Source organism: Perna viridis, chromosome 4 (genome assembly GCF_037379345.1).
Source record: "Perna viridis isolate PV_CMFRI_1.1 ecotype Kerala chromosome 4, ASM3737934v1, whole genome shotgun sequence".
Taxonomy (NCBI): domain Eukaryota; kingdom Metazoa; phylum Mollusca; class Bivalvia; order Mytilida; family Mytilidae; genus Perna; species Perna viridis.
Genome location: NC_142448.1, coordinates 117,643 through 261,821, shown reverse-complemented (window position 1 = coordinate 261,821; position 144,179 = coordinate 117,643). Strand labels below are relative to the sequence as shown.

The following is a 144,179-nucleotide window of genomic DNA, read 5'->3' as shown; positions in this document are numbered from 1 at the left end:
GTGACGAGCACTTTTTTAAATATTTGATTTTTAAATATAGGGTAACCAACTTGTGCAAGCAAAAAAGTGACAATATTTTACCATACTTAAATGCATTAAATATTTGCAAAGAACTTTTTCTGACTTTTCAAATAAAAAATATCAATCACAACTTGTTTTTTAACAATATTAATGAAGAAGTAGTTTTAACAGTAATCATTTTCTGAGAAATTGGTCTATTTTTAAAAATTTATTTCTGACATGCCTCCCCCTTTTTTTGATCACATGTCAAAAATCCTAAATCTTTAAATTTTCACAAAAGGTGATATATTTGGCTTTAAATTTGTAAATACAGTGTTTTTACATTACAACATGACCAGTAAAGGGTACCTAAAGCAAAAAAAGTGCTCAATAATGGATTTTCCATGTTGCCATAGGGGAATGCTTATATGGCCTTAACCGCAGTAATGAAAGTGAGTTTTTCCTCATTTCTAACCTAATTTTTGCTCAAATCTACACAAAACTTGATTTCAAGTGCTTATTACCACCATATTTAGGTAAATATAGCCCTCAAAGTTTAATATTTGATATTTTTACTAAATTTTCTACACTTTTTACAAGATAGGACATAAAAATCAGGCAAAAAGACCAATTTTCCATAATTTGGACCTATAACTTAAAAAAATGCATATTTTGAAGGATTTTTGTAGTGTATTCCTCTCATGGCAAAGTTAACAAGATCTTCAAGTAGTTTAAAGCTATTTCAAGAAACTTTTCATTTTGCCATGGCTTCAGCTTAAGGCTAAAAACCACTAATTCCACTTCCCATAGGCTTCTATGCTAATTTCACAATATTCAATGGCCTCTCTGGACTTTACCTTAACTTTAACCTGCAGAGGACTATATATCAGCATGATTCTACATATGTCAGCTCACAATCCTCAGAATGGCATGTGGGGTTAGCAGACTTGCAGTGAAGTACTGGTCACCGGAAGTGAAGGGTCTATAAATAGCATGGGAAATCCCAGTGTTTTCACAAGATAGGGGTATATTTAAAAATCATTGTGGAGATTAGGCTTCACATCACAAGAAGCAAAATGCACCTATAAAATATACAGAAATGTTTTTCCTGTCAGAAACTGTTTAAATTTTTTAAATAAGATGAGAACTTTTTTCACAGCACTATGAGGAACAGGAGTAATTTCTGCGTAGGACTATTTTTGCGTACGTTCCAAATGCTCATTGGTTGAATTGGTGGTCTGTAACCTAAAGAGTCACTTTTTGTCTTAGAAAAAATAAATCACTATACAGGTATCTTTCTACACACATACTGAATGCATTTGCAAAGTTTCAGTGAAATGTGACGAGCACTTTTTTAAATATTTGATTTTTAAATATAGGGTAACCAACTTGTGCGAGCAAAAAAGTGACAATATTTTACCATACTTAAATGCATTAAATATTTGCAAAGAACTTTTTCTGACTTTTCAAATAAAAAATATCAATCACAACTTGTTTTTTAACAATATTAATGAAGAAGTAGTTTTAACAGTAATCATTTTCTGAGAAATTGGTCTATTTTTAAAAATTTATTTCTGACATGCCTCCCCCTTTTTCTTGATCACATGTCAAAAATCCTAAATCTTTAAATTTTCACAAAAGGTGATATATTTGGCTTTAAATTTGTAAATACAGTGTTTTTACATTACAACATGACCAGTAAAGGGTACCTAAAGCAAAAAAAGTGCTCAATAATGGATTTTCCATGTTGCCATAGGGGAATGCTTATATGGCCTTAACCGCAGTAATGAAAGTGAGTTTTTCCTCATTTCTAACCTAATTTTTGCTCAAATCTACACAAAACTTGATTTCAAGTGCTTATTACCACCATATTTAGGTAAATATAGCCCTCAAAGTTTAATATTTGATATTTTTACTAAATTTTCTACACTTTTTACAAGATAGGACATAAAAATCAGGCAAAAAGACCAATTTTCCATAATTTGGACCTATAACTTAAAAAAATGCATATTTTGAAGGATTTTTGTAGTGTATTCCTCTCATGGCAAAGTTAACAAGATCTTCAAGTAGTTTAAAGCTATTTCAAGAAACTTTTCATTTTGCCATGGCTTCAGCTTAAGGCTAAAAACCACTAATTCCACTTCCCATAGGCTTCTATGCTAATTTCACAATATTCAATGGCCTCTCTGGACTTTACCTTAACTTTAACCTGCAGAGGACTATATATCAGCATGATTCTACATATGTCAGCTCACAATCCTCAGAATGGCATGTGGGGTTAGCAGACTTGCAGTGAAGTACTGGTCACCGGAAGTGAAGGGTCTATAAATAGCATGGGAAATCCCAGTGTTTTCACAAGATAGGGGTATATTTAAAAATCATTGTGGAGATTAGGCTTCACATCACAAGAAGCAAAATGCACCTATAAAATGTACAGAAATGTTTTTCCTGTCAGAAACTGTTTAAATTTTTTAAATAAGATGAGAACTTTTTTCACAGCACTATGAGGAACAGGAGTAATTTCTGCGTAGGACTATTTTTGCGTACGTTCCAAATGCTCATTGGTTGAATTGGTGGTCTGTAACCTAAAGAGTCACTTTTTGTCTTAGAAAAAATAAATCACTATACAGGTATCTTTCTACACACATACTGAATGCATTTGCAAAGTTTCAGTGAAATGTGACGAGCACTTTTTTAAATATTTGATTTTTAAATATAGGGTAACCAACTTGTGCGAGCAAAAAAGTGACAATATTTTACCATACTTAAATGCATTAAATATTTGCAAAGAACTTTTTCTGACTTTTCAAATAAAAAATATCAATCACAACTTGTTTTTTAACAATATTAATGAAGAAGTAGTTTTAACAGTAATCATTTTCTGAGAAATTGGTCTATTTTTAAAAATTTATTTCTGACATGCCTCCCCCTTTTTTTGATCACATGTCAAAAATCCTAAATCTTTAAATTTTCACAAAAGGTGATATATTTGGCTTTAAATTTGTAAATACAGTGTTTTTACATTACAACATGACCAGTAAAGGGTACCTAAAGCAAAAAAAGTGCTCAATAATGGATTTTCCATGTTGCCATAGGGGAATGCTTATATGGCCTTAACCGCAGTAATGAAAGTGAGTTTTTCCTCATTTCTAACCTAATTTTTGCTCAAATCTACACAAAACTTGATTTCAAGTGCTTATTACCACCATATTTAGGTAAATATAGCCCTCAAAGTTTAATATTTGATATTTTTACTAAATTTTCTACACTTTTTACAAGATAGGACATAAAAATCAGGCAAAAAGACCAATTTTCCATAATTTGGACCTATAACTTAAAAAAATGCATATTTTGAAGGATTTTTGTAGTGTATTCCTCTCATGGCAAAGTTAACAAGATCTTCAAGTAGTTTAAAGCTATTTCAAGAAACTTTTCATTTTGCCATGGCTTCAGCTTAAGGCTAAAAACCACTAATTCCACTTCCCATAGGCTTCTATGCTAATTTCACAATATTCAATGGCTTCTCTGGACTTTACCTTAACTTTAACCTGCAGAGGACTATATATCAGCATGATTCTACATATGTCAGCTCACAATCCTCAGAATGGCATGTGGGGTTAGCAGACTTGCAGTGAAGTACTGGTCACCGGAAGTGAAGGGTCTATAAATAGCATGGGAAATCCCAGTGTTTTCACAAGATAGGGGTATATTTAAAAATCATTGTGGAGATTAGGCTTCACATCACAAGAAGCAAAATGCACCTATAAAATATACAGAAATGTTTTTCCTGTCAGAAACTGTTTAAATTTTTTAAATAAGATGAGAACTTTTTTCACAGCACTATGAGGAACAGGAGTAATTTCTGCGTAGGACTATTTTTGCGTACGTTCCAAATGCTCATTGGTTGAATTGGTGGTCTGTAACCTAAAGAGTCACTTTTTGTCTTAGAAAAAATAAATCACTATACAGGTATCTTTCTACACACATACTGAATGCATTTGCAAAGTTTCAGTGAAATGTGACGAGCACTTTTTTAAATATTTGATTTTTAAATATAGGGTAACCAACTTGTGCGAGCAAAAAAGTGACAATATTTTACCATACTTAAATGCATTAAATATTTGCAAAGAACTTTTTCTGACTTTTCAAATAAAAAATATCAATCACAACTTGTTTTTTAACAATATTAATGAAGAAGTAGTTTTAACAATAATCATTTTCTGAGAAATTGGTCTATTTTTAAAAATTTATTTCTGACATGCCTCCCCCTTTTTCTTGATCACATGTCAAAAATCCTAAATCTTTAAATTTTCACAAAAGGTGATATATTTGGCTTTAAATTTGTAAATACAGTGTTTTTACATTACAACATGACCAGTAAAGGGTACCTAAAGCAAAAAAAGTGCTCAATAATGGATTTTCCATGTTGCCATAGGGGAATGCTTATATGGCCTTAACCGCAGTAATGAAAGTGAGTTTTTCCTCATTTCTAACCTAATTTTTGCTCAAATCTACACAAAACTTGATTTCAAGTGCTTATTACCACCATATTTAGGTAAATATAGCCCTCAAAGTTTAATATTTGATATTTTTACTAAATTTTCTACACTTTTTACAAGATAGGACATAAAAATCAGGCAAAAAGACCAATTTTCCATAATTTGGACCTATAACTTAAAAAAATGCATATTTTGAAGGATTTTTGTAGTGTATTCCTCTCATGGCAAAGTTAACAAGATCTTCAAGTAGTTTAAAGCTATTTCAAGAAACTTTTCATTTTGCCATGGCTTCAGCTTAAGGCTAAAAACCACTAATTCCACTTCCCATAGGCTTCTATGCTAATTTCACAATATTCAATGGCCTCTCTGGACTTTACCTTAACTTTAACCTGCAGAGGACTATATATCAGCATGATTCTACATATGTCAGCTCACAATCCTCAGAATGGCATGTGGGGTTAGCAGACTTGCAGTGAAGTACTGGTCACCGGAAGTGAAGGGTCTATAAATAGCATGGGAAATCCCAGTGTTTTCACAAGATAGGGGTATATTTAAAAATCATTGTGGAGATTAGGCTTCACATCACAAGAAGCAAAATGCACCTATAAAATGTACAGAAATGTTTTTCCTGTCAGAAACTGTTTAAATTTTTTAAATAAGATGAGAACTTTTTTCACAGCACTATGAGGAACAGGAGTAATTTCTGCGTAGGACTATTTTTGCGTACGTTCCAAATGCTCATTGGTTGAATTGGTGGTCTGTAACCTAAAGAGTCACTTTTTGTCTTAGAAAAAATAAATCACTATACAGGTATCTTTCTACACACATACTGAATGCATTTGCAAAGTTTCAGTGAAATATGACGAGCACTTTTTTAAATATTTGATTTTTAAATATAGGGTAACCAACTTGTGCGAGCAAAAAAGTGACAATATTTTACCATACTTAAATGCATTAAATATTTGCAAAGAACTTTTTCTGACTTTTCAAATAAAAAATATCAATCACAACTTGTTTTTTAACAATATTAATGAAGAAGTAGTTTTAACAGTAATCATTTTCTGAGAAATTGGTCTATTTTTAAAAATTTATTTCTGACATGCCTCCCCCTTTTTTTTGATCACATGTCAAAAATCCTAAATCTTTAAATTTTCACAAAAGGTGATATATTTGGCTTTAAATTTGTAAATACAGTGTTTTTACATTACAACATGACCAGTAAAGGGTACCTAAAGCAAAAAAAGTGCTCAATAATGGATTTTCCATGTTGCCATAGGGGAATGCTTATATGGCCTTAACCGCAGTAATGAAAGTGAGTTTTTCCTCATTTCTAACCTAATTTTTGCTCAAATCTACACAAAACTTGATTTCAAGTGCTTATTACCACCATATTTAGGTAAATATAGCCCTCAAAGTTTAATATTTGATATTTTTACTAAATTTTCTACACTTTTTACAAGATAGGACATAAAAATCAGGCAAAAAGACCAATTTTCCATAATTTGGACCTATAACTTAAAAAAATGCATATTTTGAAGGATTTTTGTAGTGTATTCCTCTCATGGCAAAGTTAACAAGATCTTCAAGTAGTTTAAAGCTATTTCAAGAAACTTTTCATTTTGCCATGGCTTCAGCTTAAGGCTAAAAACCACTAATTCCACTTCCCATAGGCTTCTATGCTAATTTCACAATATTCAATGGCTTCTCTGGACTTTACCTTAACTTTAACCTGCAGAGGACTATATATCAGCATGATTCTACATATGTCAGCTCACAATCCTCAGAATGGCATGTGGGGTTAGCAGACTTGCAGTGAAGTACTGGTCACCGGAAGTGAAGGGTCTATAAATAGCATGGGAAATCCCAGTGTTTTCACAAGATAGGGGTATATTTAAAAATCATTGTGGAGATTAGGCTTCACATCACAAGAAGCAAAATGCACCTATAAAATATACAGAAATGTTTTTCCTGTCAGAAACTGTTTAAATTTTTTAAATAAGATGAGAACTTTTTTCACAGCACTATGAGGAACAGGAGTAATTTCTGCGTAGGACTATTTTTGCGTACGTTCCAAATGCTCATTGGTTGAATTGGTGGTCTGTAACCTAAAGAGTCACTTTTTGTCTTAGAAAAAATAAATCACTATACAGGTATCTTTCTACACACATACTGAATGCATTTGCAAAGTTTCAGTGAAATGTGACGAGCACTTTTTTAAATATTTGATTTTTAAATATAGGGTAACCAACTTGTGCGAGCAAAAAAGTGACAATATTTTACCATACTTAAATGCATTAAATATTTGCAAAGAACTTTTTCTGACTTTTCAAATAAAAAATATCAATCACAACTTGTTTTTTAACAATATTAATGAAGAAGTAGTTTTAACAGTAATCATTTTCTGAGAAATTGGTCTATTTTTAAAAATTTATTTCTGACATGCCTCCCCCTTTTTCTTGATCACATGTCAAAAATCCTAAATCTTTAAATTTTCACAAAAGGTGATATATTTGGCTTTAAATGTGTAAATACAGTGTTTTTACATTACAACATGACCAGTAAAGGGTACCTAAAGCAAAAAAAGTGCTCAATAATGGATTTTCCATGTTGCCATAGGGGAATGCTTATATGGCCTTAACCGCAGTAATGAAAGTGAGTTTTTCCTCATTTCTAACCTAATTTTTGCTCAAATCTACACAAAACTTGATTTCAAGTGCTTATTACCACCATATTTAGGTAAATATAGCCCTCAAAGTTTAATATTTGATATTTTTACTAAATTTTCTACACTTTTTACAAGATAGGACATAAAAATCAGGCAAAAAGACCAATTTTCCATAATTTGGACCTATAACTTAAAAAAATGCATATTTTGAAGGATTTTTGTAGTGTATTCCTCTCATGGCAAAGTTAACAAGATCTTCAAGTAGTTTAAAGCTATTTCAAGAAACTTTTCATTTTGCCATGGCTTCAGCTTAAGGCTAAAAACCACTAATTCCACTTCCCATAGGCTTCTATGCTAATTTCACAATATTCAATGGCCTCTCTGGACTTTACCTTAACTTTTACCTGCAGAGGACTATATATCAGCATGATTCTACATATGTCAGCTCACAATCCTCAGAATGGCATGTGGGGTTAGCAGACTTGCAGTGAAGTACTGGTCACCGGAAGTGAAGGGTCTATAAATAGCATGGGAAATCCCAGTGTTTTCACAAGATAGGGGTATATTTAAAAATCATTGTGGAGATTAGGCTTCACATCACAAGAAGCAAAATGCACCTATAAAATGTACAGAAATGTTTTTCCTGTCAGAAACTGTTTAAATTTTTTAAATAAGATGAGAACTTTTTTCACAGCACTATGAGGAACAGGAGTAATTTCTGCGTAGGACTATTTTTGCGTACGTTCCAAATGCTCATTGGTTGAATTGGTGGTCTGTAACCTAAAGAGTCACTTTTTGTCTTAGAAAAAATAAATCACTATACAGGTATCTTTCTACACACATACTGAATGCATTTGCAAAGTTTCAGTGAAATGTGACGAGCACTTTTTTAAATATTTGATTTTTAAATATAGGGTAACCAACTTGTGCGAGCAAAAAAGTGACAATATTTTACCATACTTAAATGCATTAAATATTTGCAAAGAACTTTTTCTGACTTTTCAAATAAAAAATATCAATCACAACTTGTTTTTTAACAATATTAATGAAGAAGTAGTTTTAACAGTAATCATTTTCTGAGAAATTGGTCTATTTTTAAAAATTTATTTCTGACATGCCTCCCCCTTTTTTTTGATCACATGTCAAAAATCCTAAATCTTTAAATTTTCACAAAAGGTGATATATTTGGCTTTAAATTTGTAAATACAGTGTTTTTACATTACAACATGACCAGTAAAGGGTACCTAAAGCAAAAAAAGTGCTCAATAATGGATTTTCCATGTTGCCATAGGGGAATGCTTATATGGCCTTAACCGCAGTAATGAAAGTGAGTTTTTCCTCATTTCTAACCTAATTTTTGCTCAAATCTACACAAAACTTGATTTCAAGTGCTTATTACCACCATATTTAGGTAAATATAGCCCTCAAAGTTTAATATTTGATATTTTTACTAAATTTTCTACACTTTTTACAAGATAGGACATAAAAATCAGGCAAAAAGACCAATTTTCCATAATTTGGACCTATAACTTAAAAAAATGCATATTTTGAAGGATTTTTGTAGTGTATTCCTCTCATGGCAAAGTTAACAAGATCTTCAAGTAGTTTAAAGCTATTTCAAGAAACTTTTCATTTTGCCATGGCTTCAGTTTAAGGCTAAAAACCACTAATTCCACTTCCCATAGGCTTCTATGCTAATTTCACAATATTCAATGGCTTCTCTGGACTTTACCTTAACTTTAACCTGCAGAGGACTATATATCAGCATGATTCTACATATGTCAGCTCACAATCCTCAGAATGGCATGTGGGGTTAGCAGACTTGCAGTGAAGTACTGGTCACCGGAAGTGAAGGGTCTATAAATAGCATGGGAAATCCCAGTGTTTTCACAAGATAGGGGTATATTTAAAAATCATTGTGGAGATTAGGCTTCACATCACAAGAAGCAAAATGCACCTATAAAATGTACAGAAATGTTTTTCCTGTCAGAAACTGTTTAAATTTTTTAAATAAGATGAGAACTTCTTTCACAGCACTATGAGGAACAGGAGTAATTTCTGCGTAGGACTATTTTTGCGTACGTTCCAAATGCTCATTGGTTGAATTGGTGGTCTGTAACCTAAAGAGTCACTTTTTGTCTTAGAAAAAAATAAATCACTATACAGGTATCTTTCTACACACATACTGAATGCATTTGCAAAGTTTCAGTGAAATATGACGAGCACTTTTTTAAATATTTGATTTTTAAATATAGGGTAACCAACTTGTGCGAGCAAAAAAGTGACAATATTTTACCATACTTAAATGCATTAAATATTTGCAAAGAACTTTTTCTGACTTTTCAAATAAAAAATATCAATCACAACTTGTTTTTTAACAATATTAATGAAGAAGTAGTTTTAACAGTAATCATTTTCTGAGAAATTGGTCTATTTTTAAAAATTTATTTCTGACATGCCTCCCCCTTTTTCTTGATCACATGTCAAAAATCCTAAATCTTTAAATTTTCACAAAAGGTGATATATTTGGCTTTAAATTTGTAAATACAGTGTTTTTACATTACAACATGACCAGTAAAGGGTACCTAAAGCAAAAAAAGTGCTCAATAATGGATTTTCCATGTTGCCATAGGGGAATGCTTATATGGCCTTAACCGCAGTAATGAAAGTGAGTTTTTCCTCATTTCTAACCTAATTTTTGCTCAAATCTACACAAAACTTGATTTCAAGTGCTTATTACCACCATATTTAGGTAAATATAGCCCTCAAAGTTTAATATTTGATATTTTTACTAAATTTTCTACACTTTTTACAAGATAGGACATAAAAATCAGGCAAAAAGACCAATTTTCCATAATTTGGACCTATAACTTAAAAAAATGCATATTTTGAAGGATTTTTGTAGTGTATTCCTCTCATGGCAAAGTTAACAAGATCTTCAAGTAGTTTAAAGCTATTTCAAGAAACTTTTCATTTTGCCATGGCTTCAGCTTAAGGCTAAAAACCACTAATTCCACTTCCCATAGGCTTCTATGCTAATTTCACAATATTCAATGGCTTCTCTGGACTTTACCTTAACTTTAACCTGCAGAGGACTATATATCAGCATGATTCTACATATGTCAGCTCACAATCCTCAGAATGGCATGTGGGGTTAGCAGACTTGCAGTGAAGTACTGGTCACCGGAAGTGAAGGGTCTATAAATAGCATGGGAAATCCCAGTGTTTTCACAAGATAGGGGTATATTTAAAAATCATTGTGGAGATTAGGCTTCACATCACAAGAAGCAAAATGCACCTATAAAATGTACAGAAATGTTTTTCCTGTCAGAAACTGTTTAAATTTTTTAAATAAGATGAGAACTTTTTTCACAGCACTATGAGGAACAGGAGTAATTTCTGCGTAGGACTATTTTTGCGTACGTTCCAAATGCTCATTGGTTGAATTGGTGGTCTGTAACCTAAAGAGTCACTTTTTGTCTTAGAAAAAATAAATCACTATACAGGTATCTTTCTACACACATACTGAATGCATTTGCAAAGTTTCAGTGAAATGTGACGAGCACTTTTTTAAATATTTGATTTTTAAATATAGGGTAACCAACTTGTGCGAGCAAAAAAGTGACAATATTTTACCATACTTAAATGCATTAAATATTTGCAAAGAACTTTTTCTGACTTTTCAAATAAAAAATATCAATCACAACTTGTTTTTTAACAATATTAATGAAGAAGTAGTTTTAACAGTAATCATTTTCTGAGAAATTGGTCTATTTTTAAAAATTTATTTCTGACATGCCTCCCCCTTTTTCTTGATCACATGTCAAAAATCCTAAATCTTTAAATTTTCACAAAAGGTGATATATTTGGCTTTAAATTTGTAAATACAGTGTTTTTACATTACAACATGACCAGTAAAGGGTACCTAAAGCAAAAAAAGTGCTCAATAATGGATTTTCCATGTTGCCATAGGGGAATGCTTATATGGCCTTAACCGCAGTAATGAAAGTGAGTTTTTCCTCATTTCTAACCTAATTTTTGCTCAAATCTACACAAAACTTGATTTCAAGTGCTTATTACCACCATATTTAGGTAAATATAGCCCTCAAAGTTTAATATTTGATATTTTTACTAAATTTTCTACACTTTTTACAAGATAGGACATAAAAATCAGGCAAAAAGACCAATTTTCCATAATTTGGACCTATAACTTAAAAAAATGCATATTTTGAAGGATTTTTGTAGTGTATTCCTCTCATGGCAAAGTTAACAAGATCTTCAAGTAGTTTAAAGCTATTTCAAGAAACTTTTCATTTTGCCATGGCTTCAGCTTAAGGCTAAAAACCACTAATTCCACTTCCCATAGGCTTCTATGCTAATTTCACAATATTCAATGGCTTCTCTGGACTTTACCTTAACTTTAACCTGCAGAGGACTATATATCAGCATGATTCTACATATGTCAGCTCACAATCCTCAGAATGGCATGTGGGGTTAGCAGACTTGCAGTGAAGTACTGGTCACCGGAAGTGAAGGGTCTATAAATAGCATGGGAAATCCCAGTGTTTTCACAAGATAGGGGTATATTTAAAAATCATTGTGGAGATTAGGCTTCACATCACAAGAAGCAAAATGCACCTATAAAATATACAGAAATGTTTTTCCTGTCAGAAACTGTTTAAATTTTTTAAATAAGATGAGAACTTTTTTCACAGCACTATGAGGAACAGGAGTAATTTCTGCGTAGGACTATTTTTGCGTACGTTCCAAATGCTCATTGGTTGAATTGGTGGTCTGTAACCTAAAGAGTCACTTTTTGTCTTAGAAAAAATAAATCACTATACAGGTATCTTTCTAAACACATACTGAATGCATTTGCAAAGTTTCAGTGAAATGTGACGAGCACTTTTTTAAATATTTGATTTTTAAATATAGGGTAACCAACTTGTGCGAGCAAAAAAGTGACAATATTTTACCATACTTAAATGCATTAAATATTTGCAAAGAACTTTTTCTGACTTTTCAAATAAAAAATATCAATCACAACTTGTTTTTAACAATATTAATGAAGAAGTAGTTTTAACAGTAATCATTTTCTGAGAAATTGGTCTATTTTTAAAAATTTATTTCTGACATGCCTCCCCCTTTTTCTTGATCACATGTCAAAAATCCTAAATCTTTAAATTTTCACAAAAGGTGATATCTTTGGCTTTAAATTTGTAAATACAGTGTTTTTACATTACAACATGACCAGTAAAGGGTACCTAAAGCAAAAAAGTGCTCAATAATGGATTTTCCATGTTGCCATAGGGGAATGCTTATATGGCCTTAACCGCAGTAATGAAAGTGAGTTTTTCCTCATTTCTAACCTAATTTTTGCTCAAATCTACACAAAACTTGATTTCAAGTGCTTATTACCACCATATTTAGGTAAATATAGCCCTCAAAGTTTAATATTTGATATTTTTACTAAATTTTCTACACTTTTTACAAGATAGGACATAAAAATCAGGCAAAAAGACCAATTTTCCATAATTTGGACCTATAACTTAAAAAAATGCATATTTTGAAGGATTTTTGTAGTGTATTCCTCTCATGGCAAAGTTAACAAGATCTTCAAGTAGTTTAAAGCTATTTCAAGAAACTTTTCATTTTGCCATGGCTTCAGCTTAAGGCTAAAAACCACTAATTCCACTTCCCATAGGCTTCTATGCTAATTTCACAATATTCAATGGCTTCTCTGGACTTTACCTTAACTTTAACCTGCAGAGGACTATATATCAGCATGATTCTACATATGTCAGCTCACAATCCTCAGAATGGCATGTGGGGTTAGCAGACTTGCAGTGAAGTACTGGTCACCGGAAGTGAAGGGTCTATAAATAGCATGGGAAATCCCAGTGTTTTCACAAGATAGGGGTATATTTAAAAATCATTGTGGAGATTAGGCTTCACATCACAAGAAGCAAAATGCACCTATAAAATGTACAGAAATGTTTTTCCTGTCAGAAACTGTTTAAATTTTTTAAATAAGATGAGAACTTTTTTCACAGCACTATGAGGAACAGGAGTAATTTCTGCGTAGGACTATTTTTGCGTACGTTCCAAATGCTCATTGGTTGAATTGGTGGTCTGTAACCTAAAGAGTCACTTTTTGTCTTAGAAAAAATAAATCACTATACAGGTATCTTTCTACACACATACTGAATGCATTTGCAAAGTTTCAGTGAAATGTGACGAGCACTTTTTTAAATATTTGATTTTTAAATATAGGGTAACCAACTTGTGCGAGCAAAAAAGTGACAATATTTTACCATACTTAAATGCATTAAATATTTGCAAAGAACTTTTTCTGACTTTTCAAATAAAAAATATCAATCCCAACTTGTTTTTTAACAATATTAATGAAGAAGTAGTTTTAACAGTAATCATTTTCTGAGAAATTGGTCTATTTTTAAAAATTTATTTCTGACATGCCTCCCCCTTTTTCTTGATCACATGTCAAAAATCCTAAATCTTTAAATTTTCACAAAAGGTGATATATTTGGCTTTAAATTTGTAAATACAGTGTTTTTACATTACAACATGACCAGTAAAGGGTACCTAAAGCAAAAAAAGTGCTCAATAATGGATTTTCCATGTTGCCATAGGGGAATGCTTATATGGCCTTAACCGCAGTAATGAAAGTGAGTTTTTCCTCATTTCTAACCTAATTTTTGCTCAAATCTACACAAAACTTGATTTCAAGTGCTTATTACCACCATATTTAGGTAAATATAGCCCTCAAAGTTTAATATTTGATATTTTTACTAAATTTTCTACACTTTTTACAAGATAGGACATAAAAATCAGGCAAAAAGACCAATTTTCCATAATTTGGACCTATAACTTAAAAAAATGCATATTTTGAAGGATTTTTGTAGTGTATTCCTCTCATGGCAAAGTTAACAAGATCTTCAAGTAGTTTAAAGCTATTTCAAGAAACTTTTCATTTTGCCATGGTTTCAGCTTAAGGCTAAAAACCACTAATTCCACTTCCCATAGGCTTCTATGCTAATTTCACAATATTCAATGGCTTCTCTGGACTTTACCTTAACTTTAACCTGCAGAGGACTATATATCAGCATGATTCTACATATGTCAGCTCACAATCCTCAGAATGGCATGTGGGGTTAGCAGACTTGCAGTGAAGTACTGGTCACCGGAAGTGAAGGGTCTATAAATAGCATGGGAAATCCCAGTGTTTTCACAAGATAGGGGTATATTTAAAAATCATTGTGGAGATTAGGCTTCACATCACAAGAAGCAAAATGCACCTATAAAATGTACAGAAATGTTTTTCCTGTCAGAAACTGTTTAAATTTTTTAAATAAGATGAGAACTTTTTTCACGGCACTATGAGGAACAGGGGTAATTTCTGCGTAGGACTATTTTTGCGTACGTTCCAAATGCTCATTGGTTGAATTGGTGGTCTGTAACCTAAAGAGTCACTTTTTGTCTTAGAAAAAATAAATCACTATACAGGTATCTTTCTACACACATACTGAATGCATTTGCAAAGTTTCAGTGAAATGTGACGAGCACTTTTTTAAATATTTGATTTTTAAATATAGGGTAACCAACTTGTGCGAGCAAAAAAGTGACAATATTTTACCATACTTAAATGCATTAAATATTTGCAAAGAACTTTTTCTGACTTTTCAAATAAAAAATATCAATCACAACTTGTTTTTTAACAATATTAATGAAGAAGTAGTTTTAACAGTAATCATTTTCTGAGAAATTGGTCTATTTTTAAAAATTTATTTCTGACATGCCTCCCCCTTTTTCTTGATCACATGTCAAAAATCCTAAATCTTTAAATTTTCACAAAAGGTGATATATTTGGCTTTAAATTTGTAAATACAGTGTTTTTACATTACAACATGACCAGTAAAGGGTACCTAAAGCAAAAAAAGTGCTCAATAATGGATTTTCCATGTTGCCATAGGGGAATGCTTATATGGCCTTAACCGCAGTAATGAAAGTGAGTTTTTCCTCATTTCTAACCTAATTTTTGCTCAAATCTACACAAAACTTGATTTCAAGTGCTTATTACCACCATATTTAGGTAAATATAGCCCTCAAAGTTTAATATTTGATATTTTTACTAAATTTTCTACACTTTTTACAAGATAGGACATAAAAATCAGGCAAAAAGACCAATTTTCCATAATTTGGACCTATAACTTAAAAAAATGCATATTTTGAAGGATTTTTGTAGTGTATTCCTCTCATGGCAAAGTTAACAAGATCTTCAAGTAGTTTAAAGCTATTTCAAGAAACTTTTCATTTTGCCATGGCTTCAGCTTAAGGCTAAAAACCACTAATTCCACTTCCCATAGGCTTCTATGCTAATTTCACAATATTCAATGGCTTCTCTGGACTTTACCTTAACTTTAACCTGCAGAGGACTATATATCAGCATGATTCTACATATGTCAGCTCACAATCCTCAGAATGGCATGTGGGGTTAGCAGACTTGCAGTGAAGTACTGGTCACCGGAAGTGAAGGGTCTATAAATAGCATGGGAAATCCCAGTGTTTTCACAAGATAGGGGTATATTTAAAAATCATTGTGGAGATTAGGCTTCACATCACAAGAAGCAAAATGCACCTATAAAATGTACAGAAATGTTTTTCCTGTCAGAAACTGTTTAAATTTTTTAAATAAGATGAGAACTTTTTTCACAGCACTATGAGGAACAGGAGTAATTTCTGCGTAGGACTATTTTTGCGTACGTTCCAAATGCTCATTGGTTGAATTGGTGGTCTGTAACCTAAAGAGTCACTTTTTGTCTTAGAAAAAAATAAATCACTATACAGGTATCTTTCTACACACATACTGAATGCATTTGCAAAGTTTCAGTGAAATATGACGAGCACTTTTTTAAATATTTGATTTTTAAATATAGGGTAACCAACTTGTGCGAGCAAAAAAGTGACAATATTTTACCATACTTAAATGCATTAAATATTTGCAAAGAACTTTTTCTGACTTTTCAAATAAAAAATATCAATCACAACTTGTTTTTTAACAATATTAATGAAGAAGTAGTTTTAACAGTAATCATTTTCTGAGAAATTGGTCTATTTTTAAAAATTTATTTCTGACATGCCTCCCCCTTTTTCTTGATCACATGTCAAAAATCCTAAATCTTTAAATTTTCACAAAAGGTGATATATTTGGCTTTAAATTTGTAAATACAGTGTTTTTACATTACAACATGACCAGTAAAGGGTACCTAAAGCAAAAAAAGTGCTCAATAATGGATTTTCCATGTTGCCATAGGGGAATGCTTATATGGCCTTAACCGCAGTAATGAAAGTGAGTTTTTCCTCATTTCTAACCTAATTTTTGCTCAAATCTACACAAAACTTGATTTCAAGTGCTTATTACCACCATATTTAGGTAAATATAGCCCTCAAAGTTTAATATTTGATATTTTTACTAAATTTTCTACACTTTTTACAAGATAGGACATAAAAATCAGGCAAAAAGACCAATTTTCCATAATTTGGACCTATAACTTAAAAAAATGCATATTTTGAAGGATTTTTGTAGTGTATTCCTCTCATGGCAAAGTTAACAAGATCTTCAAGTAGTTTAAAGCTATTTCAAGAAACTTTTCATTTTGCCATGGCTTCAGCTTAAGGCTAAAAACCACTAATTCCACTTCCCATAGGCTTCTATGCTAATTTCACAATATTCAATGGCTTCTCTGGACTTTACCTTAACTTTAACCTGCAGAGGACTATATATCAGCATGATTCTACATATGTCAGCTCACAATCCTCAGAATGGCATGTGGGGTTAGCAGACTTGCAGTGAAGTACTGGTCACCGGAAGTGAAGGGTCTATAAATAGCATGGGAAATCCCAGTGTTTTCACAAGATAGGGGTATATTTAAAAATCATTGTGGAGATTAGGCTTCACATCACAAGAAGCAAAATGCACCTATAAAATGTACAGAAATGTTTTTCCTGTCAGAAACTGTTTAAATTTTTTAAATAAGATGAGAACTTTTTTCACAGCACTATGAGGAACAGGAGTAATTTCTGCGTAGGACTATTTTTGCGTACGTTCCAAATGCTCATTGGTTGAATTGGTGGTCTGTAACCTAAAGAGTCACTTTTTGTCTTAGAAAAAATAAATCACTATACAGGTATCTTTCTACACACATACTGAATGCATTTGCAAAGTTTCAGTGAAATGTGACGAGCACTTTTTTAAATATTTGATTTTTAAATATAGGGTAACCAACTTGTGCGAGCAAAAAAGTGACAATATTTTACCATACTTAAATGCATTAAATATTTGCAAAGAACTTTTTCTGACTTTTCAAATAAAAAATATCAATCACAACTTGTTTTTTAACAATATTAATGAAGAAGTAGTTTTAACAGTAATCATTTTCTGAGAAATTGGTCTATTTTTAAAAATTTATTTCTGACATGCCTCCCCCTTTTTCTTGATCACATGTCAAAAATCCTAAATCTTTAAATTTTCACAAAAGGTGATATATTTGGCTTTAAATTTGTAAATACAGTGTTTTTACATTACAACATGACCAGTAAAGGGTACCTAAAGCAAAAAAAGTGCTCAATAATGGATTTTCCATGTTGCCATAGGGGAATGCTTATATGGCCTTAACCGCAGTAATGAAAGTGAGTTTTTCCTCATTTCTAACCTAATTTTTGCTCAAATCTACACAAAACTTGATTTCAAGTGCTTATTACCACCATATTTAGGTAAATATAGCCCTCAAAGTTTAATATTTGATATTTTTACTAAATTTTCTACACTTTTTACAAGATAGGACATAAAAATCAGGCAAAAAGACCAATTTTCCATAATTTGGACCTATAACTTAAAAAAATGCATATTTTGAAGGATTTTTGTAGTGTATTCCTCTCATGGCAAAGTTAACAAGATCTTCAAGTAGTTTAAAGCTATTTCAAGAAACTTTTCATTTTGCCATGGCTTCAGCTTAAGGCTAAAAACCACTAATTCCACTTCCCATAGGCTTCTATGCTAATTTCACAATATTCAATGGCTTCTCTGGACTTTACCTTAACTTTAACCTGCAGAGGACTATATATCAGCATGATTCTACATATGTCAGCTCACAATCCTCAGAATGGCATGTGGGGTTAGCAGACTTGCAGTGAAGTACTGGTCACCGGAAGTGAAGGGTCTATAAATAGCATGGGAAATCCCAGTGTTTTCACAAGATAGGGGTATATTTAAAAATCATTGTGGAGATTAGGCTTCACATCACAAGAAGCAAAATGCACCTATAAAATATACAGAAATGTTTTTCCTGTCAGAAACTGTTTAATTTTTTTAAATAAGATGAGAACTTTTTTCACAGCACTATGAGGAACAGGAGTAATTTCTGCGTAGGACTATTTTTGCGTACGTTCCAAATGCTCATTGGTTGAATTGGTGGTCTGTAACCTAAAGAGTCACTTTTTGTCTTAGAAAAAATAAATCACTATACAGGTATCTTTCTAAACACATACTGAATGCATTTGCAAAGTTTCAGTGAAATGTGACGAGCACTTTTTTAAATATTTGATTTTTAAATATAGGGTAACCAACTTGTGCGAGCAAAAAAGTGACAATATTTTACCATACTTAAATGCATTAAATATTTGCAAAGAACTTTTTCTGACTTTTCAAATAAAAAATATCAATCACAACTTGTTTTTAACAATATTAATGAAGAAGTAGTTTTAACAGTAATCATTTTCTGAGAAATTGGTCTATTTTTAAAAATTTATTTCTGACATGCCTCCCCCTTTTTCTTGATCACATGTCAAAAATCCTAAATCTTTAAATTTTCACAAAAGGTGATATCTTTGGCTTTAAATTTGTAAATACAGTGTTTTTACATTACAACATGACCAGTAAAGGGTACCTAAAGCAAAAAAGTGCTCAATAATGGATTTTCCATGTTGCCATAGGGGAATGCTTATATGGCCTTAACCGCAGTAATGAAAGTGAGTTTTTCCTCATTTCTAACCTAATTTTTGCTCAAATCTACACAAAACTTGATTTCAAGTGCTTATTACCACCATATTTAGGTAAATATAGCCCTCAAAGTTTAATATTTGATATTTTTACTAAATTTTCTACACTTTTTACAAGATAGGACATAAAAATCAGGCAAAAAGACCAATTTTCCATAATTTGGACCTATAACTTAAAAAAATGCATATTTTGAAGGATTTTTGTAGTGTATTCCTCTCATGGCAAAGTTAACAAGATCTTCAAGTAGTTTAAAGCTATTTCAAGAAACTTTTCATTTTGCCATGGCTTCAGCTTAAGGCTAAAAACCACTAATTCCACTTCCCATAGGCTTCTATGCTAATTTCACAATATTCAATGGCTTCTCTGGACTTTACCTTAACTTTAACCTGCAGAGGACTATATATCAGCATGATTCTACATATGTCAGCTCACAATCCTCAGAATGGCATGTGGGGTTAGCAGACTTGCAGTGAAGTACTGGTCACCGGAAGTGAAGGGTCTATAAATAGCATGGGAAATCCCAGTGTTTTCACAAGATAGGGGTATATTTAAAAATCATTGTGGAGATTAGGCTTCACATCACAAGAAGCAAAATGCACCTATAAAATGTACAGAAATGTTTTTCCTGTCAGAAACTGTTTAAATTTTTTAAATAAGATGAGAACTTTTTTCACAGCACTATGAGGAACAGGAGTAATTTCTGCGTAGGACTATTTTTGCGTACGTTCCAAATGCTCATTGGTTGAATTGGTGGTCTGTAACCTAAAGAGTCACTTTTTGTCTTAGAAAAAATAAATCACTATACAGGTATCTTTCTACACACATACTGAATGCATTTGCAAAGTTTCAGTGAAATGTGACGAGCACTTTTTTAAATATTTGATTTTTAAATATAGGGTAACCAACTTGTGCGAGCAAAAAAGTGACAATATTTTACCATACTTAAATGCATTAAATATTTGCAAAGAACTTTTTCTGACTTTTCAAATAAAAAATATCAATCACAACTTGTTTTTTAACAATATTAATGAAGAAGTAGTTTTAACAGTAATCATTTTCTGAGAAATTGGTCTATTTTTAAAAATTTATTTCTGACATGCCTCCCCCTTTTTCTTGATCACATGTCAAAAATCCTAAATCTTTAAATTTTCACAAAAGGTGATATATTTGGCTTTAAATTTGTAAATACAGTGTTTTTACATTACAACATGACCAGTAAAGGGTACCTAAAGCAAAAAAAGTGCTCAATAATGGATTTTCCATGTTGCCATAGGGGAATGCTTATATGGCCTTAACCGCAGTAATGAAAGTGAGTTTTTCCTCATTTCTAACCTAATTTTTGCTCAAATCTACACAAAACTTGATTTCAAGTGCTTATTACCACCATATTTAGGTAAATATAGCCCTCAAAGTTTAATATTTGATATTTTTACTAAATTTTCTACACTTTTTACAAGATAGGACATAAAAATCAGGCAAAAAGACCAATTTTCCATAATTTGGACCTATAACTTAAAAAAATGCATATTTTGAAGGATTTTTGTAGTGTATTCCTCTCATGGCAAAGTTAACAAGATCTTCAAGTAGTTTAAAGCTATTTCAAGAAACTTTTCATTTTGCCATGGCTTCAGCTTAAGGCTAAAAACCACTAATTCCACTTCCCATAGGCTTCTATGCTAATTTCACAATATTCAATGGCTTCTCTGGACTTTACCTTAACTTTAACCTGCAGAGGACTATATATCAGCATGATTCTACATATGTCAGCTCACAATCCTCAGAATGGCATGTGGGGTTAGCAGACTTGCAGTGAAGTACTGGTCACCGGAAGTGAAGGGTCTATAAATAGCATGGGAAATCCCAGTGTTTTCACAAGATAGGGGTATATTTAAAAATCATTGTGGAGATTAGGCTTCACATCACAAGAAGCAAAATGCACCTATAAAATGTACAGAAATGTTTTTCCTGTCAGAAACTGTTTAAATTTTTTAAATAAGATGAGAACTTTTTTCACGGCACTATGAGGAACAGGGGTAATTTCTGCGTAGGACTATTTTTGCGTACGTTCCAAATGCTCATTGGTTGAATTGGTGGTCTGTAACCTAAAGAGTCACTTTTTGTCTTAGAAAAAATAAATCACTATACAGGTATCTTTCTACACACATACTGAATGCATTTGCAAAGTTTCAGTGAAATGTGACGAGCACTTTTTTTAAATATTTGATTTTTAAATATAGGGTAACCAACTTGTGCGAGCAAAAAAGTGACAATATTTTACCATACTTAAATGCATTAAATATTTGCAAAGAACTTTTTCTGACTTTTCAAATAAAAAATATCAATCACAACTTGTTTTTTAACAATATTAATGAAGAAGTAGTTTTAACAGTAATCATTTTCTGAGAAATTGGTCTATTTTTAAAAATTTATTTCTGACATGCCTCCCCCTTTTTCTTGATCACATGTCAAAAATCCTAAATCTTTAAATTTTCACAAAAGGTGATATATTTGGCTTTAAATTTGTAAATACAGTGTTTTTACATTACAACATGACCAGTAAAGGGTACCTAAAGCAAAAAAAGTGCTCAATAATGGATTTTCCATGTTGCCATAGGGGAATGCTTATATGGCCTTAACCGCAGTAATGAAAGTGAGTTTTTCCTCATTTCTAACCTAATTTTTGCTCAAATCTACACAAAACTTGATTTCAAGTGCTTATTACCACCATATTTAGGTAAATATAGCCCTCAAAGTTTAATATTTGATATTTTTACTAAATTTTCTACACTTTTTACAAGATAGGACATAAAAATCAGGCAAAAAGACCAATTTTCCATAATTTGGACCTATAACTTAAAAAAATGCATATTTTGAAGGATTTTTGTAGTGTATTCCTCTCATGGCAAAGTTAACAAGATCTTCAAGTAGTTTAAAGCTATTTCAAGAAACTTTTCATTTTGCCATGGCTTCAGCTTAAGGCTAAAAACCACTAATTCCACTTCCCATAGGCTTCTATGCTAATTTCACAATATTCAATGGCTTCTCTGGACTTTACCTTAACTTTAACCTGCAGAGGACTATATATCAGCATGATTCTACATATGTCAGCTCACAATCCTCAGAATGGCATGTGGGGTTAGCAGACTTGCAGTGAAGTACTGGTCACCGGAAGTGAAGGGTCTATAAATAGCATGGGAAATCCCAGTGTTTTCACAAGATAGGGGTATATTTAAAAATCATTGTGGAGATTAGGCTTCACATCACAAGAAGCAAAATGCACCTATAAAATGTACAGAAATGTTTTTCCTGTCAGAAACTGTTTAAATTTTTTAAATAAGATGAGAACTTTTTTCACGGCACTATGAGGAACAGGGGTAATTTCTGCGTAGGACTATTTTTGCGTACGTTCCAAATGCTCATTGGTTGAATTGGTGGTCTGTAACCTAAAGAGTCACTTTTTGTCTTAGAAAAAATAAATCACTATACAGGTATCTTTCTACACACATACTGAATGCATTTGCAAAGTTTCAGTGAAATGTGACGAGCACTTTTTTTAAATATTTGATTTTTAAATATAGGGTAACCAACTTGTGCGAGCAAAAAAGTGACAATATTTTACCATACTTAAATGCATTAAATATTTGCAAAGAACTTTTTCTGACTTTTCAAATAAAAAATATCAATCACAACTTGTTTTTTAACAATATTAATGAAGAAGTAGTTTTAACAGTAATCATTTTCTGAGAAATTGGTCTATTTTTAAAAATTTATTTCTGACATGCCTCCCCCTTTTTCTTGATCACATGTCAAAAATCCTAAATCTTTAAATTTTCACAAAAGGTGATATATTTGGCTTTAAATTTGTAAATACAGTGTTTTTACATTACAACATGACCAGTAAAGGGTACCTAAAGCAAAAAAAGTGCTCAATAATGGATTTTCCATGTTGCCATAGGGGAATGCTTATATGGCCTTAACCGCAGTAATGAAAGTGAGTTTTTCCTCATTTCTAACCTAATTTTTGCTCAAATCTACACAAAACTTGATTTCAAGTGCTTATTACCACCATATTTAGGTAAATATAGCCCTCAAAGTTTAATATTTGATATTTTTACTAAATTTTCTACACTTTTTACAAGATAGGACATAAAAATCAGGCAAAAAGACCAATTTTCCATAATTTGGACCTATAACTTAAAAAAATGCATATTTTGAAGGATTTTTGTAGTGTATTCCTCTCATGGCAAAGTTAACAAGATCTTCAAGTAGTTTAAAGCTATTTCAAGAAACTTTTCATTTTGCCATGGCTTCAGCTTAAGGCTAAAAACCACTAATTCCACTTCCCATAGGCTTCTATGCTAATTTCACAATATTCAATGGCTTCTCTGGACTTTACCTTAACTTTAACCTGCAGAGGACTATATATCAGCATGATTCTACATATGTCAGCTCACAATCCTCAGAATGGCATGTGGGGTTAGCAGACTTGCAGTGAAGTACTGGTCACCGGAAGTGAAGGGTCTATAAATAGCATGGGAAATCCCAGTGTTTTCACAAGATAGGGGTATATTTAAAAATCATTGTGGAGATTAGGCTTCACATCACAAGAAGCAAAATGCACCTATAAAATGTACAGAAATGTTTTTCCTGTCAGAAACTGTTTAAATTTTTTAAATAAGATGAGAACTTTTTTCACAGCACTATGAGGAACAGGGGTAATTTCTGCGTAGGACTATTTTTGCGTACGTTCCAAATGCTCATTGGTTGAATTGGTGGTCTGTAACCTAAAGAGTCACTTTTTGTCTTAGAAAAAATAAATCACTATACAGGTATCTTTCTACACACATACTGAATGCATTTGCAAAGTTTCAGTGAAATGTGACGAGCACTTTTTTTAAATATTTGATTTTTAAATATAGGGTAACCAACTTGTGCGAGCAAAAAAGTGACAATATTTTACCATACTTAAATGCATTAAATATTTGCAAAGAACTTTTTCTGACTTTTCAAATAAAAAATATCAATCACAACTTGTTTTTTAACAATATTAATGAAGAAGTAGTTTTAACAGTAATCATTTTCTGAGAAATTGGTCTATTTTTAAAAATTTATTTCTGACATGCCTCCCCCTTTTTCTTGATCACATGTCAAAAATCCTAAATCTTTAAATTTTCACAAAAGGTGATATATTTGGCTTTAAATTTGTAAATACAGTGTTTTTACATTACAACATGACCAGTAAAGGGTACCTAAAGCAAAAAAAGTGCTCAATAATGGATTTTCCATGTTGCCATAGGGGAATGCTTATATGGCCTTAACCGCAGTAATGAAAGTGAGTTTTTCCTCATTTCTAACCTAATTTTTGCTCAAATCTACACAAAACTTGATTTCAAGTGCTTATTACCACCATATTTAGGTAAATATAGCCCTCAAAGTTTAATATTTGATATTTTTACTAAATTTTCTACACTTTTTACAAGATAGGACATAAAAATCAGGCAAAAAGACCAATTTTCCATAATTTGGACCTATAACTTAAAAAAATGCATATTTTGAAGGATTTTTGTAGTGTATTCCTCTCATGGCAAAGTTAACAAGATCTTCAAGTAGTTTAAAGCTATTTCAAGAAACTTTTCATTTTGCCATGGCTTCAGCTTAAGGCTAAAAACCACTAATTCCACTTCCCATAGGCTTCTATGCTAATTTCACAATATTCAATGGCTTCTCTGGACTTTACCTTAACTTTAACCTGCAGAGGACTATATATCAGCATGATTCTACATATGTCAGCTCACAATCCTCAGAATGGCATGTGGGGTTAGCAGACTTGCAGTGAAGTACTGGTCACCGGAAGTGAAGGGTCTATAAATAGCATGGGAAATCCCAGTGTTTTCACAAGATAGGGGTATATTTAAAAATCATTGTGGAGATTAGGCTTCACATCACAAGAAGCAAAATGCACCTATAAAATGTACAGAAATGTTTTTCCTGTCAGAAACTGTTTAAATTTTTTAAATAAGATGAGAACTTTTTTCACGGCACTATGAGGAACAGGGGTAATTTCTGCGTAGGACTATTTTTGCGTACGTTCCAAATGCTCATTGGTTGAATTGGTGGTCTGTAACCTAAAGAGTCACTTTTTGTCTTAGAAAAAATAAATCACTATACAGGTATCTTTCTACACACATACTGAATGCATTTGCAAAGTTTCAGTGAAATGTGACGAGCACTTTTTTTAAATATTTGATTTTTAAATATAGGGTAACCAACTTGTGCGAGCAAAAAAGTGACAATATTTTACCATACTTAAATGCATTAAATATTTGCAAAGAACTTTTTCTGACTTTTCAAATAAAAAATATCAATCACAACTTGTTTTTTAACAATATTAATGAAGAAGTAGTTTTAACAGTAATCATTTTCTGAGAAATTGGTCTATTTTTAAAAATTTATTTCTGACATGCCTCCCCCTTTTTCTTGATCACATGTCAAAAATCCTAAATCTTTAAATTTTCACAAAAGGTGATATATTTGGCTTTAAATTTGTAAATACAGTGTTTTTACATTACAACATGACCAGTAAAGGGTACCTAAAGCAAAAAAAGTGCTCAATAATGGATTTTCCATGTTGCCATAGGGGAATGCTTATATGGCCTTAACCGCAGTAATGAAAGTGAGTTTTTCCTCATTTCTAACCTAATTTTTGCTCAAATCTACACAAAACTTGATTTCAAGTGCTTATTACCACCATATTTAGGTAAATATAGCCCTCAAAGTTTAATATTTGATATTTTTACTAAATTTTCTACACTTTTTACAAGATAGGACATAAAAATCAGGCAAAAAGACCAATTTTCCATAATTTGGACCTATAACTTAAAAAAATGCATATTTTGAAGGATTTTTGTAGTGTATTCCTCTCATGGCAAAGTTAACAAGATCTTCAAGTAGTTTAAAGCTATTTCAAGAAACTTTTCATTTTGCCATGGCTTCAGCTTAAGGCTAAAAACCACTAATTCCACTTCCCATAGGCTTCTATGCTAATTTCACAATATTCAATGGCTTCTCTGGACTTTACCTTAACTTTAACCTGCAGAGGACTATATATCAGCATGATTCTACATATGTCAGCTCACAATCCTCAGAATGGCATGTGGGGTTAGCAGACTTGCAGTGAAGTACTGGTCACCGGAAGTGAAGGGTCTATAAATAGCATGGGAAATCCCAGTGTTTTCACAAGATAGGGGTATATTTAAAAATCATTGTGGAGATTAGGCTTCACATCACAAGAAGCAAAATGCACCTATAAAATGTACAGAAATGTTTTTCCTGTCAGAAACTGTTTAAATTTTTTTAAATAAGATGAGAACTTTTTTCACGGCACTATGAGGAACAGGGGTAATTTCTGCGTAGGACTATTTTTGCGTACGTTCCAAATGCTCATTGGTTGAATTGGTGGTCTGTAACCTAAAGAGTCACTTTTTGTCTTAGAAAAAATAAATCACTATACAGGTATCTTTCTACACACATACTGAATGCATTTGCAAAGTTTCAGTGAAATGTGACGAGCACTTTTTTAAATATTTGATTTTTAAATATAGGGTAACCAACTTGTGCGAGCAAAAAAGTGACAATATTTTACCATACTTAAATGCATTAAATATTTGCAAAGAACTTTTTCTGACTTTTCAAATAAAAAATATCAATCACAACTTGTTTTTTAACAATATTAATGAAGAAGTAGTTTTAACAGTAATCATTTTCTGAGAAATTGGTCTATTTTTAAAAATTTATTTCTGACATGCCTCCCCCTTTTTCTTGATCACATGTCAAAAATCCTAAATCTTTAAATTTTCACAAAAGGTGATATATTTGGCTTTAAATTTGTAAATACAGTGTTTTTACATTACAACATGACCAGTAAAGGGTACCTAAAGCAAAAAAAGTGCTCAATAATGGATTTTCCATGTTGCCATAGGGGAATGCTTATATGGCCTTAACCGCAGTAATGAAAGTGAGTTTTTCCTCATTTCTAACCTAATTTTTGCTCAAATCTACACAAAACTTGATTTCAAGTGCTTATTACCACCATATTTAGGTAAATATAGCCCTCAAAGTTTAATATTTGATATTTTTACTAAATTTTCTACACTTTTTACAAGATAGGACATAAAAATCAGGCAAAAAGACCAATTTTCCATAATTTGGACCTATAACTTAAAAAAATGCATATTTTGAAGGATTTTTGTAGTGTATTCCTCTCATGGCAAAGTTAACAAGATCTTCAAGTAGTTTAAAGCTATTTCAAGAAACTTTTCATTTTGCCATGGCTTCAGCTTAAGGCTAAAAACCACTAATTCCACTTCCCATAGGCTTCTATGCTAATTTCACAATATTCAATGGCTTCTCTGGACTTTACCTTAACTTTAACCTGCAGAGGACTATATATCAGCATGATTCTACATATGTCAGCTCACAATCCTCAGAATGGCATGTGGGGTTAGCAGACTTGCAGTGAAGTACTGGTCACCGGAAGTGAAGGGTCTATAAATAGCATGGGAAATCCCAGTGTTTTCACAAGATAGGGGTATATTTAAAAATCATTGTGGAGATTAGGCTTCACATCACAAGAAGCAAAATGCACCTATAAAATGTACAGAAATGTTTTTCCTGTCAGAAACTGTTTAAATTTTTTAAATAAGATGAGAACTTTTTTCACGGCACTATGAGGAACAGGGGTAATTTCTGCGTAGGACTATTTTTGCGTACGTTCCAAATGCTCATTGGTTGAATTGGTGGTCTGTAACCTAAAGAGTCACTTTTTGTCTTAGAAAAAATAAATCACTATACAGGTATCTTTCTACACACATACTGAATGCATTTGCAAAGTTTCAGTGAAATGTGACGAGCACTTTTTTTAAATATTTGATTTTTAAATATAGGGTAACCAACTTGTGCGAGCAAAAAAGTGACAATATTTTACCATACTTAAATGCATTAAATATTTGCAAAGAACTTTTTCTGACTTTTCAAATAAAAAATATCAATCACAACTTGTTTTTTAACAATATTAATGAAGAAGTAGTTTTAACAGTAATCATTTTCTGAGAAATTGGTCTATTTTTAAAAATTTATTTCTGACATGCCTCCCCCTTTTTCTTGATCACATGTCAAAAATCCTAAATCTTTAAATTTTCACAAAAGGTGATATATTTGGCTTTAAATTTGTAAATACAGTGTTTTTACATTACAACATGACCAGTAAAGGGTACCTAAAGCAAAAAAAGTGCTCAATAATGGATTTTCCATGTTGCCATAGGGGAATGCTTATATGGCCTTAACCGCAGTAATGAAAGTGAGTTTTTCCTCATTTCTAACCTAATTTTTGCTCAAATCTACACAAAACTTGATTTCAAGTGCTTATTACCACCATATTTAGGTAAATATAGCCCTCAAAGTTTAATATTTGATATTTTTACTAAATTTTCTACACTTTTTACAAGATAGGACATAAAAATCAGGCAAAAAGACCAATTTTCCATAATTTGGACCTATAACTTAAAAAAATGCATATTTTGAAGGATTTTTGTAGTGTATTCCTCTCATGGCAAAGTTAACAAGATCTTCAAGTAGTTTAAAGCTATTTCAAGAAACTTTTCATTTTGCCATGGCTTCAGCTTAAGGCTAAAAACCACTAATTCCACTTCCCATAGGCTTCTATGCTAATTTCACAATATTCAATGGCTTCTCTGGACTTTACCTTAACTTTAACCTGCAGAGGACTATATATCAGCATGATTCTACATATGTCAGCTCACAATCCTCAGAATGGCATGTGGGGTTAGCAGACTTGCAGTGAAGTACTGGTCACCGGAAGTGAAGGGTCTATAAATAGCATGGGAAATCCCAGTGTTTTCACAAGATAGGGGTATATTTAAAAATCATTGTGGAGATTAGGCTTCACATCACAAGAAGCAAAATGCACCTATAAAATGTACAGAAATGTTTTTCCTGTCAGAAACTGTTTAAATTTTTTAAATAAGATGAGAACTTTTTTCACGGCACTATGAGGAACAGGGGTAATTTCTGCGTAGGACTATTTTTGCGTACGTTCCAAATGCTCATTGGTTGAATTGGTGGTCTGTAACCTAAAGAGTCACTTTTTGTCTTAGAAAAAATAAATCACTATACAGGTATCTTTCTACACACATACTGAATGCATTTGCAAAGTTTCAGTGAAATGTGACGAGCACTTTTTTAAATATTTGATTTTTAAATATAGGGTAACCAACTTGTGCGAGCAAAAAAGTGACAATATTTTACCATACTTAAATGCATTAAATATTTGCAAAGAACTTTTTCTGACTTTTCAAATAAAAAATATCAATCACAACTTGTTTTTTAACAATATTAATGAAGAAGTAGTTTTAACAGTAATCATTTTCTGAGAAATTGGTCTATTTTTAAAAATTTATTTCTGACATGCCTCCCCCTTTTTCTTGATCACATGTCAAAAATCCTAAATCTTTAAATTTTCACAAAAGGTGATATATTTGGCTTTAAATTTGTAAATACAGTGTTTTTACATTACAACATGACCAGTAAAGGGTACCTAAAGCAAAAAAAGTGCTCAATAATGGATTTTCCATGTTGCCATAGGGGAATGCTTATATGGCCTTAACCGCAGTAATGAAAGTGAGTTTTTCCTCATTTCTAACCTAATTTTTGCTCAAATCTACACAAAACTTGATTTCAAGTGCTTATTACCACCATATTTAGGTAAATATAGCCCTCAAAGTTTAATATTTGATATTTTTACTAAATTTTCTACACTTTTTACAAGATAGGACATAAAAATCAGGCAAAAAGACCAATTTTCCATAATTTGGACCTATAACTTAAAAAAATGCATATTTTGAAGGATTTTTGTAGTGTATTCCTCTCATGGCAAAGTTAACAAGATCTTCAAGTAGTTTAAAGCTATTTCAAGAAACTTTTCATTTTGCCATGGTTTCAGCTTAAGGCTAAAAACCACTAATTCCACTTCCCATAGGCTTCTATGCTAATTTCACAATATTCAATGGCTTCTCTGGACTTTACCTTAACTTTAACCTGCAGAGGACTATATATCAGCATGATTCTACATATGTCAGCTCACAATCCTCAGAATGGCATGTGGGGTTAGCAGACTTGCAGTGAAGTACTGGTCACCGGAAGTGAAGGGTCTATAAATAGCATGGGAAATCCCAGTGTTTTCACAAGATAGGGGTATATTTAAAAATCATTGTGGAGATTAGGCTTCACATCACAAGAAGCAAAATGCACCTATAAAATGTACAGAAATGTTTTTCCTGTCAGAAACTGTTTAAATTTTTTAAATAAGATGAGAACTTTTTTCACGGCACTATGAGGAACAGGGGTAATTTCTGCGTAGGACTATTTTTGCGTACGTTCCAAATGCTCATTGGTTGAATTGGTGGTCTGTAACCTAAAGAGTCACTTTTTGTCTTAGAAAAAATAAATCACTATACAGGTATCTTTCTACACACATACTGAATGCATTTGCAAAGTTTCAGTGAAATGTGACGAGCACTTTTTTAAATATTTGATTTTTAAATATAGGGTAACCAACTTGTGCGAGCAAAAAAGTGACAATATTTTACCATACTTAAATGCATTAAATATTTGCAAAGAACTTTTTCTGACTTTTCAAATAAAAAATATCAATCACAACTTGTTTTTTAACAATATTAATGAAGAAGTAGTTTTAACAGTAATCATTTTCTGAGAAATTGGTCTATTTTTAAAAATTTATTTCTGACATGCCTCCCCCTTTTTCTTGATCACATGTCAAAAATCCTAAATCTTTAAATTTTCACAAAAGGTGATATATTTGGCTTTAAATTTGTAAATACAGTGTTTTTACATTACAACATGACCAGTAAAGGGTACCTAAAGCAAAAAAAGTGCTCAATAATGGATTTTCCATGTTGCCATAGGGGAATGCTTATATGGCCTTAACCGCAGTAATGAAAGTGAGTTTTTCCTCATTTCTAACCTAATTTTTGCTCAAATCTACACAAAACTTGATTTCAAGTGCTTATTACCACCATATTTAGGTAAATATAGCCCTCAAAGTTTAATATTTGATATTTTTACTAAATTTTCTACACTTTTTACAAGATAGGACATAAAAATCAGGCAAAAAGACCAATTTTCCATAATTTGGACCTATAACTTAAAAAAATGCATATTTTGAAGGATTTTTGTAGTGTATTCCTCTCATGGCAAAGTTAACAAGATCTTCAAGTAGTTTAAAGCTATTTCAAGAAACTTTTCATTTTGCCATGGCTTCAGCTTAAGGCTAAAAACCACTAATTCCACTTCCCATAGGCTTCTATGCTAATTTCACAATATTCAATGGCTTCTCTGGACTTTACCTTAACTTTAACCTGCAGAGGACTATATATCAGCATGATTCTACATATGTCAGCTCACAATCCTCAGAATGGCATGTGGGGTTAGCAGACTTGCAGTGAAGTACTGGTCACCGGAAGTGAAGGGTCTATAAATAGCATGGGAAATCCCAGTGTTTTCACAAGATAGGGGTATATTTAAAAATCATTGTGGAGATTAGGCTTCACATCACAAGAAGCAAAATGCACCTATAAAATGTACAGAAATGTTTTTCCTGTCAGAAACTGTTTAAATTTTTTAAATAAGATGAGAACTTTTTTCACGGCACTATGAGGAACAGGGGTAATTTCTGCGTAGGACTATTTTTGCGTACGTTCCAAATGCTCATTGGTTGAATTGGTGGTCTGTAACCTAAAGAGTCACTTTTTGTCTTAGAAAAAATAAATCACTATACAGGTATCTTTCTACACACATACTGAATGCATTTGCAAAGTTTCAGTGAAATGTGACGAGCACTTTTTTTAAATATTTGATTTTTAAATATAGGGTAACCAACTTGTGCGAGCAAAAAAGTGACAATATTTTACCATACTTAAATGCATTAAATATTTGCAAAGAACTTTTTCTGACTTTTCAAATAAAAAATATCAATCACAACTTGTTTTTTAACAATATTAATGAAGAAGTAGTTTTAACAGTAATCATTTTCTGAGAAATTGGTCTATTTTTAAAAATTTATTTCTGACATGCCTCCCCCTTTTTCTTGATCACATGTCAAAAATCCTAAATCTTTAAATTTTCACAAAAGGTGATATATTTGGCTTTAAATTTGTAAATACAGTGTTTTTACATTACAACATGACCAGTAAAGGGTACCTAAAGCAAAAAAAGTGCTCAATAATGGATTTTCCATGTTGCCATAGGGGAATGCTTATATGGCCTTAACCGCAGTAATGAAAGTGAGTTTTTCCTCATTTCTAACCTAATTTTTGCTCAAATCTACACAAAACTTGATTTCAAGTGCTTATTACCACCATATTTAGGTAAATATAGCCCTCAAAGTTTAATATTTGATATTTTTACTAAATTTTCTACACTTTTTACAAGATAGGACATAAAAATCAGGCAAAAAGACCAATTTTCCATAATTTGGACCTATAACTTAAAAAAATGCATATTTTGAAGGATTTTTGTAGTGTATTCCTCTCATGGCAAAGTTAACAAGATCTTCAAGTAGTTTAAAGCTATTTCAAGAAACTTTTCATTTTGCCATGGCTTCAGCTTAAGGCTAAAAACCACTAATTCCACTTCCCATAGGCTTCTATGCTAATTTCACAATATTCAATGGCTTCTCTGGACTTTACCTTAACTTTAACCTGCAGAGGACTATATATCAGCATGATTCTACATATGTCAGCTCACAATCCTCAGAATGGCATGTGGGGTTAGCAGACTTGCAGTGAAGTACTGGTCACCGGAAGTGAAGGGTCTATAAATAGCATGGGAAATCCCAGTGTTTTCACAAGATAGGGGTATATTTAAAAATCATTGTGGAGATTAGGCTTCACATCACAAGAAGCAAAATGCACCTATAAAATGTACAGAAATGTTTTTCCTGTCAGAAACTGTTTAAATTTTTTAAATAAGATGAGAACTTTTTTCACGGCACTATGAGGAACAGGGGTAATTTCTGCGTAGGACTATTTTTGCGTACGTTCCAAATGCTCATTGGTTGAATTGGTGGTCTGTAACCTAAAGAGTCACTTTTTGTCTTAGAAAAAATAAATCACTATACAGGTATCTTTCTACACACATACTGAATGCATTTGCAAAGTTTCAGTGAAATGTGACGAGCACTTTTTTAAATATTTGATTTTTAAATATAGGGTAACCAACTTGTGCGAGCAAAAAAGTGACAATATTTTACCATACTTAAATGCATTAAATATTTGCAAAGAACTTTTTCTGACTTTTCAAATAAAAAATATCAATCACAACTTGTTTTTTAACAATATTAATGAAGAAGTAGTTTTAACAGTAATCATTTTCTGAGAAATTGGTCTATTTTTAAAAATTTATTTCTGACATGCCTCCCCCTTTTTCTTGATCACATGTCAAAAATCCTAAATCTTTAAATTTTCACAAAAGGTGATATATTTGGCTTTAAATTTGTAAATACAGTGTTTTTACATTACAACATGACCAGTAAAGGGTACCTAAAGCAAAAAAAGTGCTCAATAATGGATTTTCCATGTTGCCATAGGGGAATGCTTATATGGCCTTAACCGCAGTAATGAAAGTGAGTTTTTCCTCATTTCTAACCTAATTTTTGCTCAAATCTACACAAAACTTGATTTCAAGTGCTTATTACCACCATATTTAGGTAAATATAGCCCTCAAAGTTTAATATTTGATATTTTTACTAAATTTTCTACACTTTTTACAAGATAGGACATAAAAATCAGGCAAAAAGACCAATTTTCCATAATTTGGACCTATAACTTAAAAAAATGCATATTTTGAAGGATTTTTGTAGTGTATTCCTCTCATGGCAAAGTTAACAAGATCTTCAAGTAGTTTAAAGCTATTTCAAGAAACTTTTCATTTTGCCATGGTTTCAGCTTAAGGCTAAAAACCACTAATTCCACTTCCCATAGGCTTCTATGCTAATTTCACAATATTCAATGGCTTCTCTGGACTTTACCTTAACTTTAACCTGCAGAGGACTATATATCAGCATGATTCTACATATGTCAGCTCACAATCCTCAGAATGGCATGTGGGGTTAGCAGACTTGCAGTGAAGTACTGGTCACCGGAAGTGAAGGGTCTATAAATAGCATGGGAAATCCCAGTGTTTTCACAAGATAGGGGTATATTTAAAAATCATTGTGGAGATTAGGCTTCACATCACAAGAAGCAAAATGCACCTATAAAATGTACAGAAATGTTTTTCCTGTCAGAAACTGTTTAAATTTTTTAAATAAGATGAGAACTTTTTTCACGGCACTATGAGGAACAGGGGTAATTTCTGCGTAGGACTATTTTTGCGTACGTTCCAAATGCTCATTGGTTGAATTGGTGGTCTGTAACCTAAAGAGTCACTTTTTGTCTTAGAAAAAATAAATCACTATACAGGTATCTTTCTACACACATACTGAATGCATTTGCAAAGTTTCAGTGAAATGTGACGAGCACTTTTTTAAATATTTGATTTTTAAATATAGGGTAACCAACTTGTGCGAGCAAAAAAGTGACAATATTTTACCATACTTAAATGCATTAAATATTTGCAAAGAACTTTTTCTGACTTTTCAAATAAAAAATATCAATCACAACTTGTTTTTTAACAATATTAATGAAGAAGTAGTTTTAACAGTAATCATTTTCTGAGAAATTGGTCTATTTTTAAAAATTTATTTCTGACATGCCTCCCCCTTTTTCTTGATCACATGTCAAAAATCCTAAATCTTTAAATTTTCACAAAAGGTGATATATTTGGCTTTAAATTTGTAAATACAGTGTTTTTACATTACAACATGACCAGTAAAGGGTACCTAAAGCAAAAAAAGTGCTCAATAATGGATTTTCCATGTTGCCATAGGGGAATGCTTATATGGCCTTAACCGCAGTAATGAAAGTGAGTTTTTCCTCATTTCTAACCTAATTTTTGCTCAAATCTACACAAAACTTGATTTCAAGTGCTTATTACCACCATATTTAGGTAAATATAGCCCTCAAAGTTTAATATTTGATATTTTTACTAAATTTTCTACACTTTTTACAAGATAGGACATAAAAATCAGGCAAAAAGACCAATTTTCCATAATTTGGACCTATAACTTAAAAAAATGCATATTTTGAAGGATTTTTGTAGTGTATTCCTCTCATGGCAAAGTTAACAAGATCTTCAAGTAGTTTAAAGCTATTTCAAGAAACTTTTCATTTTGCCATGGTTTCAGCTTAAGGCTAAAAACCACTAATTCCACTTCCCATAGGCTTCTATGCTAATTTCACAATATTCAATGGCTTCTCTGGACTTTACCTTAACTTTAACCTGCAGAGGACTATATATCAGCATGATTCTACATATGTCAGCTCACAATCCTCAGAATGGCATGTGGGGTTAGCAGACTTGCAGTGAAGTACTGGTCACCGGAAGTGAAGGGTCTATAAATAGCATGGGAAATCCCAGTGTTTTCACAAGATAGGGGTATATTTAAAAATCATTGTGGAGATTAGGCTTCACATCACAAGAAGCAAAATGCACCTATAAAATGTACAGAAATGTTTTTCCTGTCAGAAACTGTTTAAATTTTTTAAATAAGATGAGAACTTTTTTCACGGCACTATGAGGAACAGGGGTAATTTCTGCGTAGGACTATTTTTGCGTACGTTCCAAATGCTCATTGGTTGAATTGGTGGTCTGTAACCTAAAGAGTCACTTTTTGTCTTAGAAAAAATAAATCACTATACAGGTATCTTTCTACACACATACTGAATGCATTTGCAAAGTTTCAGTGAAATGTGACGAGCACTTTTTTAAATATTTGATTTTTAAATATAGGGTAACCAACTTGTGCGAGCAAAAAAGTGACAATATTTTACCATACTTAAATGCATTAAATATTTGCAAAGAACTTTTTCTGACTTTTCAAATAAAAAATATCAATCACAACTTGTTTTTTAACAATATTAATGAAGAAGTAGTTTTAACAGTAATCATTTTCTGAGAAATTGGTCTATTTTTAAAAATTTATTTCTGACATGCCTCCCCCTTTTTCTTGATCACATGTCAAAAATCCTAAATCTTTAAATTTTCACAAAAGGTGATATATTTGGCTTTAAATTTGTAAATACAGTGTTTTTACATTACAACATGACCAGTAAAGGGTACCTAAAGCAAAAAAAGTGCTCAATAATGGATTTTCCATGTTGCCATAGGGGAATGCTTATATGGCCTTAACCGCAGTAATGAAAGTGAGTTTTTCCTCATTTCTAACCTAATTTTTGCTCAAATCTACACAAAACTTGATTTCAAGTGCTTATTACCACCATATTTAGGTAAATATAGCCCTCAAAGTTTAATATTTGATATTTTTACTAAATTTTCTACACTTTTTACAAGATAGGACATAAAAATCAGGCAAAAAGACCAATTTTCCATAATTTGGACCTATAACTTAAAAAAATGCATATTTTGAAGGATTTTTGTAGTGTATTCCTCTCATGGCAAAGTTAACAAGATCTTCAAGTAGTTTAAAGCTATTTCAAGAAACTTTTCATTTTGCCATGGTTTCAGCTTAAGGCTAAAAACCACTAATTCCACTTCCCATAGGCTTCTATGCTAATTTCACAATATTCAATGGCTTCTCTGGACTTTACCTTAACTTTAACCTGCAGAGGACTATATATCAGCATGATTCTACATATGTCAGCTCACAATCCTCAGAATGGCATGTGGGGTTAGCAGACTTGCAGTGAAGTACTGGTCACCGGAAGTGAAGGGTCTATAAATAGCATGGGAAATCCCAGTGTTTTCACAAGATAGGGGTATATTTAAAAATCATTGTGGAGATTAGGCTTCACATCACAAGAAGCAAAATGCACCTATAAAATGTACAGAAATGTTTTTCCTGTCAGAAACTGTTTAAATTTTTTAAATAAGATGAGAACTTTTTTCACGGCACTATGAGGAACAGGGGTAATTTCTGCGTAGGACTATTTTTGCGTACGTTCCAAATGCTCATTGGTTGAATTGGTGGTCTGTAACCTAAAGAGTCACTTTTTGTCTTAGAAAAAATAAATCACTATACAGGTATCTTTCTACACACATACTGAATGCATTTGCAAAGTTTCAGTGAAATGTGACGAGCACTTTTTTAAATATTTGATTTTTAAATATAGGGTAACCAACTTGTGCGAGCAAAAAAGTGACAATATTTTACCATACTTAAATGCATTAAATATTTGCAAAGAACTTTTTCTGACTTTTCAAATAAAAAATATCAATCACAACTTGTTTTTTAACAATATTAATGAAGAAGTAGTTTTAACAGTAATCATTTTCTGAGAAATTGGTCTATTTTTAAAAATTTATTTCTGACATGCCTCCCCCTTTTTCTTGATCACATGTCAAAAATCCTAAATCTTTAAATTTTCACAAAAGGTGATATATTTGGCTTTAAATTTGTAAATACAGTGTTTTTACATTACAACATGACCAGTAAAGGGTACCTAAAGCAAAAAAAGTGCTCAATAATGGATTTTCCATGTTGCCATAGGGGAATGCTTATATGGCCTTAACCGCAGTAATGAAAGTGAGTTTTTCCTCATTTCTAACCTAATTTTTGCTCAAATCTACACAAAACTTGATTTCAAGTGCTTATTACCACCATATTTAGGTAAATATAGCCCTCAAAGTTTAATATTTGATATTTTTACTAAATTTTCTACACTTTTTACAAGATAGGACATAAAAATCAGGCAAAAAGACCAATTTTCCATAATTTGGACCTATAACTTAAAAAAATGCATATTTTGAAGGATTTTTGTAGTGTATTCCTCTCATGGCAAAGTTAACAAGATCTTCAAGTAGTTTAAAGCTATTTCAAGAAACTTTTCATTTTGCCATGGTTTCAGCTTAAGGCTAAAAACCACTAATTCCACTTCCCATAGGCTTCTATGCTAATTTCACAATATTCAATGGCTTCTCTGGACTTTACCTTAACTTTAACCTGCAGAGGACTATATATCAGCATGATTCTACATATGTCAGCTCACAATCCTCAGAATGGCATGTGGGGTTAGCAGACTTGCAGTGAAGTACTGGTCACCGGAAGTGAAGGGTCTATAAATAGCATGGGAAATCCCAGTGTTTTCACAAGATAGGGGTATATTTAAAAATCATTGTGGAGATTAGGCTTCACATCACAAGAAGCAAAATGCACCTATAAAATGTACAGAAATGTTTTTCCTGTCAGAAACTGTTTAAATTTTTTAAATAAGATGAGAACTTTTTTCACAGCACTATGAGGAACAGGGGTAATTTCTGCGTAGGACTATTTTTGCGTACGTTCCAAATGCTCATTGGTTGAATTGGTGGTCTGTAACCTATACACTGAAGTATAAATCCGTAATCATATGAAATAATTATAATATAAGAAAGCTTATTATTAGAAAAATATGAGAAGAACTACAAATTGACAGATATCTGAAAACAGTGTTCTGAAATAATTGAATTACACATCAATATCATAATAACCGATCATATTTGTACCACATTATATCACAATACGTAAATTTCAAAAGGATCCTTGCGTTATATTCGATTTTTTTTATTTACGCCAATAAACAACTTTTACTGCTAACTAATTATGCTGATTAATTTAGTTTGAATTGTCAACGATTCTATTAAAAGAAATGCAAACCCTGCGAGATAATAGTCATCGTTCATAGAAATGAAATATGAAAAGGTATGCTGAGTACCAATTGGAAGAACTGTTTTCAGATATTTCATGCAAGCCCTGGCAGATCCATACACTAAGTATTTACAAAAATGGGGCAGTGGTTCCGATCAAGAAACTTACATAAAGAAAGAATGTTCCAGACAAGGAATACACGTACTGTTCCAGGCTATCATTTGCCGCTCATTTTTGCCAATCTTTTAACAAAAGGTTCGTATAACCCCGAAACCATCCTGATGCATCATCCTTTGTATCGTGTATTTTTATTACTGTTACCGCCTCGTGACATCAGAAGCCCGGAAATAACAAATAAAAATAAAACTTTGCTTAGACGATGGCATAAGAAATTCGAAAATGCATTTCTTTGAAATGATGTCAGTCTGTGGTCTGGTGATATTATTTTTTAAATGATCATTCTAATGTATGTGTCTCTGGAACTAGGTGCCGAGAAACTAAGCGCTTTTACATGACACATAGGTGTCTATGCGGCAACTTGTAGCATTTGGGCTATAAAACGTAGCAACTGAGAAATGTAGCTAGTTGAGAAGGACATGTATATAAGGACATGTTTATTTCAATGATAAATGATAGGTATGATGAAAACAGATTTGTTCAACGTGTCATACTTTTCCATCCTCGTTCGTCTACCTTGGGCTGACCTTTTTTTTAACAACTCGGCGGTTGTCTCTGGAAAAGCAGAGGACGCTTACCCTACCGGTTCACCTATTATATGCTCCCTGTTTTAAGTGGAGTCCTAGTTGCTTTTTACTTTTGTTACTGTATATGTATTATTTTGGTTATTTCATGTTCTTCGTTGTATGTGTCTGTTTTCCATTTCTGGTCTTTGTCCCTGGATAGCATTCTTTTGATTTCTGATCGGATCTTGGCTCCCTTGATTACTCTTTGACAGATTCGACCTGGAGGTCGATAAAATGAATTTTGACTTGAAAATTTACTAACTGGGAAAGGCCAGTTAGTAGTTAGAGGTGTAATACCCCTGTTTCAGGAACCAGTTGCCTGCACATATAAGAAAGTAGTTCGAAATGGTATGAAGTAGTCCTAAGATGGCATCTCATTATTCTCATAGTTAAGTAGAAGTATAAAAACTTAGTATCGTCTGAAAGCTGAATGAATCAGCAGTAGTCTAAAAACTTCAGTTTCTTTTCTAAGTGTAGGGTAAAATAATTCTGGACAATATAACTATTCCCTTGATATCGCTAAATTTCAAAACGAAAGTAGTGATTTCTACATCTGGCTACCCTAACTTTACGGTTCTTTCGTAGAAGGCACATATAAGGTATGTTGATATTTCTATGAGAGTTAAGATAAAAGGTGTCCATCATAATGAAACCCCTCCAGCGCCATCTGTACTCATGTAAAATTTATTATGAGCCTTATAAATAGCTGAATTTGACATAAGAAGTAATGGAGACATGAAATGGTGGTATTTGGCCTTGTAGTTCAATTATGCAATATGTCAGAGAGTTTGTGTTCATTTATCAAGGGATTTCATGTAAACCGACATCAAACCTGAATATGACGCAAACTGGTGCACTGCAACGATGCATCATGAATTTTGGTGTGTGCGGCTTTTTTTTAATGTCCTTCGTAATCAGAATGATTAATTTAAAAATTAAAAGGTCAATTGTTCCAGAAAAATTGAAAGGTCTTTTCCACCAATTCTCTCCCCACAACAATCATGTTCATGAGAAATGACCTTTACCTCACGGATATTGGTTTATTTTGTTCTAGCCTGTAGACACGGCTCGATCGACAGTATTTGTTTCTTGTATATATTTTAAAAGGCAAGGTTTTTGGCAATTATTAAATTTGCAAAATAGTTCTGATTCTTATAAGAAAGCTGAATTCTGTAGTTACTGTGTTGTAATAAACTATTTTTTTCTGTCAATTTCATCAATACAATTAGCTGAGAATGAAGTGAACTTGTGATTTTCATGAGAATAGATAAATTCAAAGAGAGTTAATTATAAAGTATCCCAAAGCGAAAGGTCTCAATTGTCACTTCCAGGTCAAATGGCCACCCCTCTATGAAATACTAAAAAACACTTAACCTAGAATTATGCATTGAGTGTGTACTGAACAAATGTGGTCAAAATAAGACTCTGATTGTAAACTCAAAATTCGTACTTTTAAGTCTCTACAAAAGTATAAGTATTGTGTATAATATCCCTCCATTGTGCAAGTTGGAAAAAGGAACTTTACAAAATTACTGTACAATAACTGTTTAAATATTTTGATAACCAAGAAGTCGGTCTCTGATCTTGCTATTTTATGGCAACTAAAAAAGTCAATGTAAATTGATTCAGTACACGAGTACTTTGACTTTTCTATTTTAATGACAATTGAAAATTATTAATACACGTTTATTTATCGTGATATTCTGGCTATGCTATTGTTTAAATGCTAGGCCATACATGGGGTTGTTTTGCATTTAAACATGGTAAATCGTGGCTTTTACTGAAAAAAAAGCTGGACATCCCCGATTTAGGTGCCGATGATAGGTCTAAGGCCACTTTTTAAAAAATGTATTGGAAGTATATTTTTAAAGGCAGTTTTCAGAAACTAACATTCACCCATGTATTAACATTATTTACTTATTGTATTATAATATAGGGTTATTGCATGAATACTGGTGAATATTGTTCTGAGCGGAAAATTATATTGCGCAAGCTTGCGAGTGCAATATAATATTCTGCGAGGGACAATATTCACCAGTATTCATGCAATAACCCTTTCATTATATAGTAATAAATATTTCATACAATTTGTTGGATATAATGCATTTTACAACCTTATATGTGTTTTATTGCATTTGTTCAAATATGATGCATAATAAATATATGAACTAGTGCAATGTGAATTTATGAATGTTTGATTGATTGATTGATTGATAAATTGTAGTAAAATTGAAAGAAATGCATTTTTTTTGTATTATTTGAAAGAAAAATTGAATCACAATAACTGTCGCCAAACACGGAAATATGTTGAACAGTTCAAAACACATTTTAAGTGAGTTTTATTCCTGGGAACTGTGATAAATCCAGTGGAAGTATTCGCTTGAACTTTTTTACGGGTGGTGGTACCGATTCAAAGTTCGCGGGGCGCTGACGCTGATCTTCATATACAGATTTCTTTTTCTACTTGTCTATAAAGTCTTTGACTCCTTATCAGTCAACATTTAATACAGCAATATTTGCCTGCTCTTGTGGTATTTCTTCAAATTCCGCATTTTGTAACAACCTGGCAATATCCCGTTCAGCCATTTCTTTAAGCAGACAACAACAGTGCAATAAATTTAAAAACGTATTCGGAACGTCTTCGAATTTTTCCGGATACGAATGAAAGTTTGCGTGCAAATACCGGAATATATTGCATGCTTTGTTTTCTATTGATTTGAATAGGAAAATATTTATTACTATATAATAAGAAGACTTATCGTATCTCTGTTTAAGAGATGTCATTTCTTACTGCGGCTATTTTATAATATTGCACCATGGTTCATCGTTACTCAAGTATGGTACTTGATTTTGTTATTGTTTTTATTTTTAAAGGATAACTGTGAGAATATTAGAAATGCTCAAAATTCATTAAAATCTCTTGCAGAATTATTACTTCACTAATATTTTCAAAATAAAATATTTTAATTTGTTATATTTATCGAGACGATACGCAAATGGTGAATACATATTAGAACTTTTTGAACACATCGACGAAGGAGAGAGGTAACAAAAAAAGTAATACTGGAGGTCGCAACAAAAAAATTAAGTTCTAATTAAATTATTCTTGCCGTAGAACACGATAGTCATTAGTTTGAAAAGTAAGAACATACAAGGAAATTTAAACTTCATTATTCTTTATTTCCGTGATTCATTATTCTACTTATAAATTGTAGTTACGGCGCTTTGACCGCATATGTTAAAATGATTACGTAAGCTGTTTCAAACAAAATAAATATTTGTCATGCAACTAAGTATGCATTCATGGATTCATTTGAAGCTTCGAATAAAAGTAGTGACGGTTTCTGATTAAAAGCAGCTGAGAAATTACCCTTGAGCACGAGGCAATCATACTCCATTATCACATTTTCATTACACAAATCATGATTGTTGGAGTACTTTAGAAAAATCTTTATCCATATTTTTTTTTAGATTAGTTTTATAAAACAAATGCACTAATTACGGTAAGAACTGTTGTTTTCAACGTGTGCACCAATTTTCAAAGAGAGAGGTGATATTCAATAACCAAAACGGACAAAGACACCACTAAAGGAATTCGTTGTATATAAATAAAAATCTATAGCAAAAAAGTTTTAGATTCGTACTGCACGTATCGAAATCCAATTAATTGTTTGCAGTTTTAGGTAAAAAAAAAACACAAGATATAGCTCTGTTATTCTATATTATTCTATTATTCACTAAATCTAAGTATAAATACGGCTACATAGTATACGGTATTCAATTAACATATAGCATCAGTTCTGATATTATAAAAAATCACTACTAAATATAACTTGTAAAATCCCTAAAATTGTATCTAAAAAGCCAACCCAAAAATTAATATCAATTCTCTTTTATATCCCCTAGACTGCACGTGCTTTCTACAATTCAAAATAATGAATATGCATAAGCACTTGGGGTGTGTCATAACTACCATGCTTATCATGAAATGATAAGCCAATCTGAATTGATTTGATTTCACTAACCAGTATCAATTACACAAATATAACAAAAGTGCCTAAGAAAGATTCAGAAATGACCATACAAAGAAGGTAAAATATCTTATCAAAGTTTGACAAAAGAATCATGAATTGTATAACATACTGCAAATCATTTAAGATCAACAATGAAGGTCCCAAGTCTATACTACTAACGGTTCGGTTTAAAAGTTTAGTGACCAACCGAACAATTCCATTTTAGGTCGCGAAATCGCGTAACCAGGGAAACCTCAATTATTTACAATTTTTTAAAATGTCGCGTATCGGTGTATTTTCACCGATTTCTGAAAATCGTCAAATTTGACCGGAAGTATGCATTGTGGCAAATCATTGGATGTGGAACCATGCTTCTAGGTCTCACTAACCACTTCTAACATTTCCATTACTTTACATGTTAAAAAAGTAATTTTCAAAGTCTCACTGTGAATTCCCAGGACAAAGGACATCTTAAAGTTGCATACCGTTGCGAAGCTTGAAAAAAAAGCTTCCAAAATCATTATGCTAATGGTACGATGATAGTAGAAATTCATCACAAAATTTACTTGAATAAATAATACTGAAAATCCACATTTTTACCTGTTCTGCTTACTGACAGCATGGAGGCAAATTACTCACACATGTAAACAATATTCGTACATTTTTGTAGTTAATTACATATATGATTTTAAAGTACACATTCTCAGCTTCATTTTGACTACTTTTAATTATAATACACACACATAATGCACTTACAATGCATATGTCTAGGTTCAATGTGTTTTTGGTACTACATAGGGTGGCCATTTGACCCGGAAGTGGTTAGTGAGACCCTAAATTGATTGGAAGTAGTTTGAGTTGTCTATCTTGAATCATATTGGCAAAAATGGCAAAAAAACATTTTTTGACCCAGATTTTGACCATTAAATCAAATGACCTTGACCTTTGACCTTGGTATTTTTATTTATGCTCCTGTTCAAGAATATATATAGTTCGTCGGTACTTTCATTTGAAATCAATTGAAAGAATTGACCTATCCTATCAAAATAGCATTAAAAATCAGTTTTTGGGCCATAGCTCTTACAATTTTGAAAATGTTGAATGGACACCTATACTTTCCTTGTAGAGCTCGTTATTCTGAACATTTTTGTCATTTACAGTAGACCTCTATCTGTAACGGTTTGTGACATATTGGCAAAAAAACTGCAAGAAATCACCAAAAATACCTGAGCTATAACATCAAAACGCTACATCAAAACGAGTAGTGAGAAAATAACAATTCTGCCGCACCCCCCCCCTTTTCAAGCAGAAATCCTGCATAAACCCCCAAAATTTCGGGCTCCGGGTGCAAATGGATCTCGAGCGAGTCAGGATGCTGAAAAGTGCTTTGGGGCGAGGCATCAGGGGCGTGGAGGGTCCGGCCACCAAAATAGATTAAAAAAATTTGGATTCCAATAAATCATGGATTCCGAATCTCAAAAGATGAATCGGCACGTCCGATTGCTAGGTTCCGGGCGGGAAGAGAGGGACGAGGAGGTGAGAAAGAGGGCACAGGCTCAAAGGGAGGCCAGACGCGAGCCGATTCTAAGGTGGCGCGACCTACCTTGGGAAATATTCCAAGTGGTGCACGTCCAGGAGACGAAAAGTCAGTATGGGGAGGGTATGATTCTGACGCTGGAGAGGAAAGGGGTAAAGACCAAGGTCTGGGCGTGCAGCAGAATGATCCGGGAGATGGGTCGGATACCGGAAAAAAGGCATCTCCTCAAGATCGATAACTATGGGATGAAGAAGGCAAAGAAGAGCGGGCATGACTACTTCGTGTAGTGGTGATTTGAGGGGAGTGGGAGAATCCTTTTCTGATGGGGAAACCCATCGGAAAAGATATTTGATGTGGGAATCAGCGAGGGCCGTGGCAATGCTTGGCTAGATCTTCGCTGAAAGGAGGCGAGGGCTGGCGTAACCGATCCTTTCCATTGTAGTAATTCTTCAGGCAGACTGCGGGGGCACCATCTTCACCCGGAAGCTGAGACTGATAGGACCTGGCCAAGCGGAGAGTATCAAGATGCTTCTTCTTCTTGGCGATTCGCTTGGCGATCAGCGAGAGCACCAGTATGGTCGTAGCAAGCGAGGGATCCAAGGGGAAGGGAAGCAGCAGCGCCTACTCCGGTCAAAGCAGATCCCATGGTGCCGCTGGTAAGCAGCAGACTGCTGATGGAAGCCGCGGATAGGGCTATGGAGACCACTTTATCTAACCGCTTATAGATGCGCAACATGCGGGCATATTTCTGGACCTCAGACTCTAAGAAATCCTCGAGTCAATCATCTACTTCGTCACTCATTTATCTAGGGGTCTAGAGAAGCATGCCAAGGAGGGGACGTCCTTGAAGGAGCTATTGGGACCTAGGATCAACCCAGAGCCATCGTAGATCTTACCACCACGCTTCAGATATAAGCCGTCGCCCTGGACGGTCTTCGGCAGTCGGGCTGGGGAGAGATATAAGCCTTTCCCGTGAGGTTCCACGCAGCAGACCTGACCACCCTTCTTGAGGTATAATCCAGACCCCAAGGCTTTATTGACTGCGACGCCACCTAAACCGCTCAGGGCACCCACTCCCAAGGCTGGAAGGACGGTCTTTGCTACCATGGGGAGGGCTCTCATCGCCAAGCCGGCGAGCATGGGGAGGAATCCACCCTCTTTCTGCATATTTTGCTTCAGCTGGGTGGTGCTCATCTCCATGATCATACCACCTTCGCCGGTCCTCTTGAGCTTATTGATCTGGATCAGCCGATTCGTGAGCAGCAACTTGTCGTTGCCCGAGAGATTCTCGTGCGAGAGTCGGATACTCACGGGGCATGGCTTGCGCTTGGCTGCGAGTCTGAACTTATCCCTCTGGCTTGAGCTCAGGTTCAGACCATACTCGGAATACGTCATTTATTTATATCTCGCGAAGGTGGAAGCGCATGGTCAACTGCTCGCCGCGGAGATCGATGGGCAGGCCGTCCTGATCCGTGATATGCGTCACCATGGAGTGGATGGTGCTCACGGTCACCGGAAGGTAGATCAGATTCTTGGGATTCTGGACGATCTTCATGCCGGGGGAGGAGACGTTGGGAAAGAAGCTATAGATGACGGGCTGCTGCACGCCGTCGATGTAGCTTCCGCTGGCGATATCGCTATTCACCAGGATGCTATTGACGTTGATGATATTCACGAGGCTCTCGCTCTCGAAATATCCGTGGGTGTCGGCATCGTAGATATAGGTCTCCTCGTTGAATCCTAGGACGGTCCAGATGCTATTGGGGACGTCGAAATTTACTTGATAGTGCTCTCGCAGGATGAAGACGGCTCTCAGAGTCGCTCGGTTTGCTCCGATGGTGATCTTGGCACCGTGGCCATTCTGACGCATGCGTCTCTGGATCTCGGCATTGATATCATCGATATCGTAGGACCCGACCTTCAGTCCGATGGAATACCAATGCGCGCCGTCGTCCGGAGAGTAGGAGAAGACTTGATTTCTCTCGTGAATATTGGGGAAGGAGTAGTAGGACTCCAGGTTGATCAGGGCCATCTCGTAGCTCTTGGTGGGATCCAGACGGATGGGCTGATGGAATCGCGTGGAGATACGGCCGCCCCTTCCGGAGACGACCAGAGAGAATCCACGCTTTGGGGCCGTATTTCTCGCAATCTGCTGAAGTTCGGTCATTTATATATGCCTCTCTTCGTGGGCTCTGACGGGTGCGGATGCCCCTCCCTCCCTCCTCAGTAGACGACGCTCATCTTGCGGCCGTCTGATTCGAATTGGAGGATGCGATCGGAGATGACCAGTGCGTAGGCTTGGGTATTGGCGGCGACGTTGCGGCCGAATTGGGCTCGGATATAGACGTCGATCGTCGAGTCCTTGAGGCGCTCGCTCTGCTTGGAGACGTCGAATACGAAGAGGGGATGGAGATCGGTAAAGTCGGCGGGGGTGATGCAGGGATTGCTCACCTGGTGATCCATATTGAAGAATTTCCAGCGGAAATCGGCAGCCTCCTTATAGAGCCTGGAGATCTTTTGGTTGGTGAAGGAGGCATTATAAGCCCCGTGCAGGTCCGGGTGTTAAAAGAATAGGCCTGCAGCAGCGCTAAGCTTGTCGTAAAAGGCGACTAAATAGTGCTCAGAAATCTAGCCGGGGGCTAGGCGCTCTGCCCACAGAGCAACTGGGATGTGTGCCCCAGGTGGTGGAATGGGGTACCCCTGGCGTGTTACATGCTGGGGTTGTCAGGCTATAATACAGAAAATCTGACCGCAAACCATAGTGGTGCACCGTGTTGGGAAAGATGCCACGTTCCTCGCACGTTAAAGAACCCTGCTGTGGTATTCGATAGAAGTAGGAACCTTTGCGCTCCGCCACAGGAGGCTAAATTGCCCGACCTTACCCATCCCCCTTTTTCCAGTGGCAATCAAAATTTGTCGACCCTATTATCCTTGTGACCCATCCTTTTTTTTCATTTCATGTTCATTTTATCATCCATTTCATGTTCATTGTCTGAATATAGCTGAAATATTGCTGCTCGGACGTTAAACCCCAACAAACAAACAAACAAACATAATCCACGGCGGGATATCTCTGGGAAATCTGGATATTCTTCAGGCGGCAGTGATCGAAGATGGCGGGGTTGGCTTCTTGATCGTTACTCTTATCGGTCTGGAAGGCGACGATCACCTATCGGGGTCTCTCCGGGCTGCTCCGGATGGAGAGTCGCCAGGTGAAATTATCGCTTTCGGGGACGGCGATCGAATCGCACTGCCTCATGCGGAAGCCGATATCTAGCTTCACCTTGCTCTCGATGGTCTTATAGAGCCGCAGCTTCTGGTCGTCCGAGGGCATCATGTGGGGGAAGAACCAGGAGAGCTTGCTGAGGACGGTCTTGCCGGCATCGTTGATATTAGCATTATCTCGAAAGATCGCGTCATTATCCGATGCGCGGACGAGAGTGAACTCATGCTTGAATCCGTAGACCAGCTTATCATAGTCCTGGGCAAAGCCGAAGATATGCTTCAAGGGAATGGTTAAAGAGAAGGATCCCTTATTGGCGGGCTTGGCGATGACGTAAGCCTTGCGCGTGGCAAATACCAGATTCTCGACGGCGGCGGTGGGGACAGTATCCTTCACTCATAGCTGGTTGAGACCTTGGGACTTGGAGAAGTCGTCGGGATACATGAGAAGGCCCAGCATGGTGGTCGCGACCCCGGGATCGTTTAGATGCTCGATCGTCTGCCCGGAAAGTTTGTAGGTGATGGATCTGAAGAGGTAGAGCATCGCATTATTGATGAGGGAGATGAGATCGGCATCGGCATAGGCCGTCCCATCGTTCTTCTGAAGCCTCCCTTCCAGCAAAAGGTAGCTTTCGGTGTGATGGAGGAAGAGATCCTGCGTCTCGATGCTGAGTCGGATCTCGGTGCCGGAGCTATTCATCTGCGTCCCGGTGATGGGCTCGTACTCGTGGAATTCGTACTCCTGGATGCTTTCGTCGAAGACTAGGTCTTCACGAAGATTCATGATCTGGGTCATTTTATTTATAGGAATGCTTGCGCGCGATGCCTGCTCCTGCGATGAGGTTATGGATATTTCCCTCATGCTTCGATAGGATGGCGGCGGCTTTCGGTGGGAGCTTGGACTTAGACTTGGAGGGGATCCTGCTCACCAGATGATCTACGGTTTGGTGGCGCCCTTCTCCACTCCCTTGATGGCTGCATTTGTGGCGGCTGTGGCAGCCTTCTTCCCAAGAGTCTTGGCGGCGGCAGACGTGAAGACTCGCCAGAGCAGACTCCTGACGGTATCGTATATTCCTCGTCCTCCAACCACATATTTGCGGCGATATCCGTGCTTCATGACTAGCATAGTTTATTTAAGGATATTACGATGAAGGCGCTTATACCTGCAAGGATCGATATACCCCTCACTTCGGAGGGCGTCGAGGATGGCTACGACCTCATTGCGGACGCCGGTATTTCCAGCCGTGAAAGCCTCGGCGCATAGATCTAAGCGCTCGGTCAGCTGCGTCGGGTCTGATGGGAGGAAGAGAATCCCGCTCCCTTTCTTATCTTCCTCATAGATATGGAATACGATGGCCTTCCACTTGTGGCTGCGTTTGGACTTGGGGGTCTTGGATAGGCCATCGTTATGCTGGTAGATCGCATGGGTCTTCTTCAGGATATCGCCGTAAGCCTCCAGGTCGTCCATATCGAAGTCTTCGGGCCGCTTCATCACCATGAGCTCCCATAGCCCAGGCGTCCCCTTATATCGCTGGCCATTGACCAGGAGATCGTCGCCGTCGAAGGTGACCGGAGCATTCCGATGAAAATTCTGCCGCTCTCGGATCGCAGCCCAAAGGTATGATCCGCCTGACTGGTCATGCTCAGATGGAGATAGTGCTGCGTCCGGGGTCCTAGGATGGTGCCGGGATCCTCTTCGATAGGAAGCGGGTCTGCAAAGTCTGGATGAGGGGGCAAGGCAGGGGCTGAAAGCGGCGGCGGTGGGGGAGGCAGATTCTTGGTGATTTGCATGACAGCTTTCTTCTGGGCTTCCACCACGGGCCTGAAGAATTTGCCGAGGTTTCGATTGACTCCCAGCTTATCCAAGCGATTCTTCAGCTGACTCGCCTTGATATTCTGCTTTACGTCGTGCAGCGACTTGGCCAGAGCATCGCGCTGCTCCTTGCTCGTGATCTTGATGAAGCTCATTTATATAGGGATGCCTACGATCATGGCTTTTTCGGATACCCTGGAGCATCCGAAAAGGCAGATATCACCACCACCGGCCAAACTTGGCTGCCCAGGCGATATGCTCCGAACGGGTGAGACCTAAGGGAGGAGGGTTCAATCGAGCGGGGGCGATCGAGGGGGCGATTGGGGGGCGTTCGGAGGGGCGATTGGGGAGGCGTTTTTGGGAGCGTTCGGGAGAGCGTTTGGACGTATGTGCAGGCGGCAGGCGGTGGCTCCCTCTGGGCACGTCTTCATGCAGACTCTCCCAGTCTTGCATACGTGCTGGCAGCGGACCTTTAGCGATAGGTTGAAGTGCTTCTTGCACACATCCTTCCCCAGGCTGCAGGGAAGCTGGCATGGATGCCCTCTTGCCACCTTCTGGCCGCAGGAGGGTTGGGGCGGAGGACGGGGTTTGGTGCTATATCTACCCAAGGTACTGATATCGTCCGGGCGTGACGAGGCATGAGCCATGCCAGCCCACACCTCCCGCACTCTCCAGTCTCCATCTCGATCTCCCCATGCTTACACGCGCATCGGCATTCACCACTCTCCGCCAGATCGGCTTGCAGGCGCTGGGAGATGCAAGACTGGCAGAGATCTCTTCGCTTCTCCAGACCGACTCGTGGATAGTCCACTCCGCACCAGCATCGCTCGAGATCCTTGAATTGCTTGAGGCGATGCTCGAGCGAACACCTATGGCAGAGATTTCTCCAAGGGCTGGCCTGCTCGACGAATTGGACCAAGAGAAAATCTTTCATCATGGGATTCATTATTTATCCGGGTCGAAGAATTCATCTAGTTTGAACCGATATCTTCCGGCTTCTCTGGGGCTGGTCAGATCGATGGTCACGAAGCCGTGGGCTCAGACCAGCATCGGCGGCAGAGGGTCTTGAATTGGTCGAGCGATAGATCCGTGCAGTAGTCGCGATGGATATGATCGAGATTTCGATCGTCTTGGCGGAAGAGGCAGATGAAGTTGGCATTCTCCCGGATGGTCTGCCGCGGAAGCTTGAAGTTGCTCTGGCAGAGGTAGAAGCAATCGACGTTATTATGGCGACCGCGCACGTAGTAATCCTCGCACTTATTTTGCTTGCTCAGCATCAAATCGTCGTAGACCATCAGATTCTTATCCGTCGGATCGAGCTCGCGGGGGTCTGGCACGTCTCCGTCCTGCTCGAAGAAGGCGGCATCGATCCCACCCGGCCCTCGGGGAAGAGCCTCGACGAGATCTAGCAGGAGATATTCGTCCTACAGGGTGAGAAGCTCCCGGATGGCCTCTTTGGTCAGACCCTTCTCCAGAGCCGCTCGCAAGAGTTGGTAGATGGGCTGATGCAGAGACTTCCCGAAGACGTAGAGGCGATCGTAGTCCAGCCATCCAGAGCGCAAGAGGAGGTTATTCAGCAGCGTGGTCTTGCCGCAGCCCGACTTCCTGACGATCAGACCGCGAATCGATCGCTGGGGGAGGAGGTTGTGATTGCTCCTGGTGGGTGCGGCGGCATCGTAAGAGATATCGTGCACGTCCATTTATATAGATAAAGTATGATCTACTGCGTCAAATGCCGAAAGCCCACCGATACGCTAGGGATCCGCGAAGTGGTGGCCCGCAACGGGAGGCTGCGAAAGGCAGGGACCTGCGCCGTCTGCGGCTCCCAGAAGTCTCAATTTATCTCTGCATCAGGCGCCGGGCTCTGGAATAAGATGCTCAATCGCATGCCCGTGGAAATGCACTTACCGGGGCATAATTTCACCGGCCCAGGCACGAAGCTCTATAAGCGTCTGAAGGCAGACGGCACCCCTAGGCCCTGGTCGATTCCCATCAATCGAGTGGATAAGGCCTCCTATCACCACGATCTCTGCTATGCTCAGCATCAGGATACGGCCGCCCGCAATTCCATCTGCGATAAGACCATGCTCAAGGAGCTGGACGGTATTCAGCAGCCCACGGCCCGCGAGCGCATGGATCGAAGCATCGTCAGACCTCTCATCGGCTCCAAGGTGAGATTCGGGCTGGGGGTAAAAAAAAAGTGTTCTGGTCGGATCGGCTAGCCGAGGAGCTGCACAAGCCCGTCCGTCGTAAATTTCAGAAGGGCGCGTGGTGGTGGGCGGAGTGGACGATACCTGGGCCGCCGATCTCGTGGATATGAGCGCCTTCTCCCGCGATAATCGAGGATATAAATTTCTCTTGAGCATCATCGACGTCTTCTCCAAGTACGGCTGGCTGGTGCCGCTCAAGGATAAGAACGGAATCACGGTGCGCGATGCCTTCCAGACCGTCTTCAAGGATCGCATCCCCCAGAAGCTATGGACCGATAAGGGCTCCGAATTCTATAATAGGGAGGTGAAGGAGCTGCTTCGGAAGCATGGGGTCGATCTCTACTCCACGGAGAATGAGGAGAAATCGAGCGTCGTCGAGCGCTGGAATCGCACCATGAAGGAGAGGATGTTAAAATATTTTTTGGCCAATAGCACATGCACCTACCTCCCCATCCTGGAGGGCCTCGTCCTGCAGTATAATACCTCCAAGCATCGATCCATCAAGATGACCCCCACCGCCGCCAGCCAGAAGGAGAATCATGCGAAGGTCTTCACCAAAAATGAGGTGAGTCCAGTGAGTCCCGGGGTCTGCTAGATCATCATGATTCAGGATACCGCAATCGAGAGCTCTGGGCTTATATGGTAGATCGTCGCGCATGAAGACGCCTCTGAAGTGCGGGATATGCAGATTCTTCACGGCTTGCTCGAGCTCGAGATTGGTGAGGGGCTTATCCATATATCTAGGGAGGGATGGGCATCCATACCCGTCAGAGCCTACCAAGTGCCGAAAAGGAGGGATGGGCATCCGCACCCATCAGAGCCTGCTAAGTATAGATGGGGGTGACGAAGCGAGAAGATTTCCCGAGGCTTACGAACCTCGAGAAATTCTGGGGTGGGAGGGGGGTGGGGGTATATCGATGCCTTAGTCGTGGACGATTCGGTAGTGACCATGGGCGAGGGTGCTGATGCCGTCGGGCAGGATGTGGCGCTTATCGTCATCGGAGGAGAGGGATTTCTTGCAGGTCTCTAGGGTAAGGACCTGGTGGAGCCGGCTACGGATGACATTCATCGCGCGGTATTTCTCCCTGCCCGTGTCCAGGCACTCCTTATAGTCCACGAAGGTCAGATTGGTCTCGACCACGCTCTTCTTCACGCCCTTAGCCCTCTTGCACTCCTCGCGATCCACCTTGAAGGCATATGCTTTCGGTCGGAGTCCCACGTACTCGATCATCGGCTGGCCGGCGCACTCATCCTTGAATTTGCCTATTACCTTCTTATTCACGCCGGCCTGGATCCCGGAGGCATGGTCTGGGGCATAGTTGGACGTATCGAAGCACTTCTGCACACTCTCCGCCATATCCTTATATACGTCCGCCCTCTGGATATCGCAGATCAAGCTATCCGTATCCGTATAGCAGATGCTGAGTCGGTCGCCATACCGGGACTTGAGATGGTCGTAGACGAAGTCGGCCATCAGGGTTTTTGATAGATCAAGGATGGAGAATCCTAGGTAGATGGGTTTATCGAAGACCAGCTTGGTGCGATGCAGATGGACGGCAGCCAGATCTTCGCTGAAGACCTCCTGCGCTTGAAGCTAGGCTTGGCCACCAGCTTCCGGGCAGCCTTCTCGCTATTGACCAGCCGGACGTCCACCCTATTGCGGATATTCTCCATGGTCTTCCCGAATACTGAGTTCACCATGAGCTTGAAGAAGTCCTTCTCGAAGGTGGTGGTCGCCGCCGCCCTGCAAGCCGTATTCTTCTCTACGTACCCCCTCAACCATGGGCTCTGGGTGAATCGGATGGCGCGATGGATCTTCTTCAGCTTCAGACCCCGGGCAAGGTATTTCTTCAGATTTACGTAGTGGACCACGTATTTCTGCTTATCGTGGAGGTTGGCCACCAGCTTCCTGACTCCATTGATCACCATGGATTCCGGTGCGAGGGGATAGTCGTTATGGCGATCGTGGAGCTCCCTGGGATTTCGAGATCCGCCTCCAGGATATATCCTTGCTCATCCTCCTCACCGAGCATGCTGATGTCTGTGACTTCTGAGCGATCGATCCACTTGAAATCTCCGGTGGGCAGGGGCCGACTCATCGCCCACCCGTAGAGATTATTATCGTCCAGATACATCAGATAGTTGGTCGGCTTGCTCGGGTCGAAATCTTGCAGGAAGGGATTATTCGCCCGAGCGTATCTCTGAGACGCCATGGTCAGACCCCCGCGAATCCCCTTCTCGACCATGAGCAGCATATCGAGGTCGGTGATGAGATCCAGCTTGATACCGCTGACCTTGAGCGCGGCGTCGTATGCTAGCCCTGGCGCCGTGTAGTAGTGCGCAGGGTCGAGTCCATAATGCTTCATGCAGATCTCGCGGAAATTCTCGAAGACGTCGGCGAGCAAGATCACGTCAGTCTCGAGATGGAGACCGTGATGGTCTTGCATCCAAAGCCCCCCAGACCCTCTGAGCGTGCGCGTAGTCTTCCTCGCTGATAAGCTCCCCGGTGAGCGTGCTGCGGAAGGCCTCCTTGGGTGGGAGCTGGGTCTCCGGGAGCCTCTCGAACCTATCCATATAGTCGTAGGGGTAGACGCCTTTGCGTAGCAGCAGATCTGAGTGGTCCCCCCTCTGCCCGATCGCCGCGGTGGGAATATCGTACCCTTCATCCATCTCCTTGACCGTGAAGGTGATATCAGCCCCGACGACCTCCTTTACCCTGCAGCCTTGGAGAATCTCGGGCAGCCTGGTGCGTGGAACCCCCTCCTTATGAATTATAAACCCATCGAAAAACGAGCGCCCATCTCGATCTCCTGCTCGGTCAGGTAGTCGAAGGCCGCCATCAGAGTCTTATTTTCCAGGAAGCACATGACGTAATTCACGGTTGTCCCCTCGATATTGTAGTCCGTCCCCCTCTTCTCCTTGGATTCGCAGGCGAGCTTATGCAGGTCAGGATTCAGCTTGATCACTTCCTCCATGATCTGCCTCATCCCCCCATAGTAGTCCCGGAGCCAGGTCGGAGCGTCATGCTTGAGCCTGACGATCTTCCCATTGATGATGGCGAGCAGTTAGGTTTTGGCGTCGTCCCGCTTGATTCCCTCGTAGGCCATCAGGTCCGCGATTAGCTTCTCCCGGTCGGAGATATATGCGTCGAGCCCCATGCACGCGATGCCATTTTCGTGGCAATACCAGGAGAGCAGAGTCGGATGCGCATTCTTCATATCGATATCGACCATATGATCTGCGCAGAGGGTATGCCGGATGCGGCGGCTGATATTCTGTAGGCCGATCTTCTCGCCGGTCCAATATCTCCCAAAGCCGTGACGCTGGTAATATCGCATCGGGCACTCACCCAGGGCATTGGTGCGGGCCAAGTAATCCTGCAAGAGCGTCAGCTGAGCATCCTTATCTACTTTCTCCCCCTTGATATATCGACTCCCCAGCTCGTAATCTTCCGGGTGCGTCACGATATGCTTCAGCTTTTTCCGGTCGATCACTTCGCGCAAGGTGATGCTTCGCCCATTCTCCGACTCAAAGTGCCCGATCTTGAAGAGTCCCGGATCCATCGGCTTGGCCCCTAATTCCCGCCTCATATAGGTGAATGCATCGGCCGGCGTAGATTCTACCAGCTTCTGCAGGCTTGTCCCCATGAACTTGAAACTATCGATGAATCGCAGGTGCTGATAGAGAGTCTTCATCTTCCCTTTCTTATCCGTATATGAGCCGACCGCCACGCTCTTGGTGAATGATATGTAGCGCTCCTCAGTGTTGGGGATGCAGTCGATCTTGCCCTCAGTGGCCCCTAGTGCCTTGATGAAGAGATGGGCATCGTAGCCTGTCAGATTATTGAAGATGACCGGGATGAATTTCGGCGCCTGATAGTTCAGATTGCATTCATTATGCGCGGCCCCCGGTGAAGTGGCAATGGTCCCTTACCTTATCCTCCCCAAGCTCTTGGTCAGATGAATCACTTGGTGGCTTCCGCGAAGGCGATCTTATCTTCCTCCGTCATCGCCATGGGCTTCTTGAAATCGTTCTGCTGATATACATCCCGGATATCCTTCGTAAGCCGGTCCACGAAGATCTGGGCCACGTCCTCCCCCTCCCGCTGCATGGTGTGGATCACCGGCTCCTTGGCGTATACCGTCTCATCGAAGAACTTGATGTGGTAGCAGAATCCTGATGGTATGTGCTTCTGGAGGATCTTAGTGTGGGGTTTGGACGGCTCGCCTCCTTCTATCTTCTGGGTGGTGGTCTTCATCATGCGCTCCAGCAGCTGCACGATTCCGTCTACGCCAGTTTTCGCCGGTTCAGGCTCGACCTTGGTCGTGAAGCACTCGAAGTCCGCGTAGACGACGAATGGCAACTTCATCGATCGGATGTGGTTTTGGAACCTGACGTAGCTTCCTTCGTCCGGCATCTCGATCTTCATCGCCTTCTTCTGACCGCAATACTCCATGTGCTGGTCCAGGAGATCCTGCCGGATGAAGTGGTTCAGGCATCGGCGGCAGAAGTAAGCCTCCCCGTCGTGACCGGTTACCTGCGCCGTAAGGAGCCGCGAGAGGTTCTTCACCCAGCAGTAGTGCCGCGTCTCATCATTTGCCACCAGCATGAGATCCATGTGCTGCGCCCCGGCATCATCCTTTTCGGATATCTTCAAGGGTCGAACCTCCCCTTCGAATCCATATACGTTAACCTTGATCCCCGCATTTAGCTTCTCGAACCTATCGATTGCCTGGAGAGAGACCGGGAAGTCGATGCCGTCGAACCTCAGCTCGTCCGCCCACTTCGCGTACTGGCTAACCCGATGACTACTCTTCTGATCCACCGTCTCGTGATGGAGTGCCGAGAGGATCGCCCATTTGAAGCACTGCTGATCCTCATTTTGCACGTTGACTATTGCCTTCTTGCCAGCGAGCTTCTTTGGAAGTGGAATATATGAGCTTCCTTTGAGGGGCTTGTATTCATTCAGCTGAATCTCCAGCTTCTCAACGTGCCCAAAGGTCCACCCGCTCCCCCCAGCCTGGAAATTTTCCATGCTCTCAATGACCTTATCCTCCATCTGCGCTATCACTTCGTCCAAGTCTGCGGACTCGGTGATGACCCTCAAGGCCGACCGGAACTTTGGGTTAGGGTAGATATTCTCGCCAGTCGCCGGGCTGATCTTTACCATCTCCATGTGGAGGATTATCTCCGCTTTCAACCCCCTCTTTTCCGCCAGCCCCTCCGAAATCGTGCTTCGGATGGTTCCCCACCTCAGCCTGGAGATATTGGTGATCCCCATTCGCCTCGCAATCGCCTTGATCTGCTTCCTGGTGAATACTTCCCGACGCTTAAATTTCCGGTTGGTGGCCGTCTCGATGAGCCGCACCAAGTCGAGCTTATTTTTTCTACTATATCCCTTCACCCCTTCTTCCTTGGCGATTTTCCTAAGTTCCCCCATGGACTCGACCTCCCGAAATTTTCCTCCGATCGGCGTCGTCTTGCCGCGAGGAGTGCCTCCAGCAAAGTCCATCTTACCCCGGTTTGCCCTTGCAAAGCTGCCCCTTCCTCCTTTTCAGTGGGGTATTGCAGAATTTCTGCTTTTCGGGTGATGAAGTTAGTCTGTTTTCTTCGCAGACGGAATCTTCGAAGCGATCCATTATTATCTTGGATGGCATGATTTTATTTATACCATTCAGTTTTTTAAATTTTTTAAGATGGGATGGTGATATTTCTCGACCACCAAGCTTGTGCATAATGGTAGTAAAAAGCAGGTTCGACCAATTTTTATACTACCTAATTCCAGTAATTGCTTGGGAGAAGGTGTGGGAAATTTGCATATGGCCTAAATAATTTTGCAAATTTTTTCCCGCATGCCTTCGGACCCCAGTGGAAATTGTTGAAATCTCACCAGAAGCATATTCTAGGAAATCTGGAGGGGTTCTTTCTCCTCTCCTAAGTCTACGGCGCGAATAAATTGAAAAAATGCTATTTTTCCCAGAATCAGGGGAGATAATTTACTAAGAATTACGCTAGAAAATAATCTTTTCCGACGAGGCATCCCCCGTCGGAAAAGACCCTCCACGCCCCTGATGCCTCGCCCCAAAGCACTTTTCAGCATCCTGACTCGCTCGTGATCCATTTGCACCTGGAGCCCGAAATTTTGGGGGTTTATGCAGGATTTCTGCTTGAAAAAGGAGGGGGGTGCGGCAGAATTGTCATTTTCTCACTACTAAAACGCTTAGTTTTCTCATACCAGATGTAGATCTTATTTAGATACACATTTTATGTGTCCATCATTTTCTTTTATCTGTAACGGTTTCGGAGTCCATCCCATAAAAAGGCCAAGGTCAAACTTCAAAGTGACCTTTGACCTTGACATTTTTTAACATACAACATATCATCTAAGATCAATAGTGAAGGTCCCAAGTCTGTACAACTTACGGTTTTAAAGTTATAGGTGACCAACCGAATTATAAGTCGCGAAATCGCGTAACCAGGGAAACCTCAAATTTTTACGAAACCTTGTCAGATAGTACAGCCCCTTGTTTCTCAACAATATGGAGCCTTCGGTTTGTGTGTATCTAAAATGGTTTAAGAAATTTTCCCGAAATTAGTTTTTCCGCTACGGGGCAGATAACTCTGGAACGACAAATGATCACGTCTCTCAGGGTGAATTCCAAAGTCTTATCTCAGATTGCAAAAGATGGTCAAAATCTTGTCGTGATATGATTTATTGAGAAGCGGGGAAATTAGGCGGCAGAAAAAAAAAAGAATAATTATAATCAGAAGAAATACAAGAAGGTCTTCCCATTGAAATGGGAAAGACCTTAATAGAATTCAATATGATATTAACCATTTACAACATAAAGCTTGTGCTAAGATACGTTTGAAATTGTTCCCCGAACTTTCCTGTTATACCCTATTTTTGAAATTTGACGAATATTTGAGGCGTAAAAATTGAAACGATCGATATAAATTGATGTAATACATGAATACTGATTTTTAAAGAGGCGACCCTTACAGCACGTGCGCGGATTAAGGTCACCAGAAGTTACATGCATACGAATTTACCTAGGTCGATTTTTGTCTTGCAAGACAATAAATGTATAGACACCAATTTCATATATTTAATGCATTTTATTTATGGATATCATACAGAAAAAGTACAATTTAGTAGAAATAATTCAAAGTTAAGGCATATTTCAACATAATAATACGTTTATTTCAAATGGTAGAGCTGGGTACGACAAAAATATTGGTAAATTTACATAGAAATGCTAGCGTTGTAGATTATTGTATTTGTTCTCCTGATTTATTACAATTGTTATGTGAATTTGATATTTTAGAAACTAACAAATTATTCTCTGATGTTCATTCACCACTACATGTTATATTTACGGTAGATAATTTTATATCTGATGTCGACAATATAAATACCGCCCCTAGGTCGACTGAAATAAAGACTAAGCCATGGAACAATGAAAAAGTTGAGGATTTCAGAAAAAAATATTAATGAAGAGAAGTTACGTGAACTTGAGGCAGAGTTGTCAAACTATTGTAATGGAATTGACTCTGTTGATACTTTTTCGGTTGACCTTTTGGTAAACGAATTAGATAAATTTTTTACAGATTCATCTTCAAAAACTTTTGGAACTTATCATGTAAAAAATAATAATGGTTCAAATAACCATAGAAATAACAAGTTGTATAAACCCTGGTTTGATAGAGAATCAAAAATCTTAACAGCGATGACCCGAAAGAAGAAAACATACTTATTACACAAAATCAATCAGTAAACGCCAATGAAAAAATAAATGAATACATTTCCGAAGTCGAGATCCTGAAATGTGTAAAAAATCTGAAAAATAATAAAGCCTGTGGTGAAGACAAAATTGTAAATGAGTATATAAAATCAACCATTAATCGATTTATAGGAATATATGAAAAACTTTTTGACTTGATCTTTGACACGGGAATAATGCCCCAAAGCTGGTTGTCCGGTATCATTAAACCTTTTTTACAAGAACAAAGGGGATAGCCATGATCCAAAAAAATTACAGACCAATAACTTCACTCAGTTGTCTCGGCAAATAATTTACGGCCGTCTTAAATATACGACTGAATAATTTGTCCAATCAGTTTATGATACTAAAAGAAAATCAATGTGGTTTTCGTGAAAAATATTCTACTCTTGATAATATATTTTCAATTTTTTCACTGTTCCAATTATTGAGATCTAAGAAGAAAAAAATACTCTTATTTTACTTTTATTGATTTTGAAAAAAGCATTCTATAGGGTGTGGAGACATGGTCTCTTTTACAAACTACTAATTAATAATGTTAATGGAAAAATGTATAATGTTATATTCAATATGTATTCCAATAGCAAATCATGTATTTCTTATAACAATTGTTTATCAGATTACTTGAAATGTAAAGTTGGAGTAAGACAAGGGGAAAACCTGTCACCTTTCCTTTTTTCAATTTTTCTGAATGATTTGGAAGATTTTTTTTTGACAAAAAACATTCTTGGATTACAAACTGTTTCCTGTGAAGTAGGGAGAGAAATAAAAGTATATTTGAAAATATCTGTTCTTTTATATGCCGACGATACCGCTCTTTTGGCCGAATCACCAGAGGATCTTCAAGCTCAATTAAATGCCTTTCAGGAATATTGTAAAACATGGAAATTTACTGTAAATGCAAATAAAACAAAAGTCATGGTTTCTTGGATTAGGCAGAATCGACAAAGACATAAAATTCTTTTATGGAACCGCTGATATTGAAATTGTTAAAAAATTCAATTATCTTGGTATTGTCTTTACCAAAACCTGTAATTTTGGTATGGCAAAAAATCACTTGGCCGATAAATTGGGACGACTGTATAAACTTCCAATTAGTATTCAAATTGATTTATTTGATGAAATGGTAAAATCTATATTACTTTATGGCTGTGAGGTTATTGGATGTGGTAATAATGATGTATTGGAAAGAGTTCACTTGAAATTCTGTAAAATTCTTTTAAATTTGAAATTTTCCACTTCTAGCTATATGATATACGGTGAGCTGGGTAGATACCCACTAAAAATAGATATAAAGTTAAGGTCCATTGCATTTTGGGGAAGACTTGTATCTGGTAAACAGACAAAAATCTCATGCATATTATATAAAATATGTAAAAAATTCAAAGAACACAACTTATCATTATGCTGGGTGTCGTTTATACAGAAAATTTTGAATGAATGTGGCTTTTCATACATATGGAATAACGAAAATTTTGAAAGTGTTAACTGGCTTAAAGGTGTTGTGAGGCAAAGCCTTGTAGACCAATTCGTACAATCTTTGCATTCAACTATGTTTGACTCTCCAAAAGCATTAAGTTATAGAATCTTTAAGACTAAGTTTGAATTTGAAGAATATTTTAATGTTTTACAGAAAACTGACGCAATAAAATTTTGTAGATTCAGAACTACAAGCTATCAATTACCAAAAGGCAGATGGCAAAACATAGAGAAAACCGGCATTGTCATCTCTGTTCATGTCAAAAATTAGGAGACGAATACCTGTATAAATTTGAATGTATGAATTTAACCGAAAAACGCAAAAGACTTTTACTTAGGTATTATCTGAAAGCTCATAACACCTTTAAGTTTTCTGAACTAATGTCAAGTGAAAACAAAAAGTTATTTATGTAAATTTATTAAACATGTTAACGATACTGTTTGATCTCCTGGTTTACTTTCTGTCTGTACCGTCATTTTGTCAGTTTTGTACATATTGTAAATAGTTGTGTTTGTTCGTGAATGTGTATGTTATGTACTTCTTGATTTTCTCTGTATCAATGTAAATTGGCTGTTTAAGAATAAAGATATATATATATTCTAACATCGTCAGACCCTTCTATAAGTTTACGTTATCTTCCCTGTATCAATTTGATCCGATGGAGCAGTGTAGTGAATAGAGTCGTCACATTCTGAGACGTTGTATGTATATATATAACAGAAACAAAAATTTACGAAAGTGACAGCTAATGCAGCTTTAACAAAAAGTCAATTATTTTTTTTTAAATGTCTTCCAAGTAATGAAAGTCCTAACATTGGTTTGTTACATTCTTTAATAATTCTGTTCTTATCTAGTCATAAAGCGGGCATTCGATATTGAAATGTTTCTTGGTTTTGTGCGGGATATATGTGATATATTATCCGATTACGAACTTCATGGTTACCTTAAGGATTGTTTACTTAGTGGTATATTCCCTGCAAATACTGAATGGAAAAAAAATTGTGAACAATTCGATCTCCACTGTACAAGATGACAAATGGAACCATCGAACAAATGTCAATAATGACTTTCGAAAATTTAAACACGTAATAGACTGTGTAGAATTAGCCCTGTTCTGGAATTTAGCCAAAACAAAGTGTGATATTAGAAACTATTATTTTGTGATTAAACTTCTCAGACCCACCCATTATTACAGCAGGCTTATGTGTACTATATAACTGTATATTCAATAATATATATGTTCATGCGAAATGCAATTGTACAGCAACGCTTCCAATTCAAGATATATTTTGGAACCTACTAATTAAAAATTTTCCACTATTTGTATTGACCGAATTATAGGAATATGACGACGATCATCTGTTCGTAACACTGCTTGGAAAAAATGTAGTATTTGATGACGTTGACCCTTATGACTTTATGAGACTTTGCCACTTACATATCGTTCAATGCCTGAGTCACCACAATAAACTCTTGAGGGCCGGAATGTTAATACGCTAATGCAGGAATTACTAGTAGAATAACATCGCTGATATCTTCATTTGTGTTTGTCTGCATGATATGTATATATAATTGTCATTATATCTCTTGTAAGCGGAAATAAAATTTTGAATATGAACGAGAAATAAGAAAAATTAGGAGGTCAATTGTTCCAGAACAATTGAAAGGTCTTTCCCATCAATTCTCTCCTGATAATTATCATGTTCATGAGAAATGACCTTTACCTCAAGGCTAATGGCTTATTAGAGACAGCTCGATCGACAATATTTATTTCTTGTATATATTTTAAAAGGCGAGGTTTTTGACAATTATTAAATTTGCAAAATAGTTCTGATTCTTATAAGAAAGATGAATTCTGTAGTAACTGTGTTGTAATAAACTATTTTTTCCTGTCAATTTCATCAATACAATTAGTTGAGAACAAAATGAACTTGTGATTTTCATGAAAATAGATAAATTCAAAGGGAGATAATTATAAAGTATTGCAAAGCAAAAGGTCTCAATTGTCACTTCCAGGTCAAATGGCCACACCTCTATGAAGTACTAAAACACACTTAACCTAGAATTATGCATTGAAAAAGGTATTATTTTAGTGTGTATTGAACAAATGTTGTCAAAATAAAACTCTGACTGTGGACTCTAAATTGGTACTTTTAAGTCTCTACAAAAGTATGAGTATTGTGTATTAGTGTGAATAATGTGCTTCCATTGTGTAAGTTGGAACAACAATATCGGAACATAGTGACTTTACAAAATTACTGTACAATAACTGTTTAAATATTTTGATAACCAAGAATGCTATTTTAAGGCAACTAAAAGAGTTAATGTAAATTGATTCAGTACATGAGTACTTTGATTTTCCTATTTTAATGACAATTGAAAATTATTAATACATGTTTATTGATGGTGATATTCTCGCTATGCTGTTGTTTAAATTTAGACCATAAATGTAGTTGTTTTGCATTTAAAGATCTTAAATAGTGGTTTTTACTGATAAAAAGCTGGACATCCCCGATTTAGGTTCCCATGATAGGTCTAAGCCACTTCTTAAAAAATGTATTGGAAGTATACTTTTGAAGACAGTCTTCAGAAACTAATATTCACGCATGTATTAACATTATTTACTTATTGTCTTATAATATAGGGTTATTGCATGATTACTGGTGAATATCATCCGGAGCAGAATATTATATTGCACGAGCTTGCGAGTTTTTTTTCTAAAAAAATGTATTAATTACGGTAAGAACTGTTGTTTTTAACGTGTGCACCAATTTTCAAAGACAGAGGTGATTTTCAATAACGAAAGCCGACAAAGACACCACTAATGGAATTCGTGGTATTCGAATATAGTTCTAAATGTCGGTGGAGAGTTTTCCTACATAGATACATATTTAGACAGTAAATACCGCGTTACCAGTAGTTATAACTTATACTACAAAGACTTAAACAATAAAACTACAGCAAAAAAGTGCCTAATAGAGATTCAGAAATGACCATACAAATGAGGTAAAATATCTTGTCAAAGTTTGACAAAGAACCAAGAAATACAAAAACATACTACAAATCATTTAAGATCAACAGTGAAGGTCCCAAGTCTATACGACTTACGGTTTAAAAGTTTAGTGACCAACCGAACAGTTTCATTTTAGGTCGCGAAATCCCGTAACCAGGGAAACCTCAAATCTTTTCGAAACTTCGTCAAATAGTACTGCCCCGGGTTTCTAAAAAAAAATGGAGCTTTCAGTTTGTGTGTATCTAAAACGGTTTAAGAAATTTTAGCAAAATTAGTTTTTCTGCTACGGGGCAGATAACTCTGGACCGACAAATGATTGATCACGTTTCACAGGGTGAATTCCAAAGTCCCCCGTCAGATTGCAAAAGATTGTCAAAATCTTGTCGCGATATGATTTAATGAGAAGCGGGAAATTAGGCGGCAGAAAAAAAAAAGAATAATAATAATCAGAAGAAATACAAGAAGGTCTTCCCATTGAAATGGGAAAGACCTTAATAATTTGCCTTGTTTAGATTTTAAAATCTGATCACGATAACCATTCCAGAAGAGGATATATTAACTATATAGTTTATCTTTGATTACTTTTATAAATATGTAGATACTACATGTATTAATTTGAATATTCACATCAAGTTTCTTAAGAATAAATTTAATACTGGAGAACCATGTATTAATATTATATAGGTGGATATTTATTACACACATATGAATCATATAACAACCCATGCTCCATCTCCTTCAATCTATGACAATATTTTAACATTGATAATACTGTAGTAAAATACATAGGATACCATCCAAATTCAGACACCACAGCAAAATTACTTGACTTTCTATCAATACCTGATATATATTTCAAAATTTGTTGTAAGATTTCTCTGATGCATCATTTTCAAATATTTGTTCAAGTATATATTGATTGTGTTTTTTACAAGCTGCTGAGGTTGTTTGGGAACAAACTTCACATCCATATGTTAAAATTAGTTTGACAGTATGGTCATATAAATGAAGCAGTGATGAGATACTAGGATTTGAGGATGACATGCACTGCTGTTATTAAAAACTGGCCTTCACAGATTTTTTAAACAATTCTTCTTTACATTGCGAATATTCCACTTGTTATGAAAGTAATGTCCAAATATTAATAGCGTTATGTATAATTTATAGAGATACCTTCTATATGAAAGGGATACTTTAAATGTCTCCCAGTTTTATTGAAAATCATAACTTTATATTTAAACACCATTTTGAACAAAATGAACTCAACAGATCTAATCGTTGTTGTAATCCTTCTGAGGTGTCTGAAAATAATACAATATCATCGGCATACATTAAATAATCTATTCTATGTTCATTTACATCTACATGATATGGATAGGTGGATAAGGCGTCTGGAAAGTCATTTATGAATAGTTTGAAAATGTTAGGTCTTCAAACATCTCCCTGCCTTACACCTATGGAAGATTTACATAGATGGGTATGTTGATTGTCTACCTTGACACAGAGTTTGCTTTTGTTGTACATATCTCTAATTATATTATAAAATTGGCCTGCTATATTGTGTTGTAAAAGTTTGTATCGAATACCGGCATGCACAACTGTATCGAATACCGGCATGTACAACTATCAAATACCGGCATGTACAACTGTATCAAATACCCGCATGCTCAACTGTATCGAATACCGGCATGTACAACTGTATCGAATACCGGCATGTACAACTGTATCGAATACCGGCATGTACAACTGTATCAAATACCGGCATGTACAACCGTGTATCAAATACCCGCATGCTCAACTGTATCGAATACCGGCATGTACAACTGTATCGAATACCGGCATGTACAACTATCAAATACCGGCATGTACAACCGTGTATCAAATACCCGCATGCTCAACTGTATCGAATACCGGCATGTACAACTGTATCAAATACCGGCATGTACAACCGTGTATCAAATACCCGCATGCTCAACTGTATCGAATACCGGCATGTACAACTGTATCGAATACCGGCATGTACAACTGTATCAAAAACTTATTTGAAATCTACAAAACAAGCAAATAGTTTACCATTTTTTAAAAAAATAATATATTTATCAATGTTTTTAAAACAAAAGTATGGTTTGACGTTCTCGGCTTTTTTGTAAAGTCGATTTGATATTCACTTATGATATTATTTTCTTTCAAGAAGTTATCCAATTTATTATTCAAAATGTTGTTGAAAAGTTTACCAACGCAGGCATTATTAGCAATTCCTCGATAATTTTCAGGTTTATTTGTGTCCCCCGATTTGAAGATTGATGTTATATATGCCGATGACCATTGCAAAGGATAAACACATTTTAAAGTTTCGCTTTGTAGAAGCTGTATAAGTAGCCATAATATTAAATGTTAATTTACAGTGGCAGTCAGAGTAGTAAGGAATAAAGTGTGAAACCTTGAAACTAAGTACATTAGGTAATAATCAACAACACTACAGCCAACAGGTTTGTGGCATGTAAATTTGTCATGTAAATCACCAAACACTCTATCATTAACCATTATCATATTTGTTGAAATACAAAATTCTAACAATTGTTTACCTCTAGAGTCTATCTTTTTATCATAACTGTTTCTTGACCCTTGTATATAATCATATTCATAGTAATCAAATATGGGTGTGTGATTATCATAATTATCATTTTCTATAAAATCTGTCCACACAGAGTATAATATCTCCCTTTATTTTATATTTGTTTATGGTATCTCTTTTTGTTAATTCAAGGACATCATCATCGGCTTGATGCAAATAGCTAGATGCACTTGGTATGATATAAGCCAAGCAAAGAAGTTTATCTTTGGCAAAATTTCCAGTTTAATCCATTGAAAATTCTTTCTGGTATTTTCTAAAATTTTTATCCCTGGTTTAATCTTATACTTTATAAGAATGCCTATATCCCTGTAAAATCTTCTATTCAATAACTGGGCTCTACATATAGGAAAATATTTATAACCTTCAATATGAATGGAAGTGCTGTGTCCAATATGAATGGAAGTGCTGTGTCCAATGTGAATGGAAGTGCTGTGTCCAATGTGAGTTTTACATAGAAGTACGATATCATAGGTATTAATTTTGTCGCAGTAAATCAAGTCCACAATTATTATATAATGGCCATATAACTGCATATAATAACAAATATATTTATTTATCTGAAAGAAATAATGATTCACAAATACAATTTGTGACACACAGGACACATTAACCTGTAAAAATCACTAGCAATAGCACCTACTTGACAGATGGGGCAATAAACGTTTTTGATAAAAGCTTCGTTATAAATCTCATAAAAGATTAGCACGTTTGAAATTAAATGAATAATTATGAAATTTCGGCACAATTCAAAATATCTTGCATTATTAAAAGAAACGTACTTTTAAATGTAAATTTACTTCTTATTAAATTATTCAAATCAATATTGAAATAAATATTGTTCTCTATAATTGTACTTTTAGAATAAAAGTGTTTTAGAAATAATATACCAAATTTATCTAAATTCCTATGAAAAGAAACTATTTATCAAAACATACCTGAACGGCGACATTAATCGACCGAATAAATTTGTGGACTAAATTTTGTTTGTACAATAGAAAGTTTATATATCCCTAACAGTGAAATTGACATGCAGTGCTCGTGCAATTATCGCGCGAAACAATCGTCATAGGCATATCTATTATATGCCGTCATGCAGTGTCCTTTGTCATATATGAAAGTACGTCATGATGAATGAAATGACGAAATGAATTGAAGATGAATTATTAAATGAAACTCAAATTCCAATTAGTATTTTGATATAAATAATCAAAATAATCAATGCGGTGACAATTTGATTTATAAAATTGTTATCTTGTAATTTATTATAAGTCTTGGAAATCAAACCGCCTACGTTCCATACACAAAATGTTAACTTATGAGTACTCTTAAAGGCATCATGGAGTAATCTTGTGAAATAAGAGAATGAGTATTATTCAATGTACTAGATATATATGTATATTTTTGATGAACGCTTAATTTGGAATTAAAAAATAAAACTTAACTTTCTGTTATAAACTTAAGTCTACAATTATAATTCACACAATAACTTGAAAATGTTCAAACTCTTAAAGGACAATAATAGTTAATAGTGTCCACCATGGTGACCTCTGTATTCATCAATGTTATACGGACCACCTACCTCTGAATTTTCCTCTATAGTAAGGGCCATCATAGTTTCACAAGTACGTTTTATCCTTGGCCTGTATATTGTCCTCGGCCTGCACAATGTTCCCGACCTCGATTGTTTCCGCTATTAGGTTTTCGTTTCGGTATGTGCAAGAGTAATCAAGGGAACCAAGGTTATAGCGGTAATCAAAAGAATGTAATCCAGGGACCAAGACCAGACATGGAAAACAGACAAACACAGCAAAGAACATAAAGTAACTAAAATCATACATACAAAGTAACAAAAGCAAATGAGCAACTCGGACTCCACTAAGAACTGGGAGCATGGACCAGGTGCACCGGTAGGGTAAGCGTCCTCTGCTTTTCTAGAAACACCCGAGTTGCTCATAAAAAGTACTCCGTGGTAGACAAACGAGTAAAGGAAAACTATGACCCGTTAAATATTGTTTTCATTATGCTGATGGATACACCATAAGATCAACTATTTCATGATGACGATCATAAAACTTCTATAGTGAAAACTTCATTCTTGTAGCAACATAACCCTCTTCCAGAAGCTAAAATGTAAGAAGTCTAGCGCGATACAAAAAGTCTGCGTAGTTACGGTAAGTTCTGGCATAACGTTAGTATGAGTTGTGATATGAAATCTATATTCGCAGGCGCTGAAGGGATTTTGCCGCAGATGAATGGAAAATTGACAATTATAAATTAAAAGTCATAGATTTTTATGCTATTGTATTCTGGTAATTATCTTGAATTGAGAGTTTCCAGAAGATATTCCGGGTTTTTCATGATCCACATTGAATTAATACCACTACGGGAGTAACAAAGAGTAATCAAGGGAACCAAGGCTATAGCGGTAATCAAAAGAATGTAATCCAGGGACAAAGACCAGACAAAGTGTCGTGGTGCAGCAAGAGGAAAGAAACACTATGACACGTTGAGGTAAGTTTTATTTAACATCGGTGACTATACATGCCTGTACAAATCAACAATTAGCATAAGCTCTATAGAGCTTATGTACTACGACCGTTTGGCTAATATGAACTTTTCAAATGGTCGCCAGGCATGTGTGAGAGGAATGCCCGATATTCCAGGTTGAAAAATCGGTGAAACCCCCGGTTTAGGGAAGTGCCTAGAAATCTGGACGCATGTGGGATTCGAACCCACAGTGGTGTCGACCTCGTGATTACAAGTCCAGCGCCTTAACTACATAAAAAAATAAAAAAATAAATCAAGAAAGTTACAAAAGTTCAAAAAAGATGAATCATATTGATCTACGATGCCAGAGCCTTATATAGTAAGAGGATAGTTGCGGTGTATCCATCTGCACCATGAAAACTAATTTGTTCAACGTGTCATAGTTTTCCTTCCCTCTGTCGTCTACCCCGCACTAGACTTTTTATGAGCAACTCGGCGGGTGTTCTAGAAAAGCAGAGGACGCTTACCCTACCGGTGCACCTGGTCCATGCTTCCAGTTTTTAGTGGATTCCGAGTTGCTTATTTACTTGGTTACTTGGTATGTATTACTTTAGTTACTTTATGTTAATTGTGTATGTCTGTTTTTCATGTCTGGTCTTTATTCTTGGGTTACATACATTTTGATTTCCGTTAGAATCTTGGTTCCCTTGATTACGCCTCTACTCTTTATACTTCTATTCCCCATACTGAGTTAAAATCCCGACTCAAAAACATTATACATCGTTGTTACTCAAAAAAGACCGTACACCTAGATACAAATATTTAGTTCTTGGTAGAGATTCCTCATACTTTGAAAAAAAAAAATCCGAATCATCTTCCAAATATACAGAAAAAGTTTTCAAAATGCTGGAATATTTGATCGACAACATATTTGTCCAGTATAGTGGACACGTTTTTCAACAAACGGTCGGCATTCCATTGGGAACAAATTGTGCTCCTCTTCTCGTTCACCAATTCCTTCTCACCCATTACGCTGACTTTATAGCTGATCCAAAGGAAGGAGCCAGATCCTTTGATCTCAGTTTCCGGTATATAGATGGCGTATTATTGTTAAACAATCCTAGTTTTTGGAATTTTATACATCGCATATACTCCAAAGAACTTGAGACAGAGGTTACTACAGACTTTATATCTTGACTTACTTACAGAGATCGATGGTAAAGGAAAACTATGGACCAAACTATATCACAAACGCGATATATGGAGTTTTCAAATCACAACTCATACGAGCTTGTCGTAACTACGCCAACTTTTTGTATCGCGCTAGACTTATAATTAGGCTTCTGGAACAGGGTTATGTTGCTACAAGATTGAAGTCATCATTACAGAAGTATCATGGTCGTCATCATGAACTGTTTTATCATTATGGTGTACCCACCTGCACTATGAGACCTTATTTTGTTCAACGTGTCATAGTTTACCTTTCCTCTTTAATTTCGTCTACCCCTGACTTGACTTTTTACGAGCAACTTGGTGGGCATTTCTAGAAAAGCAGAGGACGCTTAAGCTACCTGTGCGCCTGGTCCATGCTCCCAGTTTTTAGTGGATTCCGAGTTTTTTTTAAGTTATTTTATGTTCTTTATTGTGTTGGTCTGTCTCCCCTGTCTGGTCTTTACTCCTGGATTACATTCTTTTGATTTCTGCTAGAATCTTGGTTCCCTTGATTACTCTTCCTTCCATTTTTTACATAAATATACATGTACTGCTCATAAATTATTCACGTATGTTTGTTTGGTAGTTGTTCCCTTGATCAAGCTTCATTAAAAACCTTTCTGTGTTCACTTATAAACTGGGCATTTCTAGTTTTTACATAAAAAATGTACAACCCATTCATTTATTTTACTATATACTTTATCATTAACATTAAATCCTCATTCCTGCAGAAATTTCAAAAACTAGAAATTTCTTGGCATGATGTTCAAGGCACTGTACTTGAAGATTTACCAAACTCTAGTTGAACAAGTAAATTGGGTCATACAAATTAGAAAAATATTCCAAAATGTTCAGAAGCATAATATGGACTTTTATTTTAATTTCCATCAAATGAATTAAACACTTAAGTCTTATTGGTATGAGGAAATCATCGCTGAACTTCTTAGAATTTTTTAAGAATGGTTAATTATGCATATGATACTAGACTGACTTACAAGGCCAACTCAGGGGATGAATGTTTCCAAATCTTGAGGCAAAAAATACATTTGAAGTCAATATTCTAACTAAAAAAGCTTAAATATGTTAATGAAGTGTTATATTTGGCTGATTGGAACACAATGGGATAATAGGTGTTAGAACATGAAGTTTAAAATACTACGAACTGTCCCTTGATGAAGTAAAACTACTGGTAAATGACATTATTATTACAACATTTGAACTAAAAAAAAATAAAGATATGCCAGTCAGACTTGAACTAAAAATCTTTCATTTATATTATGAATGTCGGATGTCGAATCAACGAACACTAAATGTCAAAATTGATTTAATAAGCTACATAAAGTTAACTGCTTCTTCGTTTCACTTTTTAAACCAAAAAGTTATATTTTCAAAAGCACTTTATCAACCATCTTGCACTTTTAGAATATGCGCTTTTTTAAATCACAGAATGTTAAAAATAACACATTATACATTGTAATGGTTGTAACGGGAAAAAGGCCCAATGTGATGTATTGGTACACTATCAAATATACATCCTTGTTCTTATAAAACTACACCGAAAAAAACACATAACGATAGTTAATAATAAGGAAACACAACACAATTTAAGCAATATATAACTAGTTTATTCTTTAGCCTTAACAAACACAGAAATAATAAATAATAATAAATTACAAAATAAACTTAACAAAATCTACTAACATACAGAGATGGAAGCACTGTCAACCAACCATTTGTTCTATACAACATTTGATCAAAAGCTTTTATACACAGCCAATTAATCATAAAACTCATTTATCAAGCCACTTTTTTTTCCAAAATTCTTTTAGATTTTCGTGTTTTATGTGAGTAAGAACAGTTAAGTGGTCGATTTCACAAAAAGTCATATGTATTACAATGATCGCATGTAATGACGTAACAAAGCTTTTTTTCATTATAACTTACAATCATTTTTACATTTGCATCTTTTTGTGAAATCAATCACAGGACTTTATCATGAAAGAACGTTCTTATCCAGTGAACACCACCTAACCCTCCATCCACATGGGTTCCTGTGACTTCATCATGGAAGAACGTTCTTATCCAGTGACCATCACCTAGCTCTCCATCCACATGGGTTCCTGTGACTTCATCATGAAAGAACGTTCTTATCCAGTGACCATCACCTAACCCTCCATCCACATGGGTTCCTGTGACTTCATCATGGAAGAACGTTCTTATCCAGTGACCATCACCTAGCCCTCCATCCACATGGGTTCCTGTGACTTCATCATGAAAGAACGTTCTTATCCAGTGACCATCACCTAACCCTCCATCCACATGGGTTCCTGTGACTTCATCACTACTACCCACCGAAGATGTCAGCATTAACATTCTTTATTGCTGTTTATCAACTAATTTTTCTTATTGTACCATTACACATATATATATGTACTGAAGGTATTTTACAATCAAATATTCTATATGAATTGAAAATTTTCATTTGTCAACATTTTATAAGACAAAATAGAACAGCTCATAAACACCCTCAAGATTAAACATTTTAGGCCAAAAGCAATTAACAGCTGTCCTTATAAGACAATACAATTTATTAATACTATCAAGAATAACATTTTATGGCCAAAATCAATTGACAGCTGTGCTTAAGTATATGATACACACTTCCATTTTTATGATGTTCAATGTCATTTAATTCTGAAATGAAAAATTGGAAAACAAATAAAAACCAAAACGGAGCTTCCCAACATGATTTCAGACAACCAGATGGACATTGATTGACCATAATATGTCCATCTAAAAGACTATGTGTATAAAACATGATCAGAAAAAACTGGGTATGCAATAATGTTACTTTAAAGTTTTAGCACTCTATTTTTTATCCCCATTATCTGAACTATATTTGTATAGAATCCACTAAATCATAATGCCATTACTTTTAGGAAATTAGGCAGTTCTTTGTCAATAGCAATAGACCATAATGAGAAATACACTGAAAAAAATATATTCTTATATAAAAACATTCTATAGACCTTAAAGACATGACAGACTAATCTTAAACATCTTAGAGTAAAACACCATGACTGAAATATAAAACAAGTAAAACCTGGAAATTCACAGTAACCGTTGCAGTTGTGTGAAGTGAGCTACACACACGTAGAAACAGATACTGTACCTCATGACAAATGGAACTATCCAAAGATTGAATACAAAAGATACATGTCACAAGGAATATCCAATGATTGAATACAAAAAAAAATATGTTACAAAGAAAATCCATTGAAAGAATAATAAAAAAAGATATTATGAAAGGAATATCCAAAGATTGAATAAACAAGAGGCTCCTAGGAGCCTGAATCACTCACCTGGTTAAATTTTTGCCTTTCAAGGGCAATAACTCTAACAAGAAGTTATCTGACAATTTTGACTCTATGAAGGCTTTGGTAGGATTTATCATGAGGATCATTTCACCAATTGAAAGTTTCATTCTATCTACTATAGTTTTCAAGATATTGACTGAAAACTGCCAAAAAAAAAAACGTAATTTTTAACCTTTCAAGCAAAATAACACTTACATGGAGTCTTCTGACAACTTTGATCCCTGGAAACTGCTGTAGGCCTTATAACAAGAATCATTTCAGCAATTGAAAGTTTCATTCTATCTATCATAGTTTTAAAGATATAGGGTGAAAACTGTTAAAAATAAGTCATTTTTCACCTATCAAGGGCAATAACCCTTATATGGAGTTGTCTGACAACTTTGATTCCTTGGAGACTGTTGTAAGCCTTAAAATAAGGATATTTCAGCAAATGAAAGATATTGGCCAAACCTAACAGTTTTGGAGATATATGCAAATAACTACTGTACTACCCCTATGTTCTATTTTAAGTAATGGCAGCCATGCTTTTTAATCCGATCAAAAATCCAAACGATCATTTTGTTGAGGATACCCTAAAAAACAAAAATACCAACTTTCATTGAATTCTGTACAGTAGTTTTTGAAAAGAAGATTTTCGAAAGTAATAACATCAAAACCAGCCAAAATTGGCCAAAAAGGGCAATAATTCCAACCTGGGTCAACAGATTTTCACCAAAATTTGACCACAGATAGACCTCATTATGCTGAATACTTTTATCCATGTCAGAATTTGGCTAAACCTAATGGTTTCGAAGATATATCCAAAAATTTGCTGTACGACCCCTATGTTCAATTTTTAGTAAGAGCGGCCATGTTTTTTAAACCGATCAAATATCCAAATGGTCATTTTTAAGGATACCCTAAAAAAACAAAAATATCAACTTTCATTCAATTCTGTAAAGAAGTTTTTGAGAAGATTTTTGAAAGCAATAACATCAAAAACAGCAAAAAATGTCCAAAAAGCACAATAACTCTAAAAACCTAAAAAATTCTATTCTTAATAACAGCGGCCATGTTTTTTAACCGAACAAAAATCCAAATGGCCATTTTGTGCAGGATACTCTAAGGTACAGTCATTATAAGTTTCATGTAAATCTATTCAGTAGTTTCAGAGGAGAAGATGTTTGAAGAAATTGTTAATGATGACGACGGACGCCAAATATTGGCAATAGCTCACATGGAATAGCCAATGATTGAATACAAAAGATATATGTTACACAGAAAATCCATTGATAAAATAATAAAAAAGATATATGTCACAAGGAATATCCAGTGATTGAATACAAAAGATATATGTCACAAAGATAATACATTGATAGAATAAAAAAGATATATTTTGCAAGGAATATCAATCGAAGAACCCAAAATGAATGCTGGAAATTTATTTCCTTTGTGACAAATATGATCTTTGGTTGATTCCATTCTTTGTGATGTATGAATGCTGGTAATTTATTACATTTGTAACATACCAGTATATACATTTGATCTTTGGTTGGGTAATTTATTACATTTGTGAAATAAATGTATTTGATTTTTGGTTGATTCCATTATTTGTGAGGTATGAATGCTGGTAATTTATTACATTTGTGACATATATGTATTTGATCTTTGGTTGATCTCATTCTTTGTGAGGTACTATGCCTGTTTTCAGTCACTTTGCACAACAATGCAACAGTCATACTGAATTTTTACAGGTTGTATGAGCAATCGATATAGTAATTTCAGTACTGCTTTTCAACAATGAAAACTTATATAACTGGTAGATATTTGTTATATATCTTATAGACAGGTGCCTAAATATTGTTAAAACAGGAGGAAAAAAATTAAAGTTTTCTGATGCAAAAAATATCTTTAACAACATCATAATGATTGACCTATATACATTCAAGGCATTCACAGAGAATCCAATCAGGTTTTTAAAAAAAAAATTAAAAGAAGGAAAAAACTTTGAAATAGAAAGAAAAAGAGTATTACCAAAGTATACACTTCATTTATAGATTAAATTTCTTTAATAGCCATCAACAACCACTTATATTAATGAAGGACAGAAGCTGCTACAGCTAATGACCAGTAGCACCATTAATCAAGGACAGTTGATATTGTACCACTAAATACACCTTGTGTCAACAACAACCATTAATGTTGTAAATGAAAATTTAGTGATATAATTTGTAAAATAATTCAAAGGATGTTGGTACAATTATTTCAAATGTGTCTGGATAATGTAATAACATTTTTGGTATTATAGTACACTAGAACATGCTGTACAGTTTTTCACTGGCACAAAATTAATAAAAAAATCAGTTTCTAATTTAAAAAAAAAATTATGACACATTTTAAGAGTTTTTAGATATAAAAAAGTCATTGCAGTTTATAAAGTTATCGGATTGTAAGATTTAATTGATCATACATAACTCTACAGTCTTTGTATGAAATATTAACCACCATAAATATCTCATTAAAAAGAAAACATTAAAAAAAATAACATAACTAGTATCATCAAATAAAAATCAATGACCATCAGATTTGATGAACTAAATTTTCAAGTCACTGCCATTTGTATAAAACAAAGGCTTTTTTTTTTCAGAAAAAGGCAAATAACTCCTTACATTTGAAAAAAAATACATCAAAACAATACAATTTCTACACCCTACAATAAATCTGTATCACAACTGATGAGGAATATTCAAGCACTATATTCAACAATTCATTAGTACATCAACTACTCTGTTGTAAGTTCTTTACTCTAACAAATAAATAAAACACTTTGTTTGAAAAATAATAATAAAAATGCATTGTGGGACACAAACCCATGAGACTAAGCTACTCTGCACCATAACTTTTTCACCAACTAAAAATTGCACTGCTTAGGGAAATAGAAAGAAATGTGTAAAAATATACAAAAACACAGAAAACAAAATCAATGATAGCATGACTTAATTTACAGTAAATGTCAATGTTCAGAATACATCTTTAACAAAGCAGTGTACTCCCCGACCATGTTGCATGAGCATCAGCTCAACTTGACAGTAAGTTCTTAGAAAAGGTCCTGCAATTTTCACCAACAGTTGCTTCTGTCAGGGCTAGCAGTGCTTAGTGTACTGTACAAGGCTAATGGAATCAATTGACAATTATCTCTTAGTGTACAGTACAAGGCTAAAGGAATTAATTGACAATTATCTCTTCGAGTACTAGGCAGGGCCTCTTGGAGTTTTTTTTGTTGGAGTTTAACGTCCGAGCGTCAATATTTCAGCTATATTCAGATGATGAACATGAAATGGATGATAAAATGAACATGACCACAGAGAAACTGGGTTGTGTGCCCCAGGTGGTGGAATGGGGTACCCCTGGCGTGTTACATGACCGCAAACCATAGTGGTGCACCATGTTGGGAAAGATGCCACGTTCCTCGCACGTTAAAGAACCCTGCTGTGGTATTCGATAGGAGTAGGAACCTTTGCTCTCTGCCACAGGAGGCTAAATTGCCCGACCCTACCCATCCCTTCCTTTTATCTTGTGGCAATCAAATTTTGTTGACCCTATCATCCTTGTGTCCTTACTGTACTGAACAAGGCTAAAGGAATTAATTGACGATTATCTCTTAGTGTACAGGGCTAGTGTTGTTTAGTGAACTGAACAAGGCTAGTGGGGTTAATTGACAATTATTTTTTAGTGTACTGTACAATGCTAGTGGGGTTCATTGACAATTATCTCTCAGTGTACTGTACAAGGTGACAGTGAACTTTTTATTAACACAGGTAAATAAAGATAAATTTATGCTAAAATGTATCAAATTAAGAAAAATCTGATGGAAATATTTTTTTAAAGTGAATTTTTTTTTATTAATTGAAAAAGACAGTTGTTTTACACATCTGGATACAACTAGATTAGACTGGATCAATGTAGTAAGTATTAGTTTGACATGAGTAAATAAAATTTTAGTCTGGCAAAAAATGGATATTGAGAAGTACACGACAAACAAAGGGAAAGATGGCAATTTTGTCAACGGCTACAGATACAGAATCAACATGATCTGCAAGAAGTCACACTTGTGGAGATGTACCAAGGCAGGTTGCTCAGCGAGATGCAAAACTGACCTAACAGACCTGATGGTACCAGATGGGCGGATGGACCATAGTCATGACCATGAAGACGACAGAACTTATCAAAGATTTAAGTTGAGGCAGGCATGCAAGAGCAAAAGCTGTTAAAGACCTAATAGAGAGGCCACAAATGCTTATAATTGCAGAAACTGAAAAACAGAAATTGAAAGTCTGATTCCTGAAGATATAACTGCGGGTAAATATCACATAAGAAAATTTTAAATTTCCTATGAGCATACCTTGTATTTCAATTATGCTGTCTCCATTTGAATAAAATTTATTTATGTTTATAGTTTAACAATCTTTATAATAAAACTTTTGCAGTTAGCCAGCACTCCACAGTTTAGTTTAGTTTCGCACTTTTGGCTAGGGATGAAAAATGACATAAATAGAAACCGGTGGTTGCTATAGTGATTAAAAATGAAGAATCTATTGTTGATATAACATTTTCTGAAAAAGGGGGACTTTTAAAAGTATTTTGCAATGTTTTATATATTTTCAATGTTGAAGTGGCTTTTTTTCAATGACAATTTGACTTAATTGTGAAAGTGAAAGTAAGTCAATTTTTTACCATGCTAAATTTAATAAGTGGATTACAAAGTGAAATAGCTCAAAATCTAACCGGCGATGCCCATATGAGGAAGGGGTTTTTGAAGGGAAAAGTTTGAACAGTTTCAGGGATTGAAATAAAAATTGCAGATATTTTGCGGGAAATTTGATATTTTTAAACCTGATTTTATGAACTTTTTTGCAAATTTTCGCATATTTTTGCATGGTTTCTATGGTAACCCTATATGCTGTGGGTAATTTTTTTCCAGAAAATTTTTACTGCATCCTGAAGGCCTTGGCTTGAGCTATTTCTAAATATATAGATTTACATATGCTTGACAATTTTTTAAAGTGATAAATGTTACAAAGCATCAGATTACAAGACCAAAATTAGGCAGTTCTACGATACTGTGGAGTGCTGGCTTAGGCAAGCTGTATACAAGAGCCAGGAATCCTACTTCCACCTCCTCGTTGGTCAGCAGGAGACAACAGAATAAATAGATACATTTCTATATAAGTGTATCTGTTTATTCTGACTAACAGACGGGGTCATTTTACAAAAAAATGTGAGATTTACCTGTAATTTACCTGTCTTTTGCTGAAAGTTTGTTATTTTAAAAATTCGGCATAATGATATGTTTTTCTTCGTCATTTTGATATAACACTATTTTGAAAATTTTGCAGTTTGCTATTACGATTATCCCCCACTGTACAGGGCTAATGTTGTTTACTGTCCCCCATCTATTACTGTGTTGTTTAGGGCTGATAGAAATAATTGACAAGTCGAAAGGCTTACTGAAGTCCATGCAACAGAGTGTAAGAGACAGTTCTTGCTTTCCTGTACTGTATAAAATATGTTCTGAAATCATTCAATAAAAGCTGTCTCCAGCAGCATTGCTAATGTAATTGAGCTGTTAAATGCACAATGAATATGTTATGAATCATTAAAAATTAAATTTTAGTTAAAATATTTTATGAGATACACATGATTGAACTTGAAAATAAATAATACTAATAATAATAATAAAAAAAAAAAAAAACAAAAACAAAAAAAACAAAAACAAACACAAAAAAGGATCAAGAGTGAGAATGCAGTCCTCATTAAAATGACTTGTTTTTTTTTAAGGCAAAATCACAATGCATTACAGTAAAACAATAGAAAAATACAAACATTAAATAACTAACATACAACAATTGAGAACACATATAGTATCACAACAGCCAAAAAGTGACCAGATTATAATGGCTAATCAGTGATCAGATCACAACAGCCAATCAGTGATTAGATCATAACAGCCAATCAGTGTTCAGATCACAACTGCTAATCAGTAATTAGATCAGAACAGCCAATCAGTTATCAGACCACAACAGCCAATCTGTGATCAGATCACAACAGGTAGTCAGTGATCACAATAGCTAGTCAATTATCTGATCAAAACAGCCAATCGGTGATGAGAATGCAACCACCATTCAGTGATCAGATCATATGGTCAATCAGTAATCAGATCACAACATCTAGTCAGTGATCAGATCAAATGTTTCTGCGTACAAATCATGGGCAAACTTCATCTTGTGTTTCAGTGTTTCTAATTGTCTCCGATGTTCTACTCCCAGCTCTCGTAAACTTGAAATACTCATTAGAAGTCTGGGAAACAATCCAATGTAATCTGGATGACAGGAGGTGACTTGTGTCTGTAAAGACTGAATCAATAATTCTTGTAGTTTACTTACATTGTCTCGTTTCTTCAAACCTTGACGATCTACAACAAAACCAAAATGCTGATTACCTTACCAGTTTACTGTACCTATAACTAAGTTAAATATTCTATGTCACTTCACCAAAGGTACCCAGACTTAAACTAGAAATACTACAAACATATTTTTTATGCATATCTGCCATTTATTTTCTTACTATAATAATGTCCTATCAAATCCCTTAAGTGGTTGAAAGGAGTTGGGCAAGGTTTTAACTTGTTTGTTGGAATACCAATTTGCTTGCTGGGTAAAACAATACATGATGTCTGGGCAGGACCAGAATCTTACCTGGAGAGATTAGCACCAGGGCACTAAACAATGCCTTTTCTGTATCCTCCAATCTGTAAGCATTTAGTCTTACGCATAAATTAAATAACAGTTCAACAAAATGTTCACCAAGTGGAAATCCAACCTTCATGTCCTTTCTAGTAACTAAGAAATTCTTTCCAGGAACAAACATGGCATCAGTCTCTGTATCAATAAACACAGAATGTACAATACAGGCGACCTGTAATAAAAAAGAGAAGAGGAACTTACAGAACAATTTCCAGTTACTCTTTTCTGGGGTTTTCACATGAACTTGTGTTTGAAATGATACTAGTATAGTTCATGTACTTAAAAGTTTAAGGCCACTTTCAGTTTAATTTTAATCCTTTATCCTTACGGTTTTTACTGCTATCAATTTACAAAGCGCATCTTTTCTAAAAATATCTGTAGTCAGTGAATAGATACAGGAAATATTGGTAAGATAGCTTCTAATATTGTAACAAGTGAATTACCACATTGCTCCACTCAAGTTTTAAGAAATCTGATAATCCACAAATATGATGTAGCATACATCCACAAATATAATGTAGCTTACAATCCACAAATTTGATGTAGCTTACAATCCACAAATTTGATATAGCTTACAATCCACAAATATGATATAGCTTACCTCAATGCAACCTCCTTTGGTTCTACATACTATGATACCACAAAGCTTACCTCAAAACAACCTCCCTTAATGAGACTGATCTGATCCTCTTGCTCTAGGCGAGAAAAGCCAGGAATCTTCTTGGCAAATGTGACAGTATCCTGTATAGTTGTATTCAATAAGCTCTGAAATCCCTGCCAACATACTTCACCAGCAGGACAGATCCTCCCTAAGTCATCCTATACAATATAAACGATCTAAAATTAGTAAGGAGTAGCTTTAGAGCAAGGCATTTCTTTTTTTTTACTGTTATCAGTCTACATAATTATGAGTTTTAACACTTGTAGGCCCATGAGCTGAAGTGAGTATTCAAACTAACAAGAGGCTCCCAGGAGCCTGAATCGCTTACCTGGTAATTTTTTCGCCGTTCAAGGGCAATAACTCTTGCAAGGAGTCCTCAGACAACTTCAATTGTCTGACCCCTGAGTTCTATTTTTAGTATTTTTAGATCATAAATATCAACATCAGTTTTATGCAAGATACCCCTAGGAACATTCATACCAAGTTTAGTTCCAATTGCTCAAGTAGTACCAGAGGAAAAGATTTTTGAAAGAAATAACATTAAAAATAGCAAAAAACATTGAAAAAGGGCAGTAACTTGGCTTAATGGATTAGAACGAAAATTTAACCACGAATAGATCTCATCATGGTGAAAACTTTTACCCAGTCATAGTTTAGCTAAACCTTACAGTTCTTGAGATAAATGTGAAAAACTACTGTCTGACCCCTATGTTCTATTTTTAGTAACGGCGGGTATGTTTTTCAACGGATCAAAAATCTCCACACCAGTTCCATGCAGGATACCCATTCATACCAAGTTTGGTTCCAATTGGTCGAGTAGTGTCAGAGGAGAAGAGTTTTGAAAATTTTTTAACAATAATGGACGAAGATGATGGATGCCAAAAGATGGCAAAAGCTACCATTAAAATGTTTGAACTATTATAAAAGTAAATATTAGAATATATGTTGTAAAACCTAATTGCATTTTATTTATCTACATTTCAATTTATTTTAAATTCTGGCCTTTTAATATTGTATGTCTTCCAAACTTAGTTCTGAACAAAAGTAACAGGGGTGAAACTATTTAATTCCTAGACTGTGTTAGTCATAATAACAAAAAATTATCACAGGCTGATGTTGGTCTATAGAATATTTTGGTGCAAGACCATACAGATCAATATGCTTATACTTCAGTTATTAAGTTAAATTCTATGAAATGGTTGCTTTTAGCCCCTTTTTGGTCCCCAATCCAATAACATGAAATATCAGTGCTTGCTGGAGTCTTCAGATAGGAAAAATAAAAAAAATGTCTATGTTTAATATAACTATCAACTCAATATTAACTAAGGTTTTGATAAAGATCATCATACTTGATTACACCACTTTATTTTTCATATATTTACCTACCTGGAACATCAGCTGCATATCCTGTTTACCCATCATACTTCTCTGTTTGAATTTGATGACTTTTTCCTGCATGGCCTGAATATCTGCTCGAGATCTAAAGTTTGTCTGGAATGATTGGTGAACTTTGTACGTCAGATAAGCTACAGATAGCTGGCTTTCATCCTCAACCTTCACTGTAGGACTGACAATAGCTGTTTCCTTTGGCTTGTTCATTTTAGCACTATCTATAGACAATTTCATAACTTTCCTCCTGTCCTCTTGTTGTTCAATATCACTGACAGGACTTTGACGCACCATTGGCCTGCCCTGTCTAGAAAAGGACCGGGCCATATCCCCAGTTGAGTCCATTGTTGTACCTTGTTGTGACAGAGATCTCATGGCTTCTCCACAGGTCTGTTCTATTGGTTGACCCTGTCTTGATGTGGATCTTGTGTCACTAATAGAATCAATTGGTAAGCCTTGTCTGGAGGCAGACCTATCTCCACAAGGGTCCATATCCTGTCTAGACATGGGTCTTACTGCCTCCCCAGAAGACTGTCTTGTCAAGTCCCCTCTGTATAATGGAGGGGATGTCATTGATTGACCTTGGGCCATTTGATACGGAGATGGTGAACTCAGTGTTAGAGATTTGTTCATGGAGTCATTCCTTTGGAATGGAGATGGATTATGGGACCTAGATAAATAAGGAGAAGCCCGCTGTGATGCTACAGAAGATGGTCGGCTATTACCTCCAGTTTCTAAAGATGGGGGACGATGATCCATTTCAGGTCTATGGCTGGCAGCTTGACATTGTGGCCTTCTAAAAGGATTGGATCCTTTATTGGCCATATGCGGAAAGTTTGTAGGATCAAATCCCATTGGATTATGCAGATGTCTAGCATTTAATGCTTGTATTTCTTCATCACTGAAGTCATAAGAAGTTCTGCGGCTAAGAGCATCCAGAGATTCAAGATCCTCATTGTCATATGAAGATTGATGAGATATTGCTGAAACTGAATCGATAGATGATCTATTTCTAAAAGAATTTATCGCATCAGATGAAGGTCTATGTCTTGGAGACATCAGAGGGTCATGGCCTCTTATTGGTGACCTGTCATCTTGAAGTTTTCTTTCTGCTTTTACAAGGTTGATGGGTGAAGAAGATCCTTGCTGACTAAACAATGGGGGAGCACCATAATACATTGCAGATGAGATCATATCTTGCCCAAGGGAGAATAACATGGGATTGGCAAATGGATGCCCAACACTAAGGGGCAATCCAGGTGGGGGGTTACTCCTTCCCATCGATGAAGGGACAGGGGAATGGCAAACTGATCCAACAGGTGTAGACAAGTTAGATTTGTTCAATGAGTTCAGGAGACTGTCATTAGACAAAGATGGAGGAGACAAATCTAATGGCGGGGACTCAGATTTTTGGGACAGCTTTTTAGAATCTTGTGAATCTTCTGTCTTTTGTTTCATCACAGTTGACATAATCTCAGAAGAAATATCCGGATTAAGACTTAACAGACCGTGTAATGCCTGCTCCATCACAGAATCTTCCATACATTTTATCATGTCTCTCATCTTCCTAGATCGACGTCCAAGCTTTGCAGCTGAAAACATAAATCATGTTAATAGATTTCTACACATAGGTAAAATGAACAAGAAATACTGTCAGCAAGTTCACAAATAGAATACACAAACTGCTTCAAGTTGACTTAGTTGGATACTTTCCCTTTCCAGCTTCCTGACATTAATAATTTCATTCATATGATGATGGAACTTCTATAAAATTTCATCAAATCCTTTGAGTGGTTTAGGAGCAGTCACACTTATACTATTTTAATATGTAAAGCCCATAAATTCAATATTCTCCCTTTGCAAACATCAAATAATATATATTTTCTTTCCTAACCTTCCCATAAAATGTCATATAATATATACTGAGTGGTTATTTGTTGAGAAGGATTGTTCTAGGAGATCTAACTTTGTCAAATCTATAAAGATGCCATATTTTTAAGATGCTCATCAAATGCTTTGCAGAGCACAGCTTGATATGTCTATAGATGTTGAACCCTGAACAGTTGGGGCAACTATGGACACACAATTCACACTTGATACAGATTTACAGTTTGATAATGATTAGACATTTGACACAATACAAGAATTGGACCAGAATCAAAGTAGTAACTTTCTGGCTCCTTATTCCTAAATGGTTCCAGTAAAAACCTACAAAATAAATCCTTACCTTCCTCACAGGTAATTTCAAAGCGATCCAATCCCTTTCACTCAAGTTATCATCCAGAAATATGAAAAAAATATTTGTTTTTGGTCCTCACGTGGCCCCTTACTCTTTCTTGACTCTGGTCATAACCCCAACATCAAGCTCAGCCTTCCTTTTGTGGTATGGCATTTTGTAAAAAATTATACATTCACCTTTACACAAGTTATTGTCATAAGGAAAATGCTGGTTTCTGGCTTCTTTTTGACCCCTAATTCTTTAAAGGTTCAAGTCTTAACCCATAAAATATATCCCAATCTTCCTACAATCTTAAAGAGATTCATTCACTAATACTAAAGTTAATGTCCAGTCATCAGGAAAATGCATGTTTCTATCAGGTCCACCTTTTTGGCCCCTAATTTCTAAAATATTCCAGTCTTTAACCCCACAAATCAATCACAGTCTGACCATTGCAGTATAGAATTTTGTGGGACAATACCATAGACATCCATATGCTTTTGGCCCCATTCAGGCCACTAATTCTAAAATGGTAGGAGCCAAAGCCCCCAAAATCAATACCAATCTATCATTAGTGGTTTAGAACTTTGTTATAAAACTTTATAAGATCAACCAACTTATATTCCAAGTACCTATGAACAACAATGACAGTGCAGACAATGATAGTGATACACGATTAAACATTAGATAAAACAGAATGAGATGGAAGTCACATGATTGAATAACCTATTTACTATTCTGGCCACTTCTCAAATTTAGGATGATGAAAATTTATAGCATGCGCATAGAAAATACATACAAAATGCCCTGGTACATTAGGGTGGGGCATAAAATAGAAAACACAAGTTAAGAGGTTTGTACCTGATCTTGACATTCCAAGTTGAAGACATTTCTGTAGACGACAATACTGACATCTGTTTCTAGTAAGAACCGTTATTTGACAGTTTTTTCCATAAAAACATCTCTTACGAGCAGGATCTCCAATATCTTGTAAAGCTCTCCGGAAAAAGCCCTAACAATAGAGAAAAATTCAATGTACATTAGGTAGATGAGCACAATCTTGCTTGTTGGAGGTAAAGGCAATATAATTAAACTAAAACAATATTTTAAAAAAAATCTAATAAAAAAACCCAAAAAACAAAAAGGTGAAAATATGACTTAAAAACATGATTGCACTACATACAGTAACAGGTAACCAAAGAAGTTCAGTAAGGGCCATAAAATAACAAGTAACAGGTAACTAAAGGTGTTCAGTTAGGGCCATAAAATAACAAGTAACAGGTAACTGAAGGTGTTTGGTAAGGGCTGTAAGGGCCGTAAAATAAAAAGTTACAGGTAACTGAAGGTGTTCAGTAAGCACCGTAAAATAACAAGTGACATGTAACTAAAGGTGTTCAGTTAGGGCCATAAAATAACAAGTAACAGGTAACTGAAGGTGTTCAGTAAGGGCAGTAAAATAACAAGTTAAAGGTAACTGAAGGTGTTCAGTAAGGGCCATAAAATAACAAGGTAACTGAAGGTGTTTGGTAAGGGCCATAGGATAACAAGTTACAGGTAACTAAATGTCTTCAGTAAGGGCCATAAAATAACAAGTTACAGGTAACTGAAGGTGTTCAGTAAGGGCCATAAAATAACATGTAATGTGTAACTGAAGGTGTTCGGTTAGGGCCATAAAATAATGACTGATCTACACATATCAACATGTAACTGATTGTGTTCAGTAAGGGCTACTACATAATGATTGATCTACTTATGTCAACGTGTAACTGAAAGCATTTAGAAAGGGCTATATCATAATGATTGATTTACTTACATCAACGTGTCACTGAAAGCGTTTAGTAAGGGCTATAACAAAATGATTGATCTACTTATATCAACAGCCAATTGAAAATGTTCATTTAGTGCAAAGCAAACACAAAAAATGTCTGATCTGAGCTTACTAACCTTACTGCCTTAATAAGGTAGGAAACCATTATGTATACCAGGAAATCTGATCTTACAGCAAGTTACTAACCCGAGAGCCTTCACAAACAAGGAAACCATAATGTATACCAGAAGATCTGAACTTACTAACCTTTCAGCCTTCATAAACAAGTAAACCATAATGTATACCAGTAGATCTGAACTTACTAACCTTTCAACCTTCACAAACAAGTAAACCATAATGTATACAAGTAGATCTGATCTTACTAACCTTTCAGCCTTCATAAACAAGGAAACAACAATAATATATATCAGGAGACCTGATCTTCCTAATTTGACAGCCTTCACTATCAAGGAAAGAATTATATATTAGGAGATCTGATCCTACTAACCTTACAGCCTTCAAAAGCAAGGAAACAATAATATATGTCAGGAGATCTGATATTACTTAATGAACCCTACTGGTGCACCTGGACTAGTTCAAGTTTTAAGTGGAGTACAAGTTGCTAATTTAATATTATTACTTTGTATGTATTATTTTAGTTAACTATTTGTTCTTTGTTGCGTTTGTCTGTTTTCCATTTCTGGTCTTTGTCCCTGGGTAACATTCCTTTGATTTTCGCTAGAATCTTGGTTCCTTGATTACAGTCTCTTTTACCAAAAGCTAGGATCTTACTAACCCTACAGCCTTTAAAAAGCAAGGAAACAGTAATTCATACCAGGAGATCTGATCTTACTTACCTTACAGCCTTCACAAGTGAGGACACTATGATGTATACATGTACCAGAAAATTAAAATCACTAACCTTACAGCCTTCACAAGCGAGGACACCATAATGTATACCAGAAGACCTGTCACCACACACCAGACATTTCAGAGTTGTACTGCTATAGGTAGGCTTTCTAGGACCACCACCTGAAATTAGAGTCGCTTCAATGTAGCCCTTGAGTTCTTTGTCATTGAGATTTTATACAGACAAACTTATCTTAACGACCATCTGTGTTCAGCAATAACATGTCTTAAAAGATAATGATGAAATTATACATGAACATTCAATGGAAAAATAACCTGCATATTAAGATCACCTGTCTAATGAAAAATAATTTTGCTTACCCTAGGAAGATCACTTAAGACAGGTAATACCTTTGTAAACTTACTAGTATATTCTATTTAAAAAAAAAGATATTTTTTAATCTTTTTTTGCACAAAAAAATCATTTTGGTGTTATCAACATTAAGTAAACTGAATCTGTAGAGGGCTTCAGCTGTGTGTGCATTAAAACATAAATTTATACTTTTATTGTGTAACAACTCACTGTGCTGTAAATTAAAACTTGCATTAATGTAGTTTAAAGTAATGAAATTTATGTACAGTATTTTGGTGTATATAATATGCATATTGTTACATAGAAATCATTTATTGAGCATAGGGTTGCGTATAATGCATCAATATATAAGAATTGGTCATGAAATATAAGATTTTCATATGAGAAAAGACATTGCCTAATGAAAAAACACAAACAGGAAGTAAATGTTACTGAAAGAAAAGTTAATCAAATCATCAAATACATCTTCAAGCATTGAATTTAAAATGATATTTTCTTCAAATTATGCTCAAATGTTCTAATAAAATGTTTCAGACAAAAGTTGTACTATATTTCTTTCTTATAAAATACGGTTAGAGATTAAAATGAAACAACTAAAAACCAAAAAGTAAGTAAGTCCTTTTTTGTCAAACCCTCCTTAATTAATGCTTTTGCAATAAAAAATAATTATCTTTAAACTGATATTGTTTCTTACAGTTTTCTTCAAAACCAGACTTTTTCCCCAGACTTCTGATTTTGTTTTATAAGCCATTTCAAATATCCCGTGTCAATTTTATCATGCTACGAAATAAAGATCATCCAATATATGTAGCAACTGATCTTTACATTATGTTTTAGAGTGAATATCAGTTTCTTTCTTTCACATTTTTGTAGGAAATACCATACCAAGGTAAATAAATTGACCGATCAAATGCAAAATATTGATCTTTTGTCTTACAAAATTCTACTGCATCCTTTGTAGACCTAAACAACAATTTTTTCAAATCTTTTGACCTTTGAAACTGCACTGTGCACGATACACAAATGTGTATTATACACACCAAAATACAGGTACAAATTCATTTTCAATAAGACAGTAATTAAATGTTTGTAAATAAATATCAACAATTAAATGCATGCATTGATTCCAAGATTTTGTTTGTCTAAGATAAATTTTATCACTCACTATTAGGATTAGTGACAATTTGGAGTCCTGGCTCTGAGTTATCATCTGTTGTAACAGTCTGTGGTATCCCATGCACTTTAGCCTGTTCATTCACCAAAGATTTACTATCACGAGGGCACTGTATATTTCCAGCTTTATCATATACATAAGGTGGAGTGTGAGGGAGAGGAGTGTTCTGTATAGCTTTACTACTAAACTGTTCCATACCGTTACTAAACGGAAAATTATCAATTATTTTACCCTTGTTGCTATCAGAGATGTTACTGGAGCACTGCCCAGCACTGTTCCCTAACCTAACCATATTATCTTCTCTTAATGGATTATCTCCCCTGATATGAGACTGTGGCTTTCCTTTGATCATTTCTGATATGATTTCTTGTTCCAGCATCCTAACATTATTAAATGTGTGAGGAGGTTCTAATGTCTTCAAATGCTTGTCCTCCTCCTCTTCATTGATCACAGGCTTTGTGCCATCATTGCCATTGATTGATTTCATGCCATTTGTCAGAATATCATGAAGTTTTAGAAGTTCTTGACCATGAGAAGAGAATGAGAAAGCCCTTACTCTACCATCTCCATCAATGGAGGAGAATGAAAAAGTTCTGCTTCTAAAGTCTTCTTCAGTAAAATCATCTGTTGGTTCTGGAAAGTTGCTATTAACTTCAGACTCCCTTGTTGTATTGGACTGAGTTTTTTCACCATTTCCTGGAAGCATCAGTGGAAGTTTAATGTGACTTTTTGTTCCTAAAAGTTTTTTAATATGAACATTTTGTTCCTCTTTTGACCCTGATTCTGTTGTCTTTGCAGCAGGGGGCTTTGATGAATCTGTTGTCTTGGTAAAAGAAGATTTTGATGTATCAGTAGATGGATAATCTGATGGTGTTTCAGGAATATATCGATTCAGTTTTTTACTGAATGAAAACCTCCTGTTGGAAGGCTTTTCCTTTGCCTTATCCTCAGATGGAAAATCATATACATCAGATCCCTTTCCATTGTTCTTGTTACCTTCTACCTTTTCTTTGATTTTGTCAGACTTTGTGTCTAAATCTAGCTCATTGTAAAACCTAGGTCGATTCTGATTACCAAAGAGGTTTTCAGATACAACAGAAGGAATGTTATCTTGGTCCTCCACATACTCTTTCTTTATCTGTATCTGAAGTGTAGAGTCTGTGGGGTCCTGTTTTTCGCCAACTACAGATGGCAGGTTACAAGGTGGCTCTATGTTACTGGATCCATCATGATGAACAAAAGATGGTAGCTTGTCAAGGGATCTGTCTTTACTGGGTTCCATGTTTGGGAAAACGGGTAGATCTGATCAAATTTCCCATTACTACAAAACAAAAATAATAATAAATGCTTTAAATCATCAAATGTCTTCCTTTTTGTTCAGTTTACTAAAGAGATAATAATTATGGTAATAATTATGCTTATATAATGTAAAATTTTCAACTCACTATCTTTTTCTATGTTTTGAAAAACTATAAACTCAATAACTAATGAGCTAAGATATAATAAAAGCCTCATTACATATATGTTTTGCTTGAAGCCATCTTTTCTCATGCAAAGTTTTGTTGTACATGGCTGTTAAGCAATGCATATGTTCTGAATGCATGTACATCCAAGCAACTGGACAAGTTTCCATAATTTTTCTTGACACTTACAAATACATGTACTCTACTTGACCACCGATTCAGCTAATATATTCACAGGTCTCCCTACCAACATCCCTTCAGCATCTGCGTATGGAGTGTTCATATCACAACTCATATGTTATGCCAGAGCTTGCTGAGACTACACAGACTATTCGATAGAATTCTAACAAATAGGCTTCTGGAACAGGATTATGTTGCTAAAAGATTGAAGTCATCACTACAGAAGTTTTATGGTCGTTATCATGAACTCATGGATCGTTATGGTGTATCCATCTGCACCATGAAAACTGATTTATTCAACGGGTCATAGTTTTCCTTTCCTCGTTTGTCTACCCCGGACTTGACTTTTTATGAGCAACTTGGAGGGCATTTCTAGAAAAGCAGTGGATACTTACCCTACCAGTGCACCTGGTCCATGCTCCCAGTTTTTAGTGGAGTCCGAGTTGCTCATTTGCTTTTGTTACTTTGTATGTAAGATTTTAGTTACTTTATGTTCTTTGTTGTGTATGTCTGTTTTCCATGTCTGGTCTTTGTCCCTGGATTACATTCTTTTGATTACCACTACAACATTGGTTCCCTTGATAACTCTTACTCACAGTCTGTGTATGTTTTTTTATATTTCTTTATATCCATCTTTCTTTTTGTCCCTGCATTATTAGCTTTTTGTTTTTCCTCTTCAAATTACAAGTACTTTACTTATCATCTTGTGGTTCTCTTGTTTATCACAGTGGAGTAACTCTAATTTAAATTAGTTAAAACATTTCTTTTGCTCAAAACAAAATGGATTGGACAAAAGTAAACCCTACTTATTTAGTCCTTTCCTACATGTGTATACAAATTTACTACACTATACAATACTAATTTAGTTTGGTTAGACTGTGTTGTTATACTGATGGTTTAAGTCATCTAGCTAGCAGTTATTCTATGCTGAGGGAAATTAATGTACAAGCTTTATCCTAAACAATTATGGATAGTTTTAATGTGAATATCATACAATACAGGGTAGGAAACTCACTCAAATTCTAGTCAGTCCTGAATACAATTTTTCAATATATTTACTATAAGGCTATATAAATTTTTGCTAAAATTAGCCAGCCCTGTCAAAAAAATAGCCAGTCTCTGGCTGGCAAACAGGCTACTATTTCTAACTTTGATACAGTATTTAAAGAACATAATTAGCATGCCAATTCACATATTGCAGTACATTTTTAAGAACAATAAAAAATCAGGTACATGCAATTTCACTTGTCAAAACATTTGTGCATGTATATGTACATTAGCCTAAGATACAAAACCATGTAATGGGGTGATTTGTACCATTAAAAAAAAAACCTGTACCTCCCAAAATTCAAAGGTCAGGGGGTGCATGAAGCCATGAACACCCAGATGCAAAAACTAGTGGGTATGCTGCTTAAAGAACTGATCCTTTTGCCAAGTCAATTAACTAGCTTTTTAAATCTCAGTACCTACTACATGTAGAGCACAGGTTTTCCTTTGACAGGGAGAAAATAACATAGACAAAAATGTCAATATTGTTATTTTTCATACAGAATCTTCTAAAACTTCTCCTTGTCATCAATGTCTAGATTAGGCCCTGACTAAGATTTAACTCTTGAGATCGATATAGAATACAAACACTTTAACAAACTGGAAAAAAGACAACATGCTGTATCTACATGTACCTTAAAAGAGTACTTGCTTTTTATGTAAGCTAGTTCAAAACCCAAAAGCAATTGACTAGCACACCTTGTTTATTCAAACAAAAGTATCAATAGGGAAATATATCATAAAACGTCTAATTACAACAAGATCTTCGTGCAAATATCAAGATAATCAAAGTACTTATGTATTGAATCAATTTATATCGATTGTTTGAATTTTTATCGTTAAAGTACAAAAATATGGAATAAAAGGAAAGTTTGAGGATCCAATTCAAACTTATCTCAACACAAGCTTATTGTTATGAATAGTTAATACATGTACTGAACTTTCTATTTTGTTTTTAAATTCACCATACTGATTATGAAGGTCATTCAAAAACACAAACACACTCAAATTTATGATGCATCGTATCAGTGCACCAGTTTGCATAATATTCAGGTTTGATATCAGTTTACATGGAACACCTAGATGAATGTATACAAAACTCTCCGACTTAGTGCATAATTGAACTGCAATCTACTAGTTGGCAATTCTCAGTTTTTAAATTATTAAGTCAAAATTCAATTGATCGACCCTCAAGTGTGAATCATTCACAATTAACCCACAATTATTGAAATAAATCATATCCTTAGATACATGATCCTCTCAAATAGCTACATTTCTCAGTTAGTAAGCTATATAGCTCAAGTGCCACAAGTTATTCCTTAGACACGTATGTGTCATGTAAAAGCATTTAGTTTCTGGACACATAGTTCCAAACATTTACAGTAACATACCCTTAAACCATAGTCTTAGAATATAATTTCAACAATCCTGTCTAGTGCAGGAACACTGGCCATGCACCCACAGCTCTGTTATAATAACATACCAATGGCCAAAATGATAGTCAAACAGATTAAGAAAAAAAGCATAAAGACCAAACCAAAAAATTACACAATTCCTGAGGAATGCATTATCGAAATTCCTATGATATCGTCTATGCAAAGTTTCATTTTTATTTGTTATCTATGGGCTTCCGATGTCCCAAGGCGGTCACCATAATAAAATACATGACACAGTGGAAGCTACATCAGGATGTTTTTGGGGGTTATGCTACCCCTTTGTGAAAAATGACCAAAATATGAACAGCAAATAATACCCTGAACCCATTTCCTTATTACAAGTTTCTTGGTCAGAACCAAATGCACCACTTTAATCGGCCAGGGCCTCCATGAAATATCTGAGGACAGCTAGCTATTTCAATTGGTACTCAGCATTCCTCTTTATATCTCAAATCTATGATTGATGACTATTTATAATCTCACAGGGTTTCATTTCTTGCTAAGCATCAAATGGATTATTTGTGTCTAAAAATAAATATGCAACGCAATACATTGACACTGAAAAACTGGTTTATTTGGGTAAATGCATAGAAATAAACAGGTACTGATGAGGTTACGTGTCAACTATTTTTAATTGAACTCCTCTTTAACAAATTCAAATTCTTTATTATTCCAATTATAGTCCCTCAGGGAGCATTTACATTCAACATTCAAATATCCATCAGATGACATAATATGACATTATGCAATAATACAATATTGAGAAATAACACAAGAGTGATCATACATCATGAACAACTTCTAACATCTAACTCATTAGCTATCCTAATCCTAGCCCATGAATTTAATATGGGGTAGGCATGGCCTAAATCAGCGAGCATCGTGACCTTTACCATACATGTATAATCTGTGCGAGACTTGTAAAAATAATAAAGGACATTACAAAGGAGGAGGGGGGTTGACCCGGATGAAATTTTTGCCTCGCAAGTGCAATATTTTTATTTATATTTAAGCAGCAAGCAAAATCAATATCAATTTGAAAAGCTGTTTTGTTTATTAAAAGGGGAGTTTTTTTCTCAAATTATGAATAACTTGAACAATATTTTCCTCTAAATTCCAACCCCATCCCCCTCTTTCCCTCGCTCTAAAAATGGTCAATAACTTTATAGCACTTCGCAATACTTCACATTTTTTATCCCTTAAGGGCATCTCTATCAACATCCATTTCAGTTTTGGCCTGTCAGATCAATCTGTACAGATACCAGAAATATTACAGTTCTCCATGGATGGTGGGAATATTTTACACATATCATGTGACGTAAACAAATTCAGACAACAGCTGCAAATTCAGAACAAGAAAATGATTGCCTTTCCTATCTTCGAAAACCTATGCTTCGATTTTGATCATATAATCGGAGTTATATTTTTTTCTGAGGCGGGTTAGATTCTTGACAACAGCAACAGTGGAGCAGCGGAGATACACGTACATACATCCACATGTTTCCTTAAGTTTTTATAAACATAACATTCACATCTTTAAATAAGTATAACAAATTAGAAAAAGACTTGTAAACTATCAGAAAAGATGAATTTATTTTCACTGAAACGTAATCATAACCTATATTTTTTATTTGTTAGTTTGAAGGAATTATGATGAATTTTCTCCATAAGGACAGTCCCTTTTTGTTACTACTGGGACATGACTTTTTTTTGTTAGTATATTGGGGAACCTTAAGGGAAATTTAGAAAGTACACATAATAACGGTAAAGCTCACACCACTTTGCAGCGCTAGCTATTAACTGTATCCAGAAAGCATAATTTATTCACATCAAATCCTTGAGAAACTTAGGATTGAACCCTAGATTGCTCTGAGTGCAGTGACAAACCACAAGATTAAGAGAATAATACAACAAAAGAGAACTACTATCTCTTTAACACCAAGAATCAAACCCTAGACTCCTTGGTGATAGTTCAGTGTCAAAGCAGTTCTGCAAAAGAATTATTCCTTCAGCCAAGTCCATTAGCTGGAAATCTACTACCAGTACATGCTACAATGCTAGTACTGGTGTCCTGACTCCCTAGAGTTAGGTCTTTAACAAGAGATGTACAATGCACATACTATATTATACATAGAATTGTAACAAGCCTTTAAAAAATTAAATGAAATGTCTGATTTCGGAAATTCCACAGGTTTATAAAACTGACTACAATTTAGATCTATATAAAAAAATAAATGGCTGAAGCTTCAAGCAAGCTCTTAAAATACACCGAATATATAAGCCTTTGACAGTTTATGAGAGCAGAATAAGCTAAGATATGGTAGCAATATACAAAACATCACCTTACAGAAATTTTGGATTTCTATTGCTGGCTTTTCCAAAACGTCGGCTCATATGTTGACCTTATCATGACCTAAAATAAAAACATGTCTGATAGGAATGCGGATGTTGACCCCAAAATCGACTTGGAAAGAAAGGTGACTGATCTCTATGTATTAAGAAAACTACGCATTTGAACTTCTAGTTTGTAAAATTACCGTTCAGGAATATGATAATCTAGACAAATCTCCGAGAGACACTGTTCTACTGACCGAGTTAGACTGTCTATTCGTATAATTAGGCCAATAAATCCCACAATGCTGTGCGTTCCAAGATGTCTGCGCCCATGAAGTGGACGTTTGACCCCTTAAACATCAACAATTAAATCCAGGTATTCTTACCACAAACGTTTGATTTATTGTAGACAATCACTACTGTTTTTCCCTATTATAATCTACTAGTAATTATATTTTTTCCAAATTAAAGGACCCATTTTAGAGCATATCACGAACAAAAACATTATGTAGAGTGATTAAAGAAACAAAATCATAGTTCAAATGCACGAGGAAAGCACTTGTGGAAAGCTGATCAATATTAAATACTGTGTAAAGTTACATGTAAAATATACATATACTTCAAGAAAAATAAATTCACTATTATAGGGTAGGTGCTCCCTTTTCTACAAGCTATGAGAGAATACATTTTGCTCCTGTCAACCTGTATTTAAGAGCTATAAATACAGCATTTTTTAATAAGATTTCATGGTGAAATTTTGATTTTGAATATGATAAAACAAGACTAGACCAACACATGCCTATTGACTGGCATTTTGTGATGTACAATGTATTTGTCAGCACATTATACATGTACATGTAAGTGTCGTCATTACACTAAGCAAGTAAAATAACTACAGTATGGGGTACAAATTTCCATATGGAAATATTATAGTATATTATGCTAAAAAATGGCTTATTAAAACATGCTAAAAATGTAGGCAAAATTTATCAAACTTCTCCATAATAGGAATAATTAGTAATACTAGTGCAAAATAGTGTATGTCTTTAATATGCACAGAATTACTATGCAAAGTTTGAGTAATGTTGCTTTAATACATTTTGAGTTACAGATTACACAAAGTAGGTACTCCTACAAATGTATGTGTGACAGATGGATGAACAGACTGACGGACGGACAGAGTCAAAGGCTCCTAGACCTGATTTCACCATTGGTGATGTAGTTAAAAATTAATAAAGCAACATGAGCTCTAAAGAGGTCATTACCCAACTATAGACAACCAATAGTTACTGTACAACCACAAAATATAATTGGTTTCTAAGGCAAATCATTGTGATTCAATGTCACAGTTTAAATATACAGTTATTACATTACTGGTAATAATCAAATAGATATTTTTTTCTCCATGTTGCAACTCAAATTTTAAGCACATCAAATAAAAGTATATTTCTTCTTCATTAAGGCTGTGGTAACTTAATTCTTGATTTCAGTACATTTAACACAATATTTCTATCTTTTTCGTATCTTGCAGCTTATAAGAAAATACAGTATTACAAATAGAACATAGTTGTTCATCTTGTGGTATTGTTTTAGGTTTTTTTTAAAAAGGTCTGTTTCAATTTTAGGAGGATGTGCACTAATTCACAATTTACATGTACAATATGCATTTTGCAATTTTCTTTCTTTTATAAGAATGAGAAACTTTTCTCTGCTGTTATACTCTTTTTATATTTGATAAGAATCTAACTTTTTATTTTTTTGAACTTCAGTTCTCCAAATTAGAAGATATGTATCATTGTGTGAATGAAAGATAAACAAAGCCATTTTCATCTTTAACGTTGCTGTTGTTTATTGGTATTCTCAACAATATTTTATGACTGAGATAATTGAAAAAAATCTGAAGTGGTAATCTTCCTTGTTCACCTCTTACTGTGCAGAATTCTTATTTACACCTAACAAAGTTTTACGGAAGTAGTTATGTATTATTTCTATGCAGGGTTCTACCTCTTTGGTCCTATCAAACTGCACCATGCGATGCAACTTATTTCATTTTTTTTTTAGAACTTTAAGTTGCCTTGCAATTTTGCTATATTACATGTATGTGTACTGAAAAAGTACTTATATTTATGGGTATAAATTTTCTTGGTTTGGGGGAAAAGTACAAGTTTGCTGATTCTTGAATTCATGGTTTTTATGATCCTGTCATACAATAAAATAAGTAATCTTTTTTGTTGGGAATCAAATTTCATGGTTTACCTTACCCACGAAAATTGGTACCCCACAAACAATAGTACTTTCACAGTATTAAAATTTAGTAAAAAATCAGTGGTGATTCCCTGTTAGCTTTACTTCATCTTTACATGTTATGTGTTTATTTCGTTTATAAGAAAATAAATTCTTAACTATGAGTATTTTTCTGGATTTGCTTGTAATCCAGTCAACCCAAATATGTGTACTATCCTTTTGTAAATATCTTATAACAACATCAATAGACTAGTTTGTCTGCATAATTATATAATGTAAAGTGTATAAAAGAAAACGTAATTCCCAAATATGTTAAATGTAATAAGAGTACCTAGAATAGAGCTATGTGGTAGAACTGATTTTCAAAACATGTTTTTACTGAAGGCATTACACAATCCAAATATGAAAGTTTTTGTTATTTTCAAGGGCATCATTTTAACCAAAATTTCATATGAGGCAGACACAACCAGCGCAAGGACAAAATTAATATTGCTGTTGAAAGCACAAGAAGGTAAACAGTTTGTACTTACTCAGAATATATAGTCTCAGATAGTCAGGAAAAAAGTATATTGACAATAAAAGGAGAGGTAATTCATATAGTTGACCATGTTGGATGGACCTACAGTAATTGTTCTTTCATTGAATTCATCCATTGCTTCAACTGTGACTGAAGATTCACCATGCTGGATAGAGCTACAGTTATTGTTCTTTCATTGACTTGGTTGACATAACTGTGACAAGATCCACCATGCTGGATGGAGCTACAGTTACTGCTCTTTCATTGACTTGGTTGACATAACTGTGACAAGATCCACCATGCTGGATGGAGCTACAGTTACTGCTCTTTCATTGACTTGGTTGACATAACTGTGACAAGATCCACCATGCTGGATGGAGCTACAGTTACTGCTCTTTCATTGACTTGGTTGACATAACTGTGACAAGATCCACCATGCTGGATGGAGCTACAGTTATTGTTCTTTCATTGACTTGGTTGACATAACTGTGACAAGATCCACCATGCTGGATGGAGCTACAGTTACTGCTCTTTCATTGACTTGGTTGACATAACTGTGACAAGATCCACCATGCTGGATGGAGCTACAGTTACTGCTCTTTCATTGACTTGGTTGACATAACTGTGACAAGATCCACCATGCTGGATGGAGCTACAGTTACTGCTCTTTCATTGACTTGGTTGACATAACTGTGACAAGATCCACCATGCTGGATGGAGCTACAGTTATTGTTCTTTCATCAACTTGGTTGACATAACTGTGACAAGATCCACCATGCTGGATGGAGCTACAGTTACTGCTCTTTCATTGACTTGTTTACTCAACTATGGCAGATGTTCTACTAATTGGTTACACTAAATTCAGTGAGGTTGAGACATAACCATAAAGGGAGTTAATAAGTTTTCCTTTTCCCCTGTTATTCAAATGACCTTACCCATTAGCCATGCTGCCATGATAAGTTGGTGTTACAAATTATTTTTAGCTTGCTTTCTAAATTCCAAAATAATTTAAAATTCCTTATGATAACTCATTCCAAATAGAGTGAGGAGGGTTGCAGGGTCCAAGGAAATTTTTACTTACATCTAGTATGTTGGTTTAGCTAAAATTATTTCTCTCAAAATGGTTTTGTTGGTTCAACTTTATACCTCCACATCCACTATAGTCAATATCGACAAATGAAAAAAAATGAAGTGTCAGCAGTAGAATGATTCAAATCTGTCAAAATCCAAAAACATGGCCTGTGACACATGAAATGGAGACAATCTAAGTACACAATTTAGTGAACTGAATAAAAAAGGTAACACATAAAAACTAAAGATAAGGGAAGCAAGATGTCACACAAAAAAACTAACGCACTAGCAATATGAACTCCCACAAAAAAAACGAGAATGACATCAGAAGCGCTGGAAGGGTAAGCATGTCCTGCTCTGTCATCTGCACCAGTCATATTGCAAGTGAGAATAATCTGGTAATAATCTAGCAACAATGATGCAATTCCGCAACATGTGTCATACACTATTGACATTAGGGCATAATCATTCGTTTTTAACTAAGTATCATATTGTAAGCATAGTATACGACATAGAAATAGTGGACAAATATCTGATTTAAACAAAATTAGATTATGGTTACAAAAAATCACCACAAAACAAATGCTAATAGCCCATTAGGACCGCAAAAAGACTTTTTGGTCATGTAATGGTATCACCCTGTTGTCGTTGGCAGTGTCGTTGTTGGCATCTATTAGCTTTAGTTTATTTACAATAACTTAAGTATAACTTATAAATTATATTTGAAATTTCTACACATTGTTTGTAGGGGCATATTGGAGGACCCTATAGTTTTTGGAAGTTTTTGTCCCACCCCCTTTGAAAAAAAGTTGCTTAAAGGGGGAAATCAGGTGTTATCATTAGAATTGTTAGGAGAAGCTTATTGGTGATTTGATTTTTATGATGCAGATTTAAGTCTGTTCCTTTCAAAATTCTGTTTTAAAAATTTTTACAGGGTAGCCTTGTATTTTATTGTTTTGGAATCAAAGGGGTACAAAATTGAGACAAACACCCTGAAAAAAAAACTTTTTTATGTTTAGTATGATTCAAAAGTTTTTTTAATGGATTCCTTATGAAAATCCCTGCCAATGTTTTTCAATCAGATTTTAGATACCTTATACGGTTTTTGAGTAATAAGGGTCAAGGGGCCACACCCTAAAAAATTGACTTTTTATTTTTTTTTTTATCCTATTTCATATTTTTTTATTGGACTCTTTATAATAATCTCTGCCAACATTTTTCAATCAGATTTCTGATATCTCTTATGATTTTCGAGTTATAAGGGGTCAAAGGTGCCACACCAAAAAAAAAATTCCTTTTCTATTTGTAGTCTGATTTTGAAAATTTTTAATTGAATTTCAAATTTTCTTGCTAGACTGTGAATGTATTTTAATTCATGGATACCGATTTTTGTGGATGAAGGAAGAAACACAAGTTTGTGGATTCTTGAATTCGTGGTTTTGAGGTTTTCAGTATATGTGTAATGGAAATCTCCTTTTCACTGGGAACCATAAGTCGTGGCTTGCCCTAACCATGAAAACCACTAAAATTGGTACCCAATGAACAATAGAACTTTCACAGTATTGTGTCCAAACCAGTTTTGTGCCCATAATGAATTGTAATTTTCTATGCTTAAGTGTGTCAAAAACTAATATTGTGTCCACACAATTGTTAGGGTTCAACCACTGTGATTGTATCATGCTGCACTCTGTTAAGCTCTTTATCATTATTTTTTGAATTTGAGAATGGATTCAGTTATTTGGCTCATATTTGACTCCATATTCACCATATTTTGGTGTAATTTGTTATGTTTTTTTTTGTAAATTACATTTGTACATTGAATTGATATAGTATGTGGGCTGTCTTTGTATAGTTATGAAAGTTTGCTGCCTTTTTTCAGAATGTCTAATAAAGAAGATTTTAGATTTGTATTCACCAGTAAAAATCTTGTTTCAACATTAGAAGTCCCGGTGCCTATTCCCCTCAAACAACCTCTGGATGAATTTGTTGGTCAGCTGGTGGTAGCACACAATCTTCCCTGTTTTGTAGAAAAAGGTAGTTTAATTCTGCTAGCATGTCAATACATTAAGTAAATTTGATAGTAGGGATTGCAAAGATTAATCGGTTAATCCAGTAATCACTGGAGGAATGGTAACTGGTAAGCAATTCAGTGGAGCAATTAATTATTAAAAATGAAAGAAAGTTTCAATGTCTGATATGGTCACTGTCGTAACGAGTTATTCTATTATTCTTAATTGCACCATGACACAATTGGTTTACAACTATTTACATGTAAGATACATATCACAGGAGGATCAACCAATATATTGAAGTGTCATAAAGTTAAGCATCCTGTTAACATTTCTAAATAGATTACAAAAGATAAGCAGCCATTCATTGCAGAATTCACACATTCTCAATAAGCATGTCAGTTTTCTGCGTCACAAAATTGTGAAAATTATTTTTATTAATTTTTAGCTTACCTGGCCTAAAGGCCGTGTGAGCTAATTTCATCAGTGATAACTCATCACTTTGTGCACGTCGTCGTTCGTTGTCGTTATCTTTTTTCAAACATCTTTTTCTCTGAAACTGCTGAACCAATTGGAATGAAACTTGGCATGGTTATTTCGTAGGGTATCCTACACAAACTGATGGTTTAAATTTTTTGTAACTTAAAAAAATATTGCTGCTGTTACTAAAAATAGAACACTGGGGTCAAAATACAGACTTTTGCAAATAACTCAAAAACCACTGAATTAATCAAAATTCGGACGGGAATGTTATTGTTCACCATCAGAAGACAGACCTATGCTGAAATTTAAAAAATGATTCATCATCTGATGTAGGAGTTGAAACCGATTTTTGGTAGTTTTTCATGTTTACAACTTTGAAAATCATCTTCTCAGAAACCATGTGACAAAATTTAATGAAAGTTGGCATAATTGTTCCTTAGGTTATCCTTCACAAACTGATCATTTAATATTTTTCATCAGTTGAAAAACTTGATAGAACATAGGGGTCAAAATGCCTTTTTTTGCTAGTTTTTCTTCAACTATTGAATAACAATGAAGATGAAAGCTTCTCATGAGATAAACGATATTCTGAGTTGGCCTGCAGTATTGAAATTTTTTTAGGAGGCCATTTCCAGCCATTTTCATCAGTTGCTCGTATCCCAATGAATATTGATTTCTCTTAGAAACATGATATTCGAAGTTGAATGGTGATGACGAAAATTTGTTCTGGATGGCCATTTTCTCTCAAATTTTTTTTATTTCAACAATATTTGGTTTATTTAGTATGGTCTCCTGAGATGAATGGTGATGATAAAAATGTATAGTCACGATTTAACTTCATTTTATGTTCTTTCTCAGTAAATATATGTAGCGGGCAAATACCTCCCCCCAAACTTGGTGGGATGGCCCCTCTTTTAATTTTTTCCAGAGTTTCTAAAAACACTTTGAAGGCATTTGCAACATTTTAGAGTGCCTTAGGTACTCATTTGAACTTACAGCATTCATTGATGTATGCTCTTTTTTCGCAATTTTTTTGCCATACAAGGTAACAAAGCATGATACCTTTACATACTTAGTTACCAGTAATAGGGCATGGTTTGCCAGGTGAGCAATTCAGGCTCTTTGAGAGCCTCTTGTTATGAATTGTTTTTCATAAAAACTTGTAGAAAGCAAAGGATTTTTGAACTTAATGAATATACAGAGTTCCATCTTAACCCATATTATGATTTATTTCTACAGATTATTCAGTAGGTTTTTTTATTTGAATGGTTTGTCATCGCCAGGAATAGCAATTTAAGACTTTTTTATATAATTTTAAAAAAAAAATCTTTAAAAATATTGATACAGGGAGTTTAAGTCCACAACATTCAGTTTCAAAGTTCTTATAGCTATTATAAAATTAAACGTGAAATGATTACTTATATTTTTGAAGATCTGAAAGAGAAACTTGATGCATTCATTTGGAAACATACTCGAGACTTGTATGACAACAATGTTGAGAAAAAAATAGAGAAAATCAGGCAGACTGACCAGGCAACAATTGATAATTTAGTGGACAGGTGGTCAAAAGCATTTACACAGGTAATATTAACCAGACAGCTTGACCATGCAGGCAAAAGTTAATTTTTTGATGGACAGATGGTCAAAAGCACTTACACAGGTAATATTAACCAGACAGCTTGGCCATGCAGGCAATAATTGATATTTTAAGGGACAGATGATCAAAAGCATTTACACAGGTAATATTAACCAGACAGTTTGACCATGCAGGCAAAAGTTAATTTTTTGATGGACAGATGATCAAAAACATTTACACAGGTAATATTAACCAGACAGCTTGGCCATGCAGGCAATAATTGATATTTTAAGGGACAGATGATCAAAAGCATTTACACAGGTAATATTAACCAGACAGTTTGACCATGCAGGCAAAAGTTAATTTTTTGATCGACAGATGATCAAAAACATTTACACAGGTAATATTAACCAGACAGCTTGGCCATGCAGGCAATAATTGATATTTTAAGGGACAGATGATCAAAAGCATTTATACAGGTAATATTAACCAGACAGCTTGGCCATGCAGGCAGTAATTGATATTTTAAGGGACAGATGATCAAAAGCATTTACACAGGTAATATTAACCAGACAGTTTGACCATGCAGGCAATAATTGATATTTTAAGGGACAGATGATCAAAAGCATTTACACAGGTAATATTAACCAGACAGTTTGACCATGCAGGCAATAATTGATATTTTAAGGGACAGATGATCAAAAGCATTTACACAGGTAATATTAACCAGACAGTTTGACCATGCAGGCAATAATTGATATTTTAAGGGACAGATGATCAAAAACATTTACACAGGTAATATTAACCAGACAGTTTGACCATGCAGGCAATAATTGATATTTTAAGGGACAGATGATCAAAAGCATTTACACAGGTAATATTAACCAGACAGTTTGACCATGCAGGCAATAATTGATTATTTGGTGTACAGATGATCAAAAGCATTTACTCAGGTAATACAAACCATGCATACTGAACAGGCAAAAATTGATAACTTGGTGGATATTATTCACACAGGTAATATAAACTGGATAGTCATACCAAATAAAACAACTTAGTTTTTATATGACAGCAATAAATTGTACCACAAGGTGATATACTACAATTTAAAGGCTAGAATGCATTTTGGGATTTGTGACTTGGACCATTTAGGAAAGAGGCTATATAGAGGCCAAAAACCAGCATTTCATGTGTCCAGACTATTACATGTCTGTAATTGAATGGATCGCTTTGAAATTCAAATATGACGTCCTTAAAAGGCTTTGAGATCACAACTGTGGTTAATTTTTTATTACCATATGAGTAGCAGAAGCTAAATGGGTGTGGTTTGTGTCTGCATAACTTTCCTCCCATAAATTCTTTAATTGTGAAAGCAAACTGGTATCATTTCAATGTGTATTACCTATCAAACATTTCAACTCATTCTGCTGGAGTGTTGGTACATTAAAATTTTTATTCATACTAAGTACTGGCAAACAATGGAATAAGACATTAAATAACAGTGGCTAAACTCTGGCAGGAGTTAAATTGGTAAGCATGATGGGATGGACCTACGCCAAAATTTTCAAAAAGATCTGTTGATGAATGAATGAATGAATTATGGGTCCTGAAATGGATTTTTTAACGAATTTTACATTTCCAACTTCGAAAATCTTCTCCTCTGAAACTAATACATGGATTGAAACAAAACTTAAGATGAATGTAATGTGGAATATTGTTAACAATCCTGGTGTGGGGATTTTTGATCTGGGAAAAAACAACGGTCATTACTAAAAATAGACCATAGGGGTCAAATTGCTGAAATTTGCACATTACTCAAAAAGAGTTTGGTTTAGCTCGAATCCAGTAGGTAGTAAAATTGTTTAGCATGATGAGGTGGACATATGCAGAAATTTTCAGAAAGATCTGTTGACAGATGAATGAGTAATGGGTACTGAATCAGATATTTTTTCAGAATTTATATTTCCTATTTTGAAAATCTTCTCCTCAGAGACTACTAGTAACATGGATTGTAACCAAACATGGCATGAATGTTTGTTAGGATATCCTTAACAATCTATGTGAGAAAATTTTTGATCTGTCGAAAAACATGATCACTGTTACTAAAAATTGAGGATTTGTGGAAATATAAACTTTAAAACCAAGTTTTCACAGGGTAAACTTGATCAGCATATCTACTGTTTGCCGAAATTTTCATGAAGATCTATCTGTTGATCAGTGTTGGAGTAATTGCCCTTGAAGATTTGAAAAATGACTCTTGAGTGATTAATTTTGTAATATGAAAACCTTGTGGATAACTTAGTATGGTCAAGAGTCCACCCTGCTTTATAAGACTATTTTTGACCAGGTGAGTGATCCAGGCTCTCTAGAGCCTCTAGTTTATTTTTGGTTTGATTTTGAATTTTTATGCCCCTGCGAAAAACTGTCAGGGGCTTATTAATTTACCCCTGTCCGTCCATCGTGCCATCCGTCTGTCTGTCCATCCAGATTGCATATGATCATGGCTTGTCTGGCTATCTTCTCGTACAATTTTTGAACTACATCTAAAATATTTTACAGGATATTTCTACACATGATGAAGGTGTGCAGGGCCAAAGGATTTTGATTTTTGTGAAATATTATGGAAATTCGTGATAGTTACAGTTTTTTTTAATTTTACTCAAAAATAGGGCTATATGGCTTGTCCAGCTATGTCTTCATACAGTTTTTGAACTACATCTACAATATTTTACAGGATATTTCTACACATGATGGAGGTGTGCAGGGCCAAAGGATTTTGATTTTCATGAAATATTATGGAAATTTGTAATAGTTACACTTACTCGTTTTACTCAGAAATATATAGATCATGGCTTGTCCGGCTATCTCCACGTACAGTTTTTGAACTACATCTAAAATATTTTACAGGATATTTCTACACATGATGGAGGTGTGCAGGGCCAAAGGATTTTGATTTTCGTGAAATATTATGGAAATTGGTAATAGTTACACTTTGTCATTTTACTCAGAAATATATAGATCATGGCTTGTCCGGCTATTTCTTCGTACAGTTTTTGAACTACATCTAAAATATTTTACAGGATATTTCTACACATGATGGAGGTGTGCAGGGCCAAAGGATTTTGATTTTCACGAAATATTACAGATATTGATGATAGTTACACTTAATCATTTTACTCAGAAATAGAGTTGTATGGCTTGTATGGCTATTTCCTCATCTAAAATATTTTTTGAAGGATGTTCCTACACATAATGATGGTGTGGCAGGTCATAGAATCTTGATTTTCATGAAATATTACGGAACTTGGTGATAGTTAGACTTTGTAATTTTTGTCAGAAATATATCCCAAGCAACACAGTTAGGGATTTGTTATGGGGGGTATAAACATTTTTTTATGCGACAGCGCATCCATCGGTCCTCTTTTTCTCATCACAACTAGTCTGACACTACCAAACAGAATTTCATTACACTATTTGGCCAGGATACAATATGTAGATATGCATATATTTAGGAATTTCTGATACCCAAATTGATCCCCAAATTTTTTTAGTTACGGTAATGGAACAGTTTGTCATTGCAAGTCTTGGAAGGATTGAACTGAACCAACAGATCATGAGTATCACAAGTCTTGGAAGGATTGAGCTGAACCAAATAGACCATGAGTAACGCAAGTCTTGGAAGGATTTTTGAATCTGCAAACCATGTCTTCATACAAAAATGAATATGTTCCTGATTTGGCAAATCTAGCGAGTGGGGGCATCATTATTGTCTTACAGACACATTTTATTTACTTTAAAAAAAAAAATCACTACTAGCAAATGAAGCAGGGGCTCCTGTGATAAACAGGGCTTATAGTTTAATCAGATTTCAGACATCTCTTATGGTTTTTGAGTTAATAGGTGCCAAATGTGGCACACCCCAAAAAATCAACTTTTTTATTTTTGGTCCAATTTCAAATTTTGTGCTTTACTGTGTCCAAACCAGTTGTTGTATCCATAATGAACTCCAAGTCCCTATGCTAAAGTGTGTCAAAAACTCATATTATGTCGAGACTTGTATGGTTATGCTGTATTTCTATCTATTCCTCTTTAAAAATATCTTATATAATTTATGAGACATCTTCTATTTTTAATAAGATATCTTATAAATTTTATAAGCTGTCACATATGATGTACAATTAACAAGATATCTTTTTAAATATGAGATATTTGATAAAGTATATAAGATATCTTATAAAGTTTATGAGATATCTTATATTCTTTATAAGATATCTTATATTCTTTATAAGATATCTTGTATATATCTTCTAAACTTTATAAAATATCTTATTAAAGTTTTTGCCCCGTGCAGGTCCGGGTGTCAAAAGAATAGGCCTGCAGCAGCGCTAAGCTTGTCGTAAAAGGCGACTAAATAGTGCTCAGAAACCTAGCCGGGGGCTAGGCGCTCTGCCCACAGAGCAACTGGGATGTGTGCCTCAGTTGGTGGAATGGGGTACCCCTGGCATGTTACATGCTGGGGTTGTCAGGCTGTAATACGGAAAACCTGACCGCAAACCATATTGGTGCACCGTGTTGGGAAAGATGCCACGTTCCTCGCACGTTAAAGAACCCTGCTATGGTATTCGATAGGAGTAGGAACCTTTGCGCTCTGCCACAGGAGGCTGAATTGCTCGACCTTACCCATCCCTCCCTTTTTCTAGTGGCAATCGAAATTTGACGACCCTACTGTCCTTGTGTCCCATCCTGTTTTTCATTTCATGTTCATTTTATCATCCGTTTCATGTTCATCGTCTGAATATAGCTGAAATATTGCTGCTCAGACGTTAAACCCCAACAATCAATCAATCATTAAAGTTTTTAATATAAAATATAAGGCTTGCCATATTTATATGTTTTCCATGTTCAAGATATCTCTTGCACTTCATAAGATATCTTATAAAAGTTCTAAGGTATCTTGTGTTAAAGACCTTGATAAGATATCTTAAAAAATTTATGAGATATCCTATATACTATGTAAGATATCTCGTATATTTAATGGGATATCTTTAAAGAATATCTCAATAATTTTATAAGATATCTTATAATTTTTATAAGATGTCTTATAACTTTTATAAGATATCTTATAACTTTTATAAGATATCTTGGAAAGTATAAGAAATATTTTGATCATGGAATAAAAATAAATATGGCATGCCTTACAATTGCCCATAGTGAAAAGAGTAAGACATGCTGCATTGGTATCATGCTGCTTTCCACAAGCTCTTTATTAAATATTCATTCAGCAGAGATGAGATTTTAGTTATATCTTAAGATTTGATTTTGATTTTTTATTTTAAATTACAGGAAGTAAAAAGCTATGCCAAAGAAGATGTTGAGACTCAGGAGGAAAAGTTCTCTAAAGTTTACCACACACTTATTCACTCTGCTGCCTTAGATACATTACTGAATTTAGAACACACATACTCACTCACTGTTGAAGATTTATTACGACAAAGGGATGCTGATCTTGAACACCTTCAGCAAAGGTAGATAATTCATACCACTGCAAGAGAATTGTTCTTATAAAAGATTTACATATAATTTTTTAATAAATTTTCTAGTGGGAAAATAAGATGATTAATTAGGTGATGTGGATGGACAGCCAGATGGCTACAACAACTTGATACTTATACACCTTTGACAGAAACATAAAGAAGGTTTGATTTAACTACTTAACTGTAACAACCTTATCATTATTTTAATGGACCCTATGATAGTGAAACGGACTTTCTTCTTTATTTGTTGAAATCATGCAGGAAAATCTTGTTTCTGTCAATTTGCCAGCCTCTTGTCTTCTTTTTAAGTGTCACAAAGAATTGATGTGAGCATGATTCAACTCACAAAGTTATACCATTTCCTCTGAGCATGTTAAATCAACATTTTTGCCAGACACAAATTTATATGTCATCAAATAGAAAATGATATGTGTGTTATACATTAGACAGAGAGAAGAGATGGATGAAGCAGTAAAATGTTACTCAAGTGAGGAGGTGAATGAACTGGCCCAGAATCACATCGACCAGATGCAGGTAACTTAACAAACTAGCTCAGAATCACACTGATAAGACACAGGTAACTTGATGAACTGGCCCAGAATCACATTGCGCAGATGCAGGTAACTTAATGAACTGGTCCAGAATCACACTGATCTGATGCAGGTAACTTGTTGAACTGGCCCAGAATCACATTGCTCATGTGCAGGTAACTTAATGAACTGGCCCAGAATCACACTGATAAGACGCAGGTAACTTAATGAACTGACCCAGAATCACACTGATCTGATGCGGGTAACTTAATGAACTGACCTAGAATCACACTGATCTGATGCAGGTAACTTGATGAACTGGTCCAGAATCACATTGCTCAGATGCAGGTAACTTAATGAACTGGCCCAGAATCACAATGATCTGATGCTGGTAACTTAATGAACTGGCCCAGAATCACACTGATTTGATGCAGGTAACTTGATGAACTGGCCCAGAATCACATTGCTCAGATGCAGGTAATATAATGAACTGGCCCAGAATCACACAGATCTGATGCAGGTAACTTAATGAACTGGCCCAGAATCACACTGATCAGATGCAGGTAAATTAAAGATCATTCACTGTACTAGAATGGTCAGGAAAAAATTGTTGTTTCATTTGGGATTGTGGCTTCCAAAGTTTTTTCATCATGGTCCCAATAGGAAAAAAAACCTAGCTTTCCATAGGGTTTTAATTTTATAATATAATCAAGTATTAGTGTATAGATCTATGGCAAGCCAAAGTGGACAAAAATGAGTGTTTTCTAATATTAAAAAATGATTTAAAATATTACAAGTTTGATTTCTAATATTATAAAACCCTTTTTAAATATTTAAAAATCAGGAATTTGTAATACATGTATTAAAAAATGAACTTTTAATATTGCAAAATGAATTTCTAATATTAAAAAATCTTTTCAAATATAGAAAAAATGATTTTGTAATATTAAAAATTAATTTTCTAATGTTACAAAATATTGATTTTTGTCCACTTTGGCTTGCCATATAGATCTCTTGAATGTTTGTTGTTTTATTTTATCTATGATCTTGTGCTGCAATGTTCTATATTGTGATTAGTTTTAGTGGTTATGAACTGAATCATTTTGGAATAAGGGCTGAAAAGGTAAAAAAACGAGCATTTAAACTTTACTTTTATGACTAAGTATTTACGTATGTATATGTATGAAATTGTATTACAATCCTACAAAGTTAGGCTTAAATTTATGAGAGGTCTGATCACTACAACTATGAAGAATCTTAGGGCTAAAAGGGTCCAAAAACAAACTCTTCCATGCAATAACTTGATTAAAAGTGTATGTATTTCTATGTTACTGGACTACTTGGTTCTGTACCACCAAAGAAAGATTTTGATGGAGTTAAAGGGTTATGGTCCTTACATGTAAGAATTAATAAAAATAATAAGTCCTTAAAAATGTTTTCATATTAGGTCAGAATGTTGCCAAACATTCAATCACAATACAAATTCAGAGGTGTATCAAGTTTGAATGTTGTGACCTCTGCAGTCATATCAAGCTCTGCCCTGTGATAGTCTTTATTACTTTTTATTACAAAATGATCAAGGAATGTCAGAGTAGACAACTTCTTAATCCATTTACATTTAATCATCTACAAAATGTTGAGAGAATGTCAGGGTAGACAACTCCTATCTTTTAGAGATGATAGAGGATAAATAGACAAAGCAGTTGTCAACCCTGACATTATTTGATCATTTTGTACACGATAGAGGATGAATAGACATAGCAGTTGTCTAACCTGACATTCTTTCAACATTTTGTAGATGATAGAGGATAACTGGACATAGGAGTTGTCTACCCTGACATTCTTTGATCATTTTGTAGATGGACAAAGAATTGTCTACCCTGACATTCTTTCAACATTTGTAGATGATAGAGGGTAAATGGACAAAGGAGTTGTTTACCCTGACATTCTTTGATCATTTTGTAGATAGACATAGGAGTTACGTACCCTGACATTCTTTGATCATTTTGTAGATAGACATATGAGTTTTGTACCCTGACATTCTTTGATCATTTTGTAGATAGACATAGGAGTTACGTACCCTGACATTCTTTGATCATTTTGTAGATAGACATATGAGTTTTGTACCCTGACATTCTTCGATCATTTTTTAGATAGACATAGGAGTTACGTATCCTGACATTTTTTATCATATTGTAAGTGATATAGGGAAATGGATGAAGGAGTTGTCTACCTGGACATTCTTTGATGACTTTGTAAATAGACATAGGAGTTATGTACCCTGACATTCTTTGATGATTTTGTAGATAGACATAGGAGTTATGTACCCTGACATTCTTTGAACATTTTGTAGATGATGGAGGGTAAGGTCTCACTAACCACTTCCTGGTCAAATGGCCACCCCACTATGTAATACCAAAAACACACTGAACCTAGACATATGCATTGTAAGTGCATTATTTGTGTGTATTATGATTAAAAGTAGTCAGAATGAAGCTGAGAATGTGTACTTTAAAATCATATATGTAATTAACTACATAAGTGTATAAATATTGTTTACATGTGTGAGTAATTTGCCTCCATACTGTCAGTTAGCAGAACAGGTAAAAATGTGGATTTTCAGTATTATTTATTCAAGTAAATTTTGTGAAGAATTTCTACTATCATCGTACCATTAGCATAATGATTTTGGAAGCCTTATTTTCCAAGCTTCACAACGGTATGCAACTTTAAGATGTCATTTGTCCTGGGAATTCACAGTGAGACTTTGAAAATTACTTTTTTAACATGTAAAGTAATGGAAACGTTGCAAGTGGTTAGTGAGACCTAAATGGACAAGGGAGTCGTCTACTCTGACATTCTTTGATAATTTTGTAGGTGATGGAGGATAAATGGATGAAGTTGTATACCTTGATATTCTTTGATCAATTTGTAGATGATAGAGGATAAATGGATGAAGGAGTTGTCTACTCTGACATTCTTTGATCATTTTGTAGATGGTAAATGGACAAAGCCTGAAAGGAGTTACCTAACGTGAAATTTCTTTGATAATTTTGTAGATGATTGAAGGTAAATGGACGAAGGAGTTATCTAACCTGAAAGACACACAGAAGAAGGAGTTTAGAGAATGGGTGATTAAAGTACATGAAGACACACAATCCAAATCTCCATCTTACATGTATGTTTATAATGTTTCCCGTAATGTAGTTTCAGAAGTTATTGTCATGTTCACACTTTCCATCAAAATATATATTTTTTATGACAAGACATCATCTTTCTATATAAAAGAATAGTAAATTTTAAATTTTGTTAAAATATACCAATAGTTTCTTTGTTCTCAAACCCTTTTCTTTTTTATAGCGCTCTTTATTTCTATGCATGGCCATAAGGATCATTTCATTAATTAAAAGTTCCTTTCCATCTAAATATTATACAAATAACAACTGGGTTAAATAACAACACCTTATAGGAGTTATTAATCTTGAAAATCATGACAATTCATGAGGCGATAAAACTACAATAGACAAAATGAAAATTTTATTGATTACATGATCCTTTGTGCAATCACAACAGAATGTAAATGGTTCAAAGTTATACAACATCTTACCAGATTGAACTGTAACAATAAACCTGTAGCAATATAGAAACTATTTCATTTAGAGGGCGAATGAGAAATATTAGCACAACTTTACCAGAAGCTGATGAAGGTGAAAGGTCAGAGGCAACTATAACTATGGAGGAAAGTTTTACAATACATCTAGGTATGTCAAAGGTCAGGAAAAAATATCCTTGAATGTTTAATATACAGCTACAAAGTAATGTATAGACATTCTTACTTCAATCATTATAAGATGAGAATAAGACTCTTCTGTATAAATCAGGATAAGATTTTTGTATCTTGTTTAAAATAATTTTGTTTTGGTGATGTGTGTCTTGCATTTTTTTGTCAAATTTTATTATCATAACTTTTTTTAACAGGTGCACAGATGAAAACAACTCATAACTTACGATTGCTTTGTACTGATGTTTTAGACTTATGCAAGCACAGAACACACACAGTTGGGTATGTTATTTGTTTTAACCCTCTTGCTGCCAAAGCCAATTTTCTATGTACTTCCTATGCCAGGAAATACTGAATAATTTGGCATCATGCAATGTTAGGTATTTTGTGAAATAAATAAAGTATATGGTCTGGTAATTGAACTTTAAGGTACAACTGCATAGTACATCAGACGTCACAAAACAAACGCACCTGTTTTCACTGGCTGAATACAAAATACTTCAAAGAAGAAAAACTTATGCATTTATGTATCTATACACAATGTATAATACATGTTGGTAATATAAAACATAGTACACACCAACATGATAAATGTAAAGTTTTATAGATTTGTATATGTAATTTATTTGTTCTATTCCTCTGGATTTCCCCTTCTGCATGTAGAATAATAGTTCTGACATTTATGGTATATCAGAAAACAATATCCTAGGCAAAGTCCTACATTACAATAATGGCACAATGTGCAGACTCTTGATCTTTTTCCTGGGGTCTGCTTAATACATACCAGGCAGGGGCGATGTGAACCCTCCAAAATATTAATATAATTTTCTTAACTGTAGGTGTTTAATTTTTTTGTACAGTATGTAAGCATTTCCTAAAAAAGGAATAGCTGTTTAAATATTCCGTGATGTGTAGTGTCTTTAGAATACAAATTTGTAATGTAATGATTTCAGATTCCAATGCATGGATAGTCATTGTTTTAAAATACTTGACTTTGTGAATAAATCCAACATATAAAGGTTTGAATTGTCAGATTCAAAATTTTAATAAAACATTAAATCAAATATATATACTGTTAATATTAACAAATTATGAATTCATATATGTTCCAACTATCAAAAACACCAATATATTATGGTTTATAATAGAACTAATACATGTACCAGTTGCTCCCAATATTGAGTTTATCTGTAATTTTTTCACAGTTTGACCGATCTTATGTCTGGGTCATACACTTGGATATGTTGGTCAGCTAAATCAACACCACCCATTTTCCTGTTATATAGATTAATCACTCTAGGCATATCTTTTTTTACACCTCTACTATTTTGTGTGCCAATTATACTGTAACAAAATGTATATACTTATTTTGATATATATTTTTTTATGAGAAGCTCCGTGGTATTCAGTATTGCAATGTAGCTAACTATTTTTGTATTTAAAAATATTCTAACTATGAAATATAATACAATGTATAATAATATAATTCTAGCACCTGCTAGTCTACCTTTTTTATAAGAAAAGTTATGATTGGTCATACTTCGAAACTGTCCAAGATCGATTGATCGATTATGTTTTAACCTCCTATGGCAGATACTTCATACATTTCAGGACAAGAACTATTTACCAATTGAACAGACCCTGCGTTGTACTAGTCCGACACACTAATTTTAAAAAAAAATTTTTTTATTATGCTAGCTCACAGAATCAACACCCCGAAGGTAGACGGGCATATTATCTGACTCCTAGTTAACCAGTCCTCACTCTTTCCCCTTAAATAATGCATGCTGGGCGGAGATGCAGCGACTACCAATTTTAAAGTCTGGTGTGACTCGACTGGGGATCTCCCGCACTTTAAGGCGAGACCACCGAGGCGATTAACTGTCCACGAACACAACATTTGTAATTACTCAATATTATTAATCGTTTAGGACGAAACTTTTATAAACTGTTTTAGAATGAAACTTAAATTAAGATTTCATTGTTTTCTTATTAAATTCGTTGGTAAGTTTTGATCGTCATATGACGTAGAAGACAGTTCTTTTGAAATCTCTTCAAACTTTAGTGAATATTGACGTATCTAGAAAGGAACATATATAAAGAACCAAATATATAGTTGATGGCTAAACTGTACCCAGTAGTAGTTACTTTCTTTATTCTAAGACAGGGAATATGGCATTACAAAAGAAATGTTAATATTGCCATTTCTACGTTATTTCTTACCAGAATATAAGATCATTTTGTTGGTAAAACCAGTGTCTGCTGCTGCCAGTAGAAATAACTTGGCCTCCCAGTGACGCATTTTCTTACTGGGCATGTATTGAACAAGATTACTCCTTCCTTCAAAACCCAACATTGACTTGTTAACTGTATGGTCCATAGCTAAGCTGTACTTATTGTGAAAAACCCTGTTGAGAAGATCTAAAATGGGTCTAATTTTATGAATGCTCTCACTTCTACTAGATTGGTAGCTAACCAGCCATTCGTCCTGGAATGAGCACTCAATTGTCATTGTATGGTCTGGTCCGCATACCTCTTTGTCTTCTTAAAGGTTCATGACTTCAAGTATTGTCAGTCCACAGTGGGCACCAAGGGACGGTGCTCTAGGATATGCATGATTTGTTAGAGTCATTGCATTCCTCCTCATGTCCTTTGTCAACTGAAAAGACTCATTCGCTCATAATATAAAACAAAACATTTGGAAATAGGAACAGTGAACATAGGTAGTTAAAGGTCTGTGACATCGAGTATTGTCAGTCCACAGTAGGCACCAAGGGACGGTGCTCTAGGATATGCATGATTTGTTAGAATCGTTGCATTCCTCCTTGTGTCCAATGTAGACCAACAAGACATGTCGTGATTATAGTGTATAAATTTATGTCTGTCTATTGGTTGGTTGTATTGTCTGCCTGAAGGGGACATCAAGGGACTGTGCTTAAGGATATGCAAGTTATCAATCGAACGTTATATAAATGAATCGTAAACGAATAGCAGGTGCACTTTCATCTTCTAAAATTTGAAGAAAAATAAATTTTTTATACAATCACAAAAAGATTGTGGTCAAATAATATCATGGGGATAACCCTAAACATTTGGTTCCAGACAATGATTTGCATTAGTAGGGTGCATTACCAGAAATAAAGACTGGGATTTATTTTGAGATGTATGGTCCCAGTCATTTAGGAGTTAAGAACCAAAATGGTTCAAAACAAGCTAATCCCAGTGTCAGCGTAGGTGTCCAGATTAAGATAGTCATGCTAAGTTTTCTGGTCAGGTCAATTTAATATGATTCACTCGTGATAAGTCAATAATATTTGGCTTGCAATTGCATTAGCATCACTTTGGCACAATGCTATATTCCTTTCATACATAAGGCCCCTGCAGTTACATTCTATTGACTTCGAAATTTCAATTTCATGTTAAAATTTTCAGGTTAAGTTTACTTATCAGATCAGTTTTATCCTCTTGTGCTAAGTTGATCATATTTGGTATGCAGTTGCATTAGCATCACTGTAGAACAAATATATTTGTTTTGTACATATGCCCCCACAGTCAGTCTATTGACTTTGAAATTTCAAATTAAGATTTTATGTAGTTTCCAACTATAATCTATAAGCACTTGTGCCAGGTCAATCATATTTGGAATGCAGTTTCATTAGCATCACTATAGCACAATGCTATATCCATTTCATACATTTGCTGCTGCAGTCTATTGACTTTCATGTTAATTTTTTTCGAGGTCAGTTTGATCCTAGGTCAATCATATTTGGTATACAGTGTTATCAGCACCACTTTATCACAATTCTTTATCTGTTTTATGCATATGGCCTGCACTTACTGTCATGGTCTATTGACTGAAATTTCTTGTTAAGAATTTTAAGGTAAGTTTTATGATAAGGTCATTTAAACATGAATCATTTGTACTTGGTGTGTAGTTAGCATCACTACTTTACAGATCATACAATGAAGAAGGCCTTAAAAAAAAGTCATATCTATAGTTAAAATATTTATTCTGTCTAAAAGCCATCAATATATTGATTTATGTAAGATTTATCATCAGTAAATTTCGTTTGAGTGCATATGCACTAGAAATAGAAAGGGGTCTGTACAAAAATATAGAGAGAAAAAAACATATTTCTAAATCATGTGATATTGGGAACATAAAGGATGAATATCATTTCTTCTCGGTGTGCACCCACTGTACAGCACATAGAAATCAATACAGAATGAAATTGGACAACCAAAATTCAATTTCTTCATCAAAACCTTACCTCACACCAGGATATATAGCATATACATTAAACAGTAGCTCTATAGAAATACTAGAAATAACAATATCAAATTAATGAATGAATGTTGGAATCAGAGGTCAATTCAATTTAACAGAAATTATATTAATATATAATTTTTAAACTATAGATTAATCTGTTTTGATCAGATTTACACCACTGTCGCACCATGGTCATAAATTTAGTTTAAATGTAATGTGTATTCCATTGTACTGTTTTTGTTCATGCCATAACCATTTACTGTAAATATGTTTTTGCAAATAAAATTGTCTATTGTCTGTTGTCTGTATCTTTCATGCATGTGACCTCACAGGTACGAGGAATCTGTCCACATTGGTGGTGTCAAAATAGTTGTAAAGATATTATAAATTGTCCATAATGTATGAAATTAGAAAAAGTGTCACCCACCATCAAGTTTAAAATAACAGCAGCCATGTTAGGGGTTTCATTAACTTTTTTGCAATGCAAGTACCCTTGGTTTTATAGGAGGTACTTTTCATCATCATCTCTTAATGAAAGGCCGGCCATGTACTACAGGCGAGGCTTATCTCTCTGTAATAACAGTTTACCACATTTGTGTTTAAATCCAGTGGATGATACCTCAGCCATAGAGGATACAAACAGCAATGTCCCTGTATTATGGTTTTTATATTTTTTTTACCTGTCTGTCCCTCTGTCCATTTGTCTGTCCAAGCATCCATCACAACTTGTTTTTGGCTGGATAACACCTCCATTTCTTGACCAATTTAATTCAATCTTTAGTTAGTACTATAAAAGCTTGGATTTATTGATTTTATTCAAACTTTAGTGGATAGCTATAAAAACTATTTTTTTAGAGGAGGCCTTAGCAAAAAAGAATTAATGATTTAAGCTTTTTGCCAGGATTTCATTCAAACTTTGGTGAAGGATTAGTTTTATTAAAGACTTTGATGGGATTGATTTTAACATAAATCGGTAATGGGGCACTTTTTTAGAGATGAACATAGTTAAAATCAAATTATTTTGGGCTTGTCACTTGGATAGCACCTCTTTTTTGATGGATTTCATTCAAACTGAAGTAAATGATTAGTGGAAATAAAACGTAACGAGAATGGCTATGGTGAATATGTCAAAGAGACAACAACCCCATCAGGATAAAAAATGTCAGCTCAAGGCCACCCATGGGTCTTCAAATTTGGACAGGTCTGATTTCACAGCAATAGGTTAATTGTTCAACTTTCTATTTGGCATTGCAGGGACTAAAGTTTTTTTTATAGAGTGCAAATATGTGTGTGCGGGTATTGTTAGCATGCTCACTAAGGTTCTTTAATTGGTGATTTTTTTCGTGGAATGGTGACAGGCAGCAATGCCCCTGTATTATGGTTTTTAGAGATTATGTTTAGTGGAATTGTGATACCTCAGCCTCAGAGGTAACAAGCAGCAATGCCCCTGTATTATGGTTTTTGGAGATTATTTTCAGTGGAATTGTGATACCTCAGGCTCAGACGTAACAAACAGAAATGTCTCTGTATTATGGTATTTGGAGATTATTTTCAGTGGAATTGTGATGCCTCAGCCTCAGAGGAAACAAACAGCAATGCCCTTGTATTATGGTTTTTGGAGATTATTTTCAGTGGAATGGTGATACCTCAGCCTTAGAGGTTACATGCAGCAATGTCCCTGTATTAAGGTTTTTGGTGTTTATATTCAGTGAAATAGTGATACCTCAGGCTCAGAGGTCACAAACAGTAATGCCCCTGTATTATGGTTTTTGGTGTTTATATTCAGTGGAATGATGATGCCTCAGCATCAGAAGTTACAAACAGCAGTGTTGCAAATTGATGGTTTTTGGTGTTTATTTTCAGTGGAATGGTGATACCTCAGCCTCAGAGGTTACAAACAGCAATGTCCCTGTATTCTAACAACCTCTGTGGTCTTATTCTGCTGACAGATAACAACTTCTCTATGTACACAGGACTGAAAAAGAGTAGGTAGCCTACAATATCTCACTTGTTAATTTTCAATTCTAATTGGTTCAGTTTTAGGCAGATAACACGTAGTGGTACCTGTTTAAAATTTAACTGTGAAAGTAACTGATAGAGCATTGTATTAAATCTGCTTACTAAGTAAAGTAATTGTCTTATTGTAGAATTTTATAGAGTTTGTGAACAGTCTACAGATTTTCACTTTCCTGATTTACAACTACAGTTAACAACAATAGAACAACAGCTCCCTCTTGTTAATCAAACTGCTAAGAAGGGAGATAGGTCTAAAGAGAGAAAGGTATATTTTGTCAGTTAGTTTTGATGAAATGTCATAGTTTCATTTAGAATTATGAGTGTACGATTGAGACCATAAAATGCTGACCATAAAATGCTGACCAGAATGTTAAAGAATTATTTTGCTCAAAATGAAAGAAATCAGAGGTTCAAAAGCTTTTGGGAAATTAAACTAATGTTTACAGTCATTTCATCAAAAGTAAACAAATAAGGGAGTAAAGACACTTTCATACGGGTAGATTATAGAGATTTCTATTATGCCTTGTGATTGTTAGAGTAAGACTATAAAACTGTGTACTCTCAGTTTTGAATGGATAAGACAGTGTTTTGCAGTCTACAAGACATAGTCTTAATCTTTATGTGGAAGTGTTTTACTATCTTTACTCCCAATTTGTACATGCTAGAAAATACTGCAATTCATTCCTGATATTTACTCCTCAGTATGTTTCTGTATGTCTCTGTATAATGATATCAGAAATAAATGTCATAAATCTATCAGTTAAGGTAAATTTAGTATATAAACAAAGGATATTGAATTATTTATTTATGATTATCATATGATTCTCATATGGTAATGATGGTTTAAAAACATGATAATCATATGTTTGTGAAAAACATGTGATTATCATATGATAACCATGCGATAATCATATGAATACCGAAACATGATTATCATATGATGCTCGATTTATATGATAATCATATGATGCAAACCATATGATTCTCATGTGTGGCACATTTGCCTGTGTATGGTGATATATAACAAATATTTAATCTATATCCAAGGTCGCAGAACACATACTTCTTTAAAAAACAAACCTAAATGTCACATGATGTCTGAGGTGTGGCTGAACTAGATTTACATATGATGAAGACCTAACTTTTTGTAAGTTTAAAACTGGTCTAGAACTGGCATGTCAGTTAATTGCTAGTAGTTCTTTATTTATTTGTGTAACTTATAATCAGTTTTTTTATCTCTTTATCTTTTAACAAATGAGCTAGCTGAAGCCCACCATGTGGTGTGAGGGCTTAATTGTCATCCATTTAAGATCCAATGGTGGCCTTGAGCTGACATTTTTATGTGACAAAAACCCCCCAAAAAAATTATCAATCGTATAATGGTATCACCCTGTCAATGTTATTGTCATTGTTGTTAAAATTTATCATCAATGTTGTCATTATAATCCATTAACTTTTAGCCTATTTATGAAAACTTGAGTAAAATCATAGACATGTAATTGATTACTGATGTCTGGTAAAACTTATCCCAGCTTTTTGAAATTTTAACACATTGTACCAAGGAACACGGCAGAGAGCTCCATATTTGTGGAGGTTTTGTCCAACCCCTTTTGAAATAAAGGGCTAAAAAGGGAAAATCGGTGTTACATTAGACTTGATAGAAAAAGCTTATTGTTGAACCCTTATTTATGATTCTGATGTCAATCTGTTCCTTTTGAAATTCTGTTTTGAGTTTTTTACAGGGTAAGCTTATTTTTAAAAGTTTAAGAGTTAAAGGGGTAAAAATTTGGCCACACATAAAAACAATTCAACTTTGCCATATTCGAGTAAAAAGGGATCAAAGGTGCCACAACCAAAAAATCGATGTATTTTATTTCTTGAAGAACCATAATTTATAGTAGAACATGTGGTCACACAAGAACCATAATTTGGAGTAGAACATGTGGTCACACAAGAACCATAATTTGGAGTAGAACATGTGATCACACAAGAAACTAAATTTGTGTGAGGTAAAACTTGTTGTCTCATAAGAAACAAAATTTAGTAGAACATATGGTCACACAAGAAACAAAATTTGTGTGAAGTAAAACGTGATCATACAAGAACCAAGTTTTGAGTAAAACAAATGGTCACACAAGAACCAAAATTTGTGTGAAGTAAAACATATGGTCTCACAAGTAACAAATTTTGTGTGAAGTAAAAATGTTGTCTCATAAAAAACCAAATTTGTGTTAAGTAAACCATGTGATCACACGAGAAACAAAATTGTGTGAACTAAACAAAGTGGTCACACCAGAAACAAAATTTGTGTGAAGTAAAACATGTGGTCACACAAGAAACAAAATTTGTGTAAAGAAGAACATATGGTCACACAAGAAACAAAATTTGTATGAAGTAAACTAGGCAAGAAACAGAAGTTGTGTGAAGTAAAACATGTGATTACACAAGAACCAAAATTTGAGTAGAACATGTGGTCACACAAGAAACAATATTTGTGTGAAGTAAAACATGTGGTCACACAAGAACCATAATTTTGAGTAGAATATGCATTCATACAAAAAACAAAATTCTGATGAAGCAGTAGTACTTGAAATTTTTCATAATTGACATTAGTGTACAAAAGTACTCACTGAGTGTAGTTTAATCTGCAGAAAGTTTAGACTATACTGACATTTAGACTATAATAATTGATATCATGTAACTTGTGTTTGACCGTCAGAGATGTACAATAAAACTGATAGATAAAATTTATTATTTTCTATGTGTAGTAGATACCACACCAATTTTTTTTTTTGCATTCATTACCATTTGAGACAGCTCAGCAGGACATTAGGCGAAAAGTAGATTACAAAACACTACACTTTTATATAAAGTAGATTACAAAACACTACATTTTAAAATAAAGTAGATTACAAAACACTGCACTTTTAAATATAATAGATTACAAAACACTACACTTTTAAATAAAGTAGGTTACAAAACACTACACTTTTAATTAAAGTAGATTACAAAACACTGCACTTTTGAATAAAATAGATTACAAAACACTACACTTTAAAATGAAATTGATTACAAAACACTACACTTTTAAATAAAGTAGATTACAAAACACTACACTTTCAAATAAAATTGATTACAAAACACTACACTTTTAAATAAAGTAGATTACAAAACACTACACTTTCAAATAAAATAGATTACAAAACACTACACTTTTAATTAAAGTAGATTACATAACACTACACTTTCAATTAAAATAGATTACAAAACACTACATTTTTAATTAAAATAGATTACAAAACACTACACTTTTAATTAAAGCTTGTTTCTGACATAAACGAAGATAAAAAGAGTAGTCAAGGGAACCAAGGTTATAGTGGTAATCAGAAGAATGTAATCCAGGGACCAGACATGGAAAACAGACATACACAACAAAGAACAAAGTAACTAAAATCATACATAAAAAGTAACAAAAGCGAATGAGCAACTCGGACTCCACTAAAAACTGGGAGCATGGACCAGGTGCACCAGTAGGGTAAGCGTCCTCTGCTTTTTTAGAAACATCCACCAAGCTGCTCATAAAAAGTCAAGTCCGGGGTAGACAAACGAGGAAAGGAAAATCATGGTCCGTTGAATAAATCAGTTTTCAAGGTGCGGATGGATACACCATAACAATCCACGAATGATAATTAAATTTATTTTTGGTTTGCTTGCATTTAGATTTTTAATTCTAGAATATTAAATTCTTTAATTTGTAAAAAAAAGTTGTCCAAAATTGTTAATATCAGATATCTTCTTCATCATCATTTTCTTGTTAAAGTGCCACCATCATTTACATCCTTATTAGTGCTTCCATCTGGTAATTTTGCAGTAAGTGTTAGATCATCTTATAGATAGACAGACAGAATATTTTTATTTGAGTGTCACATACCAATATAACATTTGTAAACTTTTGTTACCTTGTATGTATTATTTTAGTTACTTGATGTTTTTTGTTGCGTTTATTTGTTTTCCATGTAAGATGAAAAATGAATTGAAAGAGTAATCAAGGGAACCAAGGTTATAGCGGTAATCAAAAGAATGTAATCCAGGGACAAAGACCAGACGTGGAAAACAGACATACACAACAAAGAACATAAAGTAACTAAAATCATATATACAAAGTAACAAAAGTAAATGAGCAACTCGGACTCCACTAAAAACTGGGAGCATGGACCAGGTGCACCGGTAGGGTAAGTATCCACTGCTTTTCTAGAAACACCCGCCGAGTTGCTCATAAAAAGTCAAGTCCGGGGTAGACAAACGAGGAAAGGAAAACCATGACTCCTTCAAAAAATCAGTTTTCATGGCGCAGATGGATACACCGTAACAATCCACGAGTTCATGATGACGACCATAAAACTTCTGTAGTGATGACTTCAATCTTGTAGCAACATAACCCTGTTCCAGAAGCCTATTTGTTAGAGTTCTAGCGTGGTACAAAAAGTCTGCGTAGTTTCAGCAAGCTCTGGCATAACATATGAGTTGTGATATGAACACTCCATACGCAGGAGCCGAAGGGATGTTGCCACAGATGAAAGGAAAGTTGACAATTCTGAATTAAAAGTCATCACGTTTGTCGTAAAGTTTGGTCAATAGTTTTCCTTTACCATCGATTTCTGAGTGTAGGTCAAGATATGAGGCCGACTTCACAGTGTCTGTAGTATCCTTTATCTCAAGTTCTTTTGGGTAGATGCGATGTATCAAATCCCCGAAATTAGGATTGTTTAAAGATAATACGTCATCTATATAGTGGAAACTGAGAATGAAGGATCTAGCCAAACGATATTCTTTCTTTCTGATCAGATCAGATATAAAGTCAGCCTCATAAGAGTGAAGGAATAGGTCAGCTAATATAGGAGCACAATTTGTTCCCATTGAAATGCCGATCGTTTGTTGAAAAACACGTCCACCACACTTGAAACAACAAACAAATGCACCATAAAGTTCACTTGATAATACATCCAATTCTCTCCATGGAATACTTCAACATAAATCATAGACAAAATGGGATGCTCACAGTTACTGAAAGCTACGTGTAGCTCAGAACAAATTAAAGAATGACAATACGATCCAAACTACTAGTTATTGGCTCGATTTGGAGTAGTAACATCAAATGTTAAATATATATTGACAAGGTTTGATGTGGTGCAATACTTCGTTTTATGTAGGGATACAATTAGGGGATGAATATCTCTATTCATGAAAACAAGATTCTACATTTTTTTCTAATATTTATCCTGCTACAACCAGTACAGTGGATTACCATCTATTTACAATTCATATTTCTACTTACAGGACAATGGTCTACAGACAGGTGATTTCTACATTACTAAACATTCTAACCTGTCTGATGTCCACATAGTATTCCATCTAGTCACTGATGATTCAATTAGATCAAGTGACATCACATCTCGTCATCCAGTTATACTCAGTATCAGGAACATTATCAAACAGTGTTTCCGCCATGATATACACACCCTAACAATCCCGTTACTTCTAGCTCACCAAATGTCTGAGGTTTGTATAGCAGTGTTTCCGTCTAAATAAACACCCTGTAATTATCCCAAACACACTTACTATCCCATTATTTCTGGCTCACCAGATGCCTGAGGTTTGTATAGCAGTGTTTCCATCATGATACTCACACACACACATATACTATCCAATTACTTCTGGCTCACCAAAATAATGTCTGAGGTTTGTATAGCAGTGTTTCATCATGATATACACACTTGAACTATCCCATTACTTCTGACTCACTAAATGTCTGATGTTTGTATAGAAATGTTTCTGTCATGATATAAACACCCTTACTATTCCATTACTTCTGACTCACTAAATGTCTGATGTTTGTATAGAAATGTTTCTGTCATGATATAAACACCCTTACTATTCCATTACTTCTGGCTCACTAATTGTCTGAGGATTGTATAGCAGTGTTTCTGTCATGATATACACACCCTTACTATCCCATTACTTGGTTCACCAAATGTCTGAGGTTTGTATACAGTGTTTCCATCATGACATACACACCTTACGATCCAATTACTTCTGGCTCACCAAAATGTCTGAGGTTTGTATAGCAGTGTTTCCATCATGATTCACACACACATACACACACACACATTATCCAATTACTTCTGGCTCACCAAAATAATGTCTGAGGTTTGTATAGCAGTGTTTCCCACCTGATATACACACCCTAACTATCCAACTACTTATGGCTCACCTAATGTGTCATAAATTTAGTTTATAGTTTATTTTATACATAATGTATATTACATTGTACTGTTTTTGTTCATGCCATAACCATTTACTGTAAATGTGTTTGTGCAAATAAAATTACCTATTGTCAATTGTCTATTGTGTTAGGTTTGCCAATCCAAATTTAATGCCTAGGGTTTTATCAGAACCCTTGTATGAATCTCTAATTGTTACCTTTCAGTTAAGTTAAATATTCTCAATTTTTCTTCAGATATATTGTTATTGAATAGGTTTTTATTTGTGGTTGTTTCCCTTTAGACAATATTTCTAACCATTGTGATAAATGACCTGAGAATTCGAAGGTATGTATTGTGTCATAGTTAGATTTACTATGAACATCATTTTTTCTATTTAAGGAAGTGAAAGCTTATTCTTAGTTATGTTTCTTGTTATATGTACAGTAAAGTGATCATTATTTTATTAGGAAATGACAATACCTTGGTGTCAGAAGAGAGCAGAACTTGTGTTTAAATGTGTTAAAGGTTTCATGATGGAGATGGCAACTTATGAAAGTTCTAGTTCTAGAACTATTCAATTCCTCGTACCTTTGGTATGTATTTTTCAGGCAGTACAACAATTCAGTCCCACGTACCTTTTGTTTGTATTTGTTAGGCAGTAACTTCCTTACTTAAATCTGTACACTAACTTTCTTACATAAACCTGTACACTAACATAACTTACTTACCTAAATTGTACACAAACTTTCTTAAATACCTTAATACAGTGTAACCTTAACACAACTCCCTGTGGATTGAGTGATTTATTTGGTTAATGCAAGTGTTTTGTTAACAAAGGTCTCAAATTTATTGAATTTGATATGAAGGGACTTTAGAAAAAATTACACAGGTTAACAGTTTATGCAGGGTTCTGTTTAGAAAGTTTTCACTGTACTAAAGGCAAGTTTACAATGACTATACTTCACTGTACTTTAGGAAATATTAACAAAGAATATACCTCTACTTCAACACTTCACTGTACTATAGGGAAGTTCACAGAGCGTATACCCTACTTCAACACTTCATTGTATTTATGGGCAAGTTTACAATGACTATACCCCTACTTCAACACTTCACTGTACTATTTGCAAGTTCACAGAGAGTATACCCTTTCTTTAACACTTTTAGAGTCTTTGATGTTAATTATATTACTTCTTGTACATTAACATATAATGCTAAACCTGCCTGTAGAATTTCATTAAAAACCCTTCATCAGTTTAGGAGTTGCACTGACAAGAAATGTTTACAGGCAGATGTTTAGATGGGGTGATTCTTATATTCTTGTGGAGGGTATAATACTCTGAAGATCCCAGACCCAATACATGCAGTATTTGTAAAGATCTAGTTTTGTGATATACACAGGATTTTAATTTTATGATAAAACCAATACACAAGATGTTAAGCTCTAGTTTTGAATTTGTGATAAAACCAATACTGTTGTTAATAAAACCAGTACACAATATGTACATACATCTACATAATAAATCTATTGTTACTCACTGAGGTGAAATGATTTCTACTTAGTGACATTTGATTCTATGACTTTGTACTTAGTGAGGTTTATCATGTTGCATTATAATCCTGTTTTACAATCAGTTAATGTATTATTTGTTTTTTACAGGGGATTTCTTACGAAATGTTTTCGGGAATTAGTAACATGTTGACTACAATTTTCCGTGTATCTAATGCTATTAAGGTATGAAGTATAGTCATCTGAAAAATGGCTGTGTTATTGGCTGATCCTTCACTCATCTGGGGATACCAACTATGGGTACTTGTTGTGACTTTTGTGTAGACTCAGTTATGTCATGTGAATCAGGGAAATATTACCCTAGAGTATATACCTGCTGTATTTTCTGTATGTTTAAGAACACACCGTTAAGATAATGTTTATGAATTGAAAGTATGTGTACTTATTGATTTTATGAAATTAAAATATTTTAATATGTAGTTTGTATTGATCAATGAGAGGAGGGAGAACATCTGTTGTCATCATAACTTTCATATGAGAACTCAACAGCTGCCAACAAACAATATAACGTTAAGTGCTGTTGTCAGTACATCCTAATATGTAGCTAGCAGGCACAGCTAATTTCTTGTCATTTAGTATGACAGTTTAACCATTATTGTTGCTCATTGAACTTATATTATGATCAGTAACATGTTTCTCAGCTGAAGCTGGCAGATGTCTGTAGAAATGATGAAATGTAGTTTTAAGTTATGTAGTATTTACACCACCTGTGAAAAAAAGAATTACCATGCCCATCCATCTCTGTGTAACCTTGTAAACCCAGCTCCTCCTTGACCATTCAATGGACTTTGATAATATTTAGCTTTATGTGTAGATGTGCATGAAGCAAGACAATTTGTATCAGATGTAGGAAGTTAATCCAACTTTTATATATTTGAAGCAATGCCCTCTCACAGTTCATCATATTGTAATTACATTTAATACAAACTTTTAGCATTTACATGTTGGGAAAGAAATAAGAATTCAAGTGTACAGGCAATGGTTCCGTAGTGTCGATTTTCAGAAATATCAAATGACTTGTTTTCAATGATTTTAGGATGTAACAATATTTATGATTATGTGACCTTTAACTTTGTTTGTCAGAAAACTAGATGCATATTATTAATATTTTATGTGCTTGATGAATTTTTTATTTATTATGAATTGTTACGTAATTTTACACTGCAATGTAATATTGAAAGTTAAATAGTGTTAGTTGCTATTATTGTTATGCTTTTTATTGTCCCCTTTCAACAAATGCCGAAGGGGACTTAGGTTTGCACTCCATCCGTCCATCTGTCCGTCAGTCTGTCAGTCCGTCAGTCATACTAGGTTTTCCTGACTTTCCCTTGGACATAGAAAATTTCATGAAATTTTATGTTTTCCGGACTTTTTTTTGTAATGCTTCATCCAATTGATTTCATATTTGGGATATAGTCTTATCATGACAAGTTACAAATTAAGTTTGAATGACTGTATGGTTGAATGATTTTTATGGAAGTTATGGCCCTTGGACTTAGAAAATTTCATGAAATTTTATGTTTTCTGGAGTTTTATTTGCAATGCCTCATCCAATTGATTTCATATTTAGTATATAGTCTTATCATGACAAGTTACAAATTAATTTCGAATGATGTTATGGTTGAATGATTTTTACAGAAGTTGTGTCCCTTGGACATAGAAAATTTCATAAAATTGTATGTTTTCCAGACTTTTCTTTGTAATGCCTCATCCAGTTGATTTCATATTTGTTAGCTAGTTTTATCATGACAAGTTATAAATTAAATTTCAATATTAATGCGGCAAAATGGTTTATATGGAACTTATGGCCCTTTGACATAGAAAATTATATAAAATTTTATGTTTCATCATTTTGATGCAAATTGCTGCTGTCATTCTAGAGTTATTTGCCCTTTAATTCATAATAACGAAGTTTTTTTTCAACTTTCCAGGTGATAGAAAGAGAATGTCTTAATGCAGCTTTCTGTAATGCAAAAATGTTATTATCTACTGTAAAATGAAGCTCAGGTTTGATTTTGATGGAATTTGCTTTTGCTGTTCAAGAGTAATTTTGTCTTGATTGTTAAAAAATAACACCATCCATTGTTAGTTCACATATTTAAAAAAAATCTCATAAAGGCAATGAGTTCAAAGGCCGAAAAGGGACACTGTATTGCATCAGCAATACTGTCAGAATGCTTGTTAATTGGAATTTTTAGTGAAAATCAGTAGATGAATTTAAGAAAAATAAAACTGGTAGATTGAAAAATTATTATCTAATATGGACTATTTCTTTTCTTGGTGCAAGGTGTTGAAATGTATTTGTGACATGCTCTGATTGTCTTAAATCTGTTTTTCATTCTACCCATCATACTTATTTACTGAATTTGAATTGTTTCTCTTAATGGAGGAAAGAATTTTGCCATGATCTTTCAAATCTTTGTTTGAAAAGAGAGGGAAAGGCAAATCATGTGCTTTTAGAGCAGTGTAGTGTGCCAACAAAAAGTATAGATAGGACTCATGGTTTAAACTACAGTACCAAGTGATTCTATGGAATAAGCAGGTTAAGAATCACTTCCATTAGATGAATTTACATTATAAACCACAACTTTGTCCACTGCCACATTGCTTTCTCCTCATAAACAGCTGGACGAATTCCTTCCGCGATTAATAGAAGATACAAGGTGTAGATATCTGCATACTGGGTTTCAAGTATTTTCAAGATTTCTCATTGATCCTATTGAAACAGCTAGGCACATTCATTCCATATTTGCTTGAATAGATGTTTTGTCGGTGTTAGTTACTTTATTTACTATAATTGTATTTTCAAGATTTATAAATTCTTGTGGATGAGTAATCGAGGGAACCAAGGTTAAAGTGGTAATCAAAAGAATGTAATCCAGGGACAAAGACCAGACATGGAAAACAGACATACACAACAAAGAAAATAAAGTAATTAAAATCATACATACAAAGCAACAAAAGCAAATGAGCAACTCGGACTCCACTAAAAACTGGGAGCATGGACCAGGTGCACCAGTAGGGTAAGCGTCCTCTGCTTTTCTAGAAACACCCGCCGAGCTGCTCATAACAAGTCAAGTCCGGGGTAGACAAACGAGGAAAGGAATGCATTTCCTCTTATCTACACCACCGTAGTGCAACAAAATTTGTGGGGGTTTTGGGACATAGGCAACAATTTTACCAGCATTGGGGTGCATACATTCCAGGATGCATCGCATTCCAACAGGTCTTTCCTTTGTAATATCAACATGTCTTTGAAACCTAGAACTATAAGCTTTTGATCATGACCTGGTGATTTTAGGGAAAGAACTAATAAATCTGCCACTTTCCTCTGTATTAATTCGTGCACAAAGGCATATTAACCATGTTTGGATAATGTAATAAAAACATCACTTCCTTTTCATAAAATTTTAATTTAACTATCATCTTCATAATCTTACAAAACTTTGAATGTTTGTCCTTAAACATTTATACATTAACACTATAACACATCCATCACCCACTCATTCATAAAATATTAAAATAACTGACTTCTAGTCTTTACTACAGTCTATAAATAGAAAAGATGGTCAACTTTTATTAAGTAGTTCCCACTACTAGAGTGTTTCGTGAGAAAAGATCAACAGTTGGTAGGTTGTTCAATGTGTTTATAATATCTTAAATGTGTTAAATATTAACCCAAAATAAAGATAACTAACATTAAAGTAAGAAAAAGTAAAACTTAAGAAAAAAACTACACGAACTCAGATAAATAATGCAACACATACATGTAACTGAACTTCATCCGTGTACACAAGACATATCAAAATGACAATGCCCTTCAAGAACTTTAATATTACACAGAAATCATTCTAAGCACAACACAAAGCATTTATCAAGTAGTTCTAATATACTCTGGTAAAAAAAACATGTAGTATCAGCTGATTTACTATCAAGGTGAGCTAATGATCTTTTCTACTGTTAAATCCCAGAACACAATGCTATCACTTCCCTTTCAAAAACAATACTTGATATAAAGAAACAAATGAAATAATTTAAAGTAAATGAACATAACTAATGTAAGGATAATTAGATATGGCAACTGGCACTATAATAGACAACAAAAGAAAAGTCAGGGTGAAAATCTGGAACCAAAAACATGATTGGGAAATATAATGTAACAATTTTTTGGTATGACTAGACAGTCTTGTCTAGACCCATTGAAGAATTAATTATGCTGTTCTTAGTGTTACTCATATCATAATCATGTTTTATTTTCAATGCTGTGATGAGGGAATGATCACAAAATAAACAAATATATGGCTTGTGTGTTGGATTGATGTAAAAACCCCCAAAGATACAAATTATCATATAAAGTCCCATTCAATAAGTCAACATTACCTTATCATATAGACCCTTTATCAATAGAACTTGGATCTTTTAATTCATGCATTCAATCCATACACACAAGCTTGCAGCACTTTCATTATAAATGGAAGCACTCTAATCGGCACCATCAAAAGCCCACAGAAATAATCTCAACGATGAACACAGTCGCAAAACATTATTTGACAACAATTAAGGTCACTTGATTCCTAAATGGAGATTCCAAATATTAGACTGGTTCATTCACCCCCTCCCACTTCCACCCCTTAGTAACCCGTAATGGAACAGTTTATAATTCATCTTTAGCAGCTGGTTCGTCTTCATCTTCCTCTTCATCATCATCATCCTCCTGAAATATAAGATAATCAATGTTTTCATCAATATATTGAAACCAATGTTATCTTAAAGAAAAAAGTCTGTTGCAACTATCTAGATAATTTTATGGTCTACTCTTGACAGTGCAAGATACATGTGCACATTAGGAAAATGACTCCTGTCTGCACTGCTACAATGTTATAATTCATTATGAATGATAGAGCTAAAATTGTATTTCTTTCATGTCGAAATAATTTAATTATAAATTAATTTTTTTCTTTTTTAAATTAATAAGATAAACCAGCATTTTTCACAAATGTTTTGGCACGGCCAAAAAAATGGAGCTTGGCAAAACTGGAAGCACAAACAGATCTGAGATGGTAAAATAAAAAAATAATGCCTGCAATAGAATTCAGTGTATTGAAATTTAATGTATAGAAGCATACTATTGTGCTCAGATGGTTTATGTGTTTAGATATGAGGGCTTTATGGAGAAATCACACTTACATCTTCAGCTTCTCCTGCACCATCCTTTCCACCACTCTCTAAGAATTTGACAAATCCATCTAATGTTCTCTCACCATTATAATCAACTACCTGCAATTAAAATAATCAAATGTAAATGATACAGAACACTGCCAGAAGCATAAAACTTATCAGTAATTAACATCATTTGACATTTTGTAATATATTTAGAGACAAATTTTCAGCATGTAGTACTTTCAAACTATCTAATTTCAGTATTATTTTATCTCAACCACTTATTTACAAATGTGTCAAGGAATATTATCTGTACTTCAGGACTTCATAAGTAAACTGTCTTAAATGTAGACCAGGTTTCTCTGTAATATATGTATTCTTTAAAATCAATGTCATTTTTAATATCCACTTGCATTCACTCTTTGCAAAGTAGATTGATAGTGAACAGTTAATAGTATAGCAAGTCTGTCTATAATGACTTCATGAAAACATACCTCACTGCTGCCTTTTGGGAAATATTTAATGGTGGGGAAACTTTGTACTTTAACATCTTCTACTTCATTAGCTGTGGAGTCCATTTTTGCTATAACTATATCAGCTGAATCTTTGTATTTTTCTCCTAATTCATCCCAGATTGGTGCCAGCTGTTTACAGTGACCACACCACGGGGCATCTACAACAGATGGTTTATAATGTGTCTTAATGATATACAATGACACAACAGAAGTTTTGTCAATTTTAAACACCAATATTAACTTGATGAACAAGAAAATGAAATTTGTTTGATGATTAACAAAAGGTCACTAATTATTACATGTATATATTTCATCTAACTGTAAATTTGCTATAGGCAGAACTAATAAAGAAATACAGGATAAGGGCATGAGTTGTCCCTCTCCAGCTATAGGTTTTTCTTCACCCTTAAAATTGACTGATGGAAAATCTAACAAGATAGGTTGATAGAGAAAACACCATATTTTAACAAACAAGTTCCAAAATTAGAAAAAATGTAAAAAAAAAATATTATAAAAACCAAAGAGAGCTTACATGCATGAAAGGGAGCTTTCATGAAAACTTTTAAAGCATTTTGGAGTTAATATGCAAAACTGACTTAATTCCCCCTTATTCTGAATTTAAGGCCCAAAGCTTGAAACTTCTATAAAATAGACAGGGAGCTTAAATCAATGTAAAATTACCCAAAGTTTCATGAAAAGTTTGGTGAAGTGTAAGTTACAGTTCAAAAAAGCACATCTCAGTATAAATCATGTCCCATAACTCAAAAACATATAATCAGAATTTTTAAAAATCAAACTGCTTAGCGGTCTGAACTTAAATGAGATTAAAATGGTTAGATTGTATATACTTACAGAATTCTACTAAAACAGCTTTGTCTTTATTCATAGCAACATCTTGGAAGTTCTTTCCTACCAATACTTTTACTGGTTTGGCATCCCAGTCAGAAGGAATTTCTTCTGACATTAAATGTGGCTGTAATTGAAAGGAAAACAATTTTGTCAGAATATAGAAACCAACGTTAGCTAATGTCAACAACATACAATGGTATGCAATTATCTGAGCTTTAATATTTCAAAGAAATATACACAAATAATTTTTTTTAAAAGCTACCTTTAGAAACAGGACAACAAAGTTCCTCGTCTAATAATAGTTGATTTCACCTCCTCTTAGTTTTCCACAAATTTCAAACTTGTTAATGTCAAAAAATTAAAAGCAAACTTGGATTACATCAATCAATTCTTTAAACATGGAAAGAATTGTTTTTTCTTGTTTTCACTGATATTTTATTCATGACAATATGGGAGGCAAAGTTCAAACAAATAACTGAAATTGCCTGTAAAAGTTTGGCAAAAACATTTGTAGTGCCAATGTTACATCACTATTATGTATATCACTAACCAACTATTTTTTTTAACTCAAAGGCTAAACAAAATACAATACCTTCAATTTGCCATCCAAAAAGTTTTGTACAAATGATCGGACAGCATCTTCAGAAAGATCATTAGATTCTGGTTTATATTTGGTCATGTCTTCTCCGAGGGTGATCAAACGAGCTGAAGGACAATCTTCCTTCTTCAGACCGAAGAACTCCAAGATTCTAGCATTGTCTTCATCAGAAGTATCCAGGGTAATAAAAAGAACTTTTCCTTTGAATGTTTCAGCAGCCTTCTTGTAACCATCAATCAATTTATCTGATCCATCAGCAGTTTTCTCAAGGAACATCAAAATGTGGTTCTTAATTTCTCCTCCAAAGATTTTTTGTGCTGACTGAAACATAAAATTGACATTTAACCACAGAATTATTACAATATGAAATTGTTAATGATGTTTAAATAAAGCATATGAAGACCAAGGATCTAGAAACGGCAAAAAATGCCAGTCATTGACCGACAAACTTTGCAAATGACCAACGACCATTTTCCAATATGGGACATAAAAATTGTCAACCCTTATAAATTACATTCTGTGTGGTTTTATTACTGTATAAACATCCTGTCTACCTGTCTCCTAATTGTTTATTGGAAATTATTTGACAGATGAACATCAATATTAATTAGCCTGTGTGAAGCCACCTGTGACTGCGAACTTACTTGTAACTGATAAGTTGATTGTATAATTAAATCAACGCTACACGTGCAGCACCATTGCATATACAAATTAATTGAAGTGACTTGGAGAATTTTCATACATTTATAACTTGATTTAAATAAGAAAAAGATGGACTAATTCATCATTTTCCCGTCAATTTTTCAGTGGTAATGAAAGCACATGGTGCTGAAAATACGAATCAGTCATAGTATGTAATTAATTACTCATCGATTGAATCTTTTTAATACGGAAGTCAACAACCCTTCAAATCAACATTTTTTTCATAACTCAAAAGTTTTCGGCGGTTTGCCGATGCGATGAAAAAGTTCGAGAGACATGATGTTTTGTTTACACGTCAGAACATCCACGTGTGGTCAAAACCAAACTCGTTCACATATTTTGTAAAAAAAGGGAGTACGTGATGGAATAACACAAATTCCAATACTTATCTTTAAATAACTGAAAAAAGGGTTTTTGAAGTTTATTCTCGATCTAGGCAGGTAAACGACTGACACAAAGGTTTGCTGAAATTCAATAAAATGTCCGACATGGGCTGTCGGATTCTTGATGAAGACCAACTTGTAAACAAAAGACCAGAAAATATTGCCTTTGACAAAAATATGAAGGCTATATGAAGAGACATATTGCACAGAACTGGTCGGAGTAGGATATTTAACACTGTCCAATTAGCTCAGACAAAGATGTTTCAAAAAGTGAGAATTAAATTACACTTGTGTAAAGGATGACATAACTTTTCTGTTTAAACAAGGTCAAAATAACCATTTATTACATCAGTCTTTGTACCTGCTCAACTGGACAAGTCTTAAATGGCATTTACAGTTGGTACATTGCACATCTAGTTTGACTAGTTCACGGGTTAAATGGTGTTCACAGTTGGTATACCTAGTTTGACTGACTAGTTCTCGGGTTAAATGGCGTTTACAGTTGGTATACCTAGTTTGACTAGTTCTAGGGTTCAAAGGCATGTACACTTGGTATACCTAATTTGACTAGTTCTAGGGTTCAAAGGCATTTACAGTTGGTATACCCAGTGTGACTAGTTCTAGGGTTAAATGGCATTTTACAGTTGGTATACTCAGTTTGACTAGTTTTTGGGTTAAATGGCGTTTACTGATGGTATACCTAGTTTGACTAGTTCTTGGATTAAATGGCATTTACAGTTGGTATACCTAGTTTGACTAGTTCTTGGGTTAAATGGCGTTTACTGATGGTATACCTAGTTTGACTAGTTCTTGGATTAAATGGCATTTACAGTTGGTATACCTAGTTTGACTAGTTCTTGGGTTTTAGTTAGTAGTTCAAGGTGTAGAAACTTTTATATTGAGATGAATAAAAATTAATTTAATTCACTAAAATGCATACATATATGGTACTTTAAAAATACAATTAGATTGTGCAAAAGTAAAAAATCAATCATTTATTTATCAAATAATTTAATACCATTAGCACATATCAGAATTTGAACTTACTTCTTGAGTGAATTCAATGACTAGTGGCAGTCTGTTGGCCATGACAAAAGCATTAACTGCTTCAGCAGTGACTGATCCCTCGAAATTATTACGTCCTTCATCAAACTAAAATAAAAATCAACTTACATCAATACAAGTTAATAAAAGATATAGGACTGTAGTGAGTAATACTGTTAATTGAAGTGACAGTGTGTCCATTCAACAGTCTAAAGATATTTTGATCCCTTATAATGTATTTGTTTTCTGTACATAATAAGTTTCCATTTTGTTTAATGGCTTGTAACGATTCTACTCCACCACTATCCAATATAATTTTCTCATATTCACAAATGTTACTTCTATGAAATTAAAGACAATAAGCTCTCAAGATCCTGAATTGCTCACATGGTTTAATAGCATTATAAAAAAAATATGCAAAAACCTAAAAATGGTCTGGTCAAACACCTCTGACCAAATTTGCACAGATGATATATAGTGAAACTTCTCCAAACCGGACCCTCAGAAGACCAGTCTTCCCTTCAAACTGGCTGTTTCCAAAAGTCCCAGCCGGTATACCTTAAAACCTAAATAGACCGGCTACCCCTTAAAACCGTACATTGGCCGGTTTTTCACAGTTTTAGTCACATATTTCAAATAAAAACAACCTCTCAATTCCGGCTGCCCGGTTATTGTTCACCTGTAATAAATGTGTCAACAAAACTGTAAATGATTACGTAAAATTACGTAATTAATAATTCATTCACTGTCCGGTTTGCATTTCATCAGTAGATAGATGATACTTGAAGGGGACAGTAGTTTAACCCAGACATTACATTGTCACTTGTTGGCTGTTAATTGGCTGTTTTTTTAAAAAAAAATAAAAACATTAAAAAGTGCAATCAACAGGTTTTTCCAAAATTTGCAACAATCATAGACCTTTACATACTTTTAGACACACGCACACACACACACACATATATATATATATATATATTTTAAATTAAATAAATCAATCTGCTATTGTTTTGTTAACAACAGGCAAAACAGGAAAAATGGTCAAAATGACACTTTCTGGGACCATAATTCCAAGAATGGTCAACAGATTCTTCTGTTTTTGCACCACATATAGATAATGAAATACTGAACATTTTATCAATTAAATTAATCATTAATCTGCATTTGTTTTCTAAATAATAGGTAAAATCTAATAAAAACTTAAAAAATAACACTTTCAAGGACCATAACTCCAAGAAGGATCAACAGATTTTTCTGTAATTTGCACCAATAATAGATATTGAAACACTTAATATTTTATCAATTTACATTAATTATCAATCTGCTTTCATTTTCTAACTAATGGGCAAAAACTGCCAGAACAAGAGGCTCCCAGGAGCCTGAATCACTCACCTGGTTAAATTTTACTTTTCAAGGGCAATAAATTTAATAAGTTGTTGTCCAACAATTTTGACTCAAGAAGATTTCGGTAGTACTAATCATAAGGACCATTTCAGCAACTGAAAATTTCTTTTTGTCTACATGTATCATAGTTTCTAAGATATTGGCTGAAAACTGAAAAAAAACATCTTTTATCATCTTTCAAGGGCAAAATCTCTTACAAGGAGTCATTTGACAATTTTGATCTCTGCAGACTTTTCCAGGCCTTATAATGAGGATCAATTCAGCAACTGAAAGAATTTGGATAAACCTAACCGGTTTGGTGATATATGCGAAAACTACTATCTGACCCCTATGTCCTATTTTTAGTATTGGCAACCATGTCTTCTTAAAAAAAATCCCCACATCTATTCTATGCAGGATATCCCAAGGAACAATCAAACCAAGTTTGGTTCCAGCTGGTCAAGAACTGTCAGAGGAGGAGATTTTTCAAAGATACAACATTGAAAATAGCAAAAAAATGTTGAAAAGAGCAGCATCTCCATCACAGCTTATCAGATTAACACGAAAATTTGACCATGGGTAGATCTCATCATGCTGAATACTTTTATCCATCTCAAAATTGGGCTAAACCTAGTGGTTTTGGGGATATACGTGAAAAACTACTGTCTGGCCCTATGTTCTATTTTTAGTAACGATGACCACGTTTTTTTTGTGAGGGACCATACATGCCAAGGACGATATGATCAAATTCTGTTCTGTGGTTTCAGAGGAAAATATTTTAAAGAAAAGTTAACGAAGCATGATGACGACACCAACAACAGATGCCAGGTGATGAAAAAAGCTCATATGGCCTATTAGGCCAAGTGAGCTAAAAATGACACATTGTCGTGTCCGTAAGTAATGCCTAGCCTGAATTCTTACAGTTTCAGCCAATCTAACGATATGTTTTCTTACTGCAGATTATACAGTTTCAGATTGAAAATACTTCTTTCTGCCATTACTCAGTTTAGCTAATCGAGGAATCAGATAGAATTTGCAAAAAACAGTTCTAGTATCGATTTGTAATTTGTATCTTAAAAGATTCTGATGCCATGATGCCAAGGTGGATAGTAACTACCCTCCATCCATTTAGTTATAAGTAGACTTGCCTTCTTGAACAAGGCAATACCATCAGATTCCATTTCATATTCTTTGAAGAGATCAGTGTTGGATGTGATTCCAAATGGAATGTCATCTATTCCCTGGGCTGCTTTCTCATATTGCTGCGCATCAGCTGACTTCAGATCCTAAAATAAACCAATTTGTCTCATGATCAGACATCATTTAACAAAACCAACAAAGAAGTAGAGAATGGAAAAATTGTTATTAATTATACCATAAAAAAGGATCACAATTGTTTGAAGCAGATCAAATAAAATTTGTATTTTTGAAAAAAAAAAAAAAAAAAAAAAAAGGTGTTAACTATAAATGACTGCATGGAACTAGGGAAAATACATTGTTGTTTGATACCACCATACAGTAAAAAAAACAATCTTGTATTTGTAAGTGCATCATCTTACTATAAATATATTCTGCCATGCCTATGTATCTTAATGATGATATATAACACTACAGGTTAATCTAACAATGATGTACAAAAATGATCAATCTTTCTTTGTAGTAAAAAGTAACATATACAAAAACTCCAAATACATGTTGCAGACCCATCCATCAAAAACCAAAATACCCTACCACAATAATATAGACATTGTAAGTCAGAAATATATCTATGTTAGGGGAAAGACCACCTTTGCATTAAGTTAGGCGGGTATGATAAATCATACCCACGTCAACAAAAATAAATAACCTTTAAAGCAAAATGCGCTTTTATAAAATGCTCAAGGCTATGCAAAGTTCGAAATCTCTTCTTCTGTTTATTTTGGGTTGAAATTAAAGGGGAAAAGTCCAAAATCTGTGATTTCTTCGGACATCGCAATCAATTACCTATTTACTTTCACTTTACAAACCAACTTTGTGACGTCACAGCTCAACCGATCATGGTGGCACCCACAGGTGCGGGAAATTCAAAGTCCCTTATTATAAATCATGATGCCGATTAATTAGTTAATAAAAAGGAAATTATTTTGTTTCAATTTAATTTTCATGAACATTTAAAAGATTAGTTTTTATATTTATAACTTGCACAATAACATAGTCTTCTCCATTAACTTTTATAGTTTTACATGTTACATGTTCATTTAATACCCACACAGTTTCACTAGCTGTATGCAAATCTTTTTTATGTTCAACTTAAGCATATTTTTCTCATAATTTATAATGTAAATTTATAAAATTTTGACTAAAATGAGATTTGATACATATACATTATTGTACTGTAGTAAATTAAAAAATGTTTTAGGTAACATGTGTTCCCTGAATTTAGTCTAAGAATACATAATAAGAGGTGTAACAGGTGGAAAGAAATAATACGTGTATAAGCATCAAATAAATATTTAAATCAATTTAAACATCAACGTTACATATTGGCCAATTAAGATATTGTCATGCTAACAAAATTTAGAACTACTAATCACAAGCTTCCGATTAAAAGTTGCTGCTGGCAAAATATGCCTAAGAGACAAAAGAACATGTCCCCTTTGCAATAACTATTGGCAATGAATATTTCATTATGGAATTTCCCCCATACAGAAAGAGAAAAGTTCTTTGATAGAAAGTATTTAACAAACTACAATGTTGCCAAATTCAAGACTATATTGAATCAACAAAAGCAATCTAATAAAAAAACAATTGTGCAAATCTATTAGAATAATTAATCACAAGTTTGGTTGACTCTGATGTGTTTATACTTTTAGAATATAAACTGATTCAACTCATTTTACCTCAACAACTGTACAATTCATAATGTTTATTTATATGTTTATCTGTAAACCATTGTATCAACATTGGTTAAACCAGAATAAAGTGATATAATATATAAGCATACAAATGTACCTTGAAGAAACCAATAACTACGACTTCATCTTTTTCAACCATCTTCTTGGCATCATCAACTGATTCCAGAGCAAGACAAGGGGGACCAGTCTTCTTCTTCAACCAATTCACTATGTCTGCAGACTGTCTACCACCTGTTTTTATAACCAGAATACAATACATTTATGGAAATAACATAAATCATGTTCCTTAACAGAAGACCTGCTAAAAAAAACAAAATCACATACAAATTTTTCTTCTTCCTTCATTGAAGTATAAACAACTCTTTCATCAGTTGTATCTGTGATTTGTCAACCTTTGTTTAAATGGTGTCTGATTTAGAAAAATACTAATCTATGTAGTGCAAATTTGGCGAATAATATAGTAGTATATAGCATTTATCATGAACTGAAAAATAACTATCTGCATAAACCTTGATTAACTACATTTGCATACTGGTCCTTACTATTATAATCCTTTTTCTTTTATCTAATTATGCCTTTTATACGTACCAGAATAATCAATGGCTTTTCCGTCCCTGAAGAACTTTATTGTCGGGTAGCCTCGTACTTCATATTTTTCTGCCAGTGAAGATTCTACAGTGGCATCTACTTTGGCTAATTTTATGTCAGAACCTTCATCAGCCAAGGCTTTTGCTGCTTTAGCATATTCTGGAGCTAAAGCTTTACAATGTCCACACCATGGGGCATCTACAATAGAAAAAAATCCGTCATTGTGCATTATTGTACTGATTTATACCGAAAACAGCACGAGCTTTATCTAGCCTCAATATTTTAAAACAATACAACATAAGCTCCCAGAGAAGCATAGTAAAATCTTGAACCAGTTTCATGTAAAGGAAAAAAAGGCTATTAGCCATTTAGCATTTAATATGTTAAACTTCACCTGTTCACAATTTTAAGTGAATATACGACCATATGGACACAATTCCTGAAGCTGCCACCCAAATTTGTCGCTATAATAAATGATAATAATATTTGTTATGCTTCTTTGCAGTTGATATATCATTACATATCTGTTTCCGAGTTAACGCTGAATGCACACGTGGAAATAAATTATGAAAACTTACAAAACTCGACTAAAATGTTGGTATTTTCTTTCAGTGCATCCTCAATATTTGCAGTTGTAAGAACCAAAACACCCTCTTCTTCTTTAATGTCAGCTCCAAACGTTAGAGCAATAACACAGGCACTTAACAAAATCGGTAACATGTTTGTAGCAGACGTGACAACAAGTTTTCTGTGATGAAAAAGACTGATCCCAAAATGACACTTAGTATACAGTCATCAACGTGGCAAAGAGGCCGGTATTCGTCACGCATGCGCTAAATAAAGACAACACAACAAAGCCGTGTTGTGGAGAGATTGGACGAGAAAGATGTCACGTGTCAAGAAAAAAAGTAGACGTTTGAGGTGGTTAACGTGCCTCCGGATATTGTTTTTCCGTTTACATTTTTAAATACACGTAACAACTTAATTTTGCGAACTTATTTGTAGAATAGTATAATAATAATAATTACAACATGTCAGTTATACACTTTAAGTGCAACCTATGACGTCGTAAAATATTTACGTCACGTCAACACTATATTATGAATACAGATCAAACGAAATGGTAGGTTAAATCTAGGTTTTACAGCGCTCTATACCTCCCTCTTCCATTGCGGCGTGACTATTCCAGTGGTGATTAAAAGCATTTGCATGCTATTGTCATAATCCTAATTCTATAACATAAAACCAGGCATTTTATGTTTATATCTTTCATGTTTTCATCGGATATTTTAATTTTTTGTTTTTAGTCAAAATGCGAGGTTTTATCATTGGACGTCATTTTGCGGGATTTATGCTACTTTTGATGAGTATCTAGACAGTTGTTAGAAGCATCTAAATGCTTTTGATAAGTATCTAGATAGTTGTGAGAAGCATCTAGAGGAGTTTTGTGTATCTAGAGCTTTTGTGTATCTTGATACTTGTTTAAAGTATCTAGGTAGGAAAATAACATCTACAGATATGAAAATAAGGCTATTTAGACATGAACAGCCACCTATACAATGGTTTACCGTCTTCTATCTGTACCATAGGGGACCATTTGTTAGTTAATATATGTTTATATCTTTATGTTTGTTTCTATAGGGTTCATGGGTAACCCAATGTTATATCTATATGTATTTTCATATAGCTGCCCATGGTACCCAATGTTATTTATATATGTTTGTTCCTATAGGGGACTATGGGTAACCCAATGTTATATCTATATGTTTGTTCCTATAGAGGACCATGGGTAACCTAATGTTTTATATATATATATGTATGTCCCTATAGAGGACAATGGGAAACCCAATTTTAAATCGATATATATGTTCCTGTAGGGGACCATG

General features: G+C 34.8%; 3 protein-coding genes across 10 annotated transcripts; 1 reads left to right on the top strand and 2 right to left on the bottom strand.

The window, feature by feature from the left end:
• Window positions 1-72,829: 72,829 nt before the first annotated feature.
• On the bottom strand, window positions 72,830-96,642 carry LOC148618343 (uncharacterized). 5 transcript variants are annotated; one of them, XM_088577118.1, is made up of 9 exons: window positions 96,574-96,642; window positions 96,330-96,395; window positions 89,848-91,177; window positions 88,383-88,492; window positions 86,515-86,665; window positions 83,433-85,027; window positions 82,037-82,204; window positions 81,338-81,557; window positions 72,830-81,054 (listed from the first exon to the last, which is right to left on the bottom strand). In XM_088577118.1, the coding sequence occupies exons 3-9, from the start codon at window positions 91,136-91,138 to the stop codon at window positions 80,810-80,812; spliced, it is 3,780 nt and encodes a 1,259-aa protein (XP_088433244.1). In that variant the 5' UTR covers window positions 91,139-91,177; window positions 96,330-96,395; window positions 96,574-96,642; the 3' UTR covers window positions 72,830-80,809. The 5 variants fall into 5 exon arrangements, with proteins under 5 accessions (XP_088433244.1, XP_088433246.1, XP_088433247.1 ...); XM_088577120.1 differs by having other exon boundaries at window positions 96,325-96,395; window positions 96,574-96,640; XM_088577121.1 differs by having other exon boundaries at window positions 96,325-96,395; window positions 96,520-96,603.
• Window positions 96,440-128,599, top strand: LOC148618342 (FERRY endosomal RAB5 effector complex subunit 3-like). 4 transcript variants are annotated; one of them, XM_088577126.1, is made up of 15 exons: window positions 96,630-96,692; window positions 98,086-98,170; window positions 98,987-99,071; window positions 102,028-102,182; window positions 104,073-104,221; window positions 109,560-109,741; window positions 110,197-110,284; window positions 113,340-113,458; window positions 113,941-114,041; window positions 114,259-114,343; window positions 120,195-120,316; window positions 120,479-120,612; window positions 125,685-125,906; window positions 127,078-127,203; window positions 128,271-128,599. In XM_088577126.1, the coding sequence occupies exons 4-15, from the start codon at window positions 102,029-102,031 to the stop codon at window positions 128,349-128,351; spliced, it is 1,563 nt and encodes a 520-aa protein (XP_088433252.1). In that variant the 5' UTR covers window positions 96,630-96,692; window positions 98,086-98,170; window positions 98,987-99,071; window position 102,028; the 3' UTR covers window positions 128,352-128,599. The 4 variants fall into 4 exon arrangements, with proteins under 4 accessions (XP_088433250.1, XP_088433249.1, XP_088433252.1 ...); XM_088577124.1 differs by lacking the exons at window positions 96,630-96,692; window positions 98,086-98,170 and adding an exon at window positions 96,440-96,459; XM_088577123.1 differs by lacking the exon at window positions 98,086-98,170 and having other exon boundaries at window positions 96,558-96,692.
• Window positions 128,600-131,573: 2,974 nt separating this feature from the next.
• LOC148618341 (protein disulfide-isomerase-like) lies at window positions 131,574-143,118 on the bottom strand. The gene is made up of 10 exons (XM_088577117.1): window positions 142,872-143,118; window positions 142,294-142,491; window positions 141,803-141,936; window positions 139,960-140,097; window positions 137,435-137,539; window positions 135,297-135,623; window positions 134,708-134,828; window positions 133,835-134,013; window positions 133,368-133,457; window positions 131,574-132,894 (listed from the first exon to the last, which is right to left on the bottom strand). Exons 1-10 carry the CDS (start codon window positions 143,011-143,013, stop codon window positions 132,835-132,837), a joined length of 1,494 nt encoding a protein of 497 aa, XP_088433243.1. The 5' UTR covers window positions 143,014-143,118; the 3' UTR covers window positions 131,574-132,834.
• Between the last annotated feature and the right edge of the window lie 1,061 nt (window positions 143,119-144,179).

Coding starts and splice junctions, on each gene's coding strand:
- LOC148618341 (XM_088577117.1), bottom strand. CDS start 143,013: ATGTTACCGATTTTGTTAAGTGCCTGTGTTATTGCTCTAACGTTTGGA. Junction 140,098..141,802: donor TAGTTATTGGTTTCTTCAAG/GTACATTTGTAT, acceptor GGTTTATTTTAG/GATCTGAAGTCAGCTGATGC. Junction 134,829..135,296: donor TTTTGGATGGCAAATTGAAG/GTATTGTATTTT, acceptor TTTCAATTACAG/CCACATTTAATGTCAGAAGA.
- LOC148618342 (XM_088577124.1), top strand. CDS start 102,029: ATGTCTAATAAAGAAGATTTTAGATTTGTATTCACCAGTAAAAATCTT. Junction 113,459..113,940: donor TCCAAATCTCCATCTTACAT/GTATGTTTATAA, acceptor TATTTCATTTAG/AGGGCGAATGAGAAATATTA. Junction 114,042..114,258: donor AAGTTTTACAATACATCTAG/GTATGTCAAAGG, acceptor TTTTTTTAACAG/GTGCACAGATGAAAACAACT.
- LOC148618343 (XM_088577118.1), bottom strand. CDS start 91,138: ATGGAACCCAGTAAAGACAGATCCCTTGACAAGCTACCATCTTTTGTT. Junction 86,666..88,382: donor TCGCTTGTGAAGGCTGTAAG/GTTAGTGATTTT, acceptor CTCTATTGTTAG/GGCTTTTTCCGGAGAGCTTT. Junction 82,205..83,432: donor ATATGCAGCTGATGTTCCAG/GTAGGTAAATAT, acceptor TATATTGTATAG/GATGACTTAGGGAGGATCTG.